This window comes from Motacilla alba, chromosome Z, assembly GCF_015832195.1.
Source record: "Motacilla alba alba isolate MOTALB_02 chromosome Z, Motacilla_alba_V1.0_pri, whole genome shotgun sequence".
Taxonomy (NCBI): Eukaryota; Metazoa; Chordata; class Aves; order Passeriformes; family Motacillidae; genus Motacilla; species Motacilla alba.
In genome coordinates, this window is record NC_052046.1 from 30,475,716 (window position 1) to 30,586,334 (window position 110,619).

Sequence of the window (110,619 nt, forward strand, 5' to 3'; positions counted from 1 at the left end):
TTCCCTGAGAGAAAAAACTTTATAGTTTTTTCCCCCTCTATTATGACAGAATATTTTCAAGCAGAAGTCTGTATTACAACTTCCCCCATACATGCATGCATAGCTACATGACTTTATTAAGGATCCTTTTTACCTTACATGCAAAGACAAAGACTTGGGAAAAAAAAACAAGGATTCATTTTATTTTTACATTGGTTTGATTTTTTAGTCTATGTTGCCTCTTTCTGTATGTGGAAAATGAAAATTGACAAATGGCACGTGTTTTTTTGTGCAGACAGTTAAAACATGCTTTCCTGAAGACTGCTAATGAACCGTAATTGTACAAGCAAGCCTCATTCCTTCAGAAGGGAAACCACTGCAGAAAGAACTGAGAAATCTCCAAAATACAGGATATTCAGGTCTTAATGTTTCTTCTCAGCTTAGTAGCTGAGTCAAGGTTCTCTCCTGAGGTAGAGATCTTTTACCTGTGTTAGAGGTTGTAGATATGGATGAAATTGCAGACTTACAAAATAAGGTCTTACGACTGAAGTAACAGTTCCTGTTATTTAAATAGTGGAACAGGAAAAAAGCCTGCTCTTCACCTTTACAGTCCTTTAATATCTTTCCAGAAATCTGCGTGTAACAGTTAAAAAAACTCCACTTTGTTGTTTTAATTTAGTTCTTATTTAAAGCATATTCCACAGTATGCTTTATCTTGCTGCTCAAACTACCTAAAATAGTAGTTTCCCCATTTTAAGTATCTCTGCTTTAAAAGCCTTTTCTTTGGGCTTGCTTTGGCAGATTTTATATAAATAATAGACCTTGATGTCAAGATAATTAATTCCTCTTTACTTTCCAATATAGTGCTTAGTTTTGGGTAGGCTAAAATTACTAAAATAAACCAGACAGGCTAAAATACAGATTAATCTTTCTTTTCACTGGCCTTCGTACTTTAAAAAGTGGCATTGAATAACTCTGGCACTTGCAAAGAGCACTTGAAGTGCAGTCAAGTATACTAACACATTTTCATCACACCGTTTCAGTGTGATTTGTGCAAACTCATGCTGTGGAGGAAAAAGTCAGTGGACCTTAAAACTGCTTGAATTTATCCTTTTTTTCAAGGTTCAGTGCATTTTCTAACCTCTGTTCTCATGTTTCCAAAACTGCAGTGAACAAGAAATGAGCTCCTTTGTGTCTAAAAAGTCAGCATGCTACTGGCTGTGTTTGTGTTAGTTGATTACATAAAAGCCCAAACACCTTCATACAAAATACACCAGGAAAATAACAAATCCAAATAAATGTTTAAGATGAAAACCGAATTTAGATGCACCCAAAGTTTAGCATTTACTGTCTTTCCACATCTACAGCTTCACAGAGGAACAGGCTGACAGCTGCTGCTGTGCAAGGAGTTGGAACAAGGGAGAACATTGGGAAAGGTGTGACCCCTCTTATGATCTGAAATACGTCACATGCACTCTTGCAGAGTCCTGAGTTATTGACAACAGCAATTTGTGAACCTGTATTCCTATAAACATGAATATCAAGAAATCAAAGGACGGTCAAAGGACAAAGTCCTTTGATTTTTAATCTCTTTTAAAAATATGTTTGTATGTAATAAGGTCTAATGGACTAGAATTTGTTTCAAAATGTCCATTCCATGGTGATTTATTATTTCTTTGTTTCTTTTTTTTCTTTTCAGATAAGGTAGGGAACTCAACATGATTGCAAATGTCTGCGGAAAAAGTTTTTACTTAGGGGTCCAAGGCTAGACCTGTGGAGACACGGACCTGCTGCTCTTTTTGTGACACACAAGAGGGAGCTCTTGGGCACCACAATTTACATGGAACCATCGCATCATAGAATGGTTGGGGTTGGAAGGCACGTTAGAACGACTTCTAGTCCACGCCCCTGCGATGAGCAGGGACATCTTCGATTAAATCAGGTTGCTCAGAGCACCATCCGACCTGACCTTGAGTGTTTTCCCGGGTGAGGCATTTACCACCTTTCTGAGCAAGCTGTGCCAGTGTTTGACCACCCTCATGGTGAAAATCTTCTTCCTTAAATAGTCTAAACCATTTTCAATTTAAAATCATTACCCCTTTAGTTCCCTCTTCTCTGTTTTTGTTCAAAGTATATTCAGTACCTAAGGTTTTCTTCCTTTTAAACTGATTTTTTCAATTCCATGATAAATGGATATCAGAAAGCTAAAAATATTTAAGTAAATAGTGGCAATTATGGCCAAACATATTGTAGGCATAGTTCAACAGAATCATCCAAGGCCTACGCCTTGTTTAGGCTCACAGTTCAGCAGTGAAACCCACACATCCATTTATGTACAAGCAGTCTGTGTGTATAACCTACAGAGATCTCCAGCAATGAGGCTTACAAGCACCCATCTTCTGAGCAGGGAGGGAGCTGCAAAAGTTGCTCCATGGAAAATGAAAAAATGTTGCCCCATGGGAAATGTCTGACGTTTCTCTGTCCTGGCATCAGTGGCAGATGTGACCTGCTCTCAGCAATCTCTGGCTGACATTAACAGTTCCCAGTCTTCTCGAGGGACAGGTGCCTTCCCCAGCTCTGTTACACAGCATGTACTGCTAGGGTATGACAGTAGGACCATCTCCAATTATTTTAGTTTCATTAGGACTTGGAGTGCTCAGGATGTGTGAAAGATCAATTCCTGTTAGTCCAAACCTGGTCTTCAGTGGACAGTGTGAAGGGAAGGGATCTGGGGAAGGGCTGAAAAACTAAGGAAGAGAGAGGCAATGAAAGGCTGGCTGCAGTGAATTAGATAGGAACTCCAAAGCATGCCCTGGCCAGATTTTAAATGAAGCATTTTAAGATTCCTTCCCAAAGGACTCCTCTCAGTGGCTCACCTTTTGTTTAGATTCACTTAGACTTGTAACACTTTATAAAACATTCATGCTGATTTTTTCTGGGAGTAAATTTTCTTCACGGTTGCTAGTATGGAGCTGGGTTTTGGATTTGTCCCGAAAACTGTGTTGATAACTCAGGGTGTTCTCCTTGCTGAGCAGTGTTTATGCAGAACCAAGGCCTTTTCTGCTCCTCACCTCACCCCAGCAGTGAGTGGGCTGGGATTCACAAGAATCTAAGAAGGGGATGCAGCTGGGACAGCTTTCCCCAACTGACCAAAGGTACCTTATGATGTCATGCTCAGCATATAAAGTTGAGGGAAGACAAAGAAAGAGAAAAAATGGAAGGTTCAGCGAGATGTTATTCATATTCTCCAGTCACTCTGCATGATAAAGCCTGGCTTTCCTGGAGATGGCTGAACACCTGCCTGTTCCTGGGAAGGAGTGAATTATTTCCTTGTTTCACTTTGCGTGCATGTGTGGCTTTTGCTTTGCCTATTAAACTGTTTTTATCTCAAGCCACGAGTTTTCTCACTTTTACCCCTCTGATTTCCCTTATCCCACTAGGGGTAATGAGTGAGCAGCTGCATGGGGCTGAGCCACCAGCTGGGGTTAAACCATGATAATGCTTAATTACTTACTGCCTTTACAACTATATGTAATCGGTCTAATAAAATACATCATTCTCCCTACAGAAACAGTTTGAAAGTATTAGAAATTTTGTGGCTTCGTAATAGTTGACACATTTTAAAAGACCAAAACCAATAAAAATTCTCTGTACTTTATATATTCCTCTTTAAAAAGGGACAGGCAGGGGAAATGAGGAGGGTATGTTGCTTTCTATGTCAATGATAAGCTCAGAGTGCATGGAGTTCTGCGTGGGGATGGATGATGGGCCAGGATTAAAGGAATGGCAGGGACAGGGGACATGAGTCATCTACAGGTATGTAGGAACTACCTCATGTTCACAGGCCCTGGTCCTCATGGGGGACTTCAACCACCCTATTATCTGTTGGGAGGACAATACAGCAGGGCATTAAGCATGGAGTTTCCTGCAATGCCTTGATGGTAACTTCCTTCTCCAAGTGATAGAGAAGCCAACAAGGAGAGGTGCTCTGCTGGACCTTGTTCTCACCAAGAAGGAGAGGCTGGGGCAGGATGTGAAGCTCAAGGACAGCCTGGGCTGCTGTGACCATGAAATGATGGTGTTTGAGATCCTTAGGGCAGTGAGGAGGGGCAAAGCAAGCCCTGGACTTCAGAGCAGCTGTCTTGGCCTAGAGAGATCTAGGTAGAGTAGCTTGGTAGAGTGCCATGGGATAAAGCCCTGCAGGGAAGAAGACCCCAGGCAAGCAGGGTAATGTTCAAGGAGTACCTCTTTCAGGCTCAGGAGCCTCCCAATGAAGAGGAAGCCAAGGGAAAACCTGAGGAGGTGTGCAAAGATGAATATGGAGCTGCTGGACACATTCAAACACAAAAAGGAAGCCTACAGAGGCTTGGAGCAAGGACAAGTAGCCTGGGAGGAATATGGAGAATATTGAATATTGAATACCCAGGGATTAGATTAGGGAAACTAAATCACTGATAGAATTAGACCTGACCAGGAACATCAAGGCCAGCAGGAAAAGCTTCCATAGGTACACTGGTGATGAAGGAAGACTAGGAAAAATGTGAGCTCTTTCAAATGGGTATAGGAGACTTGGGTACTTAGGGCTATAACCCTGAGATACTCAATTACTTTTTTGTCTCTTTCTTTACCAGTTGGTTCTCCAGTCACACCATCCAAATTGCAGAAGGTGAAGGCAGGGATTGAGAGAATGAAGAGCCACCTGCTGTAGGTCAAGTTCAAGGATATCTGAGAAACCTGAAGGTGCACAAATCGATGGGACCCAGCAAGATTCTTGTGTGGGTCCTGAGTGAACTGGTGAAGGAAGTAGCTAAGTCACTATCTATCATACTTTAGAAGTCATGGCAGTCCAGTGAAGTTCCCACTGACTGGAAAAGGGAAAACATAATCCATATTTTTAAAAAGAGAAATAAGGAAGGAAGATCCAGGGAACTACAAAACAGTCACCTCAGAGCTTGGCAAAACTATGGAGCCAAACCTTCTGGTAACTAAGAAATGTGGAAAATACGAAGATAATTGGTGACAAACTTCACTAAAGGCAAATCATGCCTGACAAATTTGGTGGCCTTCTATGACAGGATACAGAGGTAATGGATAAGGGAAGAGTGACTGGCCTCATCTAACTGGATTTGTGGGAAGTATTTGACACTGTCCCACACAACATCCTTGTCTCTAAACTGGAGAGACATGGATTTGGCATCTGAACCTCTTGAAGGATGAGGAGATGACTGTATGGTTGCGCTCAGTTCCAGTCAACAGCTCGATGTCCAGGTGGAGACCATTGACAAATTACGTTCATCAGGGAAGCTTGGGACCAGCACTATGTAATATTTTTGTTGGTGACAACTGACAGTGGGGTTAAGAGCACCCTCAGCAAGTTTGCTGATAATACCAGGCTGTGTGGAGCAGCTGACACAGTGGAGGAAAGGGATGCCATGCAGGGGCCCTAGATGGGCTGGAGAAGTTGGACCATGAGAACATCATGAAGTTCAGTAAGGCCATATGCAATATCCTGTATCTGTGTCAGGACAATACCAAGCACAAGTACTGGCTGGGTAGGGAATGAATTGAGAATAGCCCTGGGGTGAAGGTCTTGGGAGGTTGTTGGTGGGCAAGAAGCAATGTGCACTTGCAGCTCAACCCTAAGCCTCAACCTGGAGAAGAGAAGGCTCCAAGACAATTTTCTAATGGCCTTTCAGTGTCTGAGGAGGTCTGCAAGAGAGCTGGAGAGGGAGTTTCAAAAAGGGCATGTAGTGATGGGACAAGAGGGAATGCCTTTAAACTAAAATTAATATGTTAATATTTGATATTGGGAAGAAATTCTTTACTTTGAGGGTGATGAGACACTGAAACAGATTTCCTAAGGAAGCTCTGGATTCCAGAGCCCTGAAAGTCCTTGAGGCCAGTTTGGACGGGGCTTGAGGAAGGTTTTGAGGATGGTGCTTAGTGGAAGGATTTTCTTCCCATGATAGGGAGGCTAGTACATGGTGATCTTCAATAGCCCTTCCAGCTGAAACCATTCTATAATTCAGTTTTTCTTTTCTGTAATATAGCTGAATGGTTCTTCAGCTGGAGTTTTGTTTTATGGAGTTTTTTTCACTTATTCTCTATGTTTTGCTGGTTTTAAGGTATTTGAGATATTGGTACATCCATGTATTCTTACAGATAATAGGAGCATTCGGAGAAGCAATATATTGTCATTGTGTTTAAAAAGTAGGAGTTCAAGCCTGCATGTGACAATTTGTAACAGATTAAGTCCAGGCAAAGATCAAACATTAAACGATTTCAGGATGAAAACTGCATTTAGCAGTATGGAGAGGGAGAGGAAGAAGCAGAAGAGGGATTTCTTGAGGTAGAATGAGGATGGGGGAAATAGGATTAAGGGGGAAAAGCAAGCCTCTTAGGTGGGATTAAAAATAACAACAACAAAGCTGTTACCCAGGAGCTTGTAGCTGTTTTAAAATTGCTGTGTACAGAAGGAGAGAGGTGAACGTGGATTTTGGGACTTGGAGTTAAAAGAAGAAACATGGGAACTATTTATAGTCCTCAATCCTCTCTTTTTAGCTGGAAAAGAAGTAAGTAAAGGACCTATAAAGTGTATGTTGCAGCAAAAGGCACATACAGTTTTTGTATGATTCACCAAGGCATTCAGCAAAAGTAGCTGTCAGGTAAAGGCTGGCTAGAAATGCTTTAAACTTGGGTGAGAGGTGATGATAACTTCTAACAGACAGACAGGAGTGGTTGTCTACCATTGTCCCTAATAAAATGAAAGAGGGATACTCCTTCAACAATTACACAAAATGCTCTGTGAACATTGTGCTGATATAAGTGCACCCAAAAAATTATATTGCTAAAGAGTGTCTCAGTTTGTAGACTTATGCAAAGACATTGCAGATACTGGATTCTGGAAGTTGCACCAAGAGAAGTGGAAAAGGATTATTAAAACCCATAAAACTGTTTGGCCTCTTGCATGTCCACAAAAAGATGAGGAACATGCAGACTATTTTAGAACACAGAGCACCCTTGGATTTCACGTGATGAAATTATGGCTTTGACAAAAAATGAGCTGTTGAATAATTTCCTTTTTCAGAAAGAAAAATTTCATGTGTAGACACCATTTTTCTCACCAATTTGTACAGGGGAAAAGAATTATTATTTTTAGACAAGAAGTAAAATAATGCAGTATGCCTCCCTGATTTATTCTGTAATTTGATCACATAAAGACATAGAGGTATAGAAACCTAACGGTTTCTTAGGTTAGAAACCTAGCCTAAGAGTAATTTCATCTGCATCCAAATCTAAAGCCTAATTTCATGTAAATTTCAAAGAATATGCTAGCACAAAGCTGATAATAAAGATCCTCTGCACAGAACACAGTCTTTCAGAAAATGCTTCTCTGAACCACAGATTGAATCTGACAGGAAGCCTCTAGGAAGAACAACAACAATAAAAACCAACCAACCAACCAACCAGCTGACAAACTCAAACAAACAAAAACCAGAACAAACAAACAAAAAACCCCAAACAAAACAACAACAACAACAACAACAACAAAAAAAAACAAACAAACAAAAAAAACAAACCACAAACCTTGTACACAGACACAGAGAGCTTTCTCAGTCCAGATTGCTCAAGAGTTTGGGCTGGAAGCCTGAGTCAAAACTGAACAAGAGCCAGTCTACTTTAGAAAAATTCACCTCCAGCAACCTCTGTTCCACAATGACAAAGCTCTGCCAGCCACATCGGGCACAGCAGGAGGAAGAAGAGAAGCCAGGAGGAAACTTGGCTTTATACCTATTCCAGCCTTAATCATCCTTTTTGAACTGGCTTCAACACCTGTGAAGAAGTACAAAACCAGCTCATATTAGACATGATATTGCAATCAGCATGTGCTACTCATCTGCCGCTCTGTTAGGAGAAAACAGAAACCCAAGTCCTGTTAAAAAATCTGATGAATGAGACCATGAACATCCACCAGGCAACAGGATTGCCTGTTTTTTGAGGGCGGCATATTTTTCTAAAGAAAGAAAGAACAAGCATGATGCCAGGCTTTTATGGACTGATTGTTGTTGCTGCTGTTATTTACTGGATCCTGGGCACAGGAAAACAGTAATGTTGTGGACAATGGAGCCTGCTCCCTTTCTCTCTCTTCAGACTTTTATTCCAATCTCATATTTTCTGTTTCTACTTCCTGTAATTTCATGGGTTATCATCTCATCTGACCCTTCTAAAGATATTTTCAAATTATTAGCATAAATAATCCACCCAAACTCGTAATCTTTATTATTTGTCTATATAAGGGATACCGTCTAGTCTGCAGGACCTATCACATTCACGTAAGACAGGTAGCTATCACTAGGTTAATAGATAACCAGGTTTTATACCAGTATGGACTATGAAACCAGAGATATTTCCATGCTGTGTTTTGAATTACATATTGAAATCTTCAGTGATTTCAGGCTGGTAGTTAATCCCAGACATGGAAAGATAGTGTTCTTATGCCAGTCTGTAAAATTACACATATATCCACAGCTGCCGTCAAAAGATGCTTTTAGTGACTTGGTAATTTTGCAATATGCTTTATGTCCCAGATACTCACAGGTTCTTTCAGTAAAAAAGGTTGATTTGTTTTGTTAGCAAAAGTGGTAAACAGATAATCTGACAAACCTGGTCTGGTGTGGTAGAGGCATTTTCAAGCAGAGAAGGGGAGTTCTAAAGTGGCTATGGTAGGGAAGCAAGATTAAAAATACAAGGGTTTGCTTCAACAGTTAAATTTGCTCATAGACAGAAGAAGAAAGGTTAGGATACTATTGAAGATGAGTGAGAGGCAGTAACAAAAGTCAGTTTCCTAAGACATGTATTTATTCCAAAATTCGAAGTGCTTGTAGATCATATTGGTGCCAGGAACTGGTAGTTGTTTATTTTTCAGCATCTTTGTACTAGTTAGGATACTGTGACACATTTTCAGTACAAAAATAAGACAGACTGAAAGTTCTCTATATTGTAACAAGTATGTAATAATTAAAGTTGTATACAGAAATAAAAAAACAAGATCTGGTTTAATCTTAGTCTTAGTATGGTTTTAATTACTTAATAACTTACCATTGTACAGGCAGTGTTTTGACAACAGTTTTTTCTACATTAGATGAAATGGAAGGCTGACAACAGGAAACACTGCAGAGAAAATAAAGTATTTCAAGAAATTCAGGGCCTTTGTTTAGAATACTGCTTCCATTTTTGAAAGTCACCTGTTGCAGCATTTTAATTCCAGAGGACTTTAAAAAAAGACACCTATAGTTGCATTGCAAAATATTGATGTTGATATTAAAAAACTTTGTAGAAAAAGCTGTAAGGAGGTTGCAATGAAGCCATGCACTTTTTTTTTTTTTTTCCCCTGGAATTTAAATGCTTATAGTACATATTGTGCTATTTTTTCTGGGTTAGAATTTATGTCTCTGGGTTGATATTATTACTAATTGGTGAGGGATTTAAATTGTAGGGCTGTTCCTGCAAAAATGACAGTAATCATCGTTATTGCAGTCTGCAGGTCTGGACACCAATATATGTGGTTCTGATGACAAACAGAACTGGTGGAATCTTTCATTCACGGACACCCTTTGCATTTGTGCATTTTTAATATACTAGATGCTGAAAAAAGTGAGAGAACATGAGAACAAAAAACCCTCTGTTTCCTTCCTGGAGTAAGCATGTTAAATATGCATGTATTGCATTCTTGAAGCTGCTTTGGGCTTGGACAAGCAATAAAATAGCCCCTGAAACTGTAAGTAATACTTTTCATAATATTAAGTTTAAAAATTAGAGATGGAACTTATTTACTCCCTCCCCAAGGACACGCACGCCTTTCCTCCCTGTGCTGACATTCAGAATATTAGCCATAACTTGAAGGGAAGAGTTATCCAGGATGGGAGTCCTCAACAAGGCTTTTCTATTTTATTAGTGTTACATAGAGAATTTAGAAAAATCTGTTGTCTTGAAATCATCTGTCCAAGAAAATAAACAAATACAAAGCAGGGAAAATAACCTTTTTTCTTTCTCCAGAAATAGCTAATTCTTTCACTGTGAGGTCAGCTACCCCCAGTCTAAAAGGATCTTGAGTGTAGAGATAGCTAAATTTTACCATGGATCAATACATGATACCTCTAATGCAGCAAACTGATCATCTCTGCACCTGCAGAGGTCACCCAAATAAAGGCATCACATTCTGTCCTCTCTTGCTTCTTCAAAAGGGCACAAAAGTTACAACTCAGCACATTTCTTCAAGCGTAAACAAGCGAACTAGGTAGGGTGTTATTACAGACAAGAACTATAGCACTGGACATGATATATTCAGCTGGAGAGTAGCAGCATCTCAAAAGTGAAGGTTTCTCTGTCATGCTGTCATATCAGCAGGATTTTTAATTGCACATTTATACAATTGCAAAATTGATGCACAGATTAAAATGGGAAGCAAATGCAGTTGTGAAATGGGACATATGTGCTTGCAATGGCTAAGTCATTTGCATCTGTGCCAAACTGAGTAGGTTTATGCTTGCTTTGCAAAATGGAAATATTAATGAAAGATGGAGAAGTGAAAGTAATCAGAAATTGTGAGTTTGGGCAAAGAAGGATCCTGCACTGCTCATTTCTAATAAAACTAATTGATTCAGAGCAGTGATTTTATATACTGGCATGGTTCAAGAAGCTCTGTCTCTTAAGTTGTGTTATAATACAACAATCACGTACTTCGAATCTGAAGAAGTTATTCCTCCTTCTTTGATGACAAAAAGACAGAAAGAACCACTGTCCCACTGGACAAAAGAAATCTTTAGTAAAGCTAGAAAAAAGGGTGATTATTTACTTTGATGGGAAAACACCAAAGGTCATTTAGTCCAAGGCTCACTCACACAAATCAGTTTTTCCTGAAAAGGGTCACCTTTCCAAGGAAGATAGATTTGAATATATTTGGTTAATATTTATATTCCTGAACATAATTATAATGATAATATAATAATATCAATATACATTTAATAATAATAATCAAAATCATAATCATAATCGTATACTCTTCCAAGATATCAAGAGTAAGGTCTCCGGGGATTAATTGCTCATTTTCCTGGTATGATGCTCATCTGTCCTGCTGATATGGCTTTAGCAATTGTTGTTGCATACCTAGAAACAGCAGGTTTCTTTCTTGTTCTGCTTTCCTCTTTGTTTTTTCGTGGTTTTTTTAGACCCATTTAGACAAATAACCAAGAAATGTTTCTTCTCAAAAAGCAGCAATACTGAAAACAGAAGATGAAGATTTTCTCATATGACACAGTTTGAAAATCTCAGGTGTAAACCATTGGTTATCAATGGAGTTATCTGAAATAATAATGTGATATATAGCATCTAATTGTATCTTGTCCCCTGTTTAAAAAAACCCAAACAAATCAAACCAAACAGTGATTCAACAAGTGAACTCTAGACTGCAAAGAAAGTAGCAAAATTCCCATCGATGCCTTTAGACCAGATTTTATGCCTAAATACCCAGTGGGTGCAATATCTGTAGGTATACACTGCAGTAACAAAGCAGGAGTTACAGCACTGAAGGGATGGATTTGAGCACAACACTGAGACTCAGGTTAGTTAAGAATCTTAGCTCAAACTGCCAGCCAATTAAAATCAAAGAAAACAATTTTGAGATGCTTTAGATTATATTGTTTGTCTTCTATTTAAGGAAATACACAAGTAATACGTAAGTAAAATTAAAGAGAGCTTTGCCTTCCTTCTTGCTTCTCAGTCCTAAAAGTGAAGAACACTAGATCTTTGTGTCCTAGAGCAGCTGGCTTGAGGAAGCCGCAAGTTTGTTTCTAAATTAGCCTTAAGTCCACATTATTTCACTTCAGAAACTAAACCTCTTTACTTTTTGAGTCGTGAGCATGAAGAACAAAGGAAATCGTGAGTCCATAATAGAGAAGAGCAAAAATTTTTTTTGGAAGACAAAAATAACCTTTGTTATTCAAAATTTTGGGAGTTGAGGGTTTGTTTGTTTCCTTGTTTGTATAACTGTTAATTGTCTTCAATAACAAATTGTTGTAAGACAAATCTTGGAGGGGACACAAACACTTATCTACATTGTGTCTCTACACAGGAAGCCGCAATGATACCCTTTCTCTTCTGAGTAATTGCTGTGTGAGCTCCCCCATTCACTTTTTGTATGTTACACTTTTCAGGGTGATATAACAACTTTCCTTCCATTCCCCCTTAAAACCTCTCCAGCAATTAATTTTCTGACCCTTTCTGTGGCCATAGGGCTCCAATGTCATCCAGCAGCCATTGCCTTATAGGCCTCTATGTGTCCACATAGAAACAGCCTTCCAAATCACTGGTGATCTGGACATCAGCCATTTTCCCAGCTGAAATGCTGAAGTCTGTTTCCAGTGAAATTCCGGGCTCTTGCGCACAAGGCATGCATTTATGCTGATTAAGCACCATTTTTAATCAGCAGAGTGTGCACTGTCAAGTGTATTTGACTCAAATATAGAAGCATAAATTGGTTTACTCAGTTAAAAGCTTTGATCTGGCAGTAACAGATAATAGGTGGAGCTACAGGAATCCACAGAGCTTATGGATCCAAATTTACTTTTGAATGCTAAAAGTGGGTAGGAATTTATTCACTGGCACTTAACAGAGCACTGAGTACTTGAGAGTGAGATGCACTATTTCTCCTAAAAACATTGCTTCTTTCATTGGCTTTCCCTTGCTAGCCTGACACAAATAGGCTTCTAAATTATCATTATGCCATATGTTACTGCCAAATAGAAAGCATACATTGTTGCTATATGATAAAAGTCTAGCTACAAGCTGTAGGAACTTCAGTGAGATATGCTCAGAAAAGGAGCCCTGCTCTTGTTCAAGAACATAAAATTTAGTTTCAGACTGTTCGTTTTAGTGTGTGGATAAAGCCAAAAGAGGTAGTGATTAAAAAGAGTATGTATATATTTTGCATATTCTTTTAGGCTGTGCCTGCCATCCTAAGAGTTGTAAATAGTCCAAATACTATGTTCTGTCCGATGAACTGCTGCAAAGATAACAGATTTTTTAATGACCATTGACTTGGAACCAGATCAATGATGTAGTTATAATCCTCAAAATTACTGATCAACCCTTTTCTCCTAGTCAGCTGTTTGCTGTAACACGAAATGAGGAAACAGTTTCTTGGATGAGATAAAAAAATAATTTGTTATCATTGCAAAATTGAAGTGTGCTACTCAAGCAAAATAGTTTTTTACATTTTGTTTTTAGCAGTTACTGCTTGCCTTATTGTTTAACTCCATCTGACTGCTCCTGTATTCCTGTTTTGTTTTACCTTAAAGAATTAAACCAGTTACCCTTCCAGCCCAGCTTGTTTTAAACATTTGACTTATTCACAGCTGTTACAAGAAATTTAAGTGTAGACATTGGTTTACTTAGGTGTTTTGGCTAACAAAGGTCAAGAGTTATAAATGTGTGAATCATTAATTGTAGTGTGTGTTCCTTTTGCTATGTTGCTGAGAATTGCGCAGGAGAACAAAGATTAAATACTTCCCCAAAGACTGCAGTGCTTTTTCCCCCCAATGCCAGAGTTAACTGCACTGGTACGAAGAGACATCTGCTCAGTTGTATAGGTTGCTTCTGGTGGCCACTTGGACATGGACATCCACCAAGAAATGATGTTACATTGAGTTTTCTGTGGATGAGCCCTTGCTTTTCCCAGAGAATGGAGCCTCATATTGAAGTGCCATAAGATAACATATTGACAGGGTGTCAGTCTGCCATTTTGTCAGGTGCTTTGAAATATGTACACATTTTTAAAAGGAAAGGACTTTAGGCAGATATGGGAGCTCATAGCATCACTCAGGTCACTGATCCCAAAGCATTTAACACTGTTATGGGAACATTTCTGATCTTAAAGTGAAGTTTGTGAATTATTAGCTGCTAACTAGTGTAGCAAAAGTATGCTTGCAAATTATGGGTCAAACATCTTGCTGTCCCAGTATGGTATCTTCTGAGGGTAGACATTACTTATGACTGGGAATCAGGGACAGATCCTAACTGGTGTGGCCTGTGGCTTTTTTAATTGCAGTGGTCAGTCACTGGGTGTATTCATACAGTGTTACTGAGGGCCAGTGCTGTGGACTGACAGAGCAGTATTGTACTTAACATGCTCCATTTCTGAATGGAAGTCTGGATGTGTTTGGGGGCTGTAAAAAAAAGCAGTCTGTCTCCACCACACACATCTGTGGAGCCTAGACTGAGGCAGCCTCTCAGGGGGGCTTTGGGGGTTGGCTCAGTGTGGCTGAATGGTGAATGTGGACCGAAGAGCAGGCTTGAATAGCACTGAGCTGGTACTGCCGAGATATACAGAGCAGGCAACACTTGAGGCATGTGCCTCCCATTACAGAGGAGGGACATACATTGGCAACTACTACTGAAGAGGAATATTTTAGTATGCAAGATGCTTTCTTACCAACAGCAAGATTAGCACTCAAGGAAGACTTGGAAAAGCAAGCGGTGAAAGAAGGGGCAAAGATTGCAAAGTATCTAGCTTTGTAAAAGGATGTGTAAAAGCCAGTAGTGAGAGCAGTGCTCTGTTTTGGCATCCAAATGTGACTAGCAACCTTTGACTCTATGCCAGTTCAGCACTGGGTGTGAAACTCTTGGCAATTTGCCTTGACTTCACAGCATTTTGAGATCTGGAGACAGAGGGTGCAGAGAGAGAGGGAGTGCAGAGACCCGAGTATTGAGACGATTTCATAAGTCTTGTTTGTTTCTCTTTTCTATTTACAAGAAAATATTGATGCTTTTAGGGACTATGGAGGATATAGCTTGCAAAGCTTAGATTGACGAAACAAATTATATCCCCCATTTCTTTAGAAATGGTACCTAGAAGAGTTAAACTGTCTTTTGTCCTCCCTTTAAACAAACAAACAAAAATATTTCTGGCCAAGGAAAGCTTTTATCTGATAAGATTTTCAGTATGTCAAAATCACATTAGCTTAAAATGCCAGATTTCCTTGTCAAGAGCCGATGTGTTTTTTAACATCTCCCCTTTTCCCAGAATTATCAGAAGTGCATAGAGTATCTGGAAACAAATGGCCACAGCTTCTGAAAAATCAGAAAAATTTAAATTAGAAGAATGCTTCTGGTTTAGTTTGTGCTTGCTTAACAAACACACTACATTTAACCTGAGCCTTTAAATAAACTAATTGTAGATAAAAGGGGTGCTTTTCCAATACAGTGGAATGACTTTCTTTTTGCTTTTTGGTGTGAATTTCCCCAAGTCAGAATAAATTTTATGTTTGTATTTATGTAATGAATGGTATAAATTCAGAAGTCCTCTCACTAATCTTTCTAAGAGTTTCAATGACCGGGTGCATAAGGATCTTCAAGACTGATAACTATGGATTTTTCTCAGAGTTCTTTTCCCATCTGCTGTTTAAGGTAGCACTCCTCCTCTGCGTGGGAGGGGAGGGAGGGCGGGTTGTACTTCCCAGCATCGCTGCCACAGACCTTGGCAGCAGAAAGCCCTGTCAGGCAAAGGGAGTGATCTAGACGCAGCAGGGTTAGCAGATGCAAAGCCTGCCAACCTCGAGTCACCAGCACAGGAAAAGGTTCCACCAGCCCTTTACTTCTTTGCTCGTATTACCAAGCAGTTGTATACATTGTGACTTCTGTGCCTATAGTACCAGCTTTTATTGCCATCACCTTCCCCTGTGGACAGCACAACTCACAAATTTGTTGTTTTTCTTATTCCAGCATCCCTTTGGGAACTTTGATGCCAAGCATACCATGACACTTCAAAGCAGAAATCCTAGAGGAAGATATTGGGTAAGCTCTTACAGGCATTGCTGGGAGCAGCAGTTGTCCCACATGCCTGTTTATTCTCATGCTGGCTTGCAGAAGAAGGCAGAGCAACAGATTTCTCTACATTGGCAAATCCTATATAGCCTCTTTTGTACTATTCACACTTTTTTGTTCCCCTGCATGTCTTGAATAGGATTAACAAATGGCATTTTCTGGTAAACTTTACTAAGATATTCAGAAACTGCATCAGAAGTTTTAACCATCTTTTCCACTAGTGGTTCACTTGGCACCATAATTTCTCATCTTAACAGAGGCACTGACACTTTGTGGGTGACAGTTGCTCTGTATCACCATCAGAGTGTGTGACATATTAACTTTGAAGCAACAAAGAGCTTTTATTTGCTGAAAACAGGTCTCTTTAAATATTGACCTCTTTAAACATTAAACATTATGGACAAACATCCCAGAATTGATGATGCAGGGATTGCAAAATAAATTACTGTTTAAACCATGGAATGTGCAGCATGACAGTTCCGTGCAGCTGTCAGGGCCATCTCCAGCTACCCTCTGGAAAGTGCTCTCACCAACTGTGATATTGGGGCTAACAGTGGTTTCAAACTTACTCCAGGAAGCATTATTGTCACATAAGCATACTGATTAATTGCATTAATGTCTTCAAATCAATCTCTTATTGTCTGTCTTCTGATTTGAGAAGTTATTGCTTTTGTGAAAAAGCAATCAGGAGAGAAGAAGCTTTTGAGATGTTATTGCTTTCCTGAAAAATAAAGTGATGTTGGTCATTTGGGAACATCAAAAATGAAAGTATGTAACACAAGACGTATAAAACTTCATAGCTTAGTCATTTTCTCTCCAGATAAAATGTATTGGTCCGTTCTTTGGAAATTCCAATGACTGACATTTAAATTGCCTCAGCGAGCTTGCCCAGCTCCAGTTTCAAGTTCTTTGAGTCAAACACCTTGCCTGAAGAAGGGAGCACAAATTCTAAGCCATTACCACCCCATCTGAGTTTTTCTGCCAGATTTGTCTCCTTTTCATTACACTTCAAAAGTAAGAAACAGCTGTTCTTTGGAAAGCCTCAGAAGAGTGTAAACAATGCCATACACCAGATATGTTTTAATTCACCTCAGAAACAATCCTTTTGCAAGCAAGCTTACCTATAATCCAGTAGGAAGTCTTTTACCAAAGGAAGAACGTGCAAGATCATACACAAACTGCACTTACTGCAGTATGGAAAACTGATGGCTTATCTTCAGGACATAGTGATAAACCATCCTTCTATGCTGGATTGTAGGTGAGACCAGAAGCACAAGTTTGAAGAAAATCTCACAACTTTTCCCCCCTTCCATGCTGCAGAGGGGTCTCAAAGCATATTATCTGGATTACCTGCAGGTAACTCCAACCTAGAAGATGTGCCCCTGGACTGTTTCAGCCACTAATGAACAACAGAATCAGAGCAGGAGCAATATAAAGTAAAACCTACTGAAATTAATGTATTGTGGAATATCCACAAATTGTTTTACTTTATAGATCCACTCCTACTGTGTTATCCTACTTGTCAATACATGCACAGCCCAAATGATCTTCTGATATGTAATTGATTACCATTTCAGCTGCAGTAGCACCTTTGGTAGGTGTTGACTAATTCATAAATACACTAATAAATGGGGGAAAAACCCCAGAAGCCAAAGCCAAACAAAATAAATGGTCTCTGGTTCAAAACTGAAATATAATTTCTGTCTAATGTGTTTTCTTCTGCTACTTCAAAGCTTCAAACGGAAACACTGGGCGTCCAGCCACAGGCAGGATTAAATCTCAGATGACTTAGGTCACTGTTACTTCACGGATTTCAGTGGACAAAATAACTACACATCTTAGATAAAGATCTAGAATAAATGTATTTAAGCACTGACTGAAAATTAAAAAATTAAGTGTAGGTTTTTAATTACCATGACAACAATATTACACCAGGATAAATAGCAAGATTCACTCAGCTATTTTCTGCTCATCATTCCAAGCCACCAAGTTCGACTACAGGCTGGAAGTATCCGGGGTGCTATGAGAAACAACAGATTCGTGCAAAACACCTTTACGGAATGTGATCTAAAGCCCTACAATTTAGGCTTCCCTTTGGATGCTAAATGCTTCTGTATATATTTCTCCATCTATCTCCATGCATATATTCTTGGGCAGCATTTGGAAGTTACTTCTACATCAAAGTTTACATCTGTCTCTTCCCGTTTAAGTGAACCTGCATTGATCTGATTTAAATTAAGACCATGTGTTATACCTCATAATTCTGAGAAGGTTTACGCCAGCCTGGATTCTAGCTATCAGTATTCTCCTTAGCAGAAGTTGCAGGCTAGTTCTCCACCTAAATATTCATGTGTGGCTTAGGATTTCAGAAGATTGTTATTGTTATGCTCCTGGACAATCTTCTTGGAAGAATATGGAAGAATCTTTTTTTGGAAAAGACATCCCTCTATGGCACCTGCAGTCACTTAGATGCATTCAGCATTCCCCATTTTTCAAAGACCCTAGGGTTTTTATCCATTTTTTCCAGTGCTGCTAGCTTGGCATGTCAGGGAATTTCTTTCTTTTCCTAGTGATCAGTGAATTGAGGACCTTCCTAGCAAGTGCACCTAGAGGTAGGCACCTGGGCTGCTCTAATAAAAACAATGTTGAGTATAAATAAACTGGAATTTTACCAAGACTAATTAATTTAAAAATCTAAGAGGAAGATTACAGTCAGCTGAGCTGATCTTGACTGACCTGCAGATAAATGACACAGGTTAAATCTGTAAATATGAGCAATGACTATCCAGAGGAAGCTATTGATGTAATTGTAGGTAACTGCTGAAAATATAACAGTTCTATAATAGACATGCTCTTGCAAAGTGTATTAGCTCGTAGACAAAAGATGCCAGATGATTGAAAAAAACCTCCAAATTGTTGTATGTGAGCACAGAGTAGTTTATCCTGTAAAAAAACCTAAAACAAAAACAATTATCTGACAGAAAACTAGGACACAGAGTCTTGGGTTTAGTTTTGTTGAGAGAATTTGGACTCCCAGCAGCTTCTGAGCAGACTGAGCAATGGTGCTGCTTTTGAGTCTGTTAGATAGTACATAATTTTTAATAATTTTCTGACATCACTGGTGAAAGTTAAAATCCAAGACAACTGAGAATAAAAGCTGTAGATAAATTGGCAGCTTTGGTCTATGTGCTCTTTTATCAGAACAAATTTGAATATTCAGTTTTGCAAGTGTGATTGTGCAATTCAAAGATAACTGTTCCACTTCTGTCCCAGTTCTCTTTAGTTATTCACTGCCTGCAATATTTTCTGCAATACCTGTCTTTGACACTATCCAATACAGATTGTTTTAAACTTATGTGTATGAAAAGTCTATTCTTTGTGTGTGTGAAATCTTGTTTTCCTACTGCCTCTTAAAAACTGCCTCTCTTTCTTTGTCTCCATCTCTGATCTCTGCATTTCACACTCAGAAAGGCTTTGCTAACAGCTCCAGTGCAGCCACTCATGGAGAACAAGCAAAACATCTCAGAAGCTGGGCAGCATTTTACTTGAATAGCTCAAATCATCCCTGTATTTAAAGTCCGAGATATTCTTGTGTAACTTAATTTAATTAGGACATTACACAAAAATTACTTTATCTAAGCTTGACTTACGTCATGCTTTCTGCTCGCGCTACCAAAGAGTCATCCTGAGTCTGTGACGCCAAGAACATTCAGAACTTAAAAAGGAAACAACACAAACTTAGATCCTTATTCTTCTGGGTAAGGAAATCACCCAGCTTGGGGATTTATTTGGCAGAATTTAGAATGTATCAAATCTGACTGAAGATCTGGCAACTCGGTGTCTTGCTAATGCTTTTAAAAGGTAAACTCACTCAAGATGAATAAAATGATGACAGCAAGTGCTTCATGATTGTAAATAAAAGCGCAACCAACAAACTGACACATCTAAGAAATACTTTTCTAAGACACACAGCTGCACTGCTGAACTACCTAATGGTCAAATCTCAGAATACAAGCTTTCCTCCACCTGACAAAGACCATTCAATTTTTAAGACTTTATATGAGCAGGTTTCTAGCTGCCAAAGGTTGTAGAAGCTTTTCAGTTTTGTTTTTCACACATTGTCAAAAGATTTTTTGTTTTGGCTTGTGTGCTTTCAAAAGCAGAACAGAAATATTGACGAAGGCACAATTCATGTCAGTATTTAACTGCTGATTGACAACTCTTTTCTTCGTGCTGGTGGAAGCTGCTGAATTATAGCTTTGGCTGGAAGGAGCCAACAGTGAAATTGAACACCTCTTCCTCAGTCCCAAATAATTGCAAATCTAAAGGGTCTTTTGTTGAGATTATTGAGTTTCAGAAAGCCAGGCAGGAGAGAAAAATATTTTTTTTCCCAGTCAAACTCTGACTCCTGAACTCAGGGTAGATATTTCTACCATCCTCATCACCATGCCATCTAACAAAGAGATTGTTAGTTTCGTTAGGTGTTTTGTTTCCTCCTACATAATTTCAGTGAAATAAGAACAGTTAAAAGTGCTAGATGTTTAAAAATTCTATGGCATAAAAAAAGAAAAGTTGAAGAGATGGACCTTGTTAAGTAATGAGACTTAATTTTCTGGACAAGGAATAAAACCCAGAAAAAAATAGAGAAAATAGGCAGGTATTTTGGGTTTTACATCTAACAAAAAGCTATTTCACATTTTTAGCAGTATATTACACATAATTGTCTACTAAAATAAATGGTGGAAACTTTCCATAAAACAGCTGCTACTTCTACCTTTTTTAATATTTTGAGCTTTCATTTTTAAATTTGTCCTTTTGAAAGGGGAGCCTTGAGAGGCCTCTGGGCAGACCTCATTGCTTTTTGCAGCTCCCTGTAAGGAGATTGAGGTGAGTCGGGGCCTGTATCTGCTACAGTGCCTGCAGTGAGAGGGCAAGAGGAAATCGCCTCAGGCTGAGACAAGGGAGAGTCAGATTACACACTAGAAAAAGCTTTTTTGCTCTTAGGGTGGTCAGACACTGGAATAGGTTTCTCAGGGAGGTGGTGGAGTCACCATCCCTGGAGGTGTTCAAGAGGCATCTGGGTCTGGCATTGTGTGATGTGGTTTAGGGGTTTAGGGCAGTGCTGGGTTGGTGGTTGGACTGGATGAACTCGAAGGTCTCTCCCAACCTTGATTATTCTGTGAAAATACTTACCTGGGTATTGCAGGGTAAACATGCTGGACTTTGTCTTTCAAATACATGGAAACAACTTGGCATTTACATGGGCCAAAATACTTAGAAGTGTTTCCATTTCAGAGGTGGACTTTCTGAATGCACATATAGCAAGTAAGGCAGAGTCAGCCCTAATATTCACCATATAAAATATACCAGGAATAGAGGGTTTATGGCTACATTATCATTTGAATTGTCTCTCTAGTATGAGACCATTTATCTAATTTAATGTTTCCAAATATTCTGACATGTCAAATAAATGTGAAATAATTGAATCCATATAAATATCAAGATGATTATTTTTCAAAAGGGAGAAAGACAGTAAAAAGATGAGGGAAGCAGCAAAAAGAGAGTAGTAAGCTATTCATAAATGTACATGTCCAATCCAGCATTTTGACAAAAACTTGTGTGACGTTTTGTTTACTGGGCCCAATAGTTTTGCCATATTCCTCAGTGTGTAAATTCTGAAAGAGGCACACCTTTTTCTCAAGAATTTTCACCTATTCAGGTGCTCCTCTATTGCTTGACTCAGAACAGATCTTCTTGTCCTTCATGTTCTTTTAACTTCTAAACCTTTAAACCATTAGATAGAACATGGCTCTGACAATCTGACAGAAAAGCCTTACATCATTCTGTTCCCAGCATCTGTCCCAATTAAGGAAATGTTTCCTCACATTTCTCTAGTAAAGCTCTACTGGTGTCATCAGCCTCTCAACAGAGATGCCGATGGATCTCTTCACAGCCTAACGATCAGTAGTAATTGCTATTTTGTTGTGTTTCACGGGCTTTTATCAGGACCTTAAAGCCTACATTTCTCCAATAATTGTTTCAGTTCTTAAAAAAAAAAACCCACAAAACCCATTACCATTTTCAGACTTCTTATGCACAAGATTTTGGGAGCACAGTGAGAGAAGAAGAGAACTTCAAGTAGAAGACTTCGACAGCAATTTTTTTTCTTTCCATTTTAAACTCTTTCTTACAAAAACTTAAACTAATCTCTTCAAGGAGAACTGTTTTAAATTATTTCATTTGAAATGGAAAATCAGGGAAATGATCCTACCAAACGACAATGAGAACTTTGCCTGAAGGTATGCAGCCATCACTTTGGCAGTGCCTGCACGAGTGGCATGCCAAGACCAAAAAAAGAAATCAATCCCACAAAACTTAAAAGTTCAGAAAGAGAATTTCCTCTCATATAGAAAAGGAAGCCTCTTTGGGCCCTACCTCCTTAAATAATGGTGCTTTACAGTCCTTGCTTTCTACTTTACATGCACCTAAGTCATGTACATATATATGTAAACACTTACGTGTAAGCACCAGCATTCTTTCAAATTCAATTTTCCCCCCCCCCTTTTTTTTTTTTTTGTGGAATTCAGGTGATTCCAAAACTTGACTTCGAGGTTGCTACAGGAAAGGATTACTCTAACATCAGAAGCACATTGCTAAATTTAGTTAAAGAACCTTAAAAATTCATAGTAAATTGCACAAAATATCTCCAGAAATGCATACCTTTTTATCAATTCTATGTGGACTGTGTCATAAGCTTCAGAGTATTTACTACTCTACTCTATACTCTTTAGTATATACTATACTATAGAGTATAGTATAGCCCTATTCTGTGGTGCTTTCAGCCCATCAGTAACTGTGGTCAGGTGAGTAAGGGTCAAAACTTCATCCAAACCCACTTTTTGCTAGTAAATGTGATTCCCTTCTTCCTCATGTCTGTCCAGGTTCTGCTTCTATAACTACTTAAAAAATTGATCTGTGTTACCGTTCTGGACAGCTATTTTCACCTCCATTATGGGACATAAACACACAATGGGTGGGCACAAACCACAGCTAATCTGAACTACTTTAATTTGTTTTTATGTGTATTTATATTCTGCCATGCATGCTATTAAATGTTACTTCAAGGAGCAAAACTTGAGTGGAAAAATACTCTAGTGCTTTGTCTAGAAGCGGTGAGTGGAGGTCCTCAGAAAACTACAACCTCTGGTAACTCTGAGCAAATAATTCTTCTTTCTTTGCCTGGGGTTTTTATCTCCACAACTATGTAGTAATTCTTTTTTTCCCCTACAACTTTTTCTGGTTTTATCTTCAGACAATGTAATCTCTCAGTACAGGAAATTTCTTGCTGTGCCTTTGACTGGAACCAGAATGAGAAAAATCTGTCTCACCTTCAACTTTCTGTGCACATGGTTGGAATGAAAGTAAAATAAATGCTAAAAAAATCTGGCCAGCTCTGTTTAGGCCATTCAAACTAACATTACTTTCAGCTGTTTTCAGCTTTTTAGTTCCACTGTGCAAAGTGGCAATTTTAAATATGTTGTTGTTAAATTAGTTTAACAGTTCCGGTACAGACAGAACTAAGTAACATCTAAATAGTTAAACCACTGTTTTTCACTAGGTGCCTGGCTGTGGGGAATTTCCAATAAGAACTGACGTAATACTTCTGTTTGTGAAGCAGACAGACAGTGTCATCCCCGGGCTGCATTGCAAAGGCATATCTTTGTGTCAACAAGGTGATGTGACCTGTCCTCATCATTGATGCAAAAGTACTGACAATCTGGGAGAACTACAGTTGGCAAAATTAGCTAGAAGTTAGCTCTGTGACTTTCAGGTGGGGTCAGATGATGGGAACAAACTTGCGGTAGAAAAGCAAAAGTAAACAAGTCTCAAATAGGCAAGGTTTTTGACATAACCTCTATTCCCAGAGAAAAGCAAAACCTAATATACATTCTGACCAAAGGCCAAATGCTGAGACTTGGCTGCATATGCCTAATTTTTATTGTAATCAGCAGGAACTCTGTGTATGTCAAAGGTCAAAACTGAAGCCCAACTTCAGCTCAGACCAATATTATCATTTTGCCAGCTCCACCTAAGTGTAATAAAGTAGAATTCAAGCTATCACATCGCTGACTAATACATGTCATGTTTAAACAAAGATACAGAACTTTAAATTAATCGCAGTCCAAGAAAATGAAAGTAAGCGCAAACCAAATAAATACCTTGAAGTACAAAATATAAACCCCCAGACATTTATCAAAGCATAGCTTAAATGTTCTGTGCAAAAGAGAGTACATCTGAAGGAATAAGAGATGTGCTAGGAAACCAGACATTAAAGCAGCAGAAGGAGAAGAAACTCATGGATGGACTTAAGTCAAACATGTCACCTCAACAGTGTATAAGGTTAAAGAACAGCAAGCAATCTGATAAATGCCACTGAGAACTGGACATTTGTAGTTGAATCCTAGTAAAAAGTACAAAACCAGTTCTCCAGCCCTTTTTTCCACTGAAGGGAGGAGTGTTTTCCCTTTTGAGGTGCCTACTGGCTTGAATTAGTTTGGCGCCATGTACTTCCTCTGTGTCCACCATGACATGAGACTACAATGAGTCTTCTCCTTCTGGAGCATCACAGTTTTCATTACATGCTTTGTCTTGGCTGTCCCTTAGGAATATGACTGTATGAGGTGCAGAGTCTGACATACAGTATGAGTTAAATCCCCAGGCACTCTGCTCTTAGCAATGCAGGTTATGAGGTCCAGAAGCAAAACAGGACACCTGCTCCAGCTCTGGTCACAGTTGTAAGCAGTGTCCTTTTGTATATCCACAGTTGTATCCCTTTGAAGGGAGACAGGCATGAAGTGAATTTATTTTTTATATAGTAATTCCCATCTCACACATTCAATCTGTACACACAGATTTGGATACAGTTCTTGGGAGTTGCTTGCTTATATACACATAGATACAGCTGTTTGCATATAACCACCTGTCCTTACCTGGCACATCTCTCTCTGTAGTTATTTAAATAGTAAAAAACCCCCTTTTTTGACAAGGATATCTTGATCATCCTTTTGGGATGCACTGTATGATTTATATGCTCGGAACAGGAAAACATACCAGTTTGTTTTTCTAAATATATTCAGTTTAGCTAAGTTTATATATTTAGTAAGTAGAAAATTATTGGTGCCAGGGAAAATGTTAAATAAATCTAAAGTGTGTGTATGTTATGACACAGTTTTTAAATTTCTGCCTTCCCAAGTGGGAGTGGAGATTATGTACTTGTATATATACAATATATATATTGTATATTTTAAACTGTATTATGATTTAAAATATTTTACTACTAAAGTAGAGAAGCACTCAGATCTTAAAAAACCAGTCTTAGGGTGGGAGCCAGTTCTAATTGTAATGTAATGTCTTCCAGCTGCTACTGTGCAATATTCCAGCAGAGCTTTTCCTGTTGGCTGCTAGGATTTATGTTACTCTTCACCTTGAGGTATTCTGGCAATGCAGGGCCTGGTTCCAATTCTCTACTCCATTATGCTCACAGTAGTGTGATGATGCATCATCAACATGGCCCAGTGTGTCTGTCAGGGCTCCTCTAGAAGGTGCTGGGCATTTTATTTGCACAGGCAGCACAGACATCCCTTGGCAACGTAAGACCTTTGAGATTTTAGTTGTAAGAACTAAAAGGACTCCTTGCATGTTGTGGTGACTTTTCACTCTGAGATGACAATTTCTTTGTTGCCTCAATATCCTCCTCCTTCAGTGCCCTAATTGTAACCTCAATATCCTATCTATTTGACTTAAAGGAAGGAATTTGCCTTAGTGCTAGCAAGTATGAGGTCACTAAGGAAACAGAATCCTCCATTGTGCCTCTATGTTAGCCTTGCTATAAGCACCACTGACTAGGAGAAAGAGGCAGGACAGGGAACCACGTCGATTTGATACATTTATTTGACAGGTTTAATCCCTGTAAAAAGATACAATTTTAAGGAATTACTGAATTACTGAAGAAATACTGTTTGGAAACTGGATGGTAGAAGAGTGGATGAAAAACCTATATATCTTCCATGCTGAATGTGCTGCTTTGCCAATCCATTTAAACATCCCACTCTTGCTTTGTTAGAGCTTCACCACAAAATCAAATTCCCTCTCCTGGCTACAACCCATGATGCTTAGAAAATATCATTAAGGTGTGGGGGGGAGTGGGGAAGTGGGGATGTTGGGGAAGGTGAGAGGGGAAATAAAATAGGATAGAAAGTTAGGGAAAAAAGAAAAAGAAGTAAAAACAAGATGACAAGGCGGGGGGGGGGGGTGGGGAAGGGGGCAATAAAACCAGATTTTAAGCTGCCCGCAGACCTAAGATAATGAAAAATAAGTCACAAACCACATCAAGAGCACACTTCAAAATGCCTGGCTTTTTTTCCCTGTTTTTACTCCACTGCGTTGTTACTGGTCAGCATCCAGCAAAGAAGACAACCTCTTAACTGGAGAGGACCTTCAAACATAACAAAAAATACAACTGCGAGCCAACTGGTGTTCTTTAGCCAGGGGTAATGGTACTTACGGGAGAAAAGCAAATACTGGAAAAAATAGTATCTAATCAGAACTGTAGGGGGAAAAAATGTGTCTATGTGGAGAAAGGTAATTTCAAAGTTGAAAACTAAGCAGGAAAAAGGCTTGAAATAGTGGAAAACAGTAAACAAATTCCTGTGAGATGAACTAACATTGTGCCCTGCAATGAAAAGTAATTGGAAAGTAAAGAAAACAAGAGCCAGAACATAACAAAACCTGTCACGGAGTCTCAGATCCCAGATAGCCCACACACTTCTGGTGCTAGGCACCTCTTGGAAAAACAGTCTGTCTCCTGTTTGACTCAGGAGAGTTCACAGGGATTTTTAAATCAGAGCTGTCTCTCCTGAAGGAGATCTAAGAGAAATAAGGAACATTGCTGCATTGGTGCTGCCCTTTCCAAATGCACAACCTCAAAAACTCGCCATTACATCACTAGGCTAGAGAGACATCAACACCATTGCATCCAGGTCTACTTCTGTGGGTACCAGTAGTTGAACTCAAAGTTCAATGCAAAAGCACTTCTATGAAATGCTTTTCTGAACTTTAACATTGTCTTACTTTGCAAATTTCCTGTCAATCCCATTTTTATTTTCTTTTCTTCAGGGTGATATTGCCTTTCTATCAAAGAATCCCACCTCCATCAAGAAATTTCCTGTGAGCCACTGGATTGCCATCTTAGGCATAAATTTCTTCTGCGATTTAATCCTATGTGCTCATTGTCTCTGTGCAGGAAGACGTATCTGCCTGAAGCTTGTCCTTCTTTCTTAATTGTGTTAGCTGATCTAATGACTCTTGTGGTACAAATTAATGTATTATTTTTATGGCTCTCTGGAGCATTATTCTTATTAATTTATGAATTATAAAAATGACTTGCAAGATCCACCCTATGACAAGTACACCACCCCCCCCATTATGATTGTCTGTAAGTCAGTTACCTTCCTTGTGCCTCATCTGGAAAAGTGATACCAGAGGATGAGTCCATGGAAACTACTGACATATCTGGGAGAGTCAGTGGTAACACAAGAAAGCACCTGAGAAGTCAGTTGGCTTGTGAGATCCTGTGCCAACACACAGGTAGGTAGTACCAACTCTGTTCTCTAGGAGAAATGCCAACAAAGCTGCAGCAACCCAAAAGCATTTAAGAGCCCAGTGTGTACCCCAGAACCATGCTCCAGTGAGTGTGATGCAGCAAATCTCTATCAATCAGCAAAAGAGAATTAGTTGAGATATACCCATGATTCATTCAAGTGAGATGGCAATACGGGCTCCTGTAAACCATTATGCCCCTACCTTAGCAGGTAAGGCCATGTACTTTGACCCTTAATAGGAACTTCATGTACTTGTTAAACAAAAATAACTCTCTTCTCAGCATTCCTAGTGTTTGGTATAAGGTATTTGCATCACAATAACGTGAGTAGTTATAACACTGAGAAATCAGCATGGCTTTTTTAATGACTGCTAAGTCATTGCCCTTTCACCAATCAATGATTCCAGATATCTTCTAAGGGTCCAGTCCCAGCAGAGTTCTCAAGGGAATCTTGCATGTAGAGATCTTCCGTGCTCCTAGGAAGCAAAGACTGTGAGTTGATTGAAGACTTCTATAAAATATTCTTTTGAGATCTGATTTGTGTAGGCAAATCTGGTCCTAGGACTTCATAATTACTGCCAGTAGAACTGCTTCATCCAAGGTCAGCATCTTTCCTTTTCTGCACGGTCCGTCATCCAGGGACATTAAAATTCTCTTTATTTAAGCATGGGATAATTTCCATGAACCCAGAGTGTGGCATAGTATGTAGGAATACCTGTGTGCTAACTCAATATGCTGTCACTTTTCATTATGTCATGAAGCTGTTTTCAAGCCACTGTATTTATTTAACAACGTCAGGATATCTGTAGTTATCTGATACACTGGTAGTTCCAAATTCTTATGTTGATGAGTATACCTGTAGAACACCAAAATGTTTCTTTCTTCTCATCCCAAATAGGAAGAACAGTTTAACGGGTTGCTGCTCCACTGTTTTTTGAGCGTGACCTTACTGGCACATTTTCCACCTTGCACCAAGTGCAGCTGAAATTGTGCATAGCTCTTAATGAACTCTGGTGACTTGTTGCTCTACATGTATTAAATCTGGTGTTAATTTCAGTGGACCTTTGTCAGGTTTCACCCCCAGATTGGGGTGACCCCAAAAGATGGAAAAGTCTCTGCTCCAACCCATGCCTTCAAAGAAAGACTCAGTAGTCTTCTGTTGTCCGTTCTCAAGGTTGTTTATTGTTGGTTATCTAAAAGATTCTTCTCCTGAACTGCTGCGGCTCATTCAGCAGGTCAGACAAAGGCACACTCTGCCCTCCCAGGGGGCTGGAGCCATCTTTTATATCATACATTACGTGTTAGATGTTTATACTTTTTCCCCAATGCCTACTATCTATATTGGATAGTGACATTCTGCTCTAAACCAATCTGTGAGTGCCAACATCACCAAAGACATGGAGGTTAGGAAGGAGAAAGAAAGAGGACAGGGCACACCCAAATCCCTCCATCTTAGAACTCCTGACCCCCATGTACAAAACTTGGACCCCTGCGTACCAAGGACCCCAAGGCTTAAAGCTCCCTTGTACAGCACTCAAAAATCCTTCCTTTCACTTTGTGACTACTTCTACTACAATACCTAAACTTGTGTGACTTGTAATTCTTCATACAGAGTTGGTAATTTGCTCCACGGGCTAAGATCGAAGCCCCACGTGTCTTTGGCTGCATGCCAGGGTCTCAGAGCCCCCTGCCAGCGGCTCTGGTCATCCAGGGCACCCAGAGGGATGTCCTGGGTTCCCACAGACCTTAATATGCAAAGCTGCAGACTGTGGTGGCTCAGAAGCCTACAATAGGCTCCAGCCTTTGAAACATATATGTTCAGACGGATAGATGAAGGTAGTAACTGTTTGACCTATCCGTTTCAGACCACTGGTGAATCTTGGTTCTGATTGCTCCTCACTGAATTGTACAAATCTCTTCACACAGCTAATCCCAGTGAAGCTGCAGTCCATGGCAATGCCTGAGCTTTGGAATCTCTCTGGCTTGTGGTATAGCTGGCTTTCAACAGGGGTTGTAAATACAAGCTAATGGCAGTGTGAAAATGCAGTTACTTGCAGTTGCTTCATTATTTTCAAGTGACAGTGAGCTATCCCTTATAGACAGAAAGCAACACTTGTTCAGAGAAATGCCTTATAATTAAGGTAAGCATCTAATGTTACAGTGACTCATGACTCATCTCCTTGGGATCCTCTTAACTAGCTGCTCTGCCATTGAAAACAACGGAATTCCAAAGGCAAGTCAATATTTGATCTTGTTTTGTTTAGAACTAGCTGGTTTCCAAAACCCCACCTTTATTTTAGTATGAGTCTATTAAAAGAATTTTCCATTTGGTTTGCATCATTTTCAGCTCTGTGGAAAAGACCTGCACCAGTGTTTGGGTAATTTTGATTATAAAAGTTGCTTTTATTGAATGTTAAGGTTGTGACTTCAGAGTCAAAAACTACTACAAAATACCTAACATTATTTCTTTTTGAAGTGAACTTTCTCTGCACAGGTGCATTTGATATTTCTAGGTCTTATTTTCAAATTTAGTGTTTCAATAGAAGGGCAGGGTAACTGAACGATACATCATAGAATCACAGAATGGCTTCTGTTGGAAGGGACCTTAAAGATCATTTCGTTCCAACTCCCCTGCCATGGGCAGGGACACCTCCACTAAACCAGGTTTCTCAAATCCCTGTCCAACCAGGCCTTAAACACTGACAGAGTTCAGGCATCACCAGCTTCTCTGGGCAACCTGAGCTAGAGCCTCACCACCCTCGCAGTAAAGAATTTCTTCCTAATATCTAATCTAAAGTTATTCCCTTTCAGTTTGGAGCCATTGTCCTGTCACCATAGTTCCTGATGAAGACCCTCTCTTCAGCTTCCCTGTAGGCCCCCTTCAGATACTGGAAAGTTGCTTTGAGGTCTGCACACAACCTTCCCTTCTCCAGGCTGAAAAGACGTCACTTCCTTAGCCTGTCTTCATAGAGGGCATAGTTGCTCTATAAGAGCAAGTCCTTATATTTTAGCTGTCCATGGAAGATTTTATTTTTTTAGGCAGCAACAGTAATAAAGATTAGCTGAATTAATTGAAAACTAGCAGAGAGTCTGCAACATTTTTGTAGAGCTATCTGTCCTGTCTGACAGAAGGCCACTAACTTCTCCATGCTCAATTCCCTTCTAATTAAAGAACTTCGTATTACTCACCTGCTACAGACTTCATAATGTAGGAATAAAAACTTCCAGGAGCTCAGAAGCTGAAGCAGTTGAGGCTATACAGGTTACTTACACAAAATTTAACTCATTTTGTGTACAACAGTCTAATTCTCTCTAATTCATACGCTAATGCCTATTACATGCTTCTATGAGCCAGGAATAGAGCAAGAGATATCACATTGCATATAAAAGGACAACAATAATTTACATTCTTGTACTTTATGCAATTCAATTTCATTGAGAACCTTGAGACTGTTCTCCTACCTGATTTAAGAAATTTTACAATTGGAATATTGCAGTGCTTTGGAAAATGCCCTAAACACTGTGTTAGCAAAAATTCCAAGTTTGGGAGTCTTAAAATTACTTAAGCTGTTTTTTCAAGTGTTTTGTGCCAACAGAGCAGGAGCCAGAATTCAGATTATAAACCTTAATACAAGGTTTTCAGTTTTGCAAGATGTCAGAACCCCAAAATAGGTAGAACAAATTAAACCATGTTCTTAACCTCGGTCTACATTGAAATGCAGCAACAAAGTGAAGTCCAAAAGCAGAGATGTATGCTATTTGTTTTCATTGATGCAATGATGTAGGAAAAACCTTTTCCTCTCATACTTGCCTGTTTTCTGAAGACTCTAGCTCTGAATACTCCTGGTGGACATGAAACTGGCTGTTAGAGCTTTCCTCAAGCAACACCTCTTCACTTATGAGTAACAAGGTTCAGGGAGGGACATAGTTTGAAATCTCAGGTAATACAAGTAACCAGAATTAAATACTCAATCCTAGTAATGGCTGTTTCAATCAGTGTAAAACATTTTAATTTGGTTGACAACAGCACAGCTATTCCAACCTTGATTGGATAAGGATCTCGCCCAAGGGGATGATAAGGTTTCCTCCAGTGTCTGAGTTTAAACAGGACTATTTTGCACATTTCATATGAAGAAAACTTTTTCAAGTGCTTGTTTTCTCCCTATGAATGTGCTTGGTAAATATTCTCATATAAGCAATCTCAGGCTCATTCCAAGCCCTAGCTATGCCAGAGGAATAAATATGTGCCACAGGTCTGGGTGCCTCCAGTAGGTTTTTTCAATATTCCAGTGAAAGGTTCAAACCATGTCCTCTACAAGCATATGTAACCAGACATCAAGTGAACTTGGTCACTGCAGTAGCAACAGACCATCAGCATTTACAGAGTAGTTCTTTAATGTCCAGAACTATTTCTTATGCTTAGGACATGCAACTTCAGGGCCATCCACTGAGAGAGTGATCAACAGGTCTCTGCATCTGGTTCCAAGCACTCACACAGCAATTCAGTAATTTTCTTAATGGAAAAGCTGTATACCTGTCTGCAGATTGAAACAAGGGAAGAAGCATTTTTCAGCAACCTTATATGATCAGAGTGCTCATAGTTAACAGAGCATGTTTTGCTGGGGCATCTTTTTCAGCTAGGGAGAGGAGGTTTCTTTCTCTGATTGTGACTCTCAGAGCTTCCCAATACAGTGACTTACAATGAAAATCAAATGCCTTGCATTGACAATGTGGCTTTTTAAAGCAAACAAAACAGAAACAAAAACAAAAAAGAAAACCAAAAGATCCTGAGTATCTGATTCTGAATACTGAGTGGGAGCTGTTCTTTGCAGCAGAAATTTTACTTTCTGGTCAAGCAATATATTTTTCTCATGGTAGTTTTGTTATTCATGTGATTCATGGGTCTCAGGGAAACTGGCCAGATCAGGGTAGCATGTGCCACACAATCCTCTTATGCTGTTCCTCTAATTATTTTGAAATAAAGAAGTAGGTTAATGATGTTTCATCTCCTAAGAAATATTATTCATTCACATGAATCCCTCATGTTTTAAAATGTTCATCACCACATGTCATTCAAACAGCTAAACTAAGCCTGGGAGGAAGCACAGGTGGCTGAAGGAATAGGATAGACATGAAAAATAAGCCAAAGCACAAGTCAGTGAACAGTAGATATGCTTTATCTTTGTGGTTAATGCAAGAATTTTTTCCTATTGGGAAGTGAAGTGGAAATGGAGTTGATTTTCACATTAAGTGTTCCTTTCAACCTGCAATGAGGGAGGAAGGAGGTACACCTTAAATGTCAAGAAATTAAGTTTTAAGAGAAAATAATTACTTATCTGTCTGTACCAAAGGTTTCTAGTGAACTGGAGAGTAAAAGCAAAAGGGAGACAGATCTGGAAAAGGCATAACATGTTTTCATTACTTTTTGAAAAACGCCTCAAATGTTTTTTGTGTGGCATGCTCAAAAGACCAAATAGGACAGAAGAGTTTGTCTATGCCTGTTTTGGGGACCATTTATCCCTGAAGAAATATACTGTAGTCTTAAGCACCACAGAGTTCAAAGATTTGAGATTAAATTATTGAATAAAGCTTCATAAGAACTACAAGTGTCAGAGCTAGTCTTGAAGGCCTCCACAGTTGATCCATGGTGATTTTGTTTCCTTTACTAGACACAGTGAACAGAATTACTCTCCATTCACAGAACATAAGACTGACATTCAAGGTCAGTGAAATCTTTCATGAGCTAAACTGGCAAGAGCAGAGTATATGGTATGGTTGAAAAGCACTGAGCTTCTGCTTGATTTGTTCTGTTTGTCTCTGCAAACAGTTACTGTAGGCAGGTCACCTCTTTTACCCTTGGGAAGGCTATATTCTTGCAACACAGCTTTCTCTCAGTGATGAGAGGAGTGTGAAAAAATAACTACAGGGACTAGCTAGTGAATAGCACATCTTGTATCTTTGTGGTTTAAGGAAAAAATTGTAATGAAAGAAGGGTTATATATAGAATGGATTTTGGTTCTGTGTTCCTCTATACATCAGCAATGGACAATGATGAAGAATGTTCAAACATCAGGAGACTCAAGATTTAAATAGAAAATTGAACTGAACATTTGTGTATGCCAAAATTTTGTAGTGAGTTAGACACAAAGTAACTACAGGCTCAATTATCTGCAAGAATGTTAAGAAACTCTTTAGGCAGCAAGGGACCCTCTTTGAGAAACAATTTCTGCTAGAGGCTTTAGAGGTCCTAGACCTGAGCATATGAAGCAAAAGAACTACTCACTTACTGTTTATACATAAGTGAGCCCTCCCTCAAATATGTCTACAGTTTCATTGTATCTAGCCCTTGTCCTTGTCGGCCTAGGCCATATAAACTTAGAGGGCCTTTCCTCTCCTTTTCCCTTGCATCTGGCACATGCCTTCCCAGTGACTCTTGGCTATAGAGCCTACCCTTCTAAAACATGTTTTTGATAAACAGTTTCTCTTCTTGCTAAATTTTTAATAATATCAACACTCCAAACAAAAAACACCACACCCTTGGAATTTGCTGAATTTATGTAAATATTTTACTTCACTGTACTCCTGCCATTACTTTACCTCCCAATGTCTTTCTGTTGCAGTTCCTTCACTGAAGTCTTGGTTAATGCATCAAATCATATGTAGGCTGAGTTCCTCCTGCTGTTACCAGCCTGGATGATTTGAGGCAGTATCTCCCACCACATAAAGATCTTAGCAGTAACTCAGGTAAATGTTAAACTCTCTTCAATTTACAGTGACACTGGTCAATAGCACCTTTCAGGTAAAACATATGAAATACTAAACATCTGTTCATTGCCCAATGAACTCTAATTGTTAGCCTACAGCATATTGTTACCTCATCAGATGACCAGTTAACACTATTCCAAAGCTAAGGTACATTCATATGCTAGAAGATTTAATACCTTGGCTGTTCAGCCATTATAGTGTGCAAGTACTATTTTGCTATTACTGGTTCCTGTGTTTTAAACCAGCACAAGTTATATAAGCATATTTGTGTGAGTGCTAAGGTGATTATGCTTCTCATTATATTACTTGATATTTGTTGACTGAATATTGCTTTTAGTAGGTAGTAGCTTTATGCTTGTGCTGTTCACAGCACCTTATGCTTAGCTAATGCTTAGGAAGTAGCAAATGTAGTGGCTGTGGTATGTGTTCTAAGGGCTCTGGACTCAAACATTTCTCTTGAGGTTTCCTGTATTTGTACCGTTTATGTTGGGCAGGCTACCTCTATATGTTGAGGTATAGAGGACACAACTCCCCAGTAGCTACCTTCTTCTCAAACACCTTAATTCCTGTATTATGCTATGCAATGCATGATATAATGCTTACCATGGCTAAATGGTACTTGGGACAATTCGTGTAGATTGCTGTCATCACTTCTGCCTGTATTTCCTCTGTCCCACTTGCTAGGCATATGGGTGACTAGCTGGAGTACTATCTGGGGTTCCTTGTGTGTGCATCCTAGAGCAGCTAGCTGCTCTCATCTACTGTGCCTTCTTGGCTGTCTCCCTGATCTTCCATTCCCCCTGGCCTGACTGAACATGTGGTCTACAAGCTGTAAAGTTTGTTCTTTAAGTCTACCTAGTAAGCAAAAGCTCAATTAATATGCTGTAATTGAAGTTAATTAAGTGAAACTGCTTATTTTTCTGCAGGAAGGATGAGAAAAACAAAAAGCACTGGGTGCAAACTGAAATACAAGGCATTTTGTGTAAACATAAGCCCTTTTTACTGTAAAGGTGATAAAACACAAAAAGCCCAGAGAGGCTGTGGTGCTTTGCTCCTCATAGATACTCAAAATCCAACTAGGCATAGTCCTGAGCAATCTGCTGTAGGGTGACCCTGCTTGAGCAGGACAGCCAGACTGCCAGCCTCAGCTCATCTCTCATGCTGTCACACTTTCACAAGGCATAGGTTTATTCAAAAACATTTACACTGCTCAAACATTTTCTAAAAATTTGACACGGCCTCTCTGGAAATGGGGTCTCATAAAGTAAATATTTTCTGGGCTTGTCAATACAGATAGAAATATGTGCTCAACCCAATACTGATAAAACTTAAACTGCTGTCTCACTAATCAGCAGTCACCTACAAGACTAGGAGAATTGCTACATATTCCCTACTTAAGAATATGTTATTAACTGTATTAAATGAATGAGATAGCCTCTGTGCACTCAGCTTTGCTGATTTTTATGTGTTTAATTACAGTTAACTCTTTTCAAGAAGGTTCTTTCCCTGTGACCAAATCTGGAGGATAAAACTAAACACCAGCACACTCAGTGACAGAACTCCCCCCTAACTTAATTTGAGTCAGGATTCTTTGCATGTTTGACATGCTGCCAGCTTTTAAAAGTCTTTTCTAACAGTGTATTACTTCAAAAGGATTTAATGAGGAATGTGGATTTTGGTAAAGTGTGATGAGTATTTTAGTTACAATGAAAAAAATGTTGATAACTCTGAAATCAGTGCAGAAATCCAGTTTTATTTCAGTTTTCTTCTTCATTAGCTACACAGAATACTTTGGAAACTGGACATTAGCTGAATTAAGTATGATTAGTCTTCTTAAAAGTCATATCTCTGTGCAATCAGTTTTGAAAATCATCATGCATGAAGCATTTCTCTGTTCCTATTTAAAACAGGATCTGACAAATTAAATTGTAAAAAAAAAAAAAGGTAAAAAAATGCACAAAACTATCAAGATTGCCTAAAGCATTAAATCCTAAAAGACTTAATTGAAAAAAATGCACTGCTGTTAGTTGTATCTGCTGTACTACCCATAGGTACAAGTGACTGGAAGCTTAGAAGTTTATATAGTTACTAATTACATTGAAAGCATACATCCCCATATGTCTATTGAGAAGAATCAGATGATGTTTAAAATCCTTATTTCTGATATTCTCAGTGTGATATCCAAGTTGGAGTTTAAAAGCCGCTATAATTAGACAACCCACTACTTAATTCTAACAGGAGCCTAAGAAAAGGCATCTAACCTCTGAAGCAGGTTATGGGACTAGTTAGCTTAGTGTCCCATAATTGGCATTTGCTCGAGGAAACTGTGTGGTCTGGAGGCTGCCCTAGCGTACTCCGATGTACAAGTAATAAAATGGATCTGGCTGTCAGCCTTAGCCATGCAAGTCTTCTGTCCCTGGTTAAACATTCAGCAGGTCTTACTCAAATGCATGCTGATGCTTCTCAGTTGTTCTCCTGCGGTACTCCTGTAGCCTAAAAGGAAAGAGGAGAGGTTGTTGCTTTAAGGAAAGAAACTGTCACTGCCTATTTCATGGTCTTGTTGTGGACCTTTGTTCTCAGAGTAGCTCCTAAAAATACTTGAAAAATATGTTTTCAGTGCTCCTTGTCAGAGTTTTGTAGAAGGCATTTTGTGCCTGACAAAGTCACCCTGCCTATCGGCTCTGGGTGACTGTGAGTAAACTCATGGCAGAAGGAACTGCTGAGGACTGCTTCCTCCTTCAGGCTATCTTGCTATCTTGTCTCCCCAATAGCCTGCTCTACTTCATTTCAACAGAAACTGCTTGAATGTCCAGCTTGGAAGACAGGCTGCAAATAGATACTGCCTCCCCCTGCAAAATTCCTGGCAGAAGAAACTGGTGTGCTGTGACACCCAAGACAAAATCAGTTTCCTGTCAGTGAACTTTCCCAGCAGCATTCTCATGTTTTGTACTTGAACTATGCAGTTACCCTGATGGGCAAGCCTTTTGACACACACACTATTTTTTTTAAATTAAGCCTATATAGCTTATTGTGTTTTTCCTGGAGAGTTAGTTAATCAAGACTACATCATGGCCAGAGGCCAGAAATCACAAGGGATTTACATGTGTCTTTTACCTATAAAATAATTAAGACAAAGAGGATGTGCCTTTGTTTGGCTGATCTTCTCACTCATAAAAGACACACAAATATACTTTACATTGTTCTCTTGGTATTTATAATTTATAGATCTCTGCCTCCCTGGGTCCTTCTATGATCTGATAAGCAGAAGAAAGTTTGCTTTTCCAGTCTATTCTCCAGAAACCAAGTCACTGAGACCAGAAGATTTTTGTAGCATGAAGTCATTTTAGGCAGCTGAATGGTCCAGACTTGCTATCACCTTCTTCTTTAATGGAATTCCATTTAGAGGAATTAATGAAAGAGACTCAACGATTAAGATTTAGCTCTTTCCTGTAAGCCAGATCAACTGCCCCATAAATGGTGAAAACACTGCCAGATGGTTACAGACCAGAGTAGGGAAACACTACAAGCCAAAATACCTAGTCTCACTTACTATCCTATGTACTATATATTCAATAAAGAATTAAAACAAAAAGAAAGAAAATGAACACTGAATCCTTGCATTAATTTTGTTCAGAATTCTTCCATGTTAATTACCCTTTAAAATCTGAACTATAAATTCAAATTTATTTCTCAAGGACTTTTCCAACTTGGGAAGGCCAAAATTTGTGTTTCAGCTGTTCAGTAATGTGGCAGGCTTCAGAGAAATAATTTACATGGTACTTGACAACTACATAAAACTTTAAATTGATCTGACTAAGGACTCACTCTAGGAAACTCCTCAGCACTGAATTTCTGGCTTCAAGGAAAATGTAAGTGTTCAGTATCAAACAAAACTAAACAGTGTTTGAACATCTGTGGCTCAACATCCAGAATCAGTCTTTTCTCCTCAGGTAAGTACCTATTTTTCTCAATGCATATACTGCATTGGGAAAAATAGTGCTGGAATAGTGCTGAAACCCTGTTAACCTCTCCCATATGTTCCAGCTTGGTTGCTACAAAAATGGTCTTAAGATTTCTTTCCTATCCAAATAAAATCTCATGCCATTGCCCAACAATGCAGACAACAGACAACTGGCCTACTCTTACCCTCAGAGCAAGTCTTACTCTGTGAATATTGTGATTATGAAGAATTGACTTGATTAAAGAAGTATTTACAGTAAGCTACAAGGTTTAAAACCTCTTGAAATGTGATCCTTTTTGGCAGGACAGTTTAGGCAGGAAACGTCACACCTGACTAACACTGGCCAAAACAATGTAGCTACTTCACACTTTCCATGGGCTAGGTTGTATTTACCATCGTTTGCTGCCAGAAGGTGCTTAACTAGTAGCAGATGCCCATTAATCCTCTGCTCAGAAGGAGAGGAAGGCTACAAAACCGACAACTCCACATAAGGGAAGTGCAACTTGACCAATCAAACAGTACTTGGAAACAGGTTTTATCTGATCCTAGAGGGGATGGCCCAGGAAGGGCAGAGGTGCTGACACTTCTGCCCGGGGCAGAGTCACTGCAGCCTGTGCAGGCAGCAGGGCAGCCCCTTGTGCCAGTCCCCACAGGGCTGAGAGCCCGGGGCTGAGTGAAGGGCGCTTCATCTTGTACTTACGCAGACAGTCCTTTCTCCAAACTGGCTGTAGAAGGTCATAGTGACTTTGTGCTTGTGCCCAGTCCTCTGATCAAAGGTGTTACAGGTGTCGAAGGGTGGGCTGTACAAATGCAGGCTAACAGCAGGCTCTGTGTGGCTTATGTTCTCCACACGGTGCAGGCCAATGGAGTCTACACCAGCCAAGACACAAAATGGCAAAAAGAAGGTGGGTTAGCAGGACGATCCAATGAGATCTCAATTGCCTGGGAAAAAATACTTTTGAAACTGTAACTCATGAGCAAATAGGCATGGCCACACTTCTATGGGTAACAAGTAACTCAGTACAGGAATTTGACTAGTGTTCTCTAGCACAGATTCCTAAATACACTGGTAATTCAAAATGTGTTATTGCCTTTCACAGTTCATGTAATTTCTAGATTATCTGCCATAGGATAAAGGCAAACAGAAATCCCAAGACCATACCATAAGTATTTTTCTAGGTCTCATTCCCAAAGGTCTTCAAGCTCATTTACTTTCCTAGGAGAGCTGTTGCTAAGCATGCTTCAGAAGCAGGAACGAGGCAAAAGCTTTTGTGTTGCTAATTCTTTACAAGTAACAAGGATGTCAGTCATATTAAAAGTCAGCTACATGCATTTGGGGCATAGACTTATGGGCAGACATATGGTGTCTTCTACTGCAGGCATCTGTTTCCTAATTAATTTGTCATTTGAGAACACATTTTTCATTTGTTTTCTCTTTCCTATAAAGTGACTAATCAATAGTGACCAACACACTTCCAATCATGACTGAATAGTAAGCATAATCAAGCATAATCATTATAGAAAAATGTAAGGTATGAAGAATCACATCTGTGAAACAAACCATGTCCATTCTACACTAAAATGGAGGTCTTGAGTTACTTAAGAGAGACCTTGAATTTAATTTATGACCCTGCTGTAAAAACAGCTCAGGCCTTTGTACTTGAATTTGTTATATAATACCTGGACATGTATTGTGCAACATAGCCATGGTACCCTGAGAGTCATGAGTACACTCTTAACTCTGATTGGAAGCCCTAAGTGTTGTTAACATACTTTATCTAAATAGAGGACGTAGCAGCTGGGGGGAAAGTCCTAAATCTTTGCTCATCTAACGGAGAACTCAAATAAACACAGTTTAGTGGGTTCTGACCCTTACGTACAAGAGCAACCAAGAAGCACACGGTAGAATCGTGAAGGCACTTGCTATCGATGTAGTTATGGCAATCAACACACTGTCAGTGTTTTCCTTCTGCTTGTTTAACATGTTCGTTTTAAACCAAAACATCTGTTATGAAACATGGCAGAGATTCAAACAGCCTCAGAGAACTGGATACCAAATTTGTTTTGAACAACTGAGGAAGCTTTGGGTAAGATGCACACAGTCTGCAGTTGTTTGCATTGGAAAGGACTGCGTATGTAGGGAAACCTGACTGAGATGGAGAACCCGTGTCCCTGGCACAGGAGCATCAGCAGATGTGTCAAGCCACTTCTTGCATTTCCTGCCCTATCAATTCAGTGTTTTCATTTAGCATGGCAAAGCTTCAACAGTCTTCAGTGGGCTGAAGAACACCAGTCTTTCTCCCCAGTGCCCTTACCCTGGCTAAGTTCCTAACCCAACATGAGTCTCCCTCTAGCTGGGAAGTTCCCAAGGTCAGCCCCTCTAGGTGTGCTCTCCAGTGTTTTACCCATGATAAATAAAGCAGATGACCTGCTTGTCTGCTGCTTCACCTTTGTTCTGTTGAACTCAAAGTGGTCCAGCATGATGTGCAGGGTCTTTCATAGCACCAGCACACACTACACCCAGATGGCAGCTCCAGGATGGTCTCCAGCAAAGCACGAGGTGGTAATAGTTATGGATACATGTGATTATGGCATGGATTTAGATACTTAAAGAGCCTTACTGATGGAATCTTAGTAATTCTTAACATTGTGTTTTTTTTTTTTTTTTTTTTGTAGATTGAGGATTTCAGTTTTGCTTACACTGCACTTCAGCACTTTTGTTGATTTGGACAAGAAGTAGCACTGTCACAGGTTTCTGTTCCAGGCTGGTCAATTTATTTCATAGACAGCTTTTACATTTTCAACATAAATTTTCCATGACTGAGTAAAAGGATTACTTCTTTGGGAACAAAAAAAAGAAAAAAAAACAAGCAAGGTGATCAAGGTATCTAAACTTTGCTTCTCTTATTTCTTAAAAAATGCTATAAAAGTTTATGTTTACAAGCAATTTCAGATAACCATCAGGGGCACAATATTAAAGGCTGCTTGGGCTAGAGGAGATACCAAGTATTTTATTATTATTATTATTGCTACAAGCAATTGCTACAATGTTTTAGGAGTGAGTGAAAAGCACATTTTTATTGTGGTTGTTTTACTGAATCTAAATACAGGCTTGTGCAGAGTCTAAGAGTCACATTCTTAAACTGGGCATAGAGCCATAGGTATTATACTGTTAAATATAGGAGCCTAAAAAGCAGATGAACTCTTCTGTTAGGAATAAGACTCATGGACAGATAGTTGTCAAAACAAGCTTAATATCTTACCATTAATGTAGGCACATTGATTTTCCCTCAAAACTCGTTCTGACTTCTTAGTCATTTCACCATTTCCTTTTTTCTCAGGCCATTCAAATAGAGTCTCCTTTAGATTTCCTTGGAGGATCTTCATAAAGCAGTGTGAGTCAGTGTGATCATGGATACTGCTATATATGTAAAAACAATAACCAAACTCAGTGTGATACACATATTTAATTTCAATGCAAGACAGACAACATAGCATATTGTATGGGGACAAAGCCTTAGAATGAAATTCCATTCCACAAGGGATGTGCATTAAGGGATGTCTACTTAAACTGCTACTATGGAAATATAATGAGCTAAGTTCACATACAGCAGGGTTTGGAGAAGAGCCAGATATTGGTCAGCCTATGACTTTGATATGGAGAAACACAAAGAAAGTCTGGAGAAAGGAGTAGGGCTGAAAATTTCTCCAGAATGCAAAAACTCTTCAGGGCCAAGAAACAAAACAATGTGTCTACCCAGGAAGAGGTTGGTATAAACTTGCAAGTATAGCTGATCTCTGCAAATCCACCGTGCTCACTCCCAAAACATGAAAAAAAATGAGCTAATGCTGATTAATTTCTATAGCCCCTTTACTGCTGGGAGTCACATGCATTGTTGAAAAAAAGTGCTGTACTTTTCACTCTGAGAGTACTAAATACAACCAGCTATACTAAACTGGTAATTTCACTGATATTTTCATGTTAAAACCCAACATAATCTGGTAGGATTTGTTTGCTTTCTTGATCTCTCTTCTTGCTCTGAAGCATGTTTTATTTGCCACATTTAGAAGTTACATATGGGTTAGATATTTAGTTTTATATCGGTTTATTTTTCTTTAAGTACAGGACTAACTGTTATAGAAGTAAATGGGATTAGGACAAAGGGAGGGCTCTCCACTCATCAGGGCAAAGGAGAAGAGGGAATTAATTTGACCCTCCGAAGTACAGCGCTAATGAGTTTCAATCAAAAACTTGGTGCTTGTACATTACTGTTTTTATTCAGCAAAAATTAGGATTTCTTGCAAACTGAGATGCTGAGAGAGAAGAGCTTGCTTCAGGCACAGAACACTTCACAAATGCCACATTGTCATGGTCCTTCCAAATAACATGAGAAAATCTGACCTTCTTCTTGCAAGAAGCAAAAAGAACTTGTTTCAGTCTAGCTCTAGCAAATGCCCATCCAACTTGAACACAGCTTAACATAAATTACATGCTGTGTAGGAATAGCCTAGAAGGAGTAGAGGTGGTGAGCTCAATTCCTGTATCGCTCTGAGTATCATGTTATGACATCCCCTAAAGAATACTGTACATGATCAATTGCAACAAACAAAAACACCTGTTCCATCATCTCTTTAGGTTTTCTATTTAGATGTGAAAATGTTCAGTCCAAAACCTGCATATTTGCTATACAATTTTTTGCTTTAGCCCACACTTTGTGAAAGACCCTCCAAGAGACAGATCCTGCCCTGACATAGTGTAGGACAACACAACCAAGGGTACAGTCTATGCACATGACTCAGGAGGCCACATCAGCATGATGATCCATTTTGAGGGAAGAGATGGGATGCATGAACCTAGAGAAAGCCACACAGCTCTGGAAAGGGGCTCTCTCCTCCCTATCTGCACTCCTAATCCAAATCTACTTTTCTCATCTTGCCACAAAGGCAGATTTAAACACTCTGAGAGAATGGGGACTATTTAACCTGCACCTAAGTCCTGCTTCTGAGGTCAGGTGTTATATGGGTCTGTTGTATGGGACAGGTTGAAGAGGGTCATATCTGTATCACTGTATCTCTGGGACTAAAAACTTTCTCTGACAGTAGAGAAGCTTAGCTTTTGTAGAAAAACAAAACATTTTTAAAAGAGTGCTTCACAAATGGCCATGGACTACAAACTTGCAAAAGTTACAGCAGATATTCAGGACTGCTATACTAATAGGACCTCTGCACTGCTTACTTTCCAGACACCTTCTGATAGCTCCCATAGGACTGATTTATTTCTCCTCTATTTTGTATGACAGTGAAAGACATGGGGAATTTATATGTTTGCTAAAATCATAGTTTTTAAATACAAACCTGCCATGACCTTCACCCCAGCACAAGATCATCAAGTTGAACTTTCCATTTCCATTGTCCACAAGATTTCTTGTATACCTGAAATACAAAGTGTTTGCTCTTTACTGTACTAATGTCTATAAAAGAGAAAATTATACAAACATGTTTATGAAAGAAGGTTGTGACATACAAAACCTCTTTTTATTCTGTTTTCTTTAAATGCAAGTTTTACTTAGAAAACATGAAGTTTTATTTGTAAGTTTGGCTTTTTTTGGTAAGAGTTATTTTTCTGGGAAGGAAACGGAATATCTAATATTTTGAATACTATTTCTTTTGAATTACATAGATGATTGGAGTTTGGGAACTATGAGTCAGACTAGAGTGGTAGACAGGATCAAATCAAAATGGTTATTGAATGAAGTCACTTCAGCAGCTGGCTTGTAATTAGAAACAGAGGACTGCAATGAAACAAGAAAAATACATAGTTACATTCTTCTGCAGTTCCTTTTCTGATATTCTTGGCTTTCCTTCTCTTACACAGAACTCATTTGTACAAAGCCAAAATAACAAAGAATGAAGATGCCAGACTTCCTGCACATGGTTCTCCCACTCTGTTCCTGAAAGTTCCATGTCTTGTATTGTAGCATTTTTGTGCGGATAAAGCACCTGTGAGGGACGCTTTGCTGGCATCTACTTCTAAACAAAGTTTATTAGAGCAAAATTTCTTTTCAAATAAGATCTTTTGTTTGTTTCCTTTTAATCTCCTATAAGTTTCCCTTGAACTGCTGATCATCTTGTTCCATTGACAAGTTCACTAGAGAAGGGATTTGGATTTTGCTCTATTGCTTCCCATAGCATGACCCTTGTGATCTGGGTCTGATACTATGGTACAAGCAGCTCAGTGGGAGACCTTCAGATTTAATTTTAGCAGTAGTCATGAGTACTTGCACTTTGCCAAGTAAAGAAAATATTTATGCCTACCATGGTATGCCTCAATCTCATCTGAAAAATGCAAGCAAGGGCACATAGAAAGTGCAGTGATGTCAATTGAATGCTTTCAAATTTGTATCCCCATAAGTCCACTCTATTTTACTCAAGAAAGGATGCTCATCAAGAACTACTTGCAAAGGAAACATGCATATGTATACACTGCCTCTCACTGCATCCACAACCTGTACATATATTATGGAGACATATTTTTCCTATGATGTCAGGAAACAATTAATCAATACTGGCATTTGACAAAACTTCTCAAGTGCTGTTATTTCTGTACAGGTCTGGCTGGACAAAAATAAATTTATAAATAACAAATAATAAATAAACAAATATATAAATAAAAGGTTGCCATGTATACTTCCAATGTTGACACACTTTGTTTTCCTGATTCTAGTTTGATGTGTTCTGTTACAAATGTCATGATTTGTTCCAAATGGAAGATAGTCACAGAGAGGTGAAAGGAGGCTAAAAAAAGCCAAGCTAGAATGATGCTTTCACAATGCCACAGTTTAAAAGAAGTTTTGGAGTTTGGGGTGTTTGAGTGGGGTTTTTTTTCTATGTTTGTTTGTTTTTTAAAGAAAACACTCGAATAAAATGTATTTATCTTGAAATTTAAAGGCAGAGAAGCCAACAGCGGCAGAGATAAATCAGTTGCTGGCAGAGCAAGAGGGAGTTAGAACCCCAACAGCTATTTTCCTTCCAGCCGGTGAGCAGCAGAAAGCCTCTATCTGCGCTACGCTGGAGCACGGGGCAGCTCCCGGCCCGCCGACACGGCAGGGCATGCAGACAGGCACCGGCTCCGCCGCAGACACCGAGCACGCCCCGGGCGCGGGTCCCTCTGCGCGCCCTCCTCAGCACTCCGCGGGAAACCCGCGCCGCCGGCGTGCTTCTCCCGGGCTCCTTCTCCCAACTTTGTTTACGTGTTCTTTCGCTTATTTCGGTGGCTGCGGCGCGCCGCCGTGTCTCCCTGGGCCATCGCGGCGGCCGGAGCGGGAGCGGGCGGGGGGCCGGGTGCGGGGCCGCCGCCCGCCCGTGCCCCGGGGCCGCCATTGGCCGCGCCCGCTCCCCGCCCCCGGCCCCGGCGCGACCCCCGCCCCGCAGCCTCTGCCCTTCGGCCCCTCGGCGCCGCCGGAGGGGCTCTCGGCCGGGTCGAGAAGGGTTCACCCGGCGTCCCTGCTGATCCCTGTCCCCGTCCGCGGCTCTGCCTCGCCGCCGCCGCCGTTTGCGCGGCCGGGGGCTCCCTGCTCCGGGGAGTTCTCTACCTGTACTGGTCGAACTTGGCGTACTGCAGCCACTCCTCGGGGTTGCTCTCGTACGACTCCATCAGCGCCTGGACCTCGTCCACGCTGACTTTGTCCTCGGCGAATATCTGATGGAGGATACGGACCAGCTCCTCCAGGCTCCGCGCCTTCCAGGTCTCCGTCTGCACAGGCTGCTCCATCATCGCCGGTCGCTCCCCTGCCGCCGCCAGCCGCTGCCCCTGGCCGGCCCCCGCCGCCTGCCTTTATGCGCCGGGAGGCACGGCGGGAGCCTACCACCGCCCCGGCGGGCGGGCCCGCGGACAGCTGCCCGTCCCCGTCCCCGTCCCCGTGAGCGCGGCCACCGACCCCGGCGGGCGGGGGCAGCCAGAGGCGGCTGCGGAGGCTCCTCGCACCGCCCGCTGCTGCTGTCCCGCCGGAGCCCGGGCGAAGCGGGGGAGGTCGGGCCGGCGGGCGTCTGGCGCTCCGGGATCCCGAGCGAGGGAAATAGGAGGAGAAGTGGCTATTGCTGCCGGGCGGAAAGCATCTTTCTCCCTCTGCCGGGGAGCGCGGCCCGACGCTGCCTCCGTTACTTACGCGTTGGTTTGAAAAAAATACATCTGAAACCTCTACTGAAAAGCAAAACAAGACACAGCTATTTCAAGCACACAAAAGATTGCTGCTTACAGACAGCATGCCCTTTGATAGTGCTGTTTCTTGAAAGGCAGTGCACTCTGCAGGGACATTTAGGTCTGCCATAACCATTAGCACTCGGAATGATACCCAGAAATAGTGAATGGTACAAAAGAGACTGGGCTAACACAACAGACTTCACGCTCCTCAGTCTGTCCAATCTATATACTTAACAGAGCAAGCAGATGCCACACCAGCTGTCTTCCTTCCACTTCAGCTGTTAATAAAATGTTTATTAGTCATGAATTCTGGCAACAGAATTCACTATACACCATAGAACAGTGTTTTAAGAAAATCCATCTATTCTTTCTTGAAAAGAAAACAGGTTCAGCTCTTCATGTCTGCCTTATGATTGTGGATCTGGAAGTAAGCAGACTGGCGGTGTGGGCTGCTGTAGCTCTGAGGCTCAGAGGTGCTCACAACACTGGCAGCTTGCAGTTTCCCTTACAGACAGTTACATTAAGGGATTTTTAGCATATCTGCTTTCTCTTCCCCTCTCCCTGACCTGTACATGAAAGTACAGGCATGACAAAAAGAAGTGCCATTAATAAAGTAAATATAGCTTGAGAGGCTGAATGAATTTCTGGCTTCACTGCAGTAGGGAATACTTTCCCAGTTTTAAATGGGGCTGGAATCTAGCACACTGGAATGAAACACGAATCAATGTACTGAATAGGTACATTTTCAGCCATCACTCCAGAGCCTCTCCTGGCATTCAAAAAGCAGACCCTGCCTTATCAGTATTTTATTGTTGGTATGTGTGTGAGAAGGAGAGAGAAAACTGCAATGATTTAAAGATTTTTTAAGGTCTGAGAGAACCTACGACTATCCCAAATCTCTTAAACACAACCCTTGTGCTGATCTCAGCAGCCATGTCCAGTCTTCCTGGGCCAAATGCAGGTAATGAACAAGCACATCACTTCCCTTGGTAATGTCTTCAAAGTCACAATTAAGAATGAGTCTTATTTCTTAACGAAATTTGCCTCTATTCTAGGTCAGCTCTTGGCTGGTGCTCTCCAAAGACTGGATGGGCAAGTAGCACATTTTTCTATGCACCTAGAAGTCTCATACAGCACCGTTAAAACTGCTGTAGGTTACAAAGAGTTAGATTTAGTGTGAAATACCCCATCATTTATTTCAAAGGCAAAATTCACATTCTTTTGGCAGCTGTTGGAAGCACCGCCCAAAGGAATAAAATGTCTCTCAAGAATAAATTGTAAGAATCACAACTATAGGTTCTGAAATGCAGCATGAAGTAAGTTCTCAAGCATTTCTTGCCTTGTTCTGATATTCACAGGATCTGACAGAAACTAATTTCCAGCAGTTATATTTCTCTGCTTATTTGTATACCTGTGCTTGGAGGTATTTTCCCTGGTATTTAAATCCAGGGGGAAAAATAGTTATGCCACTGCCATTAATCCCTGACACCTCAGTACTTTGATTCCTTTGCCACAATGTTGATGACATCATTAGTTAAATACTGCTAGTAAAAGGATATTTTATACCTCCCTCTATTACAAGCAAGGGATCAGGCTGAATCTACCTACTGCAGTTTCCAACTGCTGCTATTTATTACAGTTTATATAGTTACACTTATATAGTTACACTTTTTATTTGCTCCTATTCAAAAGTGTTTACAGCTTTTAATTTGGAATTGTTCAACATACTTTTTGATCCCCAAAATGTCCACAGGAGTTGATTACTAGACTGACTGAACACCATTAGGAACAATATTTATGTCTCTCCAACTTGTGCTTTTGCTTATGCCCTATTGACAGAAATGGCACAAGGGTCTGAGCACATACAGCAGTTAACTGTCACTGAAAATTCAATATAAAAAAAGAGAACACTGAAATCCACACAGCACAGGAATTGTTTTTACATTCTCAGCTGTGATTCTGCACAAGGAGACTGCAAGACTTTATGCACTTTTATTGCTGGAAATCATACACCTGAATGAACTATTACATGTATTTCTCAAGTATCCGATTAACAACTTGGCTTGAAGAATAGGAGTTTGGGCTTTAACTACAAAAACTTTGCTTTATGTACAAATGCTGAAGCACTCTGCTATTACCCAGAAGACAGGCTTAAGCAAATCAAGCAATCATTTGACATGACATCTAACTCCAGGAGACACTTACCAGCTGAAGTGCTCAGTCACTTACTGGCACATCATCTCCTGCTGGGGTGCAGCTCACAAGGCTTCTCTCATGCTTTATTGAGGAAAATCTTCAAGTCAGATCAATGGAATTATCAAACTGCAGCATTAGACACTTTGCACCATGTACTAGGCCTGAAAATGTAGCTTGTGACTATACTTTATTTTATATCTTCTAACTCCCAATAAAAACTGTGAGCTAGTTGAAGGTGGGATCCAAGGTGTTTAATTGACTAGACTCTTGTGGCAAACAATATGCTGTGTCTCTTTGGTCTGTTAGCCTGGCCAGGTGATAGCACTTCAACGCTGTCATGAGTACTTACACCTCCTCCTCCAGGTGGAAGAGGAGGTGTAAATTACTTCCACCCCTTTTACTAAGTCACCTCTTTTTAAAGTCTCTGTTCACCTAAGTATCTGATGTTTCTAGAGGGTTCTAAAGAGAAAACCCAGATCTGCAATTGTAGTGCAAGTGTTGGGACTACATGACTCAATGAAGTCATGAATCAATGTATCAGTGCAGCTGTTCCCTCAGTCGTATAACCTGTAAAGTGAGATTGATCATTCAGTATGCAGGAAATCTTTGATGAGAAACTACTGCATCCACAGCAATTCTCAAAAAAACCTTGAGAACAACTGCATCAACCATCATGCAGTTAAACACCATCTTCAGACTAAAAACACGCAATAAAACACGAGTGAAATGAGGATGCCACATGCAAAATCATGTCATACACTGAAAACACCAACAACTACTAAATGGCATGAGCTCTGCTGAAGATAAAAGCGAACTCCAAACAATGCAGTGAAGAGCTGTGTGGCATTAAACCACACTGCACAGAAGGGACTCTTGGAAGAATCAGGCTGATCCACTTTTGGTGGGACATGCATATGCTATAAATAAAATACAAAATATTGACATTTTTCTCTGCAAGAAAGACAAATAAATTTGTGGTCTTTTAAAATTTATGATATTTACATGATAAAGCCAAAGTACTGGCTAGCCTCTGCATTAGGAACATTGCTGTGCACTTTTATGCAGAGATCTTTTTTCTTTCTTTGAGGTTTCCCATTAAGAGCTCTTTAGGGTTATTAGTTCTCTTACCAAACAAGAGTTCAAGGGAAACATCTGCTTTAAATCATACACTGATTTTTGCAATTGGAACATGTTAACTCAAACCTTTTTTCCTAAGGTTGGGCCCTCAATGCAATTATATTTTAATGCTACATTGTGTCAGTCTAATTGATATATATACACATTATATAAATAATTTGCATGTGGAATCATTCCATAAGAAGATACAGAGCAAGGATTCCAAGGCTCCTGTACTTAAAAAAAAATATGCTGCTGAATGTGGCTATTGCTAGGCATTTAGAGCCTATCAATTTAGTCATTTAGAGATGATTGCATGGAAGGAATGCAGAGAAATAATTTTTTAAAAATTCCTAGATTGCTCTTGAAACTTGAAGAGGGACCATGTTTTTTCTCCCAAAGTTTAATTCTCATTGCACATACAAGGGATGAAATCTCACCTGAAATTTCACCTGTGTACCTAGCAAAAAGTATTCCAAGGACTGATCCCTGGAACAGGGGCCAGCTTGCAGAACAGATTTCATCAATGTTATTTACCTCCTGAACTCCGTAACAGGCTGATCACATTCAAAGTGCCCACCAGAAATGGTACCTTGCCAGTTCCTGAATTGAGCACAGGCCAAAATCTGTGCCGGCAAGGGTTCTAACAACCAACTGTACAGATGATTGAGCTAGAGTGTCCCAGAAAATTTCCTGGCACTACCAAGTCTAGTGACATAGATATAGTGTGACAGGCTTAACATTAAGCCTTTAACATATTCATTTTGGTCTCAGTCAAAAATGTGATTCAACCTTTTTTAACCATCTATTTTAGGATGAAACAATCTCTAAATGAGCTTTTGTCGCTCTAATTCTGACTAAAAGAGGCATCTGACATCTCACAGCGTTATTGCTATTAAAGCAAGAGCAAAGTGTGGGTTTTTGTGATGTTTAGCCTTGGAAGCATATTAAATATGGTACTAAAAAAGTTGAAGCGTGGCCTTTGCAAATAAGAAATGCATTTTACAATTTTTCTTGTCAAGTGTTTTTCTTCTCTTAATGAGACAAGGCTGAAAACTTCTTATTTTTTAATGCACATTGAATTTTATACAAGCTTGTAACAGTCACAATCCTCATGAAAAACTCCAGGGTTAAAGGAATTTAAAGAATTTTTGCTCCTCTTTTTTTTTTTTTTTCCTCACCCTCAAGATAAAGATGTTGTAGTAAGATAATGTCTTGAATAACCTCTGTATAATACCCCTGAAAAATGACTGAGACTTCAGGGTAGTCAAGAGCAATGTAAGCCGAAAAGCTGTGCAAACAGGCAGAATTTGATTTGCAAAATGAGCATGAACAGCAACAACTGGTAAACAGAAGCTGCTTTGGCACTGAAGGGATGTGTGGATTTCTAACCTCCTCCCCATGACTTTACTGTGTATCAGTACATTCAAGTTTGAGTTGTGGGGATAATGAACACAGACATATCTTCTGTTAAGATCTTAGCAGTACTTTTCCGCGACTTTTAAGTCTTGGAAATGACGATATTTGCTCAGTATGCTCATAGGTGGCACAACTGTGTATTTTATCATTTCACTCTTGATATAACTTTAATTTCATTTAGCTTCTTCAGATTTCCATGTGCATTTAAGACTAGTTCAAACTACAAATTACAAATCTATCATTAAAGCTAGTCTCTAAACCATTACAATAATTCATAAAAATAGTGCCTCACAGTCTGAAGGGTTTGCATCTGGTGATTATTAACTTGAAACAGGGCAACCGAATTTTGCGTAGAATTATTTTTTAATATCAGGATGTTGTGAAGTACTAGGTCTTCCATAAAAACATTGTAGTAACTTCCCTTTCCAATACTTATCTTATTTCTCAGTCTTCAAAAAGTATTTATTTAATTTTTTTTCAATTTGCCTTTTCTGATAATTCAGTTACATTAAATCAAGTGAATTAAATTACATTACAAATACTGGCAGGTCAGTATAGTGGCAGCGTCAGTATAGTAGCGTATCTGTCGAGCACAACACTTTGAGTAAATCTAGACTTTTATTTTTTGTTTTGTGCAACTCTCACTGATCTGTCCAAGGTCAGTCCTTCCTTTCATACCCTTTTTCTCCCACTCTAGCAATTGAAGTCACTTAAATGATATCAAATGCAGAGGACACAGCTCATTTCTACTTGGACTTCTGAGGTTTCCAATTTACTGGAAATATTCTTTTCAAAGAGAAAAGCTTATCAGGACAATCTATGATTTTAGAAGCTATAACTGTCCCTTTTTAAAATAGGAGATTCAACATGTCTTTTGCAAATTCTACAAGCAATGTACTGGGAATCACTTATTTGTTCACTTGACACATTTGCAGTCTAGTTTGTTACTTAAGAATACGAGCAAGGAAAATTTTCTGCCACCTAAAATCACACCTCAGCTCCAGACAGAAAGAGTCCATGGTCCTTAAAGAGCTGCCAGAGGTAAGTACTGACCACCTCCCTGATGCAAGGTACAAATCCAAAGGGAAAGTGGCAAAGAGGAGGACTCTGTAAAGAAGGTACAGAAGTTACATGAGAGATTAGCAGAACTGGAGCTGGCAGTCAATAAAAGGAACAGAATAAAGGCAGCCGTTTAGGAGCACTGAGGAAACAGAAAGCAAGGGCTGGATCAGTAAGTACTCACTGTATGCTGGTAAACTAGGGGCCAAGAAAAAAATTACTTGGGGTTGGAAAAAACTTAAGAACAGAAAAATGCTGAAGCAACCATTAAAAAGTAAGTACTGTTCAGGGACCAAGCTAAATCTTAGATAAATTAATAATTCAAAGCTTCATGATTCATGTATCCAGGTCCAAAAATGCATGTGGTAAAGAAGGAAATCCAGACCATTACTGTGGGTTTTACATTATTTGATTATCACATTTTGAGGAGTTGAGGCAAACGATTTTTTAATTCAACTTCAGAGGATATAAATTATTTATAGATTCAGCATAAATGACCACCTTCTATAATTAGTTGGCAGATACAATGACCTATAGTTCTTCAAGATCTCAATGTCTTTTGACTTTTTAAAACCAAAACAAAACGCCCCCCCAGTACACACACACACACACATCAACCTTCTTGCATCACTTCTGAAGAGCACATTTGCAGTTTATCAGTAGTTTCATTTGTTAAGATCAAGTGAGGTGAAAGGCACCAATAGAACATTCTTTAAAGAGAACCAGACTAGTAGCTTATCTTAGGTAAACATACTGTCACACGGGAGAACAAACTACTTATATTTGTAAGGCCAGCATGTGGACATACTATGAAAAAGATTGAAAGAGAGCCCTAGATAAAACTATGCAAATACCTTTGTCCTTGTGTACCCTCTAGTGGCTGTTGAGGTTGTGCTGGCCTCACAGTAACTAAGCAAGCAATTTCCTCAACCAGACAGAATCAGAGTGCTTCCCTCCGCAACAGATCTTTTAATGAGATGGAGATTCAAGAGATCAGAGTTCTCAGCAGGCAAAAGTATGGATTATTTGAAGATTAAAGTTTACAACAAATTCTGCCTTGTTAGTTTAATGAAGTGAACCCTAGTTTTCCACTTAAAAAGTGCCAAGATACATCAAGCTATCCAGATAGCAAGCATTCAGAGCATGTGCCTGTGCAACAGTGGCGTATGTACACGCTGCACGCAAACTGCGGCAACATCAGTAAGTTAAGTTGGGTATTACTCTTCCAGAGGTCCTCACAGGCGGAAAAAAATCCAATACACAGGCCGCAGAGACTATATAAGAGCCACTTATGTATGAAATAGCAGTTCCAGACTATTGTAAAAACATTATTTAAACTAGAAATGGCTGTTCTGTCTGTACGTGCTGAAGAACTGGATTACACCAGGGACAAAAACTGTCATCCAGCGTAAGAACATTCTCCAAGCAAACAACTAACGTTTAATTTGGTTCAGCTTAAACAAACATAAAAGACTGTACAACAGACATTTCAAATAAACCCACTAAAAATCTCCACCCCTCACACCCAAACTCTCCAATAAATAAAAGCAAAGGTCAGCACCCTAGTCAAGGTACGAAGTCCTCTCCAAATGGAAAAAACCTCAAGTCAATTCTCACTGCTATGATTTAGGAAAAGAATATAAATTGCATTCTACTGTTTAGTGGACCACACAGCTGGTATAACATGAAAATTAACAACAGTCAAAAAGAGAATAGAGTTTTTAGCAGATCATATCTACTTTTTCAAGAACTCTAGATGCAACAGCTAGCTACATCATTCAGCTAAAGATGCAAGTCATTAAACAGCATAAGATGAAACACCTTGAAAGCTGCTGAAGTGTTGAGCCTTCAACAAAACATTACAAAATTTGTGCAGGAAGGAAGTATTGTGAGGCTTCTCATGACGCTGTGCCATCATAAATGAGGTACTCAAATTACCAACATGATGAAGGCAAAAGGTGGAGTAATTAGACTAGATGCCAACCCCTATATATTACAAGAAAAAAATCAAAATACTGTCTTGAAATATGAGATAATGACATTCAAGATGAAGATTTCACAAAGAACAGGATGCATACCACAGATGTACAACACATAAGAAGTAAATTGAATCCCGGACTACATGTACAACAGACATCACTTTTAATAAAAAGGTTCTCTTATCTTCAGTACAGCATATGGACAGTCACTCCTGCAGACGACTGAAATAGTTTCCCTTCAGATACAGCAATTAAGTAGTCAGCAGCAAGAACACTGGCTCTACTCTACATGGCAGGTGCAGGTGTTTTTTCTGTACCCCAGATGTACATCAGAAAAAAAGCCATGTGATCTTATAGCCTAACCAGCTCTTTGCTTATTCACCTGCATCATATGTTCATAGGCAGCAATGCAAAAATCCCTCTTTCTGTGTGTTTACAGCTCGAGTTTAAATTAGTCTTTTCTCCATTTTTGAAGAGAAAACTTGCAACTGTGTGGCCAGTCATTCATCCCCATGCCTGAGTTTTGCAATAATGCAGTACAAGCTTGCCATCACTTCCAAAACACTGCAAGAAAAACAAAAAACAATAGCTGTTACAATTATTCAGGGGCTAGCACATACATGAAGCAAAACAAAAAGTCTTCCCATCAGACAAACAAACTCCACCTTACGGTGAGAGGCATGAAAACACACTGCACACAAAGGAATGCATTTCCAGAAACTGCATGAAGCCACATCATTTGGACCCCACTCACACAGATCTGTGAATATCCACTACACTACATTAGATGAAAGCAATTACTGCTAGGGGCAGTGAGAGATTTCAAGTGCCCGAGGTGTGCTGACAAATCCTGCTAAATGCATTTGGAAAAGATATTTAGGATGAAAGTTACCTCATAGAGGGTTCCCACTTCTTGGTCTGGAGATGGAGCAAAAGACTGGTTTACATATATGAACTGCAAGAAAATGAGGGAGAAGAGATGGAGATAGCAAGGATCCCACAGGGAACACAGAAGAATCATTCTGCAGTCAAAACTTCTGCTATTATCTTTAAGCATGTAACAGAGTACAACCAGTTACTATCATCACTTTAGCGTGGAGGAGCAACAGGACTATGACGAGTCACCTCTCTCTGGCCAGCCAGCCCAAGCCAAAGTAAACGTGCTGACTTCCTTTTCCTGCAAACTGACCCATTAGTCTCCCATACAGCTGCCCAAACTGGTTTAGGTCTTGCTCTTATTTCAGCCCAAGCCACTCATGCTAGTCCAGATTTGCTCAACTAGAATGGCCAACACAGAAATAAGAAACATCTTGTTCTATTTTCAAGTCATCCTTCTCACTTCCTGCTCCAAAAAATGCATTTACACGTATGGGAGTTAATCCTCAATGACAAAGAGGGCCTTGTGATCTGCTGTGTGGGGCAGCAGTGGGTACTGGGGTATCATGCGCTATTTTCAAATAAAAGATAATTAAGATAATAAATAAAAATTCCCAGGGCTTTATTCTTGAAGTACAGCCTTAGGCTTCAGCCACACGGAAGGCTACGTGCTCCTGGGATTTTTTGTCCTGAGATAATGAGATGATAGTCATTGAATCAAACTGTTGACAATGTCCTTAGTCAATATCATACTTATCACTCTTCTTTGAGATATTAAACCATGGAAAAGCAGATCCTTTCTGATTTCCAGGTGAATCAGAAGGCCAGTGCATTTATGCCTATATACTTAAATAAGATACTCCAAACCAAGAACAGAATTAATTCAGCTACACTTTAGTTGACTACTTTAACGAGTCTAGCTTTAACTGTATATCTTCAACAAAAACTTTGGACTGTATTGAGAATTCAGCGCAGAACAACAAAATCAGTGCAATTGTATTTCCAGCTCTTCCAGTGTTATCATGAGGCCACTTTGGCTAGTCACTTCCGCAGGAAGGAACCCACAAATAACAGTGGCAATCTGCTGCCCAAGGACAAACATTTCCCAATGCCCCATTTTAAAAGCAAAATCAGCCCTATGACAGTTGCTAAACTGTTTTAGATGTGAGTTCTGAAGGAAACAGACACTCAGATTCAGAAAGACTCTGGACTGCTTCTCCAATACTCTGTCTCTATACCTAGTTCTACCAGGTACACAGTGCCTAGCTATGTTTCCCTGGGACACATGGCTGCCCAGTGTGCACACAGCTCTGCCTGGCAGACACCGAGAAATACAGACCCTGCAAGAAGCCCAAAGGTCAGTGCCGAGCACAACCACACTGCGCTGCAACAGCTCGCTCAATATTACATCTTGGGGTCTACTTGGAATAGTTCCCCTCGGTGCTCCTACTCCAAGTTTCCTGCAGGCAGCTGTAGCCTGGATTCCAAGAGTGTCTTTGCAGGGTTTGACAATGCGGGCCCTGCGCGCTCAACCCCCGCCCGGCGGCCGCCCGTACCAGCTGTTCGGAGGCCATCAGCTTGAGGAACTTCTTGATGAAGTCCACGAGGCCCTGGATGGTCCGGGTCCGCTCCACCGCCCACTTCTTGGTCCGCATGATGGGGGTGTCGCCCACGGCCTTCAGCAGCACGTCAACTGCGGGGAGCGCCGCGTCACAGCGGGCCCGCCCCCCGCCGCTCATTGGCCCGCACCGCCCGCCCGCGACGTCCATTGGCCGCCGCACCTGCCCGTCACCGCGCCCGCCCGCCCGCCCCAGTAGAAGCCTCCCGCCCCGGTAGAAGCCTCCCGCCCCATTACTTTTCTTTTTCGCGTCGCCCGCGGGCTCTTCGGTGCCCGGCGACCCGGCCGGGGGCGGGCCCGGTTCGACGGGCCCCGCCGGGGCGCCGCCCTCCGGAGCCTCCTCCCCGCCGTCGCTCCGGCCGCCGCTCTGCGCCGCGGCGGGCGGCGGCTGCTCCTCGGGCTCCGCCATAACGCCGCTGCTGCGCGGGCGGCGGGAAGTGACGCCACGCGAGGGGCGACCTCTGCTCTGCGAAGCGTTTTGTCCCTCGTGGGACACCGCCTTTCCCGTCACGTGACACCTGAGGAGCGTCACGCGCGGCGCGAGCCGTCCCGCCGGCAGCGGCCGCGCCCCGTTGGTCACGTGGCGCGCGCGCCCTGCCGCCACCGGCCCGAGAGCGGGACGGGGCTGGGCAGAGGGAGGGAGCGGCACAGGAAGGGCAGGGGAAGGGAAGAGGAAGAGAGGGGGACACAGCATAGCTCGTCCGGCCGCCGCCGCCGGCCCCCGCCGCCGCCCCACCATGATCAAAGCCATCCTCATCTTCAACAACCATGGCAAGCCGCGGCTCTCCAAGTTCTATCAGCGCTATGTACGGGCGGGCCGGGGCTCGGCGGGCCGGGCGGGGGCCGTGCGATGGCCGGGCGGCGGGGTGGTACGCGAGGGCTCCCGGCCCGGCCCGGCCCTGCCGGCTGCGCCGGGCCCAGGGCAGCGCCGTGGGGAAAGGCATGGTGCTGAGACCGCGTACGTGAGGCTTCGGAGAAAGCCGGTCCTGTTTTCGCTTGGAGCTGCCTTTAGGAGCTCCGGAGGTGAAGGGGGAGGGAGGGAGGCAGTCTCGTCCAGCTTGGCTCTACGAGCTGAGGCGTGGAAGCGCCGCTCTAAGCTCTGCTGTCCGGCGCGGTGCTGCGTGGCAGGGCTGGCAGAGCGGGGCACATGGGCTCTTACACAGAACCTTTCCTTTCGGAAAGTCTCAGTGCACTGTGAAATTGTAGATGACGTGAACACGTAACTAGAAATGGGCGTTCTTTTACATATTAGAAGGCAGGCGCAATGAAAATGCAGCACAAACGCTCAGTCTGGATGGAAAGAAGGTGCACTGGAAACTCGTGATTTAGTTGACGGATAAGAGATTTTAAGATAATGTTTTGAGCGCACTGTATTTCCTAGCAAATAAGCCGAGGTCTACTTAGGCATTAAAATACAGGACAACAGTCGGTGTTTCTTAAAGTTACGTAAACAACTCGTTTTCTAGCAGTGCAGTTACATGGATTTGTGGCTCCTTTCTTGCACCTCTGGTTATTAGAGAATTCATAGTTCATTGGAAGGGATGTATCTTACTTGTGCACCTCAGAGCAGAAATGGTGACTGGGACACTTCAGTTTGCATGGTCGGGTTTTGAATTAAAGGAGTGTAACTGGCCCAGGTCCTTCTTAAGTGTGACTGAGGTAGAAGGGAAAGGAGATGAGCACATGGCCCGAAGGTTTCAGATTTTTCTTGTAAAACCATTCTGATCTACTAGTTTCATAACTGGGCTTTAAACAAATTCTCAACGCTTAAGGTAGGGTAATATGTTTACATAGACAGAATGCTTTGACGTTTTGAAAATGTGAGTAGCAAACTAAGAAACTTTCTGGTGCACAGAAACAGGTACAATCATATAGATTGTATTTTTATGTGTGATTTCAATATTGTGGACCTTTTGAAGCTTATGCATTCTTTAGTGTCAATTGCGCTGGTACTGGAGGCAAATCTCAGCTTTTTTTCTGTGAGGGGATGCATCTCCTGCTTTCTAGAGGGATTAATTTGGTCAGATCTGTGAAAGAGGTACTTTCTTCTTTCATAATACTAAAACTTATAACATAGATCTAACTTTTTCAGCTGATATATATGAGAACAGAAACTGCATAAAGTGAAGTTAATAATATTTTGCAGTTAGGTAGAAAAATACTAATTTATGGCAATTAAAAATGTATGTCATAGTTTCGTCTTTCAGAACCTAGACCCGTGGCCATAATTTCAAAGTTAAAAATTAAGTTTCTAAATAGCCAGAAGAATTCAGTCTCAGAAGTGATGTTTCTGATCTGTTAAGAATTAAGGTCATGGCTTAGGAGAACCTGTTGCTCATGGTGCCCTTGTATTTTAGGGTATTTCTGGAAGTGTTACATATTGTGGGATTTGAAGCTTCCTTGGTCTCTTCAAGCTTTGGGGACTTTGTTTTACTCTCAGTTTATGGATAAAAGTAGTTCAGGCTACCTTGGAGATACAAAAAATTCAAGCTAATTGAGAGCACTTCTGGTTTAATTTAAAAAAAACTACTTTTGCATTAATTTTTTACAGAAGTTCCTTAAAACCAATCACTTATCCAGATTTCTCAGTGATACCTTCTCCTGCAACTTGTCAATTATGGCTTTTTGTGTTGAAATGACGCAAATGATACGTGTCTTGTTAACTGGCCGATTTAAGGCTTCAGAAGTATGTAGTTAGAGAGTGCTGATATACTTTGTGCTTCACAGTCTTGTGTGCTGTGCATTGTCAATCCTGTTTAGCAAAGTGTATTTTCTTTCACAGAGTGAAGATACGCAGCAACAAATTATCAGAGAAACTTTCCATTTAGTATCAAAACGTGATGAAAATGTCTGTAATTTCCTAGAAGGAGGACTGTAAGTATCAAGTTTGAAATAAATGGCAATTACTGGCTTTCAAGTATTTTTTTTCTGATTGTGGTACAACTTTTCAGAGCTGTAGTGTAAATGCCATGCCACTTGAGATTTGTTGATACATAAGGAATCATTCTGCAGCAAGTGTACATATTCTTTACTAATTGAAGCACAGTATAATTGAAGCATATGCCAAAATGTCTTCGGCAATGAATTTTTTTTTTCCCTAGTGCTGTAATAGCCACAATGCCATATCTAGGGCCATGATTGTTTCAGATACAAAGATGGGGAAGGAACAAGCAGATGTTGTTTTGCTGTAATCAAGCTAAAGATTTCTGGTCACATTTTAAGAGGCATTGGCGTTTGCCATACCCACTCACAGAATCACAGAATATTTTGAAGGGACCCACAAGGTGTCTGAAGTGAACAGTCTGTACAGGAATCCACAGCCCAGCCTTGGTGTTTTAAGTGCCACGTTCTCACCAACTGAGCTAAACCTCTAGAAAATTAAATACTTTGGAACTGTTCTTTGGCTTGAACTCCTAAAATTTGAGCAGACAGCCTTCATAGTGGGATTCTGCAGCCTTTTTATCAGAATTTGGTCTTGCTTTATGAACTAGGAAGGAAAATAGGTTTTAAATATGCTAACCAGTACAGTTTCAACCAAGATATTTTATTAGTAAAGGAAAAGAAAGGTAGAGGAAAGTGAGGCTTATGTGTTCTGTCTCTGTAAGACACAAAAAAAATCTCTTTTGAATCATCTTCATTGTTTTTGAAAGTCATCTTGCTGTAGCTGAAGAAATTCTGAAATGGAGATGTGTTTTATTTTGATGTATTTATTAACCATCAAGAGTAAATAGATAAAAAGCCATCTTCTATAAGAAGGGGTCAGAATTGGTGGAATAAACTCAAGATTGCCAGTCTGTGACAGAGATTGTCATAGTCTATTAAATATTATATTTATGGGAGTTTCTGGTTACTGAAAGTTGGTCTTCTAACACCTAGATTTTCTGTGTGTGGAGTCAGTTAAATGCTTAGCTGTACCATATCAGCTAGGATGTCTTTTTTCTTGCTCAAAATGATTCCTGATTTTTTTATATACTGTTTTTTAAATTTAAATTATTCTTTTCTGACTACTTAACTGGTGATTCTATCATCAGATTCTTGGAGATGATCTCAAGTTGGAAGCATTCTGGCTTGAATTCTGTAAATGAAAGGGAGAAGACATTTGGAGCTTTTTAAAAATGACAGCTGCTTAACAAGAATAAACTGAGACAGAGAACAGAATTCTGACTTTCCTCCTACTGCTCAGTTACAGGGTTACTATTTCACTATTTTTTTCAGTATTTTTTTCTTTCAGGACAGAGTTCACTTTAGAGTTTGCAGTTTACCCAAAAGCCTCAACAGTTTATGTGTAGAACTATGTGTACTTCAAGTGTGAAGTATTTGAAAGTACTGGGTAAATAGATGACAAAAGAAGAAACTTCAATTGCTAGGTATTTTCACTGTCCTATTTATTTGTAATAGTGTTGTCTGATATATAAATGTAATTCCCACTCTTCAGAAACAAAGGGTTCCCCTTCCCTACCCCTATCCCTGCTCTCTGCCAAGTATTAATGCAGAGCAATTTGCTTAAACAAAAGTTACCTGAAAGATTTTTTTAAAATCTGTGTATTATCTCTGATAATGACAGAAACTAAAGGGATGAGTTATGTTTCATCAAATGGGTGATTCAATTCTGTTACAGAGTTAAGGAAAAATTGCGATAGTCAGTTAGTAGGTTCATCCTAAAAATTACTTTTGTTTCTCTGGGAGTAGGCCTCTTACAGCTCAATGCAAATGTCAGTGATCTGATGTAGATCTCTTGTGCTTTATGTGCCTTTTTTTGGAAGGCTGTAGCAGAAGAGTGGAAGAATATACCTCTTTAGACCTCTTCTCATTCAGTGCCATGATGATTAGTGAGTCCATAAAAATAAAATTGCTTCTGTGACTGTAACATTGCATCATGAATCATTGCTTGAAGTATGGTCCTACTTCTGAAGATATCAAACATTTTGTAGCACAAATGTTACGTGTTCTTTGTTATTAAATGGATCATAAACCTCATCTAAGGCTTTTTTGGTAATCCAAATGCCAGTCTTCATTACAGATTTTTTTTTCCCTCTTGATGCTCTTCTGAGAAGGTCAGAGAAGGAGTCATAGGCATACGCTGTTAATCTTTAAAGCACATTAATCCCTGTTCAGTGCCTGCCTGCTAGTGTGGAATGAAAGTACATTTAATACCTGCTTTTTTGTAGTCTGTTTGAATTGATTTTAATAAGAAGGTGCACAGGTTGATGTAATTTGTTATCCATATGGATAACAATAACTGCTTGTGTGGTAAATATAAATTGGTCTGTCTTGTTACTTGGTCTTACATTGGAATTGTATCACAAAATAAGTTGCAATGTAGTTGTATTTAGGATAGCTCCAGCTGTTAATAATAGGCCTCCTGTTAATTGAAATTACTGTGAGGATTTGCTCAGCTTAGCCTGAGTTGCTAACTAAGCTTTCCTTGTTTTATTTCCCCTTTAGTTTAATAGGTGGATCCGATAACAAATTAATTTACCGACACTATGCTACCTTGTATTTTGTCTTCTGTGTGGATTCCTCAGAAAGTGAGCTTGGTATTTTAGACCTCATACAAGTAAGTACTTTTTGCTGCTTTGTGGATTTTTTTATTTTATTCTTAATAACTGTTATTCAACTCTAAAGTACCTTAGAACTTAAATATTTTGCTTGCCTTTTTTTGGTAATATTTGTAAGGTTGTTTTTATACCATGAACATACCAAGAAGTGCTAAGTATTATCTTCAGATTGTTTACCGTTTTCTGGGCTGTCTTTGAAAAAGTCATTGTCCAAGTTGATGGGAAAATGAGGAAACTGTTGGGAGCCTCCTGAGCACAAACTGGTTTTTTGTTTTAGCTTTTCAAGACCTTTTTTTGGCTGCAGGTAAAAATGGCACAGTTCAAACATTTGCTATACAAGTGTAGATTATGAGAACTTTGAAAGGCAATGCTCTGTATGTGTGTATATATATATATGTATTTATGTATATTAATATATATCCAGACTCACACACACATACATGCATGCATATATATACTCACTATAAATGTATAATGCATAAATATTTCCAAAACCTTCTTGGATTAAACTTTCCTTGTGACTTACGAGCTTTTTGACAGGTATGCCTTAGAAAAGGAGGGCAAATGCTCCCCTAGGTATGTGTTCTGCACCAGCGGAATTGGGATGGGTAGCGTGGGGGTTGATCGAGAGGAAGATGATCCGTAAGCCTATGTTCTTTATCTCAGTGAGAAAGGCTCAACAGCACAAATGGTTTAATAAGAAAACTGCATAATGAACATGGTGAGAAGATGAGTGTAGGTGGTAAATCTTACAGCCATTCAGGTGCTGGGCATGCTACCTTCAGGTGGCACCCACTGGAGCCCAGCTGGGTTTTCCTACACTGCATGGGGCAGAGCAGATCCTGTCTATGGAGAGAAGCTTTCCCTCTTTTGAATCTTTGAGCTATTATATAATTTCATCAAAGGAAAACAGCTCTTGCTAAAGGATATTTTCAGGAGAACTTCTTGCTGCAGTTTGGGGTCATGGTGAGGCCTGGTACCAGGTGGCATGCTCACCGGTACCACGTGGGAGCTGCCTGCAGGCTCCACTGTTACGGTGAGCTGGCCGAGTTTATCTCTTAGCCAAGGAATTTCTGCAGCACAGCACAGGCCTCTGTGTCTGTTCAGGTTGTGTTACATGGATGACTAACCCCTAAACATGCAACATGATTCTCTTAGTCAGAATCAGTACATTCCATTCCTACAGTTCATTTTTGCCAAGGACATCACAGGTTATAGATTATATTAAGAAGATCTGGCCTGCTCAGCCCAGTAGAGCAGACATGGCGTGTTCAAGATCACACTGACACATCAAACAGAATGTCTTCTGCAAGGCTTCCAGGTACAGTTTCCTTCCAACTCAGGGATCCATCGGGACCTTTGAGTTCAACTCCTGGCACTGCCCAGAACCCCCCAAGAATCACACCATGTGCCTTAAAGCATTGTTGAAATGCTTCTTAAACTCAGGCAGGCTTGGTGGTGTGGCCAGTTTTTAAACTGCTAAATATGTTTGTTATCAACCTAGTAACAAATATCATGTCTGGTAATACGAATACTCCTAGGTCAAGAGGCCTCTGACTAAATCAGTGATTTTTTTCAACTTAAAACTTGCAAGTAAACAATTTCACTAATGATCGTTAGTGAACTCAGATGTGACAAAAAACAGTTTCACACCATGGAGTGATCTATGTCATTGCATAAAATGGATCTCTCTTTTACATATGTGTGTATACATATATATATATATATATATATATAAAACAGTAAATATACTGTTATGCCTTCAAAAGCTTGCACATCAAGAGAATTGATTTATTACATAAGTAAAATCTGTCCTGATACATGAGACTGTTATCAGTTGGTTATTTCACTGTAGAAACACTGTGTGTCTCTAAAGCCCCACAATTCCTTGCAGACCTTTCTTGAAGCTGCATAGCTTCTCACAGACACCTCCCACTGTTCAGAGCAGCTGCTCCAGTGTTGCTGTTCCAGACAGTAGATCCAGAGGAGTGCCTGTGTGGGTAGGAGGGAAGGAAACTCCCATCTGGATTCTTACATGATATTTGGTCATAGAATATTCCGCAGTATCTGAACAGTGCGGTGTTAACGAGCAAGGTACACGATGGCTCTACCACAATGTTTCATAGCAGTTTGTTGTACAGGGTTGCTTAGTTGCCTGTCACATAGTGTGTCTTCTTACTTGGAAGTGCCAAAATATTTATGAACAGAGAAAAGAAGCATATTCATACATAGACAGTGCAACATGAATTGTACGTTCAGGTATTGTAGCAAATTGCTTGAACTTCCTACTATGCATAATTATATAGCCGCCAAACTTTTTGAATTAGAGAATTTAAACTTGTCTCTAAAATGTTTTGCTTCTTGTACCAAAAAATACTTAAATAGATTTTGACCTCCTAGTCTTTGTATTTCACATTGTTTCCAAAAATGCCCCAGTGTTTGATTACATGTCAACATAATTGCTTAAAGTAAACTGAAATAATAAAAATGCTATTTCAATTTGTAGAAATACTTTGTTTTTCTGACTTGTATGATTTTGTTTATAAATCATACAGTCTCACTACAGTACCTACAGTTGTTGAGGACTCCAAATTCTCTTACACATTGTCATTCAACCATTTGATTATAGTATAAAGTATTAAAGATATATTAAATATTAAGAGTATTGAGATTAAATAAATATTTTTAATTTCTAGACTGTCTCAGAAGGATCTGTTTAATCTTCTTAGCACTAGCAATCAGAATTGAATGTATCTTTTACTGAAAGAGGGCTCTCAGAAAGTTTCTTATTACTTGTCAATCCCACGTGCAGTGTAGACTAACAGGATATACACACGGATATTGAATTGAGCAAATAAGCTTTCTTTCTTCCTGAAAATGTTGAACCATTTCTATACATCTTTGTTTACTGTAGTTTGGAGATAACACGTGTAAGAGTAAGACATCTGGGCTTTGTCATTAGTCATACATATAAGGTATGACTAAGTAAGTAGATATGTATAGTGGTTTATGATGGAAAGTAAACTGGTGGAAGGAACCTAGAACTCAGTATAGGTTTCTGTCATGTAAACTGAATAAACGTGTAGGAGATTAGATTACATATGGTAGTCTGCAGTTCTTTTCAGCAGAAAGGTTTTGTTGTGAGACTTAAGATAACTTTTGTGAATGTCAATTATCCCCCCATTAGGTCAGAGCTGTTTCACAGGTTAATCTTCTTGACTCAGGCATAATGAATATGCTCCATGCATTACAAATCATAGACTCTTCCTCGGGTTTGATACTGTCTTCAACTTGGATTTCTTCATTCAAAAGGCAAATTCACTTTGTTAATTTTTGACCATTTTCTTCCATTTTTTCCCTAAATATAAACACGTTTCTTTTTATTATATTTGCTTACTTGTATTGGGAGATAGGTCAGCAGCTGTGCTATGCTTAGGTTTTGCAGTCTCTTGGATTCTGTAAATTCTGTCATGCTATTTTAGCATCTTTGTGTTAGCCTGTGAAGTGTAAGGTTTTAGTGCATGGAAGGAAAGTATGTGTGAAAACACAACTAGCTGTAGTCTGCCATAAGGAAAAAGTGAGGTGGTACCTTAATTAACCTTAACAGTAGTACCTTAATTATGTTACGGACCTAAGAGCCTGTGTCAGCTCCAAGAATTTGTGAATGTCTTGGCCCCTAGCTGTACTTTGAAGACATAATGAGTTCGTAAGCGACGGAGTCTGTAAGATCAGTCTTCCATGGGAAATTCAATGGAGCCTTTCAAGGTAATGATGTTCAGTGAGGGGCATGTGGTAAGTGCAGTGCGGTTTATGTAACATGTTTTTCTCAGTTCTTAAGGATAAAGGATCCTGACCAGAGATGCTTTTATGCTAATTAAATAAAAAACAGAGAGGCATATGACTGAGATGAGAGCTCCCCTAGGGCAGATTGAATTACATCTGTCCTCAGGTTTACCATTGCTGTTTAGGTAAGGAAGAAGAAGGGGATATTCTTGGTATGAGTTACTCCTGTTGTTTTTAGCTCATCTTTTTTACCTGCTTTTGTTAGTATTTGACATTCTCTATGCTTCAATACATTTAATTAATTAGATGTTCTGAGTTTTCTGCTGCCCTTGTTATTTCCTACTAATGTATGATATACTCCATTTTTGCCTTATTTGATTATTTTAAGAATAAGCCCTTCATTGAAAAGGTGATGTTTTATTTTGACATATGGCTGAGTAGAGGGAGCTCCAGACTTGCATATATTCAATAAAAAATTTGTGTTTTGTTTCATATAATTTGTGCTCCCAGTGTGTGTCTGTCTTTATTAAAGCATATTTCTTACAAAAGAAAGATGTAGGGGTTTTCCCTTTTTTTTGTGCTTTCCATTTACTTACATGGAGATGTGTGTGTTTTTTTCTTTTTACCATAAAAGATTATAATTTCAAAAATGAAGCACAAGGGGGAGCTAGTAATTAATTGTGCATGCATCTTTATTTTCCTGCTATTTCACTCGTTGATTTATGTTGCTCTTCCAGTAACATCACATGGTGCATCTAAACTGATGTGTGTGAAGGGTCTGTGTGTCTCAAAACAATTGATGTGTTTTCTCTTCTGGTTGTTGATCTACGAGTCTGCAGCATTTGAAGTGATTACTGAAGTACTTAAATTTTAGCACTGCTTTCCACAGTGTACAATTTATTTGACTCAGCTAAAATTCAGATGGAAGTGACTCTGATATTATTTGCCATTTCAGTTATTGCAAGTTTCTTAAACAGGCCAAGAAATGTTAGTGTAAAAAATCTAGTTTACCTTGCTGACCAGTGTTTTAAAAGAGAATTTATAATAGATGTAGACCTTGTCATTTCTGGCATTATTCTGAGTGAACTCACCATCATGAATGAAAAATAGGAGAAATTTCCAAAGTTTCCATGAGAAGTCCTTGGTCAGTGAAAAATCTCTGTGAAGTCAGTGCCAGCTCATTTCCCTTAGATTAAAAAACGTTGGTTGCACATTGCTGGTCATGCATTGTAAGCAGAGATTTGTGAGTTTGTTTAGTGTGCCTATAGTGGGGTTGCTGTGTAATAGGTAAAGGTTTAAAAGTAATCGCTCCAACAATGAATCAAGTGTTATTGGAAGAATGTCACAAAAGTTAAACTTTTGTGTTCTTGATGTGTGAGCCTGCATGCTGCTACTAAACACGTGTTGGGGGGGTGTTTTTAGGATTCTTGAGTTGCCTTTGTCTTTAATGGGTTCCTTTGTTTTCTGAGGAACTAGACAGATATCAAAGTCAGAGTTGGTGACTGCAGGGAGTAGTGCCAAACTCTTAGCTCTTGTAACTAAAACCATGGGGCAGAGGTTGCATTTACACTGTTTCCAATCTTCTTCTTGCAGCTAATGTCAGACAGCACTGTTGTTGTAACTGCATTCTCCTAAGGTGCAAGGAAAGTAAGAGAATATCTTTGGTGATTTGTTTTGCTGCATATGTTGTCAAATGTGTAGCTTTTTCTGCTTAACATACAAGTTTTTTGTTTGCTTGCATCCCTTCTTTATGGAAGACTGTTACTATTGCAGTGAATTAACAACTGCTTAAAGAAAAATCCCTGCTTTGCTTAGCTTCAGTATAATTTAACAGAAGTATATTCATTTTCTTAGTTAACTTGTCACCAAACATTATTGTCCTGAGTCTGCCTCTGAATATACTCTGTGTTCCTAGTTTAAGTGACAGATTTGTATTTTTGGTATTAAAGAATAGTCTAAATGCATAAATCATTAGTTAATTTGTAGCTTGATTTCAACATTTTAAAGGCTTTAATAGTAGTAGTAATAGCAAGGGCAGGGTGTGATCATCCTCTCTTTTACAGTGTGAGCAAGATCGAAAGACCAGTGATTAAGATGTGAAAGTAATCTTTGTTGATAATGCGAGGTAGACTGTTGGGAATGGATGATGTCAAGCAGATCTGTTTCACTGGGTTGGTAGATACAAATACGTGTCTGTAGAAGCACGACTTTTATCCACGAAGAATGGAGGTCAATGGAGTTAAGTCCAGGTGGTGTCCGGTCAGCAGTGGTGTTCCCCAGAGCTCAGTGTGTGGGCCAGGCCTCTTTAATACCTCAATCAATGATCAAGATGAGGGGTTCGAGTGTTCCCTCAGCCAGTTTGCAGATGACTTTGTGCTGGGTGGGAGTGTTGGTCTGCTGAAGGGATTCAGACAGGCTGGAGGAATGGGCCAAGGTCAGTTGTAGGAGGTTTGACAGGGCCGAATGTCAGGTCCTGCCCTTGAGTCACAGCAGTCCCTACAGCACTCCAGGCTGAGGCAGAGTGGCTGGAAAGCTGCCCCGTGGAAGAGGACCTGGGGGTGCTGGTTGACAGCATCTGAGCATGAGCCAGCTGTGCCCAGGCAGCCAGGAAGGCCAGTGGCAGCTTGGCTTGGATCAGCAGTAGTGAGGCCAGTGACTGTCCCTCTGTACTGGGCACTGGTGAGGCCATGCCTCAAATCCTATGTCCGGTTTTGGCTCCTCCGTACTAGAAAGACACTAAGGGGGTGGAGCAAGACCAGAGAAAGGCAGTGGAGCTGGTGAAGGGGCTGGAGCACAAGTCTTACAAGGAGTGATGGCTGAGAGAGCTGGGGGTGTTCAGCCTGGAGAGTAGAAGGACTGGGGGGACCTTTCTATACAACTATGTGAAAGGAGGTTATAGAGGTGCTTCGATCTCTTGTCCCAAGAAAGAGGAAATAGGACAAGAGGAAACAGCCTCAATTTGTGCCAAGGGAGGTTTATACTGGATGTTAAAAAAATATTCATTGAAAAGGTTGTTGGACATTGCAGTGGGCTGCTCAGGGAAGTGGTGGAGTCACCATGCCTAGAGTTTTAAAAACATCTAGATGTAGCACTCAGGGATTGGGTTAGAGCTGGATTTGGCTGTGCTAGCTTACCTCTTGGACTCACTCATCTTTAGGTTTCCAACCTAAACAATTCTGTGATCTATGTCAGATCTATACCTGAGTCTAGGCAGTTTGAAATCTGGTGCCTCTCAAATACTAAGGTGGTTAATAAATCATGTGGAACAGAGAATCAAAATGAGGTGTTTGTCTTCCATATTGCTTCTTTAGGATGTTTGAATTAAGAATTGAATTAAAAATTGCATACAGTGACAGCTTAATAAATAATACACATTGTGACAAAATAGCCTTGAAACATATAAAACTGATTAAAATTTCCAACAAGTTGCTATTTATTTTCATGCCATCAATAAAAGATCAGTATATTTTTTCAGAAAATAATTTTAACTTTGAAGACCCTAAGCTCAATACGTTTAACTTAAAGAGATCTTGACATATCCTGTCCATAGGAGTTATCCCTTGGACAAAGGGAACTGTGTGTACAACTCTCTAAGGCTGGAGTCTCTGACAGCTCTCACCACAAGCACATAGTGATTGGCATTCAGGAACTTCTGGACTGCAAGTACAATAATCATTTCATTATCTGGGCTAACTGGGGACCAGATGCTCTTGGTGTACCAAAGTACAAACATAAATGCCCAGGAATCTGTTCCACAAACACCCAGAGGAAGGTGATGTGCATGCCATATCTGGCAGGGAGCATCAGTGGCTGGAGAGCAGCAGCTGCTTGGTTTTTTATGCTTTTATATTCTTGATTCAGAAAGGAGTTATTTGCCTGTGTGTGAACTGCTATAGACTTTTCTAAATTTGTATGGTAATAGGCCTGACAGGGTCAGGAGGTGTGACATTAAGACAGATGCCTTTTTCATCCTGGATTCAGTGAGTCTGTAGTGTACTGCTACAGTGGAGGGAGTGATGTTGATAGTAAACAGCAAAGTTAACAGTCTGGTTAACTAGAAATGCCTGCAATGCAGTAATTATTAAAAATAATGATGCGAAAAGCTGGTTTTCTTTGCTTTCTAATTGAGTTCTAATGAAATGGAAAGGAGTACTTTAAATCACACCTGAGAAAATGATAGTGTAGGTTTTTCAAGATGTATCTGTTTTTTAAAAGAGAGTGACTTTAAGCAGAGTTTTAACCTAAATTGGCTTGTGCATACAGTTTTGCCCTCCACATAGATAACATACTTTTGACATAATGTTAACCACATAATTTCTGTAGATGCCTTTAGTGCCTTAAGATCTGACCAGTATTTAATATCTGTATTTGCTTTTCTCAAACCTACGCCTAATGGAATTGCAGAATTTTTGTTAAAGATTGACCTTCCGTGCTTTTTTTCCCTCTTTGCAGGTATTTGTGGAAACACTAGACAAATGTTTTGAAAATGTCTGTGAGCTGGATTTAATCTTCCATGTAGACAAGGTACTGTGATGACATCCTGCAATATTTTTATCAAGTAATATGTTTGGTTCAGCTGATACTTGGTATAAAACTCTGCTTTACTTTCCAAAGAAGGGTAACAAAGCTGATGAGGGGGTCTAGAGAGTAAGTCTTATGAGGTGTGGCTGAGGGAGCAGGGGATGTTCAGGCTGGAGAGGAGGAGGCTCGAGGGAGCCATGCTGCCCTCTACAATGACCTCAAGGGAGATTGTAACAGGATGGGGCTTGGTCTGTTCTCCCAAGTAACCATGGTCAGACAAGAGGAGATGGCCTCAAGCTGGATACCTCTTCCCTGAAAGAGTTGTCAGGCATTGAGGTGGACTGCCTAGGAACTGATGAGACACCATAGCCAGAAGTGTTCAAGAAACAGTTGGACATGGCACTTACTGCTGTGGCTTAATCGACGCGGTGGTGTTTGGTCAAAAGTTGGACTTGAGGATCTTGGAAGTCTTTTCCAATCTTACTGATTCCTTGATTCTGTTAATTAATTATCAGTGAAATCTAGACTGTTTCTGCTAAAATATTACTTTTACTGCATGAAAGCTGTGATGGAACATGCCTTTCTGAGGAGCAATAAAATAATATGAGAGATTTGCGTAATAGTATTCCACCTCAAATTGTAAAATGTAAGATATCTGAATATTCTTAGGCTAGGAAGGGCTTCAAGAAATAATGTAATGTATTTGTTCATGGTTAGGTTTTATATAACTCAGAACTGAAGTTGTTAAGCGTTTTCCAGTTAGGATTGGAAGGTGCATTTAATGTGCTATGATTATGTAATTTAAATGCTGTGTGGATCTTTCTGTTTAAAATGTCAAACGGACTTTGTCTTTTTTCAAGCATTTAGAAACAGTGTTATTTGAATATTCCCAGCTATAAGAAGCAAGTGTTGCACTTACTAATCTAGTTTAGAGAAATGCTCTTACTATAGTCACATTTCATTTAAAAGGACTTTGGCCTTTCTTGGTGTAATACCTAAAATTCTGAGAATTTATTATACAGAATTTATTCCTTCAGTTGCATTTTGTGCCTACTGTTGCCTTCTGTGCAGTCGCCTTTCCCCATCTGTATACATCTTTCTGCATCAACAGCAAAAGATGTCAAAGGAAAGTAAGATAGAAAAAGCAGACAGAAAATAATACCAAGTTAGGTATCTAAAAGAACTATTTCAAACTGACTCCGTTTGTTTCAAAATCGGGAAGTTCTTTTGGAAAAAACACTTACACCTTGACAAGACAGTGAAATGCAGATTACCTAGAGTGGGTGTTTAACCAGTACTCAGGTCGCGAATAGTCATTAGGTTTTCTAGTAATTTCCATTACTGGAACATGTTGGATATTTCCAAATGACAGATTGAATTACAAAAGAGTTTGAGTGTTTATATATTGGCTTCTGAGCTTAAATAACAAAAGTACTGCAGTCATTTTGTGGGAAAGAGTTTGATCTTTGGCTGAGATGTACTCCAAGCTGTTGCTCTGTAGCATGTTTCATTAAAGAGTATTGAAATAACATAACTTCATAGACAAAATATTTCTAGTAGTACTTAGAGAACTTAGAGGCTTCAAAATGTTAAATTTCTTGAAGAATATTTTACTTTGTATTGACTACGAGATGATATTTCTTCTTGAAAATTACATATCAAATGGACACTAGAATTTAACTGTTTCATTTGATTAACTAAAAATCTAAAAATCTGCCTGAGAATCCCATTAAATGTTTAGACTAGAATTTTCAAACTCTGAGGAAAATGGGAACCCAAAATACTAGTTAGATACTTCAGTAAAAATAATACATTTTCACAATAAAAGCCAGTGAAACCTTGAGTTAAAAAGCTCTGAATGTGACATTAACCAGTGCAGTGATTTTCAACTTGAGTATAAATGAACAAAGAATTCAATATAGAGACATGAACTTATGTATTAAGGCAAAGCTGCCACCAATTGTACAGTAGCATTAGTTGGGCAGCTGTGACTGATTTAATGTCATCTCAATTCTTCCTTTTTTTTCTCTCTCCAGTTTAAGTTCATCAGTATTCTTATAGGTCAGAGAACAAAACAGAAAGATGTATCTGTGAGAATTAAAGTGTTAAATTGTCTTTAAACTGCTGATGTGGTCAACTTGTCAAGAAGCATAACGCACTGAGCCTTCAGAGTTAATGCATTAACTTTCTCTTGTTAGTATATCAAGTGTACAAAAGGGAAAACGAGCAGCTGCTCCTTTTTGGTCTTGACAGTCTTAGTTACAGTGGGTGCTTATGTGTGGGGGCTGTTTGGGGTGAGATCTTTAAAATATTTGTATTTTGAGTGGTCTAATATTGAGAAAAGTGATGATTGGCTAAGTTATCTGAATGAGAGTTCTGTGTCTTCAGTTCTTGATGGAGCTGTGGGAGGTTGCTTTCTTGCAATTCTCTTGTGAGAGCTGTCTAAGCCAACATTTTTTCTTGTAAAAAGATGAGGTGGCGTGTAGAAGAGTTAAACTGTGTAATCTCAACAGCTGTTGTCTCCTTAGTAACATTTTATGTGGTATTTCTGTAAGGAAATACTTATGCTCCTCAGGTGTTTATAATTGTGCAGGACTCAGCAGTGACTTAGAGTAACCCGTAGCCAAGACAGATGCTTATTCAAGAATATTGATAGAGTATGATGAATTAATTTGGAGAATGGAATATAGGTGGGAATGAGTGTTTTCAATGTACTGTAACAGATGAGGGCTTGGGGTGTTGGGGAGTGTAGTTCATACAGGAGAGAATTTAACTTCTTCTTCTCTTCTTCTTCTAACTTCTTCTTCTGTATTACAAGCAGCCAGAAAACTTGCTGAAGCAAGACATTTTCACATGTCTTGTGAGGAGGAGGGGCAGGTTTATTTCAGTCCTACATTGAGTCCAAGAGCCTAATGCTTTCTGATGGAAAAGGCATCACTGAAAGCTATTATACAACTAAAAAATTAGAATACATTCAGCTAGGGATGTAAGGGAATACTTTGTTTTTTTCACTAGTTTTTGGCACCTCTTGAAATATCTCTGGGAGTATCATGATCTCATGCAAGAGTTTATTATCCAACCAGATGAGTGAACCATCCAGAATCAAATTTCTAGAAGACAAGAAAATGTGTTTGCCAAATTTTCCTGAGAGAGTTTTTTCTTAATAAATTCCTTCTTCTTTAGAATATGCATTCATGCTTTTAGAGAGCGCATCAAATTCTCTAAAAAGGAAGTACCCTTGATTTCTGTAAAAACACTTCAAAATTTTTATTACAAAACAGCGTTTTCAAATTTTAAAAAGTTTAAACAGTCAGATCCCTTTTGGAATTTAAGATGTCTATTCGTTGTGCCTTCAGTCTTTCACTTAAATACTATTTTGAATACACTATTGAAGTCTCTTTTGCACTTCATTTCCACTTAATGCATTTTTATTTAAGATTTTTTCTGTTGTCGTTGTTGCTTTGCAAAAATAATTCGTGATTTTTTTAAATAAGAAAATATAGAGACAATAAGGTGTATTTGTACATTTAATATGTATTTACAATGAATTTTAATTTGAAAAGAAAAAACAGTTACTGTTTATGTTTATCGTGCTGCTGCTTACATATGAGCAAACCTATTAAGAGGAGGGAGTCAGTGGATTATGATAGTTATGTAACTTTATTAGAGCTGTGATTTCCTTTTATATGGAATTACTAAATAAAATTAATTAAATGCTGTTATTTAGAAAGCTGTCCCTTTAGAAAAAAAAGTGGGGCAAGACAAAATAGTCAAGCTTCTTTAAAGCCATCTATGATTTGAAATTTTTTACATGCTGTGTGTTAGACTTCACTATTGAACTCTGCAAGTAGGAAAAATGCAGAGAAAGGTAAGAAGCATGACCCTAGGTATGGGATGGTTTGCACTGAGGAAGAAGTTAAAAATTCTAGAGAATGGAGGCAAAGAAATAAGAAGTATATAGAAAGAAAGGTTTTGGAAGAGCACAGAGGGGCTTTAAAAAGGGCTGTTTTCAGCTCAGCTAGGTACATTAATAATAAATTTATTCAGAAGTACACTTTAAAAGTATCAGGGAAACAAATTTAATTTTGCTTTTTAGGTATGACACAAAAGCAAGGCATGTGTATGTTTTCGATGTACTACCTCCCAGTTATTTGATTTAGAGATTTACTTCTATCCTTGATCCATGGGGAAATTATGAGAATGTCCAAAGTAGTAGTTAGAATTATGCTTTTGAGATACCAGATTGTACATGTTTATTTCTGAAAAGTAACAAATACTCCTTGTCTTCAGATTTAAATATAATATAGGATTAAAATATTATACATTACATGGTGACCCTGGATTTTTACTAGTAAATGTGCAGAAGGATGCCTTTTTAAAAAGAAAAAAACCCAAACCAAGTCTTTAATATGGTTTGATTGCAGACTCTGAAGCAGCAATTCATGAACCAGAGCTTTCATCCTCAAGTCAGGGCTGCAGGGAGGAGAGATACTCAAACATACCCATTTCAGTAATGTCCCCAGCTGGTTTATGTGCTCCTGCAGTTTGAATCCTAGCTGTCAGTCTTAGCTGTAGATACTCAAGACTCCATATTTATCAGGTGTCTCAGGAATGTCAGTTCTACTTCTGAGACAAATCTTGGGATCTGTGATGGGTAAGCATCAGAGTCTCATCCTTCTCAGGTATAGCCCAGAGGAGTATTTACACATCTACTTGTGAGCAATTTGTTTAGTCTTGTAGGACCTGCTTCCTAGAGGTGTTACTGCTGTTAATCCTAACTCTGACTCTAATAATTGGATGGAAAATGGGAACAAAGAAAAAGGAATGTGAAAGTTTCTTAGCACTGATAAGTGTTATAGCAGATGAGTTTGTAAGAGGTGTGAACAAAGAAGATACTGGAGAAAGGAATATGAAATTATGAGCTTTGTTTCCATCTGGCTTTAGATTAAGTGCTAACATTAATTGACTTACAGAATACATGTTTCCCTGTATTGAGATACCGAGACCATCTTTTCAGATTGTATGTTGGATATTTTGCATTTTTAAATTCTCTTTTGGCCTCTTTTAGGTCCATAATATATTGGCTGAAATGGTTATGGGTGGAATGGTTTTGGAGACCAATATGAATGAAATTGTCACTCAAATTGATGCTCAAAATAAACTGGAGAAATCTGAGGTAAGAGTGATGCACTGTGTAGTTTCTAAACTAAAAAACAGGGTTGTAGTAAATGCATGCTACATAATGCTCTTTGTCCTTCACAGCAAACTGAATAGTGTAAGCTGCCTGCTTATAGTGCCAAAAATTTGCAGTGTATCTCAGGGTGTTGTACCTTTCATCAGAAGTAATAAACTCCTTAGATGCTGCTGGTTAGATTTTGCTTTTTGTATCTAATTGCATTGTGCACCATTGCTATTAAGATACTTCTGTAGTTCTCTAAGTTTCTGTTGTAGAAAACCTTTTTGTTCCAGCCTGATTGTTTTGCTGGACTAGTGACTTCAGCATTAAAATGAAATCAGATAAGGAAACGAAGTGTGTCTTCAAAGATTACATATTACTGTCTGATAGTATGCTTTTAAGCATCTGAAATAAATAGCAGCAGAAATACTGCAGCACAAGGAAATAAATTGGACTGAAGTGGACTAGACAGACGTTAGAGCCCAGTTTTAGACACTTCAAAATAAATGAATTCTGCAATTTTGATAATCTGAGCCTTTGGTCTTCAGTGAGTGAGAAAATTATGTTCTGTATTTGTCCATAATGGGCTAAGTGAGGGATCACACAAGAGTTTTGGTAATCTTTTTTCAATTCAACAATGGTTTAATTTGTGTTTAGGAAAGACATTTAGATTAAGAAAGGATCTTAGAATAACTTTATCTTTGATACAGATATTACTGTCCCTTTAACGTCACCATATATGCCTTGTAAGCCAAAATGCTGCTAATGTATCTTTGCTAAGTCTCTGCTGGATTTTAAATGATGGGAGTAATTCCACAGAGGAATACATCAAAACAATAATATCCAAGTTTCTAAACAGGCCTTTGCTTGAATTGGAGACTTTCTGAAGTTGAAGTCAGCTGAGCAGACTGAAATCTTCCAGGTGGCGTAAATATGAACTAAATGGCATTTTAGGAGAAGACCCAGAGAACTTCTTACTGAAGTGCAATAAAGAGAAACATTAATTTTTCAGGTTTTTTTGTGGTACAGTGTATATGGTTTTTATTCTGCAGTCTCAAGCTGTGCCACTTCCAAGTTTTTTTTTAATGCATCTAATTTTTTGTTTTGCACAACTTTCAAACTATATCCAAGAACCAGTCAACAATATGTGAAAAACAAGAAAAAGCTAGGTATGATATGACACAATACATACTGAATATGCATCTGAAAGGATTCACTAGTAGATTTTGAACATGTCCAAAGTGTTCATTTTTATGTTTTTCTCACACTCAGAATGAAAAACTGATCACAGAGATTAATATTTGGAGTTATTCTCGTAAATTTTTATTTTATTAACTTCTGTATATATACACTTTTCCTTATTTGATAAAAAAGTAGTCATGTTCCCAAAAGCTGAACTTGCTCAGCAGTTGTGCTCCCATGTGTTATGTACATATTGGTTCTATCTGAAAGCATTTAATTATATAAATTCTGTTACCAAATCAACTGTAGACCATTCTCTAACTAGTCTTCTGAAACACATAGTTTCAGTGCAGCCAGCTGCAATACTTGCTGTCTTCCATTATTCATCAACAAGTCATTCTTTCTTTTAAGAGCTTTTAGTATAAAAGTGGATGGTAGATGATCTGAAAAAAACGCACACAGAACTGGAAGTACATACAAAGCAAAAGGAACTCATTCCTTTACATTCAGCAGTGAATTATAGAAGGTAAAGAAGTAGCAGTGATAAACTAAAACACTTGGTGACTGGCATGAAGCAGAACATTTTACAGTCTGCTCACCACAAATACTTTCTTTCTCGTTAGTTCAGTGACTATTTCTTTTCAAATTTGTCAGTTACTGTAATGCTGAGATGCATCACAATACCTGATTATGATTTCCTTAGATCATTAATCATTTGTTTCATGTTTACCCACATAAAATTCCTTATTGCTCTTTCTTTTCCTTTTGTCTTTTTGATCAAGATTGTAAATTTTTGAGTATGTCTTTCCTGAACACATATTTTCAAGACACAAACAAATCCATGTAAATCAAAATAAGTAGTAACTTAATAAATTTTGAATGCTGGTCACTAAGAAATCAAAACTAGTGAATCTTCTTAATTTTCTTTAATTAGAAAAAAATAAAATATAGAAATTAGTGTTGATGTAGTCTGTAGTATTTAGGAGTGCCACCTGTGCCCCACAGCACTGTTGCTTTAGTCCCTTTGGCTTTTAGGCCACCATCATACCTCTTGCATTTACAAAGCAGCTATTTTAAGGTTAAATGGCCTTTTCTCTTATAGCTGAAATGATGAAACTAATAAAGCTGTAACTGGGTTACATTTTCAGAAATACTTCAGTTTTTATTGTGCCTGTCTGGCTTTCAGTAATACACAGAATTTAGCAATTTAACATCAGATATTTGTTTAGTTATGCACTAGGTTTCTAAACAGGCTTTCAGTTAGAATTTAGTGAAAAAGACTGAATGTATTTATTAAATTTACATGTATTTGAGCAAAATTATCAGCTCAAGGAATTTGTGAATATTTTCAACAGAGATTAATTAAACCACTGTGAGGGAGTCCCTAGCTTTGATTTGTGATTCAGCTAATATTATTTGGTTGGGCTACAAAAGAAATTATTTGTACCCTGAGAATTGTTGTATTATATGTATTTCCCTGCCTTTCAGTTTAGTGTTAATCTGTGAATGGGTTTCTGGTCAATCCTAAAGCCAAAGAATCATTTTGATAAAGGGAGGGAATTCTTTGGGAGAGGGGTCATTGGGATTTTATTCTGAGCTTCTGGAAGTATTGTAGGTAAACCTGGGCTACCTCTTCTCTATTTGGAGTGTTCAACTGCGTGTGATTTAGACTTTTAAGCTGGGCCTTATTTTTTCTGAACCTCCTGATCTTTTCTGGCTCTTTCCATTCTTCTCTCTTACAGACCTTTATCTTTCAGTCTCCCAGACAGGACAGGTAGACAAAGGTATTGGTGACTTTTAGAAAAAAATGTACTTTTAACAAAAAGGGAAAGCAAAATGATGTCAAAGGCAATAAATTACGTAGGCCAGACTCAAAAATTATGTGTAAAAATACCCATACTAGTCCTTGTAGCCTCCTTTTTGTGCTAGTTTCTTGTAGTTCCCTCATCTTTTTATTGGCCATAGTGTATTTTACTAGCTTTTCATTGACATCATATTTTTTATTTTATTTCTCTTCCTGCATTTTAGAATTTAACTTTTCTTTGTATCATTGTTAAGAAACAAAGGAGTATGAACTTGTGTGGATATTAGCCAAAAAATGCTGTAAAATTAATGTCAATAAAAAATGAACACACAGATAACAAAGTAAGATATGATGACATAATATGAGTAACTCCTTTGTTGGGAGGATTTTGTCCCTGACAATCTAAAATAAGTAATACAAACTCTTTTACTTCACCATTTATTATTTCCAGAAAGAAACCATTTATTATTTCTCTTGCAAAGAGAAGCTTCAGAATAAGCTTCAGGTGAACGAAGCATTAAAAATCCCACCACCAAAACCAGCAAACCGAAACTGTTCTGTATAGAGAGGATAAAATTATCAGTGCAATTTGTAAAGATGATGTAGAAATTCCAAAGTTGATGATCCAGCCTTAAGGATGTTGAACAAAATGAGAAGGGCTGTCAGCATGTACTCAACTTCATATGTACATTTACTGTCATTACAATCTGAATGTCCAGATTTTGATCTAAGACAACCTGGTTACTGCAGTCCCTGAACATGAATGTTAGCAAAGAACAGAAAAAGGAGAAGGAAATTGTATGTTTGAAGTTCAGTTTATGGTCAATGTCACCTGCCATTTGTTGTTTGAAACATTGAATTTAGCTCAACAGTTTGAATGTCAGTCATTGTTAATGGCAGTACTTGAAAATTAATTTCCTGTTGTTTTAAGTCTCTGTGTATTCAAACTGCAGGTATTTTAAACAGGTGGAATCTTAAGCAATTGAAACTTATTTAATTTATTAATAGATTTGCTCTTTACTTTTTATGTGATCTTCCTAGGATAGTGTACTAGAATACCGCTAAGATTTAACAAATATAACTCCACAATTGGATTTAGTGGCACTGAGTTGTAAAAGCATTAGCTAAAAATAGTTCTTGGTAACTTGCAACATTTTAACCTAAATTTGAAGTATGCTACAGCACATGAAGAAAATCAAGGACGTGACCTTCCTCTGCTTAATATGTTAACTAACACTTGTAACCTACAGTCTGTATTTCATTGGTAACACTAGGGAGCTTGATCTCAGATTTTTTGTTTGGTTTCTTTTTTGGTTTTGTTTTTCTTTTTGTGCAAAGCTACTTTTCTTTTTCTGTGTTCTGCTCACTCGTATTCTGTTTTTATTTTTGGGTCTGGCAATGAAAAACAAAGAAAGAAATAATTAATCATTCCCATCCATTACTCTTTTTGTGATTCAAGTGCTTAAAATTCCTAAGAGTATGTCTTAAGTCTTCTTATCTGTTTGGCCTCATTTTGATATACTTGCAGACTTCATTTTGGTTTTTCTCTAATTATGTTCATTTATTTAACCTCATGAGCAGGGGACATGATCATTCCTTTATATTATGTATCACATCCTTCATGATTTCATATCCCTGCTGCTTTGAAGTCATACTTGTTCTGAAAAGAAGCATTGCTATGAAACACCAGCAGCAGAGAGGTCCTAGTACCTCTAAAGTATCTGGAAAAGGGTGGCTTATTTTGCAGTGTTAGCCTTCATTATTTTGTTTTCCAGTAGGCTGTGTTTTTTTATATTTATTTTAGTGCTAGCTAGCTCTGTGTAGAGTTATTTGGAATGACAGTTGGAACATTTTTATTTGTATATGCATATTAACAATGTTTGTGATGTGCAATACTTTACCCAAATGATCTGAATTTCTTTTTAAAGAGTAAAACAAGGTTGCTGGGATCACTTTGATATGAAGTTACAGTTGGGCATTCTGAGAAAGGGTGATGATGAGAACAAAGAAAATTGATTCCTATAGTGGTAAATAATGACCTAAGTAAATTAATGACAGCTTATGTTTCTTCTCACTTGGTAGATTAGGACCAGTAGAGTAAAAATCCTGTTACTAAATGCATCTATTTCAATCTATGAAATAGTGTCTTCTTTTGCATATATGGTATTGCTCTTTAAAAGTATATGAACATGTTTACAAGCATTTTTTGCAATAATGGAACCTAAAATTTTGATATGTGGCATTTCAACATTAAAGCACATCCTTCAACAACAAATGAAATTGAGAGTACAAAGGAACTGCGGCAAAACTGTGTTGTATTGGCTTATCGTTATACCAGCTGTATGCAATTCATATTGTCTTTCTGAAATTGCATTAATTATGTCTAAAGTTTCACTTTCACTTGCTTCAGTCATTTGCTTGCTGTGACAGTCAATTCATCATTCTTGCTGCATGTTAAAAGCTTGCTACATGTTCTGTTTTTTCAAGTGGAACTGTTTTTCCTTTGCACGTCACCAACTTAATTGCTGAATTACATGATAAAAAAGGCAGGTGGAACTTGTTGAGCTCAGTGTTACAGTGGAAGCTGTATTAATCAGGTGTCTTTAGAAAATGCCTCAAAAGCACACGGTGCTGAAAGTACTTACTTGTTGTACTTTTGTGTTTGTAAGTACAGTTCACTTCCGGTAAAAGAAATGGAAGGACTGCTACTAGTTCACTGCCTGACATGCTAAAAAGGAATGCTAAGGAGTTCAAATATAATAGCATTTGAATTGTATTTGTTATCCAGCTTGGGAGTTCAAGTGCTTTTCAGTCATTTAATCCATTAGACATTTTTATGAGCTGTTTGCTCTCTCTTAGAAATGCTGTGTAAGTGTATTGTGCTTGATAGAATGGACATTAATTGTGCTAAATAGCATTCTGCTATGCATTTTATGTATCTGCTGTTCTTCAAACTGACTTAATACAGAGAATTCCAGGAGAAGAGACTGTAATAGCTTGAAAATCTCTACTTCAGCATCTGATAGTGAAAGATAATCTCACTATCCAAAAAAAGAGGTAATCTGACAATCAAGAGCAGTTTTTTCAGGGATCTTCACTAATCTTGATCCAGTATGGTCCTCATGAAATGTGGCTGTTGGAAGTTGTGACTGTTTAGTGGGGGTGGAAGGGCAGTGGTTGTGTTAATTGTGGTTTTTTTAATAATTCTCAATTGTGTCTCCATTGTATCCTATGCCATTGGGGCGGGAGGCAGGGACTGTAAGTCTGTATAAAGAGGATAGTAGCAGGTAGGTAAAAATAATAACCAGTTACACTAAAAATGTTATTTGTCCATAAAGAATAAATAACTTCCATTAAATTAGGATAAAGAATCTCCATCCAAGTCACCTAGAAGGCACCTCTTCTTTGAATTGCCAGCCATGTTCTACCATGTCATTGCTTATTATATTTTTCTGGTTTCCCATTGTTCCAGTTGTAGATTGTATAATTCATTGCTTTTAATTAGTATTTTCATCTTCTCAGTGGAAAACAGTTTACATTGCCCCATTTTTCTTAATGAATTTTTCTTCCATTACTGCAAATAGAATTTAAAGGATTAAAAGCATTTACTGTTTTATCCAATAAGACTTCACTGGTCTTGATTTGGTCTTCACTACCTCTTGATTTAAAATTAGTGTTTACAAGTTCTCAGTTATAACAGGACGGTGTTGGGCATCTTCATGCCTTCTGCACTGTTTTTAATAAATAGAAAGGAATTGCAATGTCTAATACTGCTCCTTTAACTTCTTGCAGATTCAGGGATGCAGATTTTAAATAGTTGCTTTTCTTAATACTGCTAGTGTTAGGTCCAGGCTTTCCCCTTTAAGAAAATACTGCTATTGAAAGAGCCTCTGAAGTAAATGACCTGATAGATTTGGTGATGTTAAGGAAAATGAAGGAAAAACAGGGTTTCAAAATAATTTTTTGCACCTTTTGAGTTTTACTTAGTCTGTACTTCTGAGAACTGATAATTCGGGTTATGTCAGGGCCAAAGTGAGAGCAAATTTGATGACATCAGAGATGCAGTTTTCTGAGCTATCTTCTCTGCCCCCATGCTTTTCCCAACTTTGGCATGTCTCACATAGGAGGGTTTGACAGGGAAGATATTGTTAATAGATGACTTACAGCTTTCTGGTGTCTGTTTCTTCTTCTGGGAATCATCCCATGACTAAAATCTAGGGATTTATGACACTTTAGCCTTTCCACGTAAAGGGTTAGTTCAAAATCAGAAACTTCAATCAGTTTTATTTTGACTTGGGTTATGTTTTTAGGAGGAGAAGGAAGAACACTAGGTAGGATGTTGAGTGAAAATCTTATGTTAACTTGACTTTATTTCTTATAAGAGAGAAGTAAAAGAATGAAATACTTTTTTTCATAGCCTTCAAAAAGTGGAGTTGTTATCTGACAAGTGTGTGGGGTGTCTGTTTCCTTTTGTGAAGTTGACCAGGTGGACACCATGGAAGTCAGGTGCACTCCTCAGTAATTTTACCCTGCGCTTGCAGTGAATTTCAGGGAAAACCAAGAATCTGAAAGGGTTATACGTTGAGTGGTAGTCATGTACCAACACTTCTTGATAATCAAATATGACACAAGCTTCTTGAAGTTTTTCTGCTTTCATTTTGCTGTATTTCTTGTTCAGAAATACTTTGTATGCAAATGGACTGGTTTCTTCAGTCTTTGACAAACCTAAAATGAAAGATCTTTTATTTCTACAGATTTAGTCTTTTTTTAAACTAATTCCTAGCATCTTGCTTTGTTTCTTGTGGATTGCTCCTTTTTACTGGACCTGTAAGATGCCACACTCTAAAATTAGTAAATCACACTGTGATTTTTATTGTTTTTGAATATTTTTAATCTTACTTTTAAAACATTAAAATAAAAGTTAATTCTTTTTACATATTCAGAGAATTTGTAATATGATATATTTTTCTGCTAATAAGAGCTCTTCTTATAAAAATCTCCCATGCATTTTTATTTTCTTGCAAAAATAAAAATTATTTTTACACTTCTGTGGCAAGCCTGAAGTAAAACCACACTGCAAATTCTACATCTGTGTAGAGAATCTGAACTTTTAGGAGAAATATTTCCTTACCTAAAATGAATAATATGTTTTTTTCACAACATCAAAAATAGTAGTAACACTTAACAGTCTTGTTTTAATTGTTCTTAAAATAACAAGGTATTGAATAGCTGTTTTCAGAAGCAATAGGGAAAGATGATTTTTGGTATGTCTTCAGGTCTCTGAGCAGTAAATTGTTAGCATTTCATAATATACCCCAGTGTGCAAACTTGGCAGCTACTTTAACTAGAAGCATAACTAAACGGAAGTCAGCAATTCTCGATTGTAAAACTTGCATGTTTATACAGAAAGGCTCTAGTTTTGTACGCAAAGACACTGCATGCAGTAGAGAACTTTTATTAAAGATTGGTGCTCTGTAAGAGTTTAATTTGGCATAACTATGTTGTTGTGTAATGCTCAAGGGGAAGGAGATATGTTAGTGTGTAATTAGTTAACTGTGGGAAACAGGTTATTCTAGTTTGGCTGTAGAAATAATCTGTCTGCATGCTTTTCATCAACCACAAATGCAGGGTGTTTATCCTTTTCATCTTAGTCTAAGCCACCTTGAAATACCTCTGTGTGTACATATATATGTATTTTTCTATGTGTATATATATACACACACGCGTGTGTGTGTGTGTGTGTTCATTGATTTGACTGACATTCAGCACCTTGTTACTTTGAGGTTGCTTATTCAGAACCTGTAACCAGTGCTAGTCAAGTGTGAACCACGTGAACTTTTAGGATAGGTAAGAGGCAAAGGCAGCACACTGGACACCCTACACCTTGAGACTGTCTGTTCTGTAACGTGCACATTATACGTGCTTGGATAAGCCTCCTGTTCCTTCCTCTCATACTTTTCCATCCAGTTGACATTACACGTTTTACCATATAAAGAGGAATATGTGAACTGTTTTCTCTTTCTGGTTTAATATTTCCAAGTAACCCATTTCATTCCAAACACAATTACCATGTGGTTTTTCTAATTGTGTAACCGTGGAAGTACTTGAAAAGTTAGTTGTCTGTGTAGATTGCTGGTGAACCTTCTTGTGACTGACTTTGCCTGACTTGCATTTTTCCTCACTTTATATACAGGCTGGTTTAGCAGGAGCTCCAGCCCGGGCTGTTTCAGCTGTAAAGAATATGAATCTGCCAGAGATCCCAAGAAATATTAATATTGGTGACATCAGTATAAAAGTACCAAACCTGCCCACTTTTAAATAACATGGCTACTCCAGGTAATACCAAGGAAGAAGTGTAATAGAGATTTACTGCGTAATTGTTTACTAAATAAACATGTCTAACTTTTACTGTTTGGATAAAACTCAAGGTACTGCAAAGACATAACCTGAAAAATCAGTGTGTGGAGTTGAATGTTGCTTTTGTCTTGTTTGTGAAATTAAAGGAAAGGGGTAGTTCCCATGTGATTTCTAAATTACATTCCTATGCCCTTGCAAGGCATATCACTGTGTCTCAGCTGCTGCAGTATTTTGGGGAAGTATTTAAGATGTTCTTTACTTTGTATAACCTATAATGCTGAGATTTTTTGTATATTCACCAAAGTCTATAATTAGTGTGTTCTTTAAACAGAAGTATATCTGTTTGTCATGACTATTTAAGACTTAAGTGCAAATGTTGCATGAAAACGTTTAACTCATGTTTTGTTAAATAAAATCATAACAAGCTGGACTTCAAAATACCTGGTTTTTTGAAGTCTACTGTTTGCAATAAACCATGTTATTTCCTATTCATGGAGCCAATTGACTATATATTGACAAATACTGTTGTAGCAGAAGTTGATGTTGTAGTTTAATCTCTGAAGGGCTTACACAGGGGTATTATGCTGAACATATTGGCTCTTTACATTTCTCACAAAAGCTTTTCATTGTTATACCGAAGGAAAAACTGCCTTTACCGAAGATCTGATCATTTTTTTTTTTTTTACATATACATGTTGATCCTTACGCAATCTGATAGACTTTCACTGATGGTCTGACTTTGTTTTGGGGAAAAATGGGCCCTGTGATTGCTCTGTTGTGAGAAGCACAGAATGGGCTGAGGATATTATATTTGGGCAGCTCAAACCTGTACATGAGAGTCTATCAAATAATGCGATAAAGAAAGGCACTCTGGAAAGATAATTGGGGATACTTTAATAGGGCCTTTGTGCCTGGTGACATTTGTGGTTCTCTACTTTGAGAATTAGATTTATGAGACGCATAGTATTGTCAAGATCTCAGAGAAATCTAAGTGCTGTCACCTCTGCGTAAGTTGCTCAGCTCTTAAACTCTTTTGTGATTTAAAAAACATAAAAGGGGGATAGTGATTGTTTTTTATAATCATGCTCTTAAGCTCTGTGTGATGTACAAGTCTGTTTTAATGAATAATAAAAATATCATTGGGATATTTAAGAATTCCTGCAAAGCCTTTTTTTCCTCCAAATAAGTATTTAGTTGATGCTGTGTATGAAAATGCAATAATACTGTATCAAGAACAACATATTTCAGGGCTTGTCTGAGAGGTCCTGCCTTACTTCAGGAATTTGGATTTGATGTAAACTAAGTGTTATTTTCTTTTCAGTTGAATATTAAGACATAGTCTATAGGATGAGCTTTGAAACACATCACATTTTCCGTTTGATCAACAGTAGCTAACATCTTCTGGGAGCATTTGAGAAAGAAGAGAAAAAGAGAAATTACTTCTGCGGTAGAAAATCTGATACGATCCAACGAATTTTAATTTATTTCTTAGGGTGGGGGTGGGGAGAGAACAACAACTTCATGTATATTCTTGGTATTACATTTAGTAAACACTGACTTACATACACCATTTTAAAAATGCTTTCATAAACAGAGTCACTCTCCTGACCTCTCAAAAAGATTAGTTCTTCTTCCAAGTGAATGTTTGAGGCTTCTGAAAATTTCAGATGGGGCTTAAATAATTAACTGCCTCTTTATCATTTTGACCAAAGAAATTGAGAGAGTAAAATATGCGTCCATTTTTTATCACCCATGTGAGGTATTCCTTAGTATTCCCAAGTTGGACATCTTAGCTAGTACAAAACTGAAACTCACCATTTCACCTGCTTTTGCCTACGTTTATCTTCTTAATGCGTGGCACATGTGACATTGAAAGTAAAGATGTTGAAAGCTTTCCTCATTGTTGCCCCTGTTATGATATGGTTAGTTCTTCTGCCAAAGGAGGAATAGGACATTTTGAAACATGTGGTACTCTGACCTACAGAATGTTCTTTGGGATGTTTGTTAAAGCCACTCAAAATTTCAGAAATTTTTCTGAGTCCTCTATTTTTGTCTCACTTTCTTCCCTCTAGTAATTTTTCAAATTTGTAAGCTTATGTAGTTAAAAATTTTTTCATTTCTTGCAGAGAAATATTTTATGTCTTTATTTGGATGAAACACCCAAAAGAAAGTATGTCGAGATGCATCTTGACATGAAGCATATTTTAGATTAACTTCTTACCTGTCAATAGTCAGCCCGTCTTTCATTTTAGTGAACTAGGTTCACTAGATTCTTTGCTTTTAACAATTATATGGCTCTTCTAAATTCTTTTGGTTTGGTTTTGTGGGTTTTATAACTGTTGTCTGTGCTGCTTTTTTCTGACCTTATGTGTCTTCTGCCAAAAGACTTTTTCTCTGGACAGCTCTTCTGTTGACACCAGGCTTTTCATGAGGCTTCTCTGTGACTAGCCAGCAAATATGTAATGTGAGGCTGTAGCTTAGAGTTGGTACTTTCTTATTCAGAAAATCTTCAGATGGGAAGAAACACTTTATCGGATTTTTCACAGTAAAATTGCACTTCTTTCAAAGAGAAATTCTAATCCATAGAAGAGCCTCAATGGCAGCGCTTTCCCCACAAATAAACACCAATGCCATGACCACGTTGGCTTCCTCCTGGTAGCTGAACCTGTCTGCTTGCCACCCCTTTGCCAGAGGAGTATCTTTACTTTGCCTGGGGAGGTACTGTCCTCTTACCATGTCGGTAGACACTGCTGGAAAGAGGGGATACTTGCTTAATAGAAATTATGGAAATAGTATTCTTTCCCTTTACCTTCTAAGGCTTGCCTTGTGTCATATTCAGATATTCACAGGCTTGCCACAGTTTTTGTTCTTCACCTTCATGAGAATGATGTGCCTTTTGAATTCTTTCTCCTATTTCATGAGTTTCCTCTCAACCACTGCTTAGGATTTAAAATGGAAACAAAATGTGGGATCTAAATGTTTAAGCTCTTGATTATGAATTTAAATGTTTGTAATGCTTTTGTAACAGAAAAACCCACCCTTAGCAGATACAGGTGTTTGTGTGTGGATATTTATGTGTTTATGTGTGTATGCCTCTATAACATCAGTCTTTTGCACATTGTTTAAAAGGACAAAAGGTCATCTTCTGTCATCTGTCACCTGTGGGAGACAGGCAACTAATTTGCCATTCTCCAAATCCATAGGGCCTGCCTTTAAGTGGTGTTGTTAAGGGTACCAGCACATGTAAGTGAATCACTGAAAGCCATTTTTCCTAACTGCAGGCCTCTCTTAGAACTGTAGAATGGATTCTTCTAAACAAATAGAAAGGGCAGAAAGGATAATATTTCAGTAGGGTGAGTGGGCATTATCATTTGCCTCCACAGACTTGGAACAGAGCAGCTAGTTCTCTGCTGGGGCAGGGGCAGTAAGTACTGCTGAAAAAACATCTGGCTCTTTTTTTGTTAAAAGGTAAGTATCTTATGTTGGCAGAGAATGCTGTCTGTGGTATCGGCAGCACAGACAGTACAAGTGCTGTGTCACTGTGTTCCTCTCTCCTCCCTGGACAACACTGTTTTGAATATATTGTGGGGAAAAGAGAAAGTTTACAATACAAGAATATACAGAATTTCTCCTCTTTAGCAACTGTTGCTGCTGAGATTCATTCTGTCTGACATGGCTAGGTGGAGGAAAGTGTCATTTGTTGCAAGGAGAAGCAAGTTCAAGCCAATAATTCAGATTAGTGCTGCCTTCCTGTGAGCACATTTGACCTTTTCTTTCTAGCAGCACGTTCCAATAAATGCTAAAATTAGTCTTGAGTTTTACTTAGGCCTATGATAGTCAAATGAGAACTTGCTAAAGTTCTAAAGGTTACGTCATAAAACTCCTTGATACAGAATTACAGCGTATGCAGGGCATACTGAAGGAATTGTCTGCTTATAACTGTTAAAGAAAAACATAGCCTAGGTCTTGCAGAAAATATATTTCTCAACTTCTGCACAGAGTATTCATAATTGTTAGGAAGAACAAGGAAAGCAACCAAGTATTGCCAAAACCTGACAAAAGGTGAACAGTTAATTTCACAAAAAGTACTGTTTTGTTATTTGCTGCTAACAATTACCGTAACAAATCATAAATCTTTTTCCATTGAGGGAAATTATCTGTCCTTGCAATTTTTGGTGTTCACTGAGTACTCCAAAATACTCAGTTAGTGCTTTCATTCTATGGGCAAGAACACAAAGGTAGTCTCTCTGCAATGTTAGCTTGGCAGCCAGATCTCTTGTGTGCTGGTTTTGGTCTTGTGGCATGGTAGGAGTGCAGTGTGACCTGAGAGCAACCACAGGTCAAGGCATCCTCTCTTTGCACTGAGCAAATGTGCCCGTGACTGGAATCCTGGGGATATTGGAGTTGATCCAGCGTCCATCCCATGAGGCAGACTGACAGGCACACTTGTGTGACATACTCCACTGCTTTCCTGCCCAGTTAGGCTCTTCTGAGAGTCAGCAGCACACACAGACCTTGGGTGTCCCTTTCTGTGCTGGCTCTGCTGTACAACCAGCCAGAAAGGCTGCTGGAGATGTGGAGCAAATCCCTCTCCAAATTCTTTGTGAACAGGACTATAAGCTTGTTACCAGAGCTGCATGTAAACACAGGCCTGTAATGACAGCTGTGAGCTGCTTGGATAGACACTTCTCTGTAGTCTCCTTGGATTTTGTTAGCTTTTACAGATAAATCCACAGACCTTCTTCTCGTAAGATTGTTAGGACTCGGCCAGCAGAGTTGCTGTGGCACATGAGTCGGATGTGACAGGTTGGGATGTGTCTGGGTGACTGCATGACTTGTGTGCATGGTAGGATACCTCTATGATCGGCACTCTCTGTGCACCTGAGAAACTTCACTGGTGTAGCTACCGTGTGTGGTACCCACATCTGCCCCTCTAAAGGCCCATCTGAACAACTTTGGCCAAGCAGTCTGCAGAAGAGAGAAGCAAAACTGAAATGGAATGTGCATTTGAAATAGTCATTCCAATAATTTGCTGATATGTGTCAGAACAGCAAAAATCTTTCACAATTCAAACAGCCATCCCATTCCTGAGTAAGGTGTTATTTTACTTCATGTGAGAACTGTTTGGGTCATAGGACAGAACTCATAATTCCTTTCTTTTCCTGAGACACTGTGATGTATCATGTCATTGCTTGCCTGCCTCTCATACAAAGTCTGTTTCCACACGGAGGTCTGTCTGTGTCTGTCTGTCTGTGTATGTCTTTTGTGTGTTTTCAGGACAGGTACTACAGCCAAGTACAGCAGGACACATCCTGGCTGCTGTCCCTCCTCAAGGTGTTGAGCAGTCATTCAAGATGTGATTGTGCTGCCAACATGTAAAACAAATTCAAACTGAGAGACACTGAGTTGAGATTACGTGTTAGGAAAGCATTCTTTACTGGCTGGGAGGTGAAGCAGTAAAACAGGCTGCACACAGAAGTTGTGGATTTCCCACCCCTGTAAGTATGTAATGCCAAGGTGGAAAGAGCTCCGAGCAACCTGGTTTAGTAAAATTTGTCCCTGTCCATGACAGGGAGATTGGAACTATGTGATGTTTAATGTTCAATCCCAACCATTCAGTGATTCTGTGAATATGTTTCTATATAGAACGATGTTAATACAGACATTTGCATCCTGGCTGAGGTTTCTCTTGCTGCTTTAAAATCAAGGGCAGGTAAAGGTTGGTTAGAGACAAGCCCTTCTGTGGACCTGCCTGCTGGAACCATAATGCAGGCAGAGGAGGGAGAATGAAAGTTAGTATGAAAGCCTCTTGCCAGAGGGTAACTTGAGTCTGCAGTATAGAACTGATGGTCTGAGGAAGCCTCATGAGGTGCTAACAGTTGTCATGGGGGCTGTGAGGCTACGCAGAAGGCCTAATCCAGGTCTTCAGCAAGAGGTGCTATCACAGAGATGATCTGCAGAAAAAAAAATGGCAGATCAGAGCAGAGGGAGTATTTTACAGTTTAGAGTCACACAGGAAATCAGAAGGAAGGTAAGAAATAGTGCTCATCCTTACCCTCATGGCATCAGTGCAAGAGATTGCAAAAGCTTGCAAGTGTTATCCTATTAAATGGGCCTCCTTGGCCTTGGAAATTTCAGTTCTTAGGAATCTGTTACAGCCCACTTAAGTAGTTTAATGCCACTATAGTATCTCTTTTGTTTGGTTGCAAGTTACTAAAATACTTGGTAATGTATTATCCAATATACTTATCCAAAAATACTTACCCAAGTGTTGTGAGTTAGCACAACACAAGTTAACAGCTGTTCCAGCTGTATCACCTTCCAGCTTCCTGTGCACACCAGTCTGCTTGGAGTGTGGTGGTGTCAGAAAAGGCCTTGCTTGACCCTGCAATACCTGAAATGGGAGTGCTATCTTTGCTGGTTGGATACAAATCCAAAACATAGCACCATATGTGCCGCCATGTCTCGGAACCCAGGACATCCCTCTGGGTGCCCTGGATGGCCAGAGCCGCTGGCAGGGGGCTCTGAGACCCTGGCATGCAGCCAAAGACACACGTGGGGTTTTGATCTTAGCCCATGGAGCAAATTACCAACTCTGTATGAAGAATTACAAGCCACACAAGTTTAGGTATTATAGTAGAGATAATCACATTGTGAAAGGAAGGATTTTTGAGTGCTTTACAAGGGGGTTTTAAGCCTTGTACACAGGGGTCCAAGTTTTGTACATGGGGGTCAGAAGTTCCAAGATGGAGGAATCAGAGCATGCTTTGTCTTTCTTCCTTCTTCTTCATAGCCTCCATGATTTGGGTAATGTTGGCACTTGTAGATTGGTTCAGAATAGAAGCTGACTGTCTAACATAGGTGATAGGTATTGGAATAGAATTGTAAATATAGTACACATAGTTTTTAGTATAAAAGATAGCACCAGCCTCAGGGGCGGAGAGTGTGCCTCTGGCTGACCTGCTGAGGAGACCACAGCAGCCCAGAAGAAAATCTTAAAGATAACATACAATAAACAACCTTGAGAACGGACAACAGAAGACTACTGAGTCTTTCTTTGAAGGCACGGGTTGGAGCAGAGACTTTTCCACCTTTTGGGGTCACCCTGACCTGGGGGAGACTCTGGCACCATGAAGAAAATTAAATCTGTCCCAACTAATTCCAAGGGAATAGTAAGAGAACTAGTAGGATGAGGGAAGATGATATGAGAGGGTAGTGGCTCACTAAGACGTCGTATCATGCATGAAGTAATTTTTTAAAATTAATTATTTCATAAGTATGTATGGTGACAGGCTTCCTGCTAAATCTCACTAAGGTTTCCCAGGAGGCAAAAAATAGGTAGTTTGCAGAGCAGCTTGGTAAGGATGCTGCCCAAAAGCTATAAGAAAAATGAGGGTAATTAAGGTTGTAAAAAGAGAAGGAGCTAAAGAGGTCGTTTTATACTCTGGGAACAAAAGAGTGATATAATTGAGAAATCATTTATTGGGTTAAGTGAGAGAGGGAGGGGGAGAGAGAGGGAGGGAGAGAGGGAGAGAAAATAGCCATTGCAAACCCAGGTCTTTTTTGGCTAAAGACGAAAGCAGCGAGCTTTAAACTGCTAAAATATGTGTGTATTATCTGACAGTTGCTGGTTGATCTGATTTTGCTTTTCTGACAACCATTTATCTAAAGGCAGCGTGAGTGATGAGGAAGCACTAACAAAGATGAATAGAAAACTAACGGATTTAAATGAGAGAAAAGGGAAAACTTGCTGTTTCTTAGTAAGTTTCTGCGTAGTATTACTAGCATTTGTGAATGTAAGAAAATACTTACACCATGTTTGTGCACTTTCTGATGCAAAACAGTGATAAGGCTGCTGGTGGGGTGAATATTCAAGGTATATAGTGTTAACAGATGGGTTCTCCAGTCTCCCCTTTCCCCTAGCCCCCTTCTACCTGTGCTACCTATTAAATAAATGACAGGCTAAAAGGAGAGGAGGGCTGGATTCCTTCAGAGTCTATGTCAATTTCAGTGCCAAGACTGGGATTCCCAAACAATACTTCCTTTTAAAAATTTTTTCTCCTATCTACAAGAAGAGTGAATAACATTCCAGAGTAATTAAGTTTGCTTGGCATCTGTGTTTTTCAAGTTTTTAGATATTTTGATTTGTAAGAGTATAAGGAAGACAAAACCTCTTGATCAAAATTAAGAGTGAAAATAATAGTTTGCTTCATACTTCAAAGTTATATTTAGAAATTCTTCTCTGAGTTTGACTGCAACAGTGTCTGTCATCCACTCAGTGCTCAGTGTGTGCTGTGACAGTCATACCTGTTCATAGGAGGACACACTTGTGGAATTTCAAATGTCTTTCCTTGTTCTTCCCACTCATCACTCCTTCTTCATCATTTTGCAGCCAAATATTTCCAAATGAAAGTTTGAATATGTTAGGAGGGCTAGAATTGTTCATGGAGATGACAAGGGTTTTATGTGAATTTTCAGAAATAAGACACTTCCCTCACTTCCTCCCAAGCTGATCCTCTAAGTTTTATCTTTGCTACCAAAATTTTGGTAAAATAAAAACTCCTTAACACAAGTGTAGTATTAAGAAGCAGGCATTCTTTATTTGGGTGGATGCACAGAGACATAGCTCCTCCAAGATCTGTACATGCTGAGTACAGGACTGTTTCTGTTTTTATACTGTATTTTACACACATATTGATTGATTGTCCCAGAATAAACATACATATGATAATCATTTCCCCAAAATAATTAATATATTTCCCCTCCCCTTTACTCATGTATTGTTCTGGGGGTTTTTCTGGTGATCCCTGGTGGTTGTAGATCCCACTGTTCCAAGTGACCTAGCTGAGTTGGCAGGGCACTGGGGCTGGTGAACTTCCAGTTCTCCTTCTTACACAATAGGCATTGTGCGGTTTTATAGGCCAGTGGTTTTGGGGAACAAGCATTGTGTTAGCTCACTAGGTGTAGACAATTTATCATCTGGTAACATCTTCATTAGCTGGTGGAGATATCTGGGCATTAGCAGGGAGCTTGTATTCTAGAAGGGATGTGGAAACTGCAGCCTCCCATGAGCCCTTCAATGCACAGCATGTATGAGAGAGCTGAGAATGTGCTACTGTGGCTTCAGGCTACAGACTCACCCCAGGGTAGATGGCAAAAGCAGAGCTGTGTCTAGACAGCAGCGGGGAGGCTGAATGCAGGGTGTTTCAAGTTAGGGAAGATAGTGAAGAAAATAGAGATAGTCCATTGCCAGAAGACATGCTAGTGGCTTTTCACTTACTTAGTCTTTTTGTTACATGTAAATACTTGTTTGGGGGTTCCAGTGGCATTTAATGGCCAAAGACCTGTTTTGCACACAGGGTTTCAGCACAAGGCTGGTGCAAGTATATTAAAATTTTTTTCTGTCCCCAAGTTAATTATTACACCTATGTTTTCTTTGCCTTAGCAAAATTGTTCTCTTTTCCCCTCCCTAGCTTCTTTGCTGTATAAAAAAAGGCTCACATGGAGTTTTTGTAGAGATAGGATTATAATCATCATTGTCATCATTATCATTATTACTCTTCTTATTGATTTAGCAGATGAGGGGTTTGGGGAGGCAGTTTGAGTGGAGCATTGGTTTATAGGTGATCTGATAGACAGCTTGGGTTCACAACTTTATGTGTGGGAAGACCTCCTAATTCACTTGGTTACAGCACACATGGGGAGCTGCAGACCCCTCACTTTAGTTGGAGAGGGAACTGCAACTCTGGTGTTTCTGCGTGAGAGGCCACTGAACTTCCTTGCTTGACATCAGGCAAGAATGGTTTTGACAAAATCCATTATTTTAATGGATTCAAATGAAAGAAATTGAAAACTTGGGGATGTGAGTGGAAACTGAAAAAAAAAAGGAGTTTCTTGGAAAGAAGAGAAAAGAAATTAAGCACAGTTTGAGAAAAGTGATTTGAGAGAGAGGTGGTGGAAAAAGTCACAGGAAGGAGGACAGGCACACAGAGGCCATAGAAATTTCTGAAGAAAAAAATCCCAGAAAGATGACTCACAAATGTGGAATGGGAGGGGTAGGAATCAAGATGCTACTGGAAGACTTTGCAAAAGGTGAAGTTTGTTAGAGGATTGCCATGATGAGAAAATCAGGAGGGGCTGTGGCTTTGCTGCAGAGCTATTTGACTGAATGAACAGTACAGATCCCATCAAGCCCCTGGGGAGAAATATTGGTGAAGTTCTCTCTTTGGACGACTCTGAAATGTCTTCTCCAGGTGGACAGACTTTTCCATTGTAAATGAAATCTTAATACCAAACTCACATTGATTCTGTTTTGTGGGCACAGTAATATAAAATACATACATACATACATACATACATACATACATACATATATATATGTGTGTGTGTGTGTGTGTGTATATATGGTCAGTTTTAATCATGATAAAGAATTTACATGAATTTTGTTACCATATTTGCCAAAGTATACAGGTCCACATGAGAGCTGCACAGCTGCTCAGCCTTGGAGTGAACACATAAATCTTGTGTTGTTTTTATAAGTGCATTGTTTTAGTATAAACTTAGAGTTAAATGGTACTGCATTCACTTTCTGGTTATGGAACTGTTTGGGTGGAGGGACTAGAAGAGAGAGGAATATGAATCAAGGTAGGGGTCTAGGAGTTATTGTTGGTGCTTAATGGAGGAAAATGGGATCAAAGTTGTGTAGGAGTTATTTCTAAGTGTGCAGGACAGAGCTTAAGGGGGAGATGAGATAGGCAGGTAGAGAGATGCATGGATAAAAGTAATTGTAATAAAAAGTAATTTATTATTCTGCTACTTTTCAGAACTCCTTTTATAACTGTGAAAGGTACTTTGTCCAAGATGAATAAATCATAGCCTTACTTACATGGCAGTTTTGTCAAGATGACTCTGCAGTGTACATAGTGACCAAGGAATAAGCACAACTGTCATAATTGCACCTAATATGTCATGGTTTCTCTGTAGTTTAAAACAACAAACCTTGTCCCACAAAATGTATATATATATAGAGGTGGTCTGAGCAGGTGTGACTGGGATGTTTTCAGATCTCTTAATGTAGTATAACACTTGTTGAGCTCTACCACAGTCAAGCACTCACAAGGAGCAACAAGGCTCTGTTACTTCCTTATGTAGAGCATTGTAGGGACAGCATAAATGTCCTGACATAAAGGAGATTGAGGATTGTGACCTAAACTGTGTCAGCTGTGATGATTAACTAGTGCTGCTAAAAAATCAGCTGTGCTTGGGGAAAGGAAAAAGGACAAGCGCACTGTTTTTTGAAGCGGTTGTAGAACTTCACAAAACTACCCTATTAACCAGCACTCTATTGTGACTCACTGGTGTAATTAGAAACACACCGTATTTATTTGTATTCCTAAAACTAATCAGCTAACCTACTCCTCCTTTAGGAATACTGAGATCCATCTTGTGTTTCAGTTGATCACAAAGAAAGGCTAGCATTTTCGTGCTCAACATCATTGTTTATTTAGAAATGTTCCAATTCCCTACCACATAGCAATTCCCAAATGCAATCACTTGTAAATCAATACAGAGTGGCTAGTTTGTCTGGGGAGAGGAGCATCAATTCAGCAGATTATGAATTTTTCAAAATCAGAGTTTTGCAGAAGGTGCTTGGTTGTGACCACGACTGTTAAGGAGTGAATCAGTGAGCTGACAGGAATTTTTAATGACAATTTTCACTGCATGCAATTTTTGCTTAAAACCAAAGCAACTACCAAGGCAGTCCTGCTGCATGGACAGCTAAAGCCCTGAAGTCAAACAGTAGTTCCAAATTAACAAAAAGGTATTATTTCCTCTGAACTTCTCATTCCCAGTTTCTTTGCAGGAAATCTTGAAAGATCTTGGATTTCTCCCTAAATGGCACAGGAATAATTTTCAAAGTTGGAACAGTTTCCAGGCACTCCTCCTAACCTCACCTAACCTGTAGTTGTCTTAAGACACCATCTTCCTTACTAGTTAAACTTTAAAAATACCTGCTAAGTGCTATACACTGAAGAAGAATTACCTTATTTATTTTTATCAGACATTTCCCTAGTGAAACACAAGTGTGGGAATTAAGGTAAAATGCAGCATGATTAAGAGCTAGATTATGAGGAGGTTAGTGGAGTTTAGCAAGACAGAATGTTTCAGAGGTACTCACTTTGAATCAGGCTTGTGTAAGAAAGTTATGTGTGATAAACAGCTTTTCACAATGAGATCTTAATGATGTGAAGGTTTACTTCAGGCCTATAGGGTTTTTTTTTCCTCCTTTGCATGTCATCATTTAGAAAACAAAGGTGTGTTTTTACAAGTTTTCACTTTTCAGAATTGTTTCCATGTTTTGTAATTGAGACTGATTATTTGGATGTGAGTACATTCCCTATTATATAAATATGTGATTTTGAAATGCAGTACATTACAGTGCTTTCTTTAGTGTAATATGACTACATAAAAACAGTTTGTTCCCCCAAGATCCAAACAAACAAAATATGTTCTGTATTTACTTCATGGGTTCAACCACAAGAAATTTGACCTTTTTTTACATTGTTTTTTTCTGTTTAAAAACATGCACTATCCAACGCATTCATCTACCTTGTATCAAAACCACTATAAAAGATGATTTTTTCTCAGTGTGTGACATCAATAGAAGATTGACATTTTTGTTTTCTGTATTATGCAATAGCAAAAATCTAATACTTTCAGAAGGTAGAGAAAATTCTTTGTTTCAGATGGCAGTTAATGTTTCATGGGAGAAATACGCCCATGTTTACAGCTACCATTATTTGTTTCTATGAAACATTATATCTTTATATAATCCTTCATATCCCTCCCATTTAAGTTATGAAGGTTGTAGGGAGAGGTTAACAGCCAGGCTTATACCATCTGGAGTTTTTTCTTTCTTAGTCTTAAGCACCAGGAAACAGGATCAGGAAATCCAGAGCTCTGACCATAGAAAATGTTCTTCAGAAAAAGTCACTCTAGTTTTAACAGAGTTGAGCTCTTCATTTGGGACTCCACTCAGAATTAGTGGAAACAATCAGTGTGTATAACTGCACACTGGGAAAGAAACCAATAAACCTACAATGTACCTTTCTGAGACTGATCAAGCAGTACTGATCAAACCAGCTTCCTTGATGTCCTTGCACCACTGTGCATAGACCTGTGACAGGAGCAATGCAACCTAAAGCTAGATCTTGCTTTGAACACAGGGTAGCTTTATTTAATTGAGTATTTTCTAATGGGACTAAGGGGTTAAGCAAGTTTCATAATGGTTATTGAAAGTAGGATGAGGGGCTGAACTCTGTGATCAAATTTGCCAGTGTTGCTCCATTTTCATATTCTTGGGACCTCTGTAATTCTGGAAGCCTCTTTGATATTACAGTTTGCACAAACTTCTCTAAAGAGCGCAAAAATTGGCAAAGACTGGCAAAGAGAGATCTAAACAAGTCTGTCTCTCCAGAGTCAACCTCAATGACAAACTCAACATCATTTTGAAACCACATGCCATATCAAACCACAAAATCCTTGCATTCCTAAATGGTTCACTGTGTGTGCAGAGATGAGAAGGTGCATTAGGCCATATTTAGAAGGCGTTTGAACACCTAATTACCACTGTCTAAGCCAAGGTTCATTAAATAACTTTGGACCTCTGCTTATGGTGCTCTTTTTGCTAGCTAGCAATTTGTTTGCAAACAGAAAAGATTGCTTAGAGAAGCAATCTAAATTAAAATTCTTTCTTTACACAGATAAAAATCCCTGCCTGTAATCTGCCCATCTGTAGATGAATAAACTAATGATAGGCTCTGCCTTAAGATAAGGAATTGCAGCTCTCCATCTGCCTGCTTATTTGGATTGTCTTCCAGACTTCAGAAAAAAATAGTCAAACAAGATTTAAAACAATAAAAGGAGATTAGAGTGTCTTTCTGCCAGCTGGATTTCATGGCCCAGCTTCTTCTCCAGTGGTTTTGGAGAGCTAGGCTTCTGAGAGTCTATCCACCCAAGCAACACAATGCATTGGAAGATATCACTAGGGATGCTGAGAAAAGAAACAAGGATTAAGTGTTTAAAAAAAAGCACAACAGTCAGTGTCTCGGTGGATGTGTCTTCCTGAGCATATAATAAAGTCCAGTTAACCTTGTTAACCACTCAGTGGAAAGGTACTAACATCTATGACACCAATACAAGTGATTCCTGAAGGTTCTGCATACTCTGAAGCTCCTTCTGGCTTGGGGCTCTTTAGGGTTCACTGAGCATCCTGACTTGGGGTTTGGTCCCTTGCCAAGCTGACTGACAGTTGCGAAGGCAAACAAAAAAAATTAGTTGGAGTGTCATATGAGTACATTATATTTTGAGAAGGGTAAAAGGAAATATTTCTAGCCCTAAATTAATATGAGTAAATCTAAAACAAATTATTCCAGTTGAAAAAGAAATGCAAACCAGGTGCATGATATTCTACGTTTTCCTATTAAATAGAAGTAAGTAAGTGTCTGCAAAAGGGAAAATAATCTCTCTGGAGAAAGATTTTTTTAGGAGTGGGAAAGCAGCTACATGTTGCAATGTAGGGACTTTTTTTAGCTGAAGCCTTCCTTATTTGGATTTTTAAAATGTATTTTCCTTCTTCTTTTCCTTCTTCCTCCCTTCTTTCTTTCCACACAGCAGAGCACGTGTACTGTTTCCTGGAACCAGAATATCACCCATTCTTGTCCAGAGAGCTTTAGCCAAGCATTACTTTCAAGCAGCAATATCCCATGACAATTTAATCTCAAGTAAAAGAGTCGGAGTCTCTGCCAGGTCAGGGTGACCCCAAAAGGTGGAAAAGTCTCTGCTCCAACCCGTGCCTTCAAAGAAAGACTCAGTAATCCTCAATCGTCCGGTCTCAAGGTTGTTTATTGTATGTTATCTTAAAGATTTTCTTCTGGGCTGCTGTGGTCTCCTCAGCAGGTCAGCCAGAGGCACACTCTGCACACTCTCTGCCCACCCCCAAGGCTGGTGCTATCTTTTATACTAAAAACTATGTGTACTGTATTTACAATTCTGTTCCAATAGCTATCACCTATGTTAGACAGTCAGCTTCTATTCTAAACCAATCTAAAAGTGCCAACATCATCCAAATCATGGAGGCTAGGAAGAAGAAGGAAGAAAGACAAGGCATGCCCTGATTCCTCCATCTTGGAGCTCCTGACCTCCCTGTACAGAGTCCAAAACCCCCTGTACAGCACTCAAACCCCCTTGTACAGAGGACAAAACCCCCATGTACAATACCTGAAAATTTTTCCCTTCACCTTGTGATTATCTCTGTTAAACTTCTGTGTCTTGTAATTCTTCATACAGAGTCGATAATTTGCTCCATGGGCTAAGATCAAAACCCCACATGTCTTTGGCTGCATGCCAGGGTCTCAGAGCCCCCTGCCAGTGGCTCTGGCCATCCAGGGCACCCAGAGGGATGTCCTGGGTTCCGACATACCTGTGTTAGAATGCAATTCCTAAAAGATCAGAAACTGCTGTTAGAATAGCAATGTTCCATGTGCTTGCTGAGACTTAGCAAGCTATTCTATGGGCAGCAGAATTAGTGAATCCTGATTTCCTCTAAAACCATGCACTCTGTCACCCAACACCAAGCCAGTTTCTCTTCCAGTATCCCGGGAGATGTGCATCTCAGTAACCTGAGATCTTCCTGTGCTCGCAGTGTTCCCAGTTCACCACTTGCCTCTGTATTCTTGTCTCTGTTCCCACCCCCTGTGATTCTCAGGTGAGGGGACAAACACTGGCTACAGTTAAGAACAAGCCAATGAGCCAGGCAGTGCCACGTGCCCACGGGACAGGCAAAGCCTGTGGGCTGGATGGCCTGCCACACCATGCCAAAGGAAATGGTGTATTGCAGTTCCCTCATCAAGAATACTGGATTTCATTTTTTCTCTCTGTAGATACAGAACACCTGGGTAATTAAATGTCTTTGAGATGTCTGGTTTTGTCACACAGGCTGAAATGGATCAACAGATTCAAAGGTGAGAAGGAGAAACTGAAAAAGCTTTCTTCCTTAGATACACTGATAATAGTTTATCTGCCACTTAGCATGGGTAAGCATAGCTTTAGCTATTTAAGACATCTGGATGGCATGTAATGATCATAGTAGGGAAACTCAGATATATAAATGAACAATTAGTAATCTACTGCAGTTGGGTAATTCAGTGGGTATGAAGTTAGCATAAAAACCAACTGGCTGCCCTGTCATGTTGTAGAGCTGGAGGGTTAATCTATAAATTAGTACATGAATGCAGTGTCTGCTCTTAATTCCTTAGTCTTAATTATGTGATGTATAAAGAATATCTGAGCTCTACAGATTCTCTTAAAGTTTTCCTCTGTTTAATAGAGCAGCCAGATCTGACTTCACAAAAGACATATTATTTAGAATTGGATAAATGTGCTTAGGGTTTGGAAAGTTTTATTTGTTTTCCTCACCTAGCCATGCCAACTGTGTTCTAACAAATAAACACATGTATATTAAGAAATTTTAAAAAATTCGAATACGTTGTGTTTATGGGAGTTATGATGTCATAAGCATGTTGCATATGTTATTAACATGAGCCCATCTAGAGAAAAAAGTGTTTCAACCCTCACATTAATACTAATCCAGATTCTTTTATGAATTTATTTCCTTCCATTATATGTAATTTTTCTTTCACTGTGGATCCTCACATAAGGCAGTGGTTTATTTTAAGTCTTTTCCTATATTTCTTACTAGGATTTAAAACTTGACTCGTTACATTTTATATAATCCACATCACTGTAAGTGCTGTAACTTGATTACTCTACAGAACTCTTTCCATATTGATCACATTGGGATAGCTTTCTTCATGTGGTTAGGGCAATTACATTTAAGTCTCAAGAACCAAGGCTATATGCTTTGGAAGGTGGCTGTTTTAACTGGATCTGAAAGTATAAGCTATTCCATACAAGTAAATGCCATGTAATGGAAATATAAAAAAGATTCAAAATTATATGTGCTTTTCTTGCAGCTCACACAATAACTTTTACTAATGGCTGGTACAGCTGTTACAAATAAAATATGTTTTTGATTCAGTTGCTTACTTCTTTTGGATGACAAAGTTACTTAATAGACAGCCTTTTGCTTTCAAAAAGATTAAAAATTCTGGAGAATTAAATACCTGTCTACCTATTTATTGTAAAGAGAATTTAGTATCTATCTGTTTCAAATGAGATGCTTGGTTCACTCTCTGAATGCCCACAGCAAAGTTTACTGCTTTGTGTAGGTGAAAAACTATGATTTCTTTTTTCTTTTTCTCAACTCTCCTGTTTTATTCTCTTTCTTCTTGTACAGAATGCAAAAGGTCTGTTTGTGTTTAACAAATGAATCCATTGTGTATTGTGTATGCCGTTTGTGCCTTTTTAGTAGCCTGTAGTAGTTTGTAGTTTCAGTAGTCTCTTGCTGTTGCTTCTACTCAATATTCCTCTGAATTTTTAGTAGCCTTTATTTACTGTTCCTACTCGTTATTACCTTGCCTTACCTGCCTGGAGAAGGGCTTTGCCTGTGTCACAAAAAGCTCTTCGGAGCTGCACAGACTTTATCAAACATGGCATCACTCCTTTACAAAGCCTCCCACTAAGTCTTGTCATTCGTGCATGATGGATTGCAGGTTGCTCATCAATGTGACATTCTGTGCTCACTGCTTGTGCCAAAGTGTCTCCTGCCTCTCTTCTCTTGTCTTGGGAGGACTCCGCCTTAGCAATCCATTAAAAAGTGCAAGGCTAAGACAGATAAGCCTCAAGACAAAGCGGAAGTAAAAAGGGGCTCCTAAGATGAGTTGCAGAGACAGATGCAGTGTAGGAAGTGTGAAAGTGTAATTCAGGACAACAGCCTTATGTTGCTTCTCGATTTTTTATAGGACCTGGAGCCTGACAATACATCCTCTAACAGTATCTCTGCTTTTCCCTGACCTCTGAGCGTAGAAAAGGGTTGCTGGCCAGTGAAATTGGCTGTGCCCTACAACTGTGTAGCTTAGCTCTGTTTTGATGGGTTTGGCTTTATTGGTTGCTGAATAACAATAACAGAACATAAGTCTTGGTCTGTGCTTTCTCCCTAAGGCTCTGTGTTCCCATGATTCCTTGTCTGCAGTATCAAGATTGTGGTCTTACTCTCACTTGTCAAACCCAGATAAATTCACCACAGGATCACTGAACCCAAAGAGACCTCATGTCTTTCCTGGTATTACAGCTGAATGAACCTGATGAGCTTCATCAGGCATTTTACTGGTCCAGTTTTCAGGTGTTTTCTAAATCTTCATCTCTCCTGTGCTGTCTATTGTAAGCAACAATAATTTAATATGTAAAGAGCCAAAGGACAGGCCTTTTTGGATGCTCCTAGGCAGTATATACTGTATAATCTTTCTGAGAAGTTTGGGCATTCAGCCTGTTTATTTAAAGGCAGCAAAACAGAGACTAGGGTAAAGGTTTCTCTGTTGAACAGCCTAACATGAAAATGCTAAAGTGATAAAATGCTAAAATGTATAGGTCTGGGAGCAAGTGTCTCTAAACATGTGGTAAAGTCAGCATTGCACCTCCACCAACTACTCTGTTTTTCTTACCATGTGCTGGCAAGGAGTGTGTGGCTCTTTCAGTATATCCTGTCTCGTGATCAAAAACAAATGCTTGCTGTGGCCTGTACATTGCGCAGAAGCCTTCCCAACCATTCCATAAATCCTTTACATTTTTTTCACATGCAGGTGTTTTACATTTTCCATTCTCTGTTATATCTGCATTGGATAAAGTTTTTTTACCTTAAAGTGATTCAGTTGAAAAATAAGCACTCATCCATTATACCATTATACCACATTTCTTTGTTTGAGAAGGAGTCTGAGAGGAACTCTTCTAAGTTTAGAGTACCTTTGCCTTAGAAATCTTAGGACTTTGTAAACCTCTTTGACATGAAGTACTCATTGGAGGCTCTGTAAGAGTTAAGAATCAATAATTGATATTGGATTCTATCTGCACTTTCCAGTCAAAAACCTCAGAGGTGGAGGGTAGTATTTTTTCTTGATTTTTCTGGGCTCAGAAGGAATGGTAATATTGATGTGATTCAGAAAAAGATGATTTAGTACCCTTCCAATTTGCTTCTCCCAAAGTACTTTCTTTGTTTTCATACCATAACAAGATGAGTGCTTTCTTTAGCCAGTGCTGCCAAGAAGAGGGTGTAACCTCCATGCAATCATTAGTTCATTAATTCAGCAGTCTAAACACAAAGTTTAGAAGGCAAAGTCATATCATTTGCAGTAATTTGGCTTTATCCCAATATTCATGATAAGAAGCAGTTTTGTTATGCTAACCCAGAGTTTGGTCTGGCTTGTCAGCTATTGAAGATAGAGATTTTAAGGAGGAAGAGTACCATGCTAGATTGTCATTCAGAAAATGATACTGCAAAGGCGTTGACAATCTTTACATGGAATTTAGAGAAGCAAATAATTCAATAAATATGAATGGAAAGGGGGCAATTATCACTTCATCATTGCTTTTCTTCCACTCTCTGAATTTCTTCTTCAAGGGGATGGGGGAGGTTTATATTCTTTTCCTTTGCTCTCACAGATTGTAACATTGGCTCAGCACGAGGAGGGGTGAACAGCTGCATGAAGGCAGGAATAAATAAAGGACTGAAGGAGGACAGGAAATTTTTTTAAAACCAGTGCTGTCACTAGAGACATGTAAGATGAATTTGCACCTTCCACAGAGCTGAAGATTTGCTAACATACCAGAACTGTCACAGAGACATTCTGTATATGTGTATATATCATGTGCCCAGAAAACACAAAGCTGGCTGCAGCAAAAAATCCAACTGCTGAAAAGTTCCAGCATTTCTACATATTTTTCTTTTCACTTTAGATGAAGGGTCTTTGCTGAATTCTAAATGCTTCACTCTGAATTTAGAGCTTTATAGATTTTTTTGGGACCTTTTTTTAATAGTATATGTATTTTAAGTTATCATTTTATTACATTATATTTGTTAGTTATCATTTATTATATTAATAATGCTTTTTATTAGAAGTACTGTATATATTTTAGTAATAAATATATTAAAACTTTTTTCAGTAAATTAATTATAGAGGGTAGGAAGTTGTAGTCATTATTTAATTGTTCACTGTTTCATAACTGATAATAAAAAATATAATAAGACTGTATAAAATTAAGGCATGAACAATTTAAAAAATATTTCAAAATTAAACCAGCTTGGAAATTATACAGTCTGATATGTTTAATGTGTTTTGCTTCACATTAACTCAAAAGTATCACTGTAATATTTCTCATCAAAATTAATGTTTCCTATTTTTTTTTCCTCAAGATACACACATATTCTACCTCTGCCATGTAGCAAGATTTGCCTGGGTAGGTGTGCTATGAACTTTTCTGTCTGCAATGGGCAAGAGTAAAGCTAGGGATGCAGCCTTGAGCACACCACCTCAGTTATGAGAGGCTTTTGAAGAGTAAGTAAAGAAACAATAGAATTTTTAAAAAGTAGAAGGAGAATAAAAAATCATGATACCAGCATGCTGGATTCAAACCCCTAGTGTTATTTAACTACTTACAGTCTCTGTTGCTGGTTATTTGGTGTTTACCTGTTTTTCTGGACCTCAGCAAGCTGTGCATTTCTTTTGTTCATTTCACTAAATGGCTCCTGTGAATTGTATGGTCAAGATCTGATTCCCAGGGCTATTAGAGGGCCTGGTCCTTTCTGTATGGTAAGATGCTCACTGAACTCTACCCATTTTCTGATACTGCAGTCATTTTGTTGTGGTAATCAATTTTACATAGGAGAGGTTAGATGCTTTTGGAAACAACCACAAAAACTTTTTATATTAACTAGAGAGAAGTATGTTCACACAAAGCATTCAGTGAAAAGGTTGTAACATTCAACCTCTAATAATTTCTCTTTTGGTTTTGAGGCAACAGTCCTTCTGCAAACATTAAAACATATAATGCAAATAAGGGATTGATCATTCAGAATTTCCTCTCTCTTTGTTTCCACCCCTCCTGTTGGAACTCTGTTGTTCCAGTTCTCTGATTATTTGGACCATTCCTGGAATTCTTGCTTTTAATTTAAAAATTCCAGAAATGTTGTTGTGCAGCTTGTCTGCATCTTTTTTTTATAATTGCAAATGAAATCACTTTGCTGGCAGAATTTAGAATATAGAATAAGAGAATCTCTAACTGTCCTGACCAGCTCTGTATGTTCACATTCAGTGTTTCTGATTTGAAAAAAAAAGCATGTGCATAAGTGTCGGAACCCAGGACTCTCCTCTGGGTGTCCTGGATGGCCAGAGCCGCTGGCAGGGGGCTCTGGGACCCTGGCATGCAGCCAAAGACACACGTGGGGTTTTGATCTTAGCCCGTGGAGCAAATTACTAACTCTGTATGAAGCATTACAAGCCACACACACACAAGTTTAGATAGTATAGTAGAAGTAGTCACGAAGTAAAGGGTAGGATTTCTGAGTGCTGTACAGGGGGGTTTTAAGCCTTGTATGCAGGGGTCCAAGTTTTGTACATGGGGGTCAGGAGTTCTAAGATGGAGGGACTTGGGTGTGCCCTGTCCTCTTTCTTTCTCCTTCCTAGCCTCCATGTCTTTGGTGATGTTGGCACTCACAGATTGGTTTAGAGTAGAAAGTCACCATTCAATATAGATAGTAGGTATTGGAGAGAAAGCATAAACATGTAGTACGTAATATATGATATAAAAGATGGCACCAGCCCCCTGAGAGGGCAGAGTGGCTTTGTCTGAGCTGCTGAACGGGCCACAGCAGCTCAGGGAGAAGAATCTTGTAGATAACCAACAATAAACAACCTTGAGAACAGACAACAGAAGACTACTGAGTCTTTCTTCGAAGGCACGGGTTGGAGGAGGGACTTTTCCATCTTTCGGGGTCATCCCAATCCGGGGGTGAAACCCCACACATAAGCTGTGGCATTTTGTGAAGGTATCCTGAGATCTATTTCAGTGTCAGACAGCAGAACAGTAATAATGTGCATATACTTAGAGCAGCATGATGCCAGACTTTTGAAAAGAGGTTATCAGAAATTGATGCTCTTTTAATTGGCAATATATATGACATTCCTCAATTAGAGATACATGGACACCTTCCTTTTACCTGTAACACTGATACTTTTACATGCCTTCATCCCACACTTCTTTCCAGTTCCAAATCTGTCACTCAGTTCCCACCATGACCTTTTTCCCCTTCTGCTATTGTCAGGAAAGGTTCTTTCTTTGGCACAACAGTCATGGCAATGGCAAGTGTTGGTGTGGCAAACCACACTGGCTGTGACCAGTGCTCAGATTTCTGCATGAGAGACATTCATGCCTGGCAGGTTAGATGGTAGATGAGGCAAAATTTCATTTTGGTGTCTGTGACCCATTTTCTTCAAACTGCTGGTGAGTATCGTTATTTCATAACTGCTGGATAGATACGTGGATGGGAAAAAAATTGTGGGTTCCTCTACAGTACTGGATATATAGGCAACACTCTAACGAGAGTTAAAGCAAGGAAAGCTGATGGCTGCAGAAGTGGAAGGTGTCTCTCCTAGGAGAACTTTTAGTTTGGCCCTATCTTCCCTGTGCAGTGGTTCATTGTCTCATTGAGCCGTGAGCTGCTGGGGTAGTGGGGAACCTCCCTGAATGGACCTTCACTGATGGTACCAAGGGATACAGCATGGCAACTGAGATATCAATAAACACAGCTGTTAGGCAAAAGTTAGTTTGTTTGCAGTTTTATGAGGGCAGTTGTGATGTTAAAATGAAGTTACCATTCCCCATGGTAAAGTCTTTAGCTCTTTCCTACTATGATCACATCACTTTGTTTTAGGGTTGACACAATGAATTTGGGAAGAGTATTGAGATAATTCTTGGGATACACTCCAAACTCCATTATTTCTGCTACATACCCACAGCAAGGAGTCATTAAGATATTTGAAGCAATCCCTGACTGCCATTTTATGATACAATAAAATATGTTTATGCAAGTGAAGTGTCTTATTCTGTGAGAGAAGGAAAATAATGATTAAGTAGTGTAACAAAAGTGGCATACTGCCAGGGGTTTGGCTCACTTGCACTTTTTATAAATACAACTGTGTTAACTAAACTTTGATAACATTTTCAGTTTGAGACATAAAACCCACAAAAAGTAACTGTATGCAGTAGTTCTGGTTTTGAGATGGAGTCCTGAATAGCTGAATTTGGTTCAAAAAGTTTTTTTGGGATATTGCCCCTAACATTCTTTTGATAAATTACTTCTTGTTTTAGAAGATTCTCTAGCAATGAGATTAACCCTGTAATAAACAGAATGTGATCAGAGGGAAGTAAAGAAATTGGGAATGGAGTAAATCATTATGGTAACTGTAACTTGGTGTGTATTACCATTGAAATAGAATTATTTAAGGGAAAGTTAGTTACCAAGGAAAAAGAAGATATTTATCAGGAGAAGCAGCTACTGAAGATGTAATGGAAGGGATAGTGCTCTTTCTTTGGAAGGTGTATTGTTCACTGTGCTCTACATTGATTTTTACACTTGACAGCATCTTCCTGGCCCAGAGAAGTAATTGTTAAATACTCTACATCCATATAACACCAAATTAATTGCATTGCTGCCTATATAATTTCTGGACAAGTCAGCACCCACTCTCTGTTTTATGACAGCATTGGCCAGGGACTTGCAGAAAGATGGTGAGATGAGATCTGCAAGTCTTCCTAAGTCTAAATGCAGGCAAGATGATCGGGTTCCACACTTGAGATTTCCATGTATTTTGAAATTAAATTGGACAGATTGTTGTAAAGGTTTGGGTTCTAATGTACTCCTGTTTGTATCCAACTTTAAGAAACTGCTCACAAATGTCTCTTTGTTTAATACAGGTAAAGTATCTCAGCCTTCACCTGCCCAATACTTGCGGGAAATCTTTGCTGAATATGTTTTAATGTAATTCATGCGATATAAGAGTATCCCAATTACATGTTGAGTGTCATCTTTACTTTGGAATACATTATCTCTGGTCTGACCAAGGTGAAGAACAGGAAAAAGGGGAATCAGCAAAATGTGTGTAATGTTACTCTGCACATGGTTTCCAAAATTTTGCTTAAGTAGAAGGCCAGCGCTGGTGTCCTTTCTTGACAGCCCTGAAATTATTTTCTTGCCTTTCCCAATTCATGCCAAAATCATTCTGTGTTTTAGTACTTTCACTTTTCCTTGTTGCTCTTTTTTCTGCATTTTGGAATGTCTTGATTTATGGAAGAACACCCTACCAAGGCTCAGGGTAGTTATAAACTACCTTGAGATGAGTAGTTGTTGCTGATGTGTACTCTCTATGCTGAGCTTCATCTTTGTCTGTCAACCACAGCAGGAAAAACCTTTCCTGTGAAGTATCTGTTTATAACCTCCAAGGTGCTATCAGCTTAAGCAGAGTATGGAACAGTAGTCAACTGAAAGGGAAAGAGAACACTTCGTTCTCTTACAGAGAGGAACACTTCAGAGTTCACATTTTATTGGCACATACATTATTTTGTGCACATGGTGAGGGAAGAAGTAATGCAACAAGGGACCAAGGGAATATTTAATGAGTCAACATATTGAGGAGGTGCTTGGGAAGGGTAATCAAAACCAGGAGGGTTTGTTACTTCAGAAAAGGAAACGCTACAAAGAATAGGCTGTTCATCCTGGACATCCCTTGAAATGTGCATGAAATGGGTGTGGGTTTGGTAGTAAAAGCTCAGTTTACTTGACAATCTTCCAATAGCTTCCCATGAGTTCCCAGAACAAAAGTTATTTAGAACTTCCCTTTTGTAAATGAGCCCCTGATAATCCTGGTATAGTTATGTTGGACATCTGCTTGGGCTTTGAGGTTTATCTCTCCTGAAGTTATGGGACATGGATCTTGTAGGGTTCAGTTTTAAATTCTGGCTAAAATTGCAGCTGGGATCATACAGCCTTCATTCTGGTCAGAAGTGATCCCAGGGAAGAAAATTAAGACCCATTCATAATGCAAGGGACAGGAACTGAAAATGTGTCCTTGTCCTATGATCTGTGATGTGTGCAGTGGTCCCTCCAGAACAGGTGGACTGATGTGAGGAGAAGGGTGGTGCACTGTGGCCCCAAGTGAGATTCAGTGATATTTAAGATTACTCTGAGACAGTATGATACCAGTGCAGTAAAGCAACTACAGTGAGCCAAAGAGTTCCTTCAATATGTGTATGAAACCCATTTGGGACCACTGTGAGATAAGAGTCTTCAGGACTAAAGTTAACCAAAAACACAGCAAGAGTTTTTCTCTCCAAGTTACTGAGCCTATTATAAATTTGCCAGAAGTCACTAGCTAAGACTTTAACAAATAATTCTGGCATGTGAGGTCCAGTCACCACAGCAGATCATCCCAAAGGTTAGCCAGGCAATGGGAAGGGAAGAATCCTGAGGCCCCTCTTCTTTTGAGTGGCTAGCACTACAAAACCATGCTCTTTCGCAATGTCAG

The 110,619-nt window shown here is 39.2% G+C and overlaps 3 protein-coding genes across 4 annotated transcripts; 1 reads left to right on the forward strand and 2 right to left on the reverse strand.

Annotated features, from left to right (window-relative positions):
- Window positions 1-36,015: 36,015 nt before the first annotated feature.
- On the reverse strand, window positions 36,016-46,165 carry CDO1 (cysteine dioxygenase type 1). Its single transcript, XM_038123262.1, has 5 exons — window positions 45,836-46,165; window positions 43,599-43,676; window positions 41,507-41,664; window positions 38,944-39,113; window positions 36,016-36,775 (listed from the first exon to the last, which is right to left on the reverse strand). The coding sequence occupies exons 1-5, from the start codon at window positions 46,015-46,017 to the stop codon at window positions 36,746-36,748; spliced, it is 618 nt and encodes a 205-aa protein (XP_037979190.1). The 5' UTR covers window positions 46,018-46,165; the 3' UTR covers window positions 36,016-36,745.
- Window positions 46,166-52,773: 6,608 nt separating this feature from the next.
- Window positions 52,774-57,448, reverse strand: ATG12 (autophagy related 12). Its single transcript, XM_038123261.1, has 4 exons — window positions 56,944-57,448; window positions 56,645-56,781; window positions 55,105-55,167; window positions 52,774-54,776 (listed from the first exon to the last, which is right to left on the reverse strand). The coding sequence occupies exons 1-4, from the start codon at window positions 57,443-57,445 to the stop codon at window positions 54,717-54,719; spliced, it is 762 nt and encodes a 253-aa protein (XP_037979189.1). The 5' UTR covers window positions 57,446-57,448; the 3' UTR covers window positions 52,774-54,716.
- On the forward strand, window positions 57,307-85,575 carry AP3S1 (adaptor related protein complex 3 subunit sigma 1). Of its 2 annotated transcripts, XM_038123265.1 has the most exons (7): window positions 57,307-57,512; window positions 59,489-59,580; window positions 62,152-62,263; window positions 70,500-70,571; window positions 75,637-75,744; window positions 78,669-78,710; window positions 84,924-85,040. In XM_038123265.1, the coding sequence occupies exons 1-6, from the start codon at window positions 57,444-57,446 to the stop codon at window positions 78,702-78,704; spliced, it is 489 nt and encodes a 162-aa protein (XP_037979193.1). In that variant the 5' UTR covers window positions 57,307-57,443; the 3' UTR covers window positions 78,705-78,710; window positions 84,924-85,040. The 2 variants fall into 2 exon arrangements, with proteins under 2 accessions (XP_037979193.1, XP_037979192.1); XM_038123264.1 differs by lacking the exon at window positions 78,669-78,710 and having other exon boundaries at window positions 84,924-85,575.
- Window positions 85,576-110,619: the final 25,044 nt, after the last annotated feature.

Coding starts and splice junctions, on each gene's coding strand:
- CDO1 (XM_038123262.1), bottom strand. CDS start 46,017: ATGATGGAGCAGCCTGTGCAGACGGAGACCTGGAAGGCGCGGAGCCTG. Junction 41,665..43,598: donor TGGGGTGAAGGTCATGGCAG/GTTTGTATTTAA, acceptor TTACATATATAG/CAGTATCCATGATCACACTG. Junction 36,776..38,943: donor TTGGAGAAAGGACTGTCTGC/GTAAGTACAAGA, acceptor CTTTCCTTTTAG/GCTACAGGAGTACCGCAGGA.
- AP3S1 (XM_038123264.1), top strand. CDS start 57,444: ATGATCAAAGCCATCCTCATCTTCAACAACCATGGCAAGCCGCGGCTC. Junction 57,513..59,488: donor CCAAGTTCTATCAGCGCTAT/GTACGGGCGGGC, acceptor TTTCTTTCACAG/AGTGAAGATACGCAGCAACA. Junction 70,572..75,636: donor TAATCTTCCATGTAGACAAG/GTACTGTGATGA, acceptor GGCCTCTTTTAG/GTCCATAATATATTGGCTGA.
- ATG12 (XM_038123261.1), bottom strand. CDS start 57,445: ATGGTGGGGCGGCGGCGGGGGCCGGCGGCGGCGGCCGGACGAGCTATG. Junction 56,782..56,943: donor GGGCGACGCGAAAAAGAAAA/GTAATGGGGCGG, acceptor CGCTCCCCGCAG/TTGACGTGCTGCTGAAGGCC. Junction 55,168..56,644: donor TGATGGCCTCCGAACAGCTG/GTACGGGCGGCC, acceptor ATTTTCTTGCAG/TTCATATATGTAAACCAGTC.